The sequence below is a fragment of the Capricornis sumatraensis genome, chromosome 17 (genome assembly GCF_032405125.1).
Source record: "Capricornis sumatraensis isolate serow.1 chromosome 17, serow.2, whole genome shotgun sequence".
NCBI lineage: Eukaryota > Metazoa > Chordata > Mammalia > Artiodactyla > Bovidae > Capricornis > Capricornis sumatraensis.
In genome coordinates this window covers 32,638,272-32,782,450 of record NC_091085.1, presented here as the reverse complement: position 1 = coordinate 32,782,450, position 144,179 = coordinate 32,638,272, and positions in this window count along the sequence as shown.

Below are 144,179 nucleotides of genomic sequence, written 5' to 3'. Positions count from 1 at the left end.
ACAAATTCTAAAGAGCAGAATAAAGTAAAATGAAAGAAAAGAACTGAGGATAATTTCAGAGACCTCTGGGAAAATATCAAATTCACCAACACTCGAATTATAGGGGTCTCAGAAGAAGAAGAGGAAAAAAAAAGGTATGAGAAAATTTTTGAAGAGATTATAATTGAACCCACTTCAAACCTAAAGACACATATAGACTGAAAGTGAGAGGATAGAAAAATATATTCCGTGCAAATGGGAAACAAAAAAAGCTGCAGTAGCAATCCTCATATCAGACAAATAGACCTTAAAATAAAGAAGATTATAAGAGATAAGGAAGGACACTACATAATGATCAAAGGATCAATCCAAGAGAAAGACATAACAATTGTAAATATCTATGCACCCAACATAGAAGCACCTCAATGCATATGACGAACACTAACAGACATAAAAGGAGAAATTGACAGTAACACAATAATAGTCGGAGACTTTGACACCCCACTCACACCAATGGACAGATCATCAAAACAGAAAATTAATTAGGAAACACAAGTCTTAAATAATACATTAGGTGAAAAGGATCTCATTGATATCGTCAGGACATTCCACATGCATAAGAATACACCTTCTTCTCAAGTGCACATGGGACGTTCTCCAGAATAGATCACATCTCGGGTCACAAATCAAACCTCAGTAAAACTTAAGAAAATTGAAATTGTATCAGGCATTCTCTGATCACAGCACTATGAGATTAGATATCAATTACAAGAGAAAAAAAAAAAACTGTAAGAAACACAAACACATGGAGACTAAACAACACATTTCTAAATAACCAATAGATTACTGGAGAAATCAAAAGGGAAATCAAAACACTTCTGGAAACAAATTACAATGAAAACATGACAACTCAAAACCTATGGCATGCAGCAAAAGCAGTTCTAAGAGGGAATTTTACAGCAACATAATCCTACATAAAGAAACAAGAAAATATCAAATAGACAGCCTAACTTTGCACCTAAAACAACTGGAAAAAGAACAACAAAAAAAACCCAAAAGTAGTAGAAGAAATCATAAAGTTCAGAGCAAAATAAATTTAAAAAGAAATGAAAGAAATTATGGCAAAGATTAATAAAAATAAAATCTGATTCTTTGGGAAGATAAATAAAATTGACAAAACTTTAGACAGAATCATCAAGTAAAAAAGAGAGGAGAATCAAATCAACAAAATTAGAAATGACAAAGGAGCGGTTACAACAGATAATGCAAAAATATAAAGGATTACAAGAGACTATTTTGAACAAATTTATGGCAATGAAATGGATAATCTCGAAGAAATGGACAGATTTTTATAAAAGTTCAATCTTTCAAGACTGAACCAGGAAGAAATAGAAATGATGACCAACCCAATTACAAGCACTGAATTGAAGCTATGATAAAAAATCTCCTAAAAAACAAAAGCCCAGGACCAGATGGCTTCACAGGAGAATTCTATCAAACATTTAGAGAAGAGCCAATGCCTATATTTCGAAAACCCTTTCAAAAAATTGCAGAGGAAGGAATACTTTCAGACTCATTCTATAAGGCCACTGCCACCCTGACACCAAAACCAGGCAAAGACAACACAAAAGGAAAACTACAGACCTAAATAACTGATGAATATATATGTAAAACTCCTCAACAAAATTTTAGCAAACAGAATTCTTCAACGCATCAAAAAGCTCATACACCATAATCAAGTTGGGTTTATTCCAGAGAGGAAAGGACTCTTCAATATATGGAAATCAATCATATGACACACCATATTAACAAATGGAAAGATAAAAAACCATATGATCATCTCAATAGATGCAGAAAAAGCCTTTGACAAAATTCAGCACTCATTTATGTTTAAAACTTTTCAAAAAATGGACATAAAAGCAACCTACCTCAAGATAGTAAAGACCTTACATGATAAACCTACAGCAAACATTATTCTCAGTGGTGATAAGCTGAAAGAATTCCATGTAAGATTAGGAACAAGACAAGGGCATCCACTTTCACCACCATTATTCAACATATTTCTGGAAGTCCTAGCTACAGCAATTAGAGAAGAAAAATAAATAAAAGAAGCCAGATCGGAAAAGAAGTAAACCTCTCACTGTTTGCAGATGACATGATACTGTACATAAAAAAACCCTAAAGATAGCATCAGAAAATTACTAGAGCTATTCAGTGAATTTAGCAAGGCAATGGCACCCCACTCCAGTACTCTTGCCTGGAAAATCCCATGGATGGAGGAGCCTGGTAGGCTGCAGTCCATGAGGCCACTAAGAGTCAGACACGACTGAGTGACTTCACTTCCACTTTTCACTTTCATGCATTGGAGAAGGAAATGGCAACCCACTCCAGTATTCTTGCCTGGAGAATCCCAGGGATGGGGAAGTCTGGCGGGCTGCTGTCTATGGGGTCGCACAGAGTCGGACACGACTGAAACGACTTAGCAGCAGCAGCAGCAGCAAAGTTGCAGGATACAAAATCAATACACACAAATCACTTGCATTTCTAAATACTAAAAATGAAAAATCAGAAAGAGCAATTAAGGAATCAATGCCATTCACCATTACAACCAAAAGAATTAAATATGTAGGAATAAACTAACCTAAGAAGACAAAAGAATTCTACATAGAAAATTATAAGATATTAATGGATATTGTCAACCTGCTTATTTAACTTATATGCAGAGTATATCATGAGAAACGCTAAGCTGGAAGAAGCACAAGCTGGAATCAAGATTGCCGGGAGAAATATCAATAACCTCATATGCAGATGACACCACCCTTATGGCAGAAAGTGAAGAGGGACTAAAAAGCCTCTTGATCAAAGTGAAAGAGAGTGAAAAAGTTGGCTTAAAGCTCAACATCCAGAAAACCAATATCATGGCATCTGGTCCCATTACTTCATGGGAAATAGGTGGGAAAACAGTGGAAACAGTGTCAGACTTTAACTTTTTTGGCTCCAAAATCACTGCAGATGGTGATTGCAGCCATGAAATTAAAAGACACTTGCTCCTTGGAAGGAAAGTTATGACCAACCTGGATAGCATATTCAAAAGCAGAGACATTACTTTGCCAACAACAGTCCATTTGGTCAAGGCTATGGTTTTTCCAGTGGTCATGTATGGATGCATGAGTTGGACTGTGAAGAAAGCTGAGTGCTGAAGAACTGATGCTTTTGAACTGTGGTGTTGGAGAAGACTCTTGAGAGTCCCTAGGCTTGCAAGGAGATCCAACCAGTCCATTCTAAAGGAAACCAGTCCTGGATGTTCATTGGAAGGACTGATGCCAAAGCTGAAACTCCAATACTTTGGCCACCTCATGTGAAGATCTGACACATTGGAAATGACCCTATGCTGGGAGGGACTGGGGGAAGGAGGAGAAGAGGATGACAGAGGATGAGATGGCTGGATGGCATCACCGACTCGATGGATGTGAGTTTGAGTGAACTCTGGGAGTTGGTGATGGACATGGAGGCTTGGCATGCTGCGATTCATGGGGTCGCAAAGAATCGGACACGACTAAGTGACAGAACTGAACTGAACTAATTCTTCCTACCCAGGCACATAGACTATCTCTCCATTTGTTTATGTCATCTTTGATTACTTTCATTTCAGTTCGGTTCAGTTCAGTCGCTCAGTTGTGTACAACTCTTTGCGACCCCATGATTTGCAGCACTCCAGACCTCCCTGTGCATCATCAACTCCCAGAGTTTACACAAACTTATGTCCATCAAGTGAGTGATACCATCCAGCCATCTCATCCTGTCATCCCCTTGTCCTTCTGCCCCCAGTCCCTCCCAGCATCAGAGTCTTTTCCAATGAGTCAACTCTTTACATTAGGTGGCCAAATACTGGAGTTTCAGCTTTAGCATCATTCCTTTCAAAGAAATCCCAGGACTGATCTCCTTTAGAATGGACTGGTTGGATTTCCTTGAAGTTCAAGGGACTCTCAAGAGTCTTCTCCAACACCATAGTTCAAAAGCATCAATTCTTCAGTGCTCAGGTTTCCTCACAGTCCAACTCTCACATCCATACATGACCACTGGAAAAACCATAGCCTTGACTAGATGGACCTTTGTTGGCAAAGTAATGTCTCTGCTTTTCAATATGCTCTCTAGGTTGGTCATAACTTTCCTTCCAAGGAGTAAACGTCTTTTAATTTCATGGCCGTAGTCACCATCTGCAATGATTTTAGAGCCCCCCAAAAATAAAGTCTGACACTGTTTCCACTGTTTCCCCATCTTTTCCCATGAAGTGATGGGACCAGATACCATGATCTTGGTTTTCTGAATATTGAGCTTTAAGCCAACTTTTTCACTCTCCTCTTTCACTTTCATCAAGAGGCTTTTTAGTTCTTCACTTTCAGCCATAAGGGTGTCATCTGCATATCTGAGGTTATTGATATTTCTCCTGGCAATCTTGATTCTAGCTTGTGCTTCTTCCAGCCCAGCATTTCTCATGATGTACTCTACATATTAATTAAATAAGCAAGGTGAAATATACGTCCTTCATATACTCCTTTTCCTATTTGGAATCAGTCTGTTGGTGCATGTCCAGTCTAACTATTGCTTCCTAACCTGCATATAGGTTTCTCAAGAGACAAGTCAGATGGTCTGGTATTCCCATCTCTTTCAGAATTTTCCACAGTTTATTGTGATCCACACAGTCAAAGGCTTTGGCATAGTCAATAAAGCAGAAATAGATGTTTTTCTGGAACCCTCTTGCTTTTTCGATGATCCAGCTGATGTTGGCAATTTGATCTCTGGTTCCTCTGCCTTTTCTAAAACAAGCTTGAACATATGTAAGTTCATGGTTCACATACTGCTGAAATCTAGCTTGGAAAATTTTGAGCATTACTTTACTGGTGTGTGAGATGAGTGCAATTGTGCGGTAGTTTGAGCATTCTTTGGCATTGCCTTTCTTTGGGATTGGAATGAAAACTGACCTTTCCCAGTCCTGTGGCCACTGCTGAGTTTTCCAAATTTGCTGGCATATTGAGTGCAGCATTTTCACAGCATCATCTTTCAGGATGTGAAATAGCTCAACTGGAATTCCATCACCTCCACTATCTTTGTTTGTAGTGATGCTTTCTAGGCCCAATTGACTTCACCTTCCAGGATGTCTGGCTCTAGGTGAATGAGCATACCATAGTGATTATCTTGATCGTGAAGATTTTTTTGGACAGTTCTTCTGTGTATATTTGCCACCTCTTAATATCTTCTGCTTCTGTTAGGTCCATACCATTTCTGTCCTTTATCGAGCCCATCTTTGCATGAAATGTTCCCTTGGTATCTCTAATTTTCTTGAAGAGATCTCTAGTCTTTCCCATTCTGTTGTTTTCCTCTACTTCTTTGCATTGATAGCTGAGGAAAGCTTTCTTATCTCTTCTTGCTATTCTTTGGAACTCTACATTAAGATGCTTATATCTTTCATTTTCTCCTTTGCTTTTTGCTTCTCTTCTTTTCACAGCTATTTGTAAGGCCTCCCCAGACAGCCATTTTGCTTTTTTGCATTTCTTTTCCATGGGGATGGTCTTCATCCCTGTCTCCTGTACAATGGCATGAACCTCATTCCATAGTTCATCAGGCACTCTGTCTATCAGATCTGATCCCTTAAATCTATTTCTCACTTCCACTGTATAATCATAAGGGATTTGATTGAGGTCATACCTGAATGGTCTTGTGGTTTTCCCTACTTTCTTCAATTTCAGTCTGAATTTGGCAATAAGGAGTTCATGATCTGAGCCACAGTCTGCTCCCAGTCTTGTTTTTATTGACTGTATAGAGCTTTTCCATCTTTGGCTGCAAAGAATATAATCAATCTGATTTCGGTGTTGACCATCTGGTGATGTCCATGTGTGGAGCCTTCTCTTGTGTCATTGGAAGAGGGTGTTTGCTATGACCAGTGCATTCTCTTGGCAAAACTCTATTAGCCTTTGCCCTACTTCATTCCATATTCCAAGGCCAAATTTGCCTGTTACTCCAGGTGTTTCTTGACTTCCTACTTTTGCATTCCAGTCCCCTATAATGAAAAGGACATCTTTTGGGGGCGTTAGTTCTAAAAGGTCTTGTAGGACTTCATAGAACCATTCAACTTCAGCTTCTTCAGCATTACTGGTTGGGGCATAGACTTGGATTAATGTGTATTGAATGGTTTGCCTTGGAAACAAACAGAGATTATTCTGTCGTTTTTGAAATTACACCCAAGTACTGTATTTCGGACTCTTTTGTTGACCATGATGGCTACTCCATTTCTTCTAAGGGATTCCTGCCTGCAGTAGTATATATAATGGTCATCTGAGGAAGAATCAATATTGTGAAAATGACTATACTAACAAGAGCAATCTATGTATTGAATGCAACACTTATCAAATTACCGATGGCATTTTTCACAGAACTAGAACAAAATATTTCACAACTATATGGAAACACAAAAGACCCCTTATAGCCAAAGCAGTTTTGAGAAAGAAGAATGGAGCTGGAGGAATCAACCTTCCTGACTTCAGATTATACTAAAAAGCTACAGTCATCAAGATAGTACGATACTGGCAGAAAAACAGAAATAGAAAAAGATAGGAAGCCCAGAAATAAACCCACACACCTATGGGTACCTTATGTTTGACAAAGGAGGCAAAAATATACAATGGGGCAGCGATAACCTCTTCAATAAATGGTGCTGGGAAAACTGGACAGCTACATGTAAAATAATGCAATTAGAACACTTTCTAACAGCATACACAAAGGTAAACTCAAAATGGATTAAAAACCTAAATGTAAGACCAGAAACTATAAAACTCTTAGAGGAAAAGATAGGCAGAACATTTGATGACATAAATCAAAGCAAGATCCTCTACTACCCACCTCCTAGAGTAAAGGTAATAAAAACAAAAGTATACAAGTGTGACCTGATTAAACTTAAAGGCTTTTGCACAGGAACGGAAACTATAAGCAAGGTGAAAAGACAACCCTCGGAATGGGAGAAAATAGCAAATGAAACAACTGACAAAGGATTAATTTCCAAGATATTATACAGCTCATACAACTCAATACTAGAAAAACAAAGAAACCAACAAAAAGTGGGAAAAAGACTTACACAGACATTTCTCCAAGAAGACATACAGATGGCTAAGAAACACATGAAAAGATGCTCAAATCACTCATTATTAGAGAAATGCAAATCAAAACTATAATGAGATATCACCTCACACCAGTCAGAATGGCCATCATCAAAAAGTCTACAAACAATAAATTCTAGAGAGGGTGTGGAGAAAAGGAAAGGCTTTTGCACTGTTGGTGGAAATGTAAATTAATACAGCCATTATGGAAGATGCTGTCAGTTCAGTTCAGTTGCTCAGTCGTGTCCGACTCTGTGACACCATGAATCGCAATAAGCCAGGCCTCCCTGTCCATCACCAACTCCCGGAGTTCACTCAAACTCACATCCATCGAGTCGGTGATGCTATCCAGCCATCTCATCCTCTGTCGTCCCCTTCTCCTCCTTCCCTCAATCCCTCCCAGCATCAGAGTCTTTTCCAATGAGTCAACTCTACGTGTGATGTGGCCAAAGTATTGGAGTTTCAGCTTTAGCATCATTCCTTCCAGAGAACACCCAGGACTGATCTCCTTTAGAATGGACTTGTTGTGAGAAAGCTAAAGGAAGATGGTATGGAGATTCCTTTAAAAACTAGGAGTAAAATCACCATATGACCCAGAAATCCCAGTCCTCGGCATATACCCTGAGGAAACCAAAATTGAAAAAGACACATGTATCCCATCATTCAGTTCAGTTCAGTCGCTCAGTAGTGTCTGACTCTTTGCAACCCCTACTGCAGCACACTAGGCTTCCCTGTCCATCACCAACTCCCAGAGCTTGCTCAAACTCATTTCCATTGAGTCAGTGATGCCGTCCAACTATCTCATCCTCTGTCATCCCTTTCTCCTCCTGCTTTCAGTCTTTCCCAGCATCAGGATCTTTTCCAGTGAGTCAATTCTTCAAATCAGATAGCCAAAGTATTGGAGTTTCAGCTTAAGCCTCAGTCCTTCCAATGAGTACACAGGACTGATTTCCTTTAGGATAGACTGGTTGGATCTCCTTGCAATCCTAGGGACTCCCAAGAGTCTTTTCCAACACCACAGTTCAAAAGCATCAGTTCTTCAGCGCTCAGCTTTCTTTATAGTCCAACTCTCACATCCATACATGACTACCAGAAAAACCACAGCTTTGACTAGACAGAACTTTGTTGGCAAAGTAATGTCTTTGCTTTTCAATATGCTGTCTAGGTTGGTCATAGCTTTTCTTCCAAGGAGCAAGTGTCTTTTATTTCATGGCTACAGTCACTACCAGCAGCGATTTTGGAGCCCCCATAACTAAAGTCTGTCACTGTTTCCATTGTTTCCCCGTCTATTTGCCATGAAGTTGATTGGGACCAAAAGCCATGATCTTAGTTTTCTGAATGTTGAGTTTTAAGCCAACTTTTTCACTCTCTTCTTACGTTCATCAAGAGGCACTTTTGTTCGTCTCTGCTTTCTACCATAAGGGTGGTGTCATCTGTATATCTGAGATTACTGATATTTCTCCCAGCAATCTTGATTCTATCTTGCGCTTCATCCAGCCCAGCATTTCACTTGATGTACTCTACATATAAGTTAAATAAGCAGGGTGACAATATACAGCCTTGATGTATTTCTTTCCCTATTTGGAACCAGTCTGTTGTTCCAAGTCCAATTTTAACTGTTCCCTTTTAATCTGCATACAGATTTCTCCAGAGGGAGGTAAGGTGGTCTGGTATTTCCATGTCTTTAAGAATATTCCAGAGTCTGTTGGGATCCATGCAAGGATTTGGTATAATTAATAAAGCAGAGGTAGATATTTTTCTGGAATTCTCTTGCTTTTTCAATGATCCAATGGATGTTGGCAATTTGATTTCTGGTTTCTCTGCTTTTTCTAAATCCAGCTTGAATGTCTGGAAGTTCACAGTTCACATACTGTTGAAGATTGGCTTGGAGAATTTTGAGCATTACTTTGCTAGCATGTGAGATGAGTGCAATTATGCAGTAGTTTTAACATTCTTTGGTATGGCTTTTCTTTGGGAGTGGAATGGAAACTGGTCTTTTCCAGTCCTGTGGTCACTGCTGAGTTTTCCAAATTTGCTGGCATATTGAGTGCAACACTTTCACAGCACTGAAAGGTTGTTGTTGAATCATGCAAAGACACCGGGATTCTTGGCCGCCAGAGAAGAAGAATTCACTCCGGGGCCAGAGACGTGGCTTGATCGCTCAGAGCTTTTGTGTAATACAATTTTATTAAAGTATAAATAAGATAGAGAAAGCTTCCAACACAGGCATCAGAAGGGGGCAGAAAGAGCACCCCCCTGCTAGTCTTCAGCTGGATGTTATATAGTTACTAGCAGTCTGTTAATGATAGAAAGAAATGTCTTAAAACTCAGAATGGAACCAGGCCCCTCACCGATAAGATGCATTTTGAGATAATCTTGGCACCAAATGGTCCATCCTGGCCATAAAATGATTAATTTAAATCTTGAAGAAGGGCAGATCACCATACAAATAGTTTCGTTTACATAGATTAGGGGAATAATATGTGAGTATAATATACTGGTTTGTCAAGTAGGTTCTGAGCCAGGAGGCAGAACCAATTTAAAGACATAGTTTGGGGTAAATACATAGTACATTAGCATAGCTTAAGATAAACATTTCCATAAGAGAAATGCATTGGTTATCTCTAGGTTTGAGAATAGTTAACTTCAGGTGAAACCAGGTGTCATTATGGCAACACAGTATTTTAAGAGAAACCTCCTTTTAAATTTGTATAGAGAAGGAAAAAATATCTCTACTTTGTTTCCTCCTGCTCTTAAGAGAGATAAAAATGTCTGACACTTGCACGCTATTTCCTCCATTTGGAGACCTCTGGCCTTCCTGACTGTTACCCTCTCAACATCATCTTTTAGGATTTGAAATAGCTCAACTGGAATTCCATCATGTCCACCAGCATCTCGTAATGATGCTTTCTAAGGGCCACTTGACTTTGAATTCCAGGTGTCTGGCAGCACTATTTACAGCAGCTAGAACATGGAAGCAACCTAGATGTCCATCAACATATGAATGGATAAAGAAGTTGTAGTACATATACACAATGGAATATTACTCAGCCACAAATGGAATTCATTTGAGTCAGTTCTAACGAGGTAAATGAACATAAAATCCATTATACAGAGTGAAGTAAATCAGAAAGAGTAGGATAAATATTGTATTCTAATGCATATATACTGAATCTAGAAAAATGGTACTGAAGAATTTATTTACAGGGGAGCAATGGAGAAATAGACATAGAGAACAGACTTTTAGACATGGGGAGAGGGCAAGAGAGGGTGAGGTGTATGGAATAGTAACATGGAAACTTACATTACTATATGTAAAATAGATAGCCAATTGGAATTTACTGTATGTCTCAGGAAACTCAAACAGGGGCTCTGTATCAACCTAGAGGGGTTGGATGGGGAGGGAGATGGGAGGGAGGTTCAAAAGGTTGGGGCTATATGTATACCTATGGCTGATTCATGTTTAGGTTTGACTGAAAATAGAAAAATTCTGTAAAGCAATTATCCTTCAATAAATAAATAAATAAAATTTAAAAAATGCTACATACATGAATTTGATAAATCAGACAAAATGGGGCAACTCTTTGAATACAAACTATCACAATACACTCAATAAGCAATGGATACAATGAGTAGTCCTACAGCTTTTAATTAAATTGAGTCTTTAATTAAAACAATCCCAATGTCATTTTTAATTAAAAGCACAAAGCCCAAATGGTTTTCCAAAAAACTATGAACAAACATTTAAAGAATTAGAGTAAATTATACACAATCCCTTTCAGAAAACTGGTGATTAGGAAATATTTCCCACTTTATATTATGATGCTAGCATTATCCTGATATCAAAATCAGACAAAACCACTACAAAATCAAAGTCCCCTACATTTTAATATTAAAATAAAGTAACAAACAAGAGCAAATACTTTTAAATATTAAAATATTTGGAAGTTTAAAAATATAATTCTAAAATCCATCTCTAATGTCTCTTTTTGATATTGATGCAGAAAATTCTAAGAAATACTTTAAAATTTACTGTGATTGTATTAAAAATAATAAGTACATTTTATAATTATACAAGACATGTGGCCATTACATAAAAGCCTAATGTAGTCCATAACCCCAAGTAAATAATTTTATAATCAAATAAAAACATTTATAACAGCATCATAAATTAAAACATTCATATGAATAAATTTAATGATATATGAACAAGCCCTCTCCACTGTAAACTAGAAGTTTCCAATAGAATACAACCTACATTTACATTCTGATTTAATTATTTCAATCCTAGGTATTTATCTGAACAAACAAAAAACACAACCATCACTACCACAAAAACAAAACAAAAAGACAGTCTCAGGTACATAAAAACCCAAGTTCATGCCAGCAGCCATATGACTGCCTACAAATTCTACTGGGAGAAGTAAACCAGAAACAAGAAATTAATTAAAATAAAATTTTGTGATAAGAAAATTATAGAGGAACTGACATGTAAAGGCCACTGAATCAGTTTAACACATAATTAAGAGACCAGAACTAGATATTTCAGGCACAAAATATCATATGAGTTTTAAAATATTTAAAAACAAAATTTACTCTTTAAAAGATTAACAGCTTAGTTAATTCTATTTAAATTTTAAGTGAATATTTTATAAGATATATATTACAAAAAATGGACATTTTTGAAGGAAATAATCCCAATCTCTTTTCCAACTCTTTACTTTCCATTATGTTTTTCTCCAGGGTTTACTTTACACATTTAATTTATTACAATCTTCTTCAGATTTGATTACAGTGAGATATACTAATTTGATTACAGTGAGATATAGAAGTGTTACTCCTTTATAACCCTGTTTCCTGTTCTTCCTATCAAGACAATTTGTGTATATAATCACATATATAATTATGTTACATATAAAATAACATATGCAATTTACCTATGTACCTATACCTGGGTATATATGTGTGTATGCTAAGTTGCTTCAGTATTGTCCTACTCTTTGAGATCCTATGGACTATAGCTCACCAGGCTCCCCTGTCCATGGGATTGTCCAAGCCTGAATACAGGAGTGGGTTGCCATGTATATAAGGATATATGCAATATATTTATATAGTGTATACATTACATCTACATGTTACAATATATTGCTAAAGTTTTTTGTTTGTATATTTTATATCTTTTAAACCAATTAGAAAAAGAAAGAGAACTAAGCATATATTTATAAATTTTTGTATTTACCTTATATAATTTCTGATTTTATTTATTCGTTCTTGTGGATTCAAAATACCATTCAGTATCTATCAGTAGATAGATTATAGTATCCAATTATAATTCTGCTCTCATTAACTTCTTTGTGAGTTTAAGTAAATAAGTGTTAGTCACTCAGTCGTGCCCTAATCTTTGCGACCCCATGGACTGCAGCCCACCAGGCTCTTCTGTCCATGAGATTTTTCAGGTAAGGATACTGGAGTGGTACCGGGGTCCAGCCCAGTGGATCCAGGGTGATTTGAAGGTGGGGACGGAGTCAGCGTCCTTGGAAATAACTTATTTAATTACAGATAGAGAGGAATTAGAAAATTAGCAGAGAAAAAGAGGCTGAATAACTTGGTTTGCATGGAATACCAATCACCACCTACATAGGCCGCAGGCGTCTTCTCATTCTCCCGAAGGAGAGGAGGCACTGAGGCCCCCCTGGTCCAATCTTAGAAGCCCAGGCAAAATTAGTAGGCTTGTTTGGTGGGTACCCATGTACCAGATGGGAATTTGGCCAGAAAATAGTAGGAGAGAAAAAGAGGCTGAATAACTTGGTTTACATGGAATACCAATAAAATTCCAAGACAAGGAATTTGTACCATCTACGTTGGGCCACCAGTGCCACTTGAATATTGGAAGGTGCCCCTCCTTGGGCTCCTTCTCGCGTGGGCTTGAAAACCAGGACAAGTAAGAAGACATGGTGGGCACCCACGCTCCAGATGGGAATTCAGCCAGAAAAACAGGGAGCAAGAAAGAAGCGACATGGGGGAATCAGTCTTTCCAGAAACTGATCCCATTTCTTTATTTTTGGGTTTACTTATGTACCTTTTGTTACACATAGGGATGAATACAGAGTCACACAGGGGTCAGCAGTCCTGACCTTTATCAAAATCAGGTGCTTCACATAAATGTATAAAAAAAGGTCTTAGGGGTTTTACATCATCTTCTGGCCATGAGGCCTGCTGACATTTTACGACCCTTTCTTTCTGATAACCAAAAAACTTATTTTTTTCAAGCGTGTTTTTTCTTGAAGGCTCCACCCTCCAAATAAAATTACATTCCTATAGGGTGAGGGTATAATGAGTTACAATTAAAAAAGGAATTTATTTAACCCAAGGTTAACATGATTAATCTTAAAGGTTAATATTTATTTTTCTTATATGTTAGTTATATTCATTATAAGGGCAGGGAATATGGAGATTTAGCAGCAAACATCAGCCCAACAAATGAAAATCCCTTCACCAATATTCCCCTTAAGATCTATTTAGTCTTAAGGTAGTGATAAAGTTACATTTTTACATAGCAAGGACATAGTGATTTATAACAAAGTACAGTGATCTATTACAAAAGAGAAAATTCATTCACTCAAAAAGTCTAGTATTGCTAACCTTAAAAACTACTATATTTCCTTTTCTATATTCCAAATACATTGATTAATATACTCCCAGGTGCCTAAGGATATGGAGGCCTGGTGACAATCATTGACTCAACAATGAGAAAAAGCCCTATGCTAATTGAGACTCTCAAAATACTCCAAACTCTCTGTGCTGTTTATGGTTGAGAGGTAGTAAACAATCATGTGTGTAGTGGCAGGAGTATGGATAATCCTGTCACACAAGCTAGTCTGTCAGCAGAGAGGTTTGACCTGAGACACCCTTGTCCCACCCAGGGCAGGGAATTAGCAGGAATTATTGGCACAACAAATGAAAAACCCTTCACCAATATAATTCCTAACCAACCCACTATACTGACAATTTCCCAAAAGAATTTGCCTTTAGTAAGTCTGAAACATCTTGTGCTTCTCAAGTTGGGAGGCTGTAAATAATCACATGTGGCTGGATGAACCTACACAGGCGGCCTAGATAACCTTCAGAGGAGTCCGTAAGTTGAAACACTTTTGTCATGCCCAGGAATTTTTATTGACTTGGAGCTGCACGTTTACTCCTTCTCCGAGAGAACCGGTGGGGAACAGCCCCCTATAAAGTCAGAGGTGTAGGCAAGAGCATGAGACAGTAAAGCAGATAGACTCTGGTTTGGGGGATAGATGCTCGGGAACAGGAAGTTTCCTGAGGCTTGATCACGCCTTTGTGTATGCCAAGCCTCCTTCCTCATGACCTTTGCCATGGGTGGAGCTCCTCACGCTGGCCCCCCGCAGAGTGGGTTGTCATTTCCTTCTCCAGGGGATCTTCCCAACCCAGGGATAGAACCTGCGTCTCCTGTACCACAGGCAGATTCTTTACCAACTGAGCTACAAGGGAAGCCCTCTTTGTGAGCTTACTGTCAAATATTATGTTTCCTTTTGTCATAGAACCAATAATATAGTTCTACACATATGTTTATCCAATTCTGGTTTATCTAAGATAAGAAAAGGGAGAACAAAAATGCACTTATACTGTGTTTTGTTATGATTATGATTCCCTTTATAAGAATACTTTGATTTTTATGTAGATCTGAATTATACCTTGACATACTTGCTGATGGCCTAGGAAACTTCCTTTAGTGCTTCTTGGAAAGCAGGAATAATAGCACCAAATTCTCTCAGTTTTGTTTATCTGTGAATGTATCTATTTTGTGTTAATTTTTGACAAGTGTTTTGCAGTATATAAGAATTTTGGTTGACATTAGTTCTTTCTTTCAACATTTTATGTCATCCCACTGCCTTCTGGCCTCTATGGTTTCTGATGAAAAGACAGGTTTTAATCTTACTGAGTTTGCCTCATACACAATAAGCTGTTTTCTTCATGCTCTTTTTTTCTAATTTTCTTTTGATTTGGCTTATAGAAATTTTATATAACATGTCTGAGTATGAATCATTTTGCCTTTATCCTGCTTGGAGTTCACTGAGCTTATTGGATGTGTAAATTAATGTTTTTTTTATCAGCCATTATTTTTTCTAATAGTTGTTTTTGATATATATTTTCTCCTCTCCTTCTGGTACTCTACTTATGTGTATATTGATACACTTAAAATTTCCCACATTTCTTTGAGGCTCTGTTTCTATTTCTTCATTCCATTTCTTTCTCTGTATTTCCAGACTTCATATTTCTATTGATCTATCTCCCAACTCACATATTCTTTGTTCTGGCAGTTCATGTCCACTGTTAGTCCCTCTAATGAATTTTGGAGTCAATTACTATACTTTTTTACTCCAGACTTTCCATTTGGGTATATTCCAGTTACTCCAATATGAACATATTTATAATATCAAACTTGAAATTTTGTTTCTGACATCTGGACCCTCTTATCGGCAGTTTATTTTGCCTTGTTTTTCCCCTGTATTTTCTTGTTGTTGTTCATTTTTCCTATAATGGATCAGATTGATATTTCATTGCATGTCTCATATATTATTGCTGTTTTTGTCGTTGAAAACATGTTAAGTAATACACTATAGGAACTCTTCATGCTGATTTCCCTGTGTCATTCTCTGGGGTCTGTTTTTGTTATTGTTTATTTGTTTTGTGAGTTAATTAAGCTGCTTTACTTTAGTCTATTTCCCCTATAGTCTGAATACTTTGATGTGACATCTTAGAGAAAGCAGTCTTGGATATGCTATGAACAAATTGAGATGACAGTGATTTTAACAGGGCAACTTTTATTTTCTCTTTTTCCAATCTCTGTGGTAAACTGTCTATTTTATTTGACATTACACACCTGCTTTTTAGGCTCTACTAATTACTGCTTATTTTTTTTATTGACAACACCTTAGGACATAAAAAATGCTCAGTAGCCTGATCAAATCATACATGACATGAGTAGTCCTTGAGGTTTTAACTCAGAAGAGCTCTTCTCTGTGGTCTCTTCCCCTGGTTTTTGGCGATGAATTCAATGGCCTATGGTTCAGTGTGTTGCTCTTAATTAACAGGAACTCTCATTTTAAGAGTATTCTTAGGCTATACTTTTCACACTTAATTTCAAATAAACTGAGTCCCTTGGGGAGAGCTTCAGTGCTCTCTCGTTTTATACATGACTTTTTGTCCAGGCAAACTATCTGAGACTCTGCTCTGGGTTCTGGGCTGGGAGTAGCCTGTGTTCCTCTTGTCTCTCTTCTCCCTCCCTCTCCAGGTGCAAAGCCTCTACCTGTGAAGGAGCTGGGAAGAGAGCATTTGAGGCCCCAGTATTCTTGGTCTAGGGCTTCCCAGGTGGCTTGGTGGTTAAGAATCCACCTGCCAATGCAAGAGACACAGGTTCAGTCCCTGGTTGGGAAGATCCCCTGGAGAAAGAAATGGCAACTCACTCCAGTATTCTTGCCTGGAGAATCCCATGGACAGAGGGGGCTGGTTAGCTACAGTCCATGCGGTCATGAAGAGTTGGACATGACTGAGCAACTGAGTATGTACACACGTATTCTTGGTGCTGTATCTGGAGAAGAAATTTTGCCCCAAGAGTAAGAAAGGGGCTAATGGCAGAGATGAGCCCCTGACCACTGCTGCACTCACTAACAATTCAGCCTCTTTGACTCTGAGTTGGAAGGGATGAGAAATGCTGGGGATATCCCTCTCAGAGGGATATAGTAAGTTTTGTTTGGTGCATGAAATGAGAACAGAGCTGTCATCATCTTCTTAGGTATTGTCAGCCTAAGTGAAACTTTCACCCACTGAGCAATGGCTGGGTAGAAAGGAGCAGAAGAAAATGTGGCTGGTGGCTCAAATGTCAGAATCTCACTGATCTTATTGAGTTTTAGTACATTATCCTAGAGAAACACTTCATTTATTGTGTCCTTAGGGCAATTTCCAGATATTTAGAATAGGTGAGATTGTTTCCCTTTAGCTTTAATAGTTTTTTTGTTTTGTTTTGTTTTTCCCATGTTATTTTGTTTTACTGGAGAATGAGTCTGCTGAGCTGCTCTGTCATCCTGGAAATGGAACTCTGCTTACAAAACTTTTTTTTTTTTTTAATTCTCAAATACATGACAAAATCAAAACTCAAAAAAACAGTAGCAGTCTTCATCAATTGCAAAATGATTTTGTTGAGAGCCATACCTTTTCAAAGGCTACAAACGCATGTTCAGTAGGAGTATCATTGACATGGTTGGTCTTTGCTGCCTCGATAAAATAGGCTTGCTTCCTACACTGACTGTATCCTGTTTCTGTATTGATTAAATAATAACATTTCTGCATATTTTAATATGTAAACATGCCTTTAAGCCTAGTTTATAAAACACTTTGTCTACTGTTCACAACTGTGTGTGTGTGTGCACTCAGTCATGTCAGACTCTTTGTGACCCCTTAGACTATAGCTGCCAGGAGCCTCTGACCATAGGTTTTGCCTAATTGAATCTTAATCTATAAACACATTTCCATTTGGACTCTACACATTCTACATTGAAATCACTGTCACACAGATATAAATTCTTTGACTTTCACTTCAGTTCAGTTCTGTCGCTCAGTTGTGTGTGACTCTTTGCGACCCCATGAATTGCAGCACGCCAGGCCGCCCTGTCCATCACCAACTCCCGGAGTTTATTCAAATTCACATCCATCGAGTCGGTGATGCCATCCAGCCATCTCATCCTCTGTCGTCCCCTTCTCCTCCTGCCCCCAATCCCTCCCAGGATCAGAGTCTTTTCCAATGAGTCAACTTTTCGCATGAGGTGGCCAGAGTACTGGAGTTTCAGCTTTAGCATCATTCCTTCCAAAGAACACCCAGGACTGAGCTCCTTTAGAATGGACTGGTTGGATCTCCTTGCAGTCCAAGGGACTCTCAAGAGTCTTCTCCAACACCACAGTTCAAAAACAACAGTTCTTCAGTGCTCAGCTTTTTTCACAGTCCAACTCTAACATCCATACATGACTACTGGAAAAACCATAGGTTTGACTAGACGGACCTTTGTTGGCAAAGTAACATCTCTGCTTTTCAATATGCTATCTAGATTGGTTATAACTTTCCTTCCAAGGGGTGAGCCTCTTTTAATTTCATGGCTGCAATCACCATCTGCAGTAGGAAAAGAGAAAGATATCCACTGTGAACATTGGGATGCCTTTACCTTTACAAATTAGTGGTTTGTAAAGTCAAAGTTGCTTATAAAGAAGAAAAGATATAAGCATCTTTGACTTTAGAAACCACTAATTTGAAAAGGTAAAGGCACCCCAATATTCACAGTGGATATCTTTCTCTTTTCCTCCTCTTTTAAAGCCAGTAGTCTTACTGAATTGGGGCCCCAGTCTTATGAATTTTTGAATGTCAGTTCAGTTCAGTTCAGTCACTCAGTCGTGTCCGACTCTTTGCAACTTCATGAATCAAAGCACGCCAGGTCTCCCTGTCCATCACTAACTCCCAGAGCTCACTCAGACTCATGTCCATTGAGTCAGTGATGCCATCTAGCCATCTCATCCTCTGTCGTCCCCTTCTCCTCCTGCCCCCAATCCCTCCCAGCATCAGAGTCCTTTCCGATGAGTCAGCTCTTTGTATGAGGTGGCCAAAGTACTGGAGCTTCAGCTTTAGCATCATTCCTTCCAAAGAAATCCCAGGGCTGATCTCCTTCAGAATGGACTGGTTGGATCTCCTTGCAGTCCAAGGGACTCTCAAGAGTCTTCTCCAACACCACTGAAGCATTAATTCTTCGGCACTTAGCCTTCTTCACAGTCCAACTCTCACATCTATACATGAGCACAGGAAAAACCATAGCCTTGACTAGACGGACCTTATTCGGCAAAATAATGTCTCTGCTTTTGAATATGCTATCTAGGTTAGTCATAACTTTTCTTCCAAGGAGTAAGCCTCTTTTAATTTAATGGCTGTAGTCACCATCTGCAGTGATTTTGGAGCCCAAAAAGGTAAAGTCTGACACTGTTTCCACTGTTTCCCCATCTATTTACCATGCAGTGTTGGGACTGGATGCCATGATCTTCATTTTCTGAATGCTAAGCTTTAAGCCAACTTTTCACTCTCTTTCACTTTGATCAAGAGGCTTTTTAGTTCCTCTTCACTTTCTGCCATAAGGGTGATGTCATCTGCATATCTGAGGTTATTGATTTTTCTCCCAGCCATCTTGATTCCAGCTTGTGCTTCTTCCAGCCTAGCATTTCTCATGATGTACTCTGCATAGAAGTTAAATAAGCAGGGTGACAATATACAGCATCGATGTACTCCTTTTCCTATTTGGAACCAGTTTGTTGTTCCATGTCCAGTTCTAACTGTTGCTTCCTGACCTGCATACAGATTTCTCAAGAAGCAGGTCAGGTGGTCTGGTATTCCCATCTCTTTCAGAATTTTCCAGTTTATTGTGATCCACACAGTCAAATGCTTTGGCATGTCAACTACTTCTTAACACCTACTTCCAAACAGAGTCACACTGAGAGTTAAGGCTTCGACATGAGAATTTTAGGAGAACACAGTTCAATCCATAACATCTTTTCTCTGAAGAAATTCTTCTAATATTTCTGACAAGTTAAGTCTATAGAGTGAAGAGGGGAAGCTAGTGAAGAAGAAAGCATTTCACAGTGTGATGATGACGTCGCAGTGTTTTGATGAGACTCTGCCTTCCCCACCTCACAATTTCTTAGTCCCATTCCCTCCTTGCAGGTGGGACAGGAAGGCTAGAGTTGGTTGGAGTTGGGTACTTGCTTTCTCCCAAGTAAGTTAAACTTTCACAGAACCACAATAGTTTAGGCTCTGGTAAAATAGCTGTCTTTCACTGACAAGTCTTGGTAAGAGAACAGAATGTTCTGGTGTATTTCAAAACGGTTCCTTTTTTCCTCTCCCTCTGCTCTGGAAACTTGCTCTAATAGTCACTGTGGGAATCAGATTGGGTTTCTAGAGGTAAAACTCACACAGTATGGGAGGCCCCCTATGATTGGTCCTTTCTGAGGTTTTTAATCCATAGAAATTTAACTTCACTGAGTCTTCAGCATTGCTGAGTTACAGTCCAGCTTCCTCTAACCCAGCAGTTTCCTGCAGAAGTTTCTGCTCAGGATTTTGGATTCTCTGTATTCATTTGTCTGCCTTTCTGGATTGCCCTGTAAGGTCACTTACCTAAAGGATCTAGAAAAGTTGTTGGTCTTCTAGTTTGTTCAGTCTTTCACTTTTTGATATGACAGAGTGATGGCTTTGAAGCTCTTTATTTTCCAGACTGGAAACAGAAAATCTGGATATGATTTTAATTAGTGCCAATGGCACATTACTCTTAGTGGGGAGATAATTATATAATAATAATCAAAAGCATAGTTGTAGTGCTTAATATTTGAAAAGGTTGTTCTAAGCACCTTGCATTTCCCAGTAACCCTATAAGGCACTGATGGAAATACTGGGCACACAACACAGAAGAATATGAGGAAAAATAAAAACTTTTCTCTAAAAACGCAGGGTACAAGGAAGACAGTATTTAACTTTGAGGGAAGAACCAAAGTTGGAGATGATATTTTAAGTATCTTGAAGGTATTTCATTTAACTGTGACTAGTAGGAGACTAATATTTATTATTGGGGAATTTTATTTTCGAAAAATAATTTGTCTGACATTAATATCTAAGGTATAATATTCACTCTGTCTCTTATGTTCAGTGCTGCCTATATGATTCAAATGCAAACAACAGAGAGAAGAATAAGAATTACTCTACCATGTTACTACCACTACTAATTACTGCTCCATATATACTATTACTATTACAATTACTACAAGTACTATTACTTTTAATAATAAACATTAGTAAGAAAATGCTTCTTATATGCAGCCATTGTCTTAGGATTATAGATGTGCTATGTTATTTTATTCTTCAATGATGTTATTTTATTCTGCAATGACATTTGAAGCAATATATATATATATATATATATATATATATGTACTTGAGGAATTTGAAGCATGTAGACAATATATAACTTGCCCAAAGTCACTCAGGAGATAAGTAATGGAGCTGAAATAAAGCAGAAATTGTAATGCATAATTACTTTATAAAAGGAAACTGTCCCTCAGCTGAGTTGAACCTCAGTGAGATGAGAAAAGTTCGTATTTGACCACAAGATCCATAGCAGCAGTGTCTGTAAATTATCCTGTATTCAGTACATACCAAAAATAAACAGTGAATAAAAGAATAAACTCTATATCACATATGCTTACGTCTAACTTTATCATTTTTAATTATTTTCTCAAGATAAGCACCTAAGAAAAAATTAAGGAATTTTCTGTGTTACTATTGATATATTGGAGTCTAGAACAAATTTACACCACCATAAAAAAAAAAAAACACTTAATGATTTAAAAACTTAAACATAAAACATGAAACCATAAAACTCCTAGAGGAGGACATAGGCAAAACATTTTCTGACATAAAAATGTACTAATATTTAGGTCACTCTCCCAAGGCAATAGAAAGAAAAACAACAATGAACAAATGGGGGACTTCCATAATCATCCAGTGGTTAAGACTCCATGTTTCCACTGCAGAGGGAATGGGTTCGATTCCTGGTCAGGGAACTAGGATCACACAGGCTGCACTGTGTGGCCAAAAAATTAAATAAATAAATGGGACCTAATCAAACTTACAAGCTTTTGTATAGCAAAACGAATCATAAACAAAATGAAAAGACAACCTACAGACTGGGAGAAAATATTTACAAACAATGTGACTGACAAGGGCTGTATGCAAACAGTTTATACAACTCAACAACAAAAACAATCCAATTGAAAACAGGCAGAAAATCTAAATAGCCGTTTTTCCAAGAAGACATACAGATGGCAAATAGGGACATGAAAAGGTACTCAACATGGCTAATTATGAGAGAAATGCAAATCAAAACTTCAATGAGGCACTACCTTGTTGGCTATCATTTATAAAAAGTCTACAAATAATAAGTGATGGAGAGAATGTGAAGAAACTGTTGGTGGGAATGTAAATTGTTGCAGCCACTATGGAGAACACTATGGAGGGTCCTTAAAAAAAGTAAAAATGCAGTTGCCATATGATCTAACAATCCCACTCCTGGGCATATGTCAGGACAAAACTATAATTCAAAAAGATATATGTGCACCCTAAATATTCATAGCAGCACTATTCACAGTAACCAAGACATGGAAACAAACTAAATGTCCATCGAAGGAGGAATGGCTAAAGAATATGTGGTATATGTATGCAGTGAAATGCCACTCAACCATTAAAAAAATAAAATAATGCAATTTAGAGCAACATAGATAGAACCAGAGATTAATTGGAGTAAGCCAGAGAGAGAAAGACAATATCATATGATATTACTTCTGTGTGTGTATGCTCAGTCACTCAGTCCTGTCTGACTCTTTTGACTCCACTGACTGTAACCCACCAGTCTCTGTACATGGAATTTTCTAGATATGAACACTGGAGTGGGTTGCCATTTGCTACTCCAGGGTATCTTCTCAACCCAGGGGTTGAGCTTTTGTCTCTTGCATCTCCTGTATTGGGAGGCAGATTCTTTACCACTGCTCCATCTGGGAAGCCTCAATATCACTTAAATGTGAAATCTAAAGTAGAATATGAACGAGCTTACCTATGAAACAGACTCACATTCATAGTAGAGAATAAACATGTAGTTGCCCAGCAGGAGGCAGGGGGTAGAGGGATGGAGTGGAAGATTGGATTAACAGATGCAAATTATTACATACGAAATGGATAAACAACAGGGTCCTACTGTATAGCACAGTGAGCTGGATTTTGTGTTTTCACTGGAAAAGACCCTGATGCTGGGAAAGATCAAAGAAAAAAGGAGAAGGGGATGTCAGAGGATAAGATGGTTAGATAGCGTCACCAACTCAATAGGCATGATTTTGAGCAAACTTTGTGAGATAGTGGAGGACAGAAGAGTCTGGCATGCTGCAGTCCATAGGGTCACAAAGAGTCAGACAAGATGTAGCAACTGAACAACAACGTAGCACAGGGAACTATATTCAATATCCTGTGGTAAAAGAATATATATATGTAACTGAATTACTGTGCTGTATAAAATTAACACAACAGAAATTATCACAATATTGTAAGTATTTAAGAGTATCTCTTTGCCTATATAATAAGCCACAGTGGTTCTTATGCATTTATCAGATTATGCAATTTTGAAAAGTAGGCTATCTAATTCAATCTGTATTACTAAATGCTTTATTAATAGTAAAGGTTTTTCATTGATTTAAACATTGCTATTGGCCAAGTGCATTTTTCTCTGTGAAATGCCTGCTTACTTATTTTTCATTTTATAAAGTTTATATAATTAAAGAAATCAATCCCATATTCTTAAAGTACTTGTGATTTGCCATTTCCTTCTTGGCTATACCAATAATAATTTTAGTCACATATATAAGTTCAAACCAGCCTTATAAAAATCAGCTTTTAAAAATTATAATAATTGTTTTAAAAAGGCTAGTGTGCTAGGCACATTTTGTAAAAATCATTATTGGCTTTCTTCTGGCCTACATAAGTGGGAAAATTTCTAAGTAGTAATTAGATATAATCATAATGAACCCAGTGAAGCATTGTTACAGTATGAAGGAACTCTGAAATGATAAAAAAAAAAAGAACATCAAAATTCACTTTAATCCATATAAAGAAAAAGCTTTGATACAACTAAACAAACAACAAATAAATCAAGATTCACAGCACTGGGGAAAAGATAGGCTGGGATTTTCTAACATAGAGTTTCACTATTGTTGCCATTATTAGTCTTTTTTCAACACAGAAATTTTGAATAAAATGCCTTAACTAGGTATCTCTGCCAATAAAATTGACAAGATAGTTACAGAGAAGCTTTCAAATCCATGGCAAAAGCAATTTATATTCAGTTTTCACTCATGTACAGTTAAAAAATAACATTGGAACTTGGCTTCTTCTAAGTAGTCTTAGAATTAATTTCACCAACATTGATTTAGTCAGTAGAGTGAAAGTATACACTCTTCATGATTTTTTCAAGTGTAGTACATGCTTTATACTATAGTAGGAAAGAAAAAAAAAAAACAACAACACATACCCCTTCTCTTTGGTATTATATGTGAATTAAAAATAAATGGATCCCAACTAATATGATACCATTAACCCACTAATTTTAATATACATTATTGATATTTATAAACCACATGATTTACACTTAGGACAACAGGAATGCAGGTTCTCTCACTGCTATAAAGAACACTTCTTCTTTTTTGACTATTTCCATTTTATTGGAAAAAATCTTAAAGAATTCCCTCCATGTGTTTCTGCAGTTTCATTTCTGAAATATGCAAATAATGTCTTCTTTCATTGGTGTTCACACCACCTTGGAGAATGAGATCAAAGTTGTACTTGGGAGGTAAGAAGTGATTATTAATTCACTCTTTACTTTTAACAGGAAATTGTGTATCGATCCATCTCAACTAGAAGATAACTGAACTAATAAAACATCCTGGGGATGGGGGGAATGAAAGTTGATGGAAGACTTAAATGCAGCAAGTATGTGTACTCGGTTGCTTAGTTGTGTCTGACTTTTTTTGTGACCCCATGGACTACAGCCCACCAGACTCCCCTGTTCATGGGATTTTCCAGGCAAAAATATTGGAGTGGGTTGCCATTTTCTCCTCTGGGGTATTTCCTGACCCAAGGATCAAACCTGTGTCTCCTGAATCTCCTGCATTGGCAGGCAGATTCTTTACCACTGTGCCACCTGGGAAGCCCCTTGAATGCAGGTCACCTGTTTATATAGAAGTAAAATCCATATCCTAGTTTAGTCTGTGATATGTAGTAATTTACAAAGAATTTAGATAACAAAGATGATTGAAATGCATACAGCAGTAATATACAAATCAGTAATATACAAATACAGGCATAAAGCATATCTTTATATTCAAAAAATATATATATACAACTTCTGTATCCATCAAGATTCTCCAGAAAAATAAAACCAATATGATATGTGTACATATTTTGAATTATATATCATTTAAGGAATTGGTTCACTTGATTTTCGGGGCTGGCAATTCTGAAATTCATAGGACAAATCAGTAAGATGGAAAGCCAGACAAGAGTTGCTATTGTATACCTGAGTCTGCAATCTGTAGAATGGGAAGGGAGGTTGGAAATTCAGACAAGAATTCTATAGTACAATTGTAAGGCAGAAATCCTTCTTCCCAGAGAAATCCGCTTTTGTGCTTAAGGTCTTCCTTCAACTGATTGAATGAGGTTCACCTATATTACCAAGGATAATCTCCTTTACCTAAAGCAAACTGGTCATAGATAGTCATTCCATCTACAAAATACTACCACAACAACCTCTAGTGTTTGATGAAACACAACTAAGCACAATAACCTAGCCACACTGACACATAACATTTAACCATCACAACTGTGGTATGTGATAACACACATGGAGCTTTGTATAAAGCAGTAATATGTATTAAACATGATTACTCATTCAGTCATATATAAATGTCATATATTTTAGGTATGGTTGAATATTGAAAGCATTTACATAATGCAAATAAGAACAGGAAGGATTTAACTATTCAATAATTGGAAAATAGTGAATTAAATGGAGATAGAATCTCAGTAGATTAAAAGCTCAGAGTAGAAGCATAAAGAATATTTTTAGACTGTTGTTTTTTCAGATTATAAAATGGCTTTTACTTGGAAAGTCATTTAATAGTTTAAAAACAAATATGTCAATAAAGAAGACTTAATAAAAGCTTAAGAGGTATATAATTAATAAAACTGAAAGAAACCTATAAAGTGGAAAAAAAAAAAAAAACCCTTTCCTATGGAGAATATGTTTAGAATCCAAATAAACAATGTACCAAGCATTGGTATTTTGTTTTGGAAATTAAATATTCACTAACCTGAGCAATCACTCTAATGGCAGAAAGTGAGGGGGAACTACAAGCTTCTTGATGAGGGTGAAGGAGGAGAGTGAAAAAGCCAGTTTAAAACTAAATAATAAAAACAGATTTCAACAGTACATGAGCTGTGAAATTCCAGTTGTTCCAGCTGGATTTAGAAAAAGCAGAAGAACCAGAGGTCAAACTGCCATCATCCATTGGATCAAAGAAAAAGCAAGATAATTCCAGAGAAACATCTACTTTTGCTTTATTGATTATCTGAAAGCCTTTGACTGTGTAGATCACAACAAGCAGTGGAAAATTCTTCAAGAGATGGGAATACCAGACCACCTTATCTGCCTTCTAAGAAAGCTGTATGCAGGTTAAGAAGCAACAGTTAGAACCGGACATAGAACAACAGACTGGTTTCAAATTGGGAGAGGAGTACGTGAAGGCTCTATATTGTCACCCTGCTTATTTAACGTGTATGCAGAGTACATCATGCAAAATGCAGGACTGGATGAAGCACAAGCTGGAATCACAATTTCTTGGGGAAATATCAATAATCTCAGATACACAGATGACACCACCCTCATGGCAGAAAGTGAAGAGGAACCAAACAGCCTATTGATGGAAGTGAAAGAGGAGAAGGAAAAAGCTGGCTTAAAACTCAACATTCAGAAAATGAAGATCATGATAGCTGGTCCCATCACTTCATGGCAAGTAGATGGGGAAACAATGGAAAGAGTGAGATAATTTATTTTCTTGGGCTCCAAAATCACAGCAGATGCTGACTGAGGACATGAAATGAAAAGATACTTGCTCCCTGGAAGAAAAGCTATGACCAACACAGAGAGCTATTGAAAAGCAGAGACATTACTTTGCCAACAAAGGTCCATCTAGTCAAGGCAATGGTTTTTCCATTGGTCATGTATGGATGTGAAAGTTGGACTGGGAAGAAAGCTGAGCACCGAAAAATTGTTGATTTTGAACTGTGGTGTTGGAGAAGACTCTTGAGAGTCCCTTGGACTGCAAGGAGATCCAACCAGTCCATTCTAAAGGAGATCAGTCCTGGGTGTTCTTTGTAAGGAATGATGGTAAAGCTGAAACTCCAGTACTTTGGCCACCTCATGCAAAGAGTTGACACACAGAAAAAGACTGATGCTGGGAGGGATTGGGGGCAGGAGGAAAAGGTGACAACAGAGAATGAGATGGCTGGATGGCATCACCGACTCGATGGACGTGAGTTTGAGTGAACTCCGGGAGATGGTGATGGACAGGGAGGCCTGGCATGCTGTGATTCATGGGAGAGTCGGACATGACTGAGCAACTGAACTGAAATTGAACTGAACTGGAAATAGACATTACTTTGTTAACAAAGGTCCGTCTAGTCAAGGCTATGGTTTTTCCAGTAGTTATGTATGGATATGAGAGTTGGACTATAAAGAAAGCTGAGTGCTGAAGAACTGATGCTTTTGAACTGTGGTGTTGGAGAAGACTCTTGACAGTCGCTTGGACTGCAAAGAGATCAAACCTATCAATCATAAAGGAAATCAGTCTTGAATATTCATTGGAAGGACTGATGCTGAAGCTGAAGCACCAATACTCTGGTCACCTGATGTGAAGAACTGACTCACTGGAAAGACCCTGATGCCAGGAAAGATTGAAAGCAAGAGGAGAAGGGGATGATAGGATCAGATGGTTGAATGGTATCACCAACTCGATGGAGATGAATTTGAGCAAGCTCCGGGAGTTGGTGATGGACATGGAAGCCTGGTGTGCTGTAGTCCATCGGGTCACGAAGTGGTGGACACAACTGACTGATTGAACTAACAACTGAAGATAATGGCATGCAGCCCCATTACTTCATACCAAAAAGAAGGGGAAATGTGAAAGTAGTAACAGATTTCCTTTTTGTGAGCTCTAAAATCACTGTGGATGGTAATTGCAGTCATGAAATCAGAAGATGATTGCTTCTTGGTAGCAAATCTATGACAAATCTTGACAGTTTGTTTAAAAGCAGAGACATTACTCTGCCAACAAAAGTTCATATAGGTAAGGCTATGGTCTAACCAGTGGTCATGTACAGTTGTGAAACCTGGACCAGAAAGAAGTCAGAGAACCAAAGAATTGCTTCCTTCAAACTGTGGTGCTGAAGAAGACTCCTGAGACTCACTTGGACAGCAAGAGATCAAAGCAGTCAATCTTAAGAGAAATCAACCCTGAATATCCTTTGGAAGGTGCTGAATCTGTAGTATTCTGGTCACCTGATGTGAACAGTCAACTCAGTGGAAAAGTCCTTGATGCTAAGAAAGATTAAGGGCAGAAGAAGAGCTTGTCAGAGGATGAGATGGCTAGATGGCATCACTGATGCAATGGACATGAACTTGGGCAAACTTCAGGAGATGGTGAGGGACAGGGAGACCTGGTGTGCTCCAGTCCATGGGGTTGCAAAGAGTTGGACATGACTGAGCGACTGAACAGCAACTACCCAAGTTTACAAAATAAAGGAAGCATAAAAAGGGAGAACCACTTATTGAAAAGAAAGTGAAAACAATATTTATTTTTAGTTTGAACAAACAGATTGACTAACAACTACCACTGGCTCAGTGGTAAAAATTCCACCTGCAATATGGGAGACTCAGGCTTGATCCCTGGGTTGGGAGGATCCCCTGGAGAAGTAAATGGAAACCCACTCCAGTATTCTTGCCTGGGAAAATCCCATAGATGAAGGAGCCCTGGGGGAGCTATAGTCCATAGGGTCTCAAAACAGCTGGATACAACTTAGGGACTAAAATGACAACAATAAAAAAAAAATAATAATTAAGTTCATTCTATTATGGGCTTCCCTGGAGGCTCAGATGGTAAAGTATCTGCCTGCAATACTGGAGATTCAGGTTCAATCCCTGAGTCGGGAAGATCCCCTGGAGAAGAGAATGGTTACTCACAGTAGTATTCCTGCCTGAGAATTTCATGGACAGAGCAGCCTGGCAGACTACAGTCCATGGGGTAGCAAAGAGCTGGATATGACTAAGTGACTAACACTTTCAAGTTATTCTATTTTCTACATTTTAAAAATTTATTATAACTTACATTTCCATGCTAAATTCTCAGGTGACCTGTTTTCGCTTTAAAACTTTTCAAAAGGTTGTCTAACTCAACCACTCTTTAAAATGAGATTGATTAAGAGCCTACTACAATATTTTACATAATTCAAGGGGCATCTTGCACACTGTTCTGTGGAAAATCTGTATTATTGAAAAACAATAATGATTTCAATAGGAACATCAGATTCCAGCTTCCTTTTTAACAGACTCCGTTTATAAGTCAATTAAAAACCTGACACATTTGAGCTATTAAATACCTACTATGAGGTAGTGTTTATAATTGATTTTGTATTGGGAAAAAAAACACCTCTTTTTTTTTCTCTGCTGCATCTTCATCAAACCAGTAACACACAATATATTTCTCTTTTTCATTGTTGGTCAGGAACAGTTAGACTGATATTGAGATTACTCAAGGAATGGGAAGGCATTTCAAGTGGCATTAAAACTTATTATCTTTCAAAAGAACTTAAAAGTATGCTTTGTGAATGATGTAAATGTGATTTCAGTTTTAAATTAGATGTTATGATTGCTATAATATTTTTATGAGTGAACACAAAAATCACGTCAAAATAAATTAAAACCAGATAAACAGAAAATACCCCACGTTTAGAAGCAAACCCTTGGGCTTTTTGTTTTTATTGTTGCTGCTGTTGTTTTTGTACTGTCAACTTTGTGCTGAACTTCAGTGTAAATGAAAATCACAATAAATATACCTTTTACCCTTCTCTTTGGTGTCAAGATTTTATATATGTTACTTTTCTCATGATAATTCTAGAGAAAGGAGATGGCTGTAATAATGTGTATGCTCTTAAAATGTGTCTTGATTTAACAAGATCAAACATGCTATAAAGAAAAGAGACAGTAGCTATTTTGCACATTCAACTATATTTTTTAAAATGTACTATTGACTAGTTTATGTAATGAATATGTATTTTATTTGAGTTTACTCTATTTTAAATATGTAATGAATTATATGCTTACTTGCATAAATGGCTTACATGCATTTATTTGATTTTAATAATGAAACAATGATATGTGTATTGACTTATAAATTGACCTTTTTACCCAGAAAAACTTCTACTATTATTGATATATCTTGACTACTTAAAACAAAGCATCATTTGAATTCAACAGCAAATAGCCTTATATTTTCTACTTCAATTCTTTTGGGGGGGAAAAAAAAAAAAAACTACTCCCAGAAAGCATTAAACATTAAATTAATATGTAAATTTGTTTTTAAAACAATTTTTGTTATAATATGAATCATACCCCATTTTGAATTACGAAGAGCATAGCACAGTTATATTAAATGGAATTAAAAACGACACTTCTAGTGAATCCATTCTGTTTTGCTTTCACACTTTGATTCTTTATCTCAACTTATTCAGGGATCAATATAGCAACATGAAGGGATTTTCATTTTTTTTTTTTTTTTACTATATGAACGCAGCATAATTTATTTATTTATTTATTTATTTATTTTTTAATTTTTAAAAAATCTTTAATTCTTACATGTGTTTCCAAACATGAACCCCCCTCCCACCTCCCTCCCCATAACATCTCTGTGGGTCATCCCCATGCACCAGCCCCAAGCATGCTGTATCCTGCGTCAGACATAGACTGGCGATTCAATTCTTACATGATAGTATACATGATAGAATGCCATTCTCCAAAATCATCCCACCCTCTCCCTCTCCCTCTGAGTCCAAAAGTCCGTTATACACAGCTGTGTCTTTTTTCCTGTCTTGCATACAGGGTCGTCATTGCCATCTTTCTAAATTCCATATATATATGTGTTAGTATACTCTATTGGTGTTTTTCTTTCTGGCTTACTTCACTCTGTATAATCGGCTCCAGTTTCATCCATCTCATCAGAACTGATTCAAATGAATTCTTTTTAACGGCTGAGTAATACTCCATTGTGTATATGTACCACAGCTTTCTTATCCATTCATCTGCTGATGGACATCTAGGTTGTTTCCATGTCCTGGCTATTATAAACAGTGCTGCGATGAACATTGGAGTACATGTGTCTCTTTCAATTCTGGTTTCCTCGGTGTGTATGCCCAGCAGTGGGATTGCTGGGTCATAAGGTAGTTCTATTTGCAATTTTTTAAGGAATCTCCACACTGTTCTCCATAGTGTCTGTACTAGTTTGCATTCCCACCAACAGTGTAGGAGGGTTCCCTTTTCTCCACACCCTCTCCAGCATTTATTGCTTGCAGATTTTTGGATCGCAGCCATTCTGACTGGTGTGAAGTGGTATCTCATTGTGGTTTTGATTTGCATTTCTCTGATAATGAGTGATGTTGAGCATCTTTTCATGTGTTTGTTAGCCATCCGTATGTCTTCTTTGGAGAAATGTCTATTTAGTTCTTTGGCCCATTTTTTGATTGGGTCATTTATTTTTCTGGAGTTGAGCTGCATAAGTTGCTTGTATATTTTTGAGATTAGTTGTTTGTCAGTTGCTTCATTTGCTATTGTTTTCTCCCATTCAGAAGGCTGTCTTTTCACCTTGCTTATATTTTCCTTTGTTGTGCAGAAGCTTTTAATTTTAATTAGATCCCATTTGTTTATTTTTGCTTTTATTTCCAGAATTCTGGGAGGTGGATCATAGAGGATCCTGCTGTGATTTATGTCAGAGAGTGTTTTGCCTATGTTCTCCTCTAGGAGTTTTATAGTTTCTGGTCTTACATTTAGATCTTTAATCCATTTTGAGTTTATTTTTGTGTGCGGTGTTAGAAAGTGATCTAGTTTCATTCTTTTACAAGTGGTTGACCAGTTTTCCCAGCACCACTTGTTAAAGAGATTGTCTTTACTCCATTGTATATTCTTGCCTCCTTTGTCAAAGATAAGGTGTCCATATGTGTGTGGATTTATCTCTGGACTTTCTATTTTGTTCCATTGATCTATATGTCTGTCTTTGTGCCAGTACCATACTGTTTTGATGACTGTGGCTTTGTAGTAGAGCCTGAAGTCAGGCAAGTTGATTCCTCCAGTTCCATTCTTCTTTCTCAAGATTGCTTTGGCTATTCGAGGTTTTTTGTATTTCCATACAAATCTTGAAATTATTTGTTCTAGTTCTGTGAAAAATATGGCTGGTAGCTTGATAGGGATTGCATTGAATTTGTAAATTGCTTTGGGTAGTATACTCATTTTCACTATATTGATTCTTCCGATCCATGAACATGGTATATTTCTCCATCTATTAGTGTCCTCTTTGATTTCTTTCATCAGTGTTTTATAGCTTTCTATATATAGGTCTTTAGTTTCTTTGGGTAGATATGTTTCTAAGTATTTTATTCTTTTCATTGCAATGGTGAATGGAATTGTTTCCTTAATTTCTTTTTCTACTTTCTCATTATTAGTGTATAGGAATGCAAGGGATTTCTGTGTGTTGATTTTATGTCCTGCAACTTTACTGTATTCATTGATGAGCTCTAGTAATTTTCTGGTGGAGTCTTTAGGGTTTTCCATGTAGAGGATCATGTCATCTGCAAACAGTGAGAGTTTTACTTCTTCTTTTCCAATTTGGATTCCTTTTATTTCTTTTTCTGCTCTGATTGCTGTGGCCAAAACTTCCAGAACTATGTTGAATAGTAGCGGTGAAAGTGGACACCCTTGTCTTGTTCCTGACTTTAGGGGAAATGCTTTCAATTTTTCACCATTGAGGATAACGTTTGCTGTGGGTTTGTCATATATAGCTTTTATTATGTTGAGGTATGTTCCTTCTATTCCTGCTTTCTGGAGAGTTTTTATCATAAATGGATGTTTAATTTTGTCAAAGGCCTTCTCTGCATCTATTGAGATAATCATATGGTTTTTATTTTTCAATTTGTTAATGTGGTGAATTACATTGATTGATTTGCGGATATTGAAGAATCCTTGCATCCCTGGGATAAAGCCCACTTGGTCATGGTGTATGATCTTTTTAATGTGTTGTTGGATTCTGATTGCTAGAATTTTGTTGAGGATTTTTGCATCTATGTTCATCAGTGATATTGGCCTGTAGTTTTCTTTTTTTGTGACATCTTTGTCAGGTTTTGGTATTAGGGTGATGGTGGCCTCATAGAATGAGTTTGGAAGTTTACCTTCCTCTGCAATTTTCTGGAAGAGTTTGAGTAGGATAGGTGTTAGCTCCTCTTGAAATTTTTGGTAGAATTCAGCTGTGAAGCCGTCTGGACCTGGGTTTTGTTTGCTGGAAGATTTCTGATTACAGTTTCAATTTCCGTGCTTGTGATGGGTCTGTTAAGATTTTCTATTTCTTCCTCGTTCAGTTTTGGAAAATTGTACTTTTCTAAGAATTTGTCCATTTCTTCCACGTTGTCCATTTTATTGGCATACAACTGCTGATAGTAGTCTCTTATGATCCTTTGGATTTCTGTGTTGTCTGTTGTGATCTCTCCATTTTCATTTCTAATTTTATTGATTTGATTTTTCTCTCTTTGCTTCTTGATGAGTCTGGCTAGTGGTTTGTCAATTTTATTTATCCTTTCAAAGAACCAGCTTTTGGCCTTGTTGATTTTTGCTATGGTCTCTCTTGTTTCTTTAGCATTTATTTCTGCCCTAATTTCTAAGATTTCTTTCCTTCTACTAACTCTGGGGTTCTCCAATTCTTCCTTTTCTAGTTGCTTTAGTTGTAGAGTTAGGTTATTTATTTGACTTTTTTCTTGTTTCTTGAGGTATGCCTGTATTGCTATGAACTTTCCTCTTAGCAGTGCTTTTATAGTGTCCCACAGGTTTTGGGTTGTTGTGTTTTCATTTTCATTAGTTTCTATGCATATTTTGATTTCTTTTTTGATTTCTTCTGTGATTTGTTGGTTATTCAGAAGTGTGTTGTTCAACCTCCATATGTTGGAATTTTTAGTAGTTTTTCTCATGTAATTGAGATCTAATCTTAATGCATTATGGTCAGAAAAGATGCTTGGAATGATTTCGATTTTTTTGAATTTATCAGGTTTAGATTTATGGCCCAGGATGTGATCTATCCTGGAGAAGGTTCCATGAGCACTTGAAAAAAAGGTGAAATTCATTGTTTTGGGGTGAAATGTCCTATAGATATCAATTAGGTCTAATTGATCTAATGTATCATTTAAAGTTTGTGTTTCTTTGTTAATTTTCTGTTTAGTTGATCTGTCCATAGGTGTGAGTGGAGTATTAAAGTCTCCCACTATTATTGTGTTATTGTTGATTTCCCCTTTCATACTTGTTAGCATTTGTCTTACATATTGTGGTGCTCCTATATTGGGTACATATATATTTATAATTGTTATGTCTTCATGATACACATTCCTTGAGGCCAGGAGAATTTCAAAAGAGTACACTGGCACAGAGTTTTTTTGGGTTAACTTTCCAGCTCCTTAACTCTCATGTATAGTGATAGTGAAGTCGCTCAGTCGTGTCCAACTCTTTGCAACCCCATGGACACCAGGTTCCTCCTTCCATGGGATTTTCTAGGCAAGAGCACTGGAGTGGGTTGCCTTTTCCTTCTCCAGGGAACTTTCCAAGCCAGGGATCGAACCCAGGTCTCCCGCATTGTAGACAGATGCTTTACCGTCTTAGCCACTAGGGAAGTCAAACTCTCATGTATACTTTTCCTAAAACTGACTTCCGAGAAACTGAAATAGGAATCTGAGTTCTTATTCATGGAGCTGAAGAATGAACATGAAAACACTCACAGTAACAAGTGGATAGGATTTATTTTAAAGAGAAAGAAAAGTGCAAACACTCAGCATAGACAATGAGAGGGGGTGAAGAGTCCCCAGAAAGGCAGGACTTATAGCAGTTTATATCCTTATGAGTACTGAAACATTTTAGGTTAGCTCCTGGCCTTAAAAATAAATAATTTCTAATGAATATTTGAAGATCACAATGTCTAACTTAACATCTCTATGGCTTCTCTTGATACTTGGATAAAGTTGTCATCCTCTTTCATGGCCCCTGGCTGTTTTAAAATGGACCAGAGTATGGGCTAAAGATTAATGATCACCAGTTGTTTTTCCCTCAGGCATATGGAACAGAAGTTAATTACTGCTTTTTCTTGGATTTGTGTGCTGAAGACCATTCAGGGATGACCTAAATCAAATCCCTTATGACTATACAGAAGAAGTAAGAAATAGATTTAAGGGACTAGATCTGATAGACAGAGTGCTGATGAACTATGGACGGAGGTTCGTGACGTTGTACAGGAGACAGGGATCAAGACTATCCCCATGGAAAAGAAATGAAAAAAAAAAAGCAAAACAGCTGTCTGGGGAGGCCTTACAAATAGCTATGAAAAGAAGAGAAGTGAAAAGCAAGGAGAAAAGGAACGATATAAGCATCTGAGTGCAGAGTTCCAAAGAAAAGGAAGGAGAGATAAGAAAGCCTTCCTCAGCGATCAATGCAAAGAAATAGAGGAAAAGAACAGAATGGGAAAGAGTAGAGATCTCTTCCAGAAAATTAGAGATACCAAGGGAACATTTCATGCAAAGATGGGCTCGATAAAAGACAGAAATGGTATGGACCTAACAGAAGCAGAAGGTATTAAGAAGAGGTGGCAAGAATACACAGAAGAACTGTACAAAAAAGATCTTCACGACCCTGGTAATCATGATGGTGTGATCACTGAACCAAAGCCAGACATCCTGGAATGGGATGTCAAGTGGGCCTGAGAAAGCATCATTATGAACAAAGGTAGTGGAGGTGATGGAATTCCAGTTGGGCCATTTCAAATCCAGAAAGATAATGCTATAAAAGTGCTGCATCAATATGCCAGTAAATTTTGAAAACTCAGCAGTGGCCACAGAACTGGAAAAGGTCAGTTTTCATTCCAATCCCAAAGAAAGGCAATGCCAAAGAATGCTCAAACTACTGAACAATTGCACTCATCTCACACACCAGTAAAGTAATGCTCAATATTCTCCAAGCCAGGCTTCAGCAATACATGAACCATGAACTTCCAGATGTTCAAGCTGGTTTTAGAAAAGGCAGAGGAACCAGAGATCAAATTGCTGACATCTGCCGGATCATCAAAAAAGGAAGAGCATTCCAGAAAAACATCCATTTCTGCTTTATTGACTATCCAAAGCCTTTGATGGTGTGGACCACAACAAACTGTGGAAAATTCTGAAAGAGATGTGAATACCAGACCACCTGACCTGCCTCTTGAGAAACTTATATGCAGGTCAGGAAGTAACAATTAGAACTGGACATGGAACAACAGACTGGTTCCAAATACAAAAAGGAGTACATCAAGGCTATATACTGTCATCTTGCTTATTTAACTTACATGCAGAGGACATCATGAGAAATGCTGGGCTGGAAGAAGCACAAGCTGGAGTCAAGATTGCCAGGAGAAATACCAATAACCTCACATATGCAGATGACACCACCCTCATGACAGAAAGTGAAAAAGAACTAAAGAATCTTTTGATGAAAGTGAAAGAGGAGAGTGAAAAAGTTGGCTTAAAGCTCAACATTCAGATAATTAAAGTCATTGCATCCAGTTCCATCACTTCATGGGAAATAGATAGGGAAACAGTGGAAACACTGGCTGACTTTATTTTGGGGGTCTCCAAAATCACTGCAGATGGTGACTGCAGCCATGAAATTAAAAGATGCTCACTCCTTGGAAAGAAAGTTATGACCAACCTAGAAAGCATATTCAAAAGCAGAGACATTACTTTGCTGACTAAGGTCCGTCTAGTCAAGCCTATGGTTTTTCCAGTGGTCATGTATGGATGTGAGAGTTGGACTGTGAAGAAAGCTGAGTGCTGAAGAATTGATGCTTTTGAACTGTGGTGTTGGAGAAGACTCTTGAGAATCCCTTGGACTGCAAGGAGATCCAACCAGTCCATCCTAAAGGAGAAGAGTCCTGGGTATTCGTTGGAAAGACTGATGCTAAAGCTGAAACTCCAATACTTTGGCCACCTCATGTGAAGAGTTGAATCATTGGAAAAGACCCTGACACTGGGAGGGATTGGGGACAGGAGGAGAAGGGGATGACAGAGAATGAGATGGCTTGGTGGCATCACCGACTTGATGGACACGAGTTTGCTTTAAGTCTGGGAGTTGGTGATGGCCAGGAAGGCCTGGAGTGCTGCGATTCATGGAGTCGCAAAGAGTCTGACATGACTGAGTGACTGAACTGAACTGAAGTGAATTTATCAAACCAGGGACACATTCCAAGAATTGGGGACAAACGGTACAGTTTTAGATTGATGGAGTGAGATTTCATTGAAAACCAGACCAAGGTCTCAGAGTTCAACACTGATTGCCTAACAATTTCTGTTTGAAAACTGGACTTGTACTGAGATTTATTAGGTATCTCCCTCCATTTCTCCTATTCTGAGACCTTCTTCCCTGTTACACTTGCCAACTCTAAAAGAAAGACATATCTCTTGTCTGGAATGTTTCTGTGGTGTTGCATGCCATGTAAAAATGCTGGGGTGCCAAACAAAGAATCATTTAAAATATTTATAGTCATGGAGTGATTATACTCCAAAGCTAGTGAAGGTGATAGGAGTCCAGTGAGCTATTTCTAATTCTAAAACATGAGGTTGTTAAAGTTTTTCACTCTATATGTTGGCAAATTTGGAAAACTCAGCAGTGGCTACAGGACTGGAAAAGGTCAGTTTTCATTCCAGTCCCAAAGAAAGGTAATGTCAAAGAATGCTCAAACTACTGCCCAATTGCACTCATCTCACATGCTAGTAAAGTAATGCTCAAAATTTTTCAATACAGGCTTCAGCAATACGTGAACTCTGAACTTCCAGATGTTCACTCACCTAGAGCCAGACATCCTGGGATGTGACGTCAAGTAGGCCTTAGGAAGCATCACTACGAACAAAGCTAGTGGAGGTGATGGAAATACAGTTGAGCTCTTTCAAATCCTAAATGATGATGCTGTAAAAGTGCCGCACTGAATATGTCACAAATTTGGAAAACTCAGCAGTGGCCATGGGACCGGAAAAGGTTAGTTTTCATTCCAGTCACAAAGAAAGGTAACGCCAAAGAATGCTCAAACTACTGAACAATTGCACTCATCTCACATGCTCATAAAGTAATGCTTAAAATTTGTCAAGATAAGCTGCAGCAATATGTGAACAGTGAACTTCCAGATGTTCAAGTTGGTTTTAGAAAAGGCAGAGGAACCGGAGATCAAATTGCCCAACATCTGCTGAATCATCAAAAAAGGAAGAGAGTTCCAGAAAAAAGCCATCAATTTCTGCTTTATTGACTATGCCAAAGCCTTTGATGGTGTGGACCATAAGAAACTGGAATATTCTGAAGGAGATAGGAATATGAGACCACTGACCTGCCTCTTAAGAAAACTATATGCAGGTCAGGAAGCAACAATTAGGACTGGACATGGAACAACAGACTGGTTCCAAATAGGAAAAGGAGTACATCAAGGCTATATATTGTCACCCTGCTTATTTAACTTATATGCAGAGTACATCATGAGAAACACTGGGCTGGAAGAAGCACAAGCTGGAATCAAGATTATCAGGAGAAATATCATATGCAGATGACACCACACTCATGACAGAAAGTGAAGAAGAACTAAAGAATCTCTTGATGAAAGTGAAAGAGGAGAGTGAAAAAGTTGGCTTAAAGCTCAACATTCAGAAAATTAAGTTCATGGCATCCGGTTCCAACATGGCAAATAGATGTGAAAACAGAGGAAATATTGGGTGACTTTATGTTTTGGGTGTCCAAAATCACTGCAGATGGTGATTGCAGCCATGAAATTAAAGGATGCTCACCCCTCGGAAGGAAAGTTATGACTAACCTCAGTTCAGTTCGGTTCAATCACTCAGTCGTGTTCGACTCTTTGTGACCCCATGAATCACAGTACACCAGGTCTCCCTGTCCATCACCAACTCCCGGAGTTCACTCAAACTCACGTCCATCAAGTCAGTGATGCCATGCAGCCATCTCATCCTCTGTTGTCCCCTTCTCCTCCTGTCCCCAGTCCCTCCCAGCATCAGAGTCTTTTCCAATGAGTCAACTCTTTACATTAGGTGGCCAAATACTGGAGTTTCAGCTTTAGCATCATTCCTTTCAAAGAACACCCAGGACTGATCTCCTTAGAATGGACTGGTTGGATCTCCTTGCAGTCCAAGGGACTCTCAAAAGTCTTCTCCAACACCACAGTTCAAAAGCATCAATTCTTTGGTGCTCAGCTTTCTTCACAGTCCAGCTCTCACATCCATACATGACTACTGGAAAAACCATAGCCTTGACTAGATGGACATTTGTTGGCAAAGTAATGTCTCTGCTTTTGAATATGCTTTCTAGGTTGGTCATAACTTTTCTTCCAAGGAGTAAGCGTCTTTTAATTTCATGGCTGCAATCACCATCTGCCGTGATTTTGGAGCCCCAAAAAATAAAGTCTGACACTGTTCCTGCTGTTTCCCCATCTATTTCCCATGAAGTGATGGGACCAGATGCCATGATCTTCATTTTCTGAATGTTGAGGTTTAAGCCAACTTCTTCACTCTCCTCTTTCACTTTCATCAAGAGGCTTTTTAGTTCCTCTTCACTTTCTGCCATAAGGGTGGTGTCATCTGCATAACTGAGGTTATTGATATTTGTCCCCGGTTATCTTAATTCCATCTTGTGCTTCTTCCAGCTCAGCGTTTCTTATGATGTACTCTGCATATAAGTTAAATAAGCAGGGTGACAATATACAGCCTTGACACTAGACAGCATGTTAAAAAACAGAGACATTACTTTGCCAACAAAGGTCCGTCTAGTCGAGGCTATGGTTTTTCCAGTATTCATGTGCGCATGTGAGAGTTGGACTATAAAGAAAGCTGAGCACCAAAGAATTGATGCTTTTGCACTGTGGTGTTGGAGAAGACTATTGAGAATCACTTGGACTGCAAGGAGATCCAACCAGTCCATGCTAATGGAGATTGGTCCTGGGTGTTCATTGGAAGGACTGATGTTGAAGCTGAAACTCCAATGCTTTGGCCACCTGATGCAAAGGGCTGATTCGTTTGAAAAGATCCTGATGCTGGGAAAGATTGAGGGCAGGAGGAGAAGGGGACGACAGAGGATGAGATTGCCGGAGTCCAGTTCCAGCAACCAGGGTGTCAGCCTAAAGGGGTGAGTGGTGTCAGCAGGCGATGATGTAGTCCCTGACTCATAGTATGGAACTACATCATCGTCCTCAGATATAGTTCCGTACTATGAGTCAAAGACTACATCGTGGCCCACCAACACTGCTCACCCCTTCAGGGTGATTCCCTGGCTGCTAGAGCTGGACTCCGGCACGTGGCACAAAAAATCAGGGACATCTGAAATGTAAGTTACTTTGTGACTGCAAGGTGGAGTGGTCAGGATTGTACCTGTGGGTGGCCGGCACCCCTCTGCAGTTTAGGCAGGTGGGGAGGGTACAGAAGGAATAAGAATATTCTCTAGGAAAATGGGTCTCTCTGCATCCAAGAATAGACAAATGTTTATTCAAATATTTCACATGTTAGTCCATAGAGGCGTTAAAGTAAGCACAGGAAGACTATCTAAATTTCTAATTTTTGTCCAAGAGCAATGCCCATGGTTTCTTGAGGAGGGTACTGTAAATCTAAAAACTTGGACTAAGGTTGGGGATCAGTTACGTTTGTTTTATACTTTGCATGGGCCAGAAAAGGTTCCTGTAGATGCTTTTGCTCTGTGGAATATGATTAGGGATGTCCTGGACCCTTGGCATGAGGCTGTTAGACAGCCTATGGGAGAGGCTACAGTGGTGGATAGTGGGTCTCCGCCTTCTGTGCAGATCATGTTTTCTGCCACTGACAAAACAAAAAAAAAGGAGGGAGACTGTGCTCTACATCCAGAGGAGAGGGAGGACTTGCAGGATGCTGTGGCCGGGCGCCCTTGTGAGGGCCCTCCTCCTCTACGCAAACCTTCAAAAATGTATCCATTACTTTCTGATTTAAGGCAATCGCTGCTGCCTCCGTTTGTGCCTCCCAGTTCCCAGGAGTTCTCCACTTTGCCTCCAAAGGCCTCCCAGAGCATTCCCTGAAGCTGAGGAAGATAAAGAGTTTTCTGGAAACAAAGGAGCTTTTGAAGCAAATGCGTGCACAATATACAGAGCCCCCCTCGGGGGGGGGCTCAACCAGGCTAAAAAAAAAAAAGAGATTAACCCTAATGGAAATGATTCTACAAATAAAAAGTGTTTCTCTTGTGGCCAAATGGGGCATTTTTGCCGGCAATGTCCTACCAAGGAGGGACAACAAGCCGTGCCAATACAGGCTAAAACCAACCCTCCAAAGACACCTTGCCCCCGATGCCAGAAGAGGAATCATTTGGCAAAAGACCATAGACCTAAGTTCCATAAGGATGGGACTACACTCACCCCCCCGCCATCCCCAAGTACAAGTAATTTTTCCCAGTTTCAGGGAAATGGGCAGCAGGGGCAGCGCTGGCCCCAGACAACAAGAGGGGCAATCACGCTGAATCCCTTTATTCCCTTTGTTCCATCTCAGAACTCCTCAGAGCAACCCCAGGTAGTGCAGGACTGGACCTCACTTCTGCCACCTCAACAATATTAACCCTTGAGTACCGGTTACTCTGGTTCCAACAGGAGTGGCTGGCCCCCTGCCTGAGGGCATTGTAGGGCTTGTGCTAGGGCGTAGCTAGGTCTCTCTTCAAGGAATTTCAGTAGTGCCTGGTGTAGTAAATTCTGATTATACAGGGGAAATTAAAGTTTTGACCTCACCACCTGCCAAAACTGTGCAAATTAATAAAGGTCAAAGAATAAATAACACAGCTTTTGCTTTTACCTTGTTATCAGACAGGAAGAACCTTGACTTATCGAGCTAGGGGCCCCAGAGGATTTGGATCTAGTGATCTAGCCTTTTGGGTGCAGGAAATTACAGTCTCCAAGCCTTTGAAAAATCTTTTAATTCAAGGAAATAAAATGTCAGGGCTGTTGAATACTGGAGCAGATGTCTCTTGCATTGCTGGAAAAGATTGGCCCTCGTCCTGGCCGACACATTTGACCAATGCCAGCTTGGTAGGAATAAGGTCAGTGCCCTTGGTTGCTAAGAGCTCACAAATTGTGACATGGTCAGATGAGACTGGGGCACAAGGCACCTTTTGTCTATATGTGATTCCTTCACTACCTTTTTCTTTATGGGGGAGAGATATATTATCTCAGATGGGAATGCTTTTATACAACACAGATGAAAAGGTTACTAACCCAATGCTGTAAATGAGGTATAATCCTGACAAGGTGCTTGATAAAGATCAGCAGGGAATTGTTTCTCCATTAGAAAAGATTCCTAACTAGAATGGAGAAGGATTAGGATATTCAGATTTATCCTAGAGGCTGTTGCTCTTGCTGCCAACCCTATTACCTGGAAATCTGATGATCTGGTATGGGTGGAGCAATGGCCCTTAACAGCTGAAAAGCTGCAATCGGCTGAGGATTTAGTTATGGTGCAACTGGCAGCTGCCATATAGAGCCTTTTAATAGCCCCTGGAATACTCCTATTTTTGTCATTAAGAAGAAATCAGGAAAATGGAGATTGTTACAAGATTTAAGAGCTATAAATGCAACTATGGAAGACATGGGGACTCTTCAGCCGGGTCTCCCTTCCCCAGTAGCTCCCCCATTCTTTTTTTAAAAAATTAGTGTATAAGATGAAATATAGAAATGTAAAAACTGAAAATGTTTTTCTAACTCTGATTAGAAAGGCACATAGATGATGGTTGCTATTTATCAAGTCAGATGTTACATCAGTCTACCTCACATTTTAAACTTCAAGTTTTACAGAATGATGCTTGCTATAATTGCAACTATCTCTCATCATAAAGCTTTTCAGTTAATATTTATGTTTTTTCAAAAGCTACATTATATGCTACATGGTTCATTTGACAAGAGTTACATTTAGAACAATAATCCAGGATACACAGAAAAAACTATTTTTGGAGAAAAAAGTGCATTTAATTATTTCATATTTTGTTGTGTGAATTTTACAGTATTTTTCCATGGAAAACAGAAGTATTCCATACTCAACACTGCTCAACACTGAACTTGGAATATTTACTTTTCAAGACACATGCTTGATTGGTCAATAAAAAATTCTACTTCAATAAATCATTGAAAATATTGTATAAATATTTGTCTTTACTTAATGGTATAGTACTTATTAACCAATGAAAACATAATAATCCTTTCTTTACCACTCCCTATGCTTAGTTGCTCAGTCGTCTCTAACTCTTTGCAACCCCATGGACTGCGGCCTGCCAGGCTCCTCAGCCATGGGAATTCTCCAGGCAAGAATACTGGAATGTGTTGCCGTTCCCTTCTCCAGGAAATCTTTCTGACCAAGGGATCAAACCTGGGTCTCTGGCATGCAGGCAGATTCTTTACAGTCTGAGCCATCAGGTTCATGGGATTCTTCAGCTAAGAATGCTGGAGTGAGTTTCCTTTTCCTCCTCCAGGGGATCTCCCCAACCCAGGGATCAATCCCACCTCTCTTACATCTCCTGCACTGCAGGTGGGGTTTTTGTCACTACTAGAGAAAATGCTTATGATGTCTATTCTGCTCATTCAACTCAGATGGGGAGTTTAAATTAAACTAATCTTCAACTTATAATAATCACCCACTTCAGAGAAATTATTTATGTTCATATTATCTGGCCTTTCTTTCAAATTAGCAGTTATTCTTTTTTTTTTTTTTTCCTAGTCTCCCTACCCACAGAATCTGGCTTGTTCTTATTCTTTTTCATGATATAGATGATATTAGAATAAAGTTTGTGGTTTGTTCAAAATTCAGTTCAGTTGCTCAGTCATGTCCGACTCTTTGTGACCCCATGAATCACAGCATGCCAGGCCTCCCTGTCCATCACCAACTCGTGGAGTTCACTCAGACTCATGTCCACCGTGTCAGTGATGCCATCCAGGCATCTTATCCTCTGTCGTTCCCTTCTCCTCCTGCCCCCAATCCCTCCCAGCATCAGAGTCTTTTCCAATGAGTCAACTCTTCGCATGAGGTGGCCAAAGTACTGGAGTTTCAGCTTTAGCATCATTCCTTCCAAGAAATCCCAGGGTTGATGTCCTTCAGAATGGACTGGTTGGATCTCCTTGCAGGCCAAGGGACTCTCAAGAGTCTTCTCCAACACCACAGTTCAAAAGCATCAATTCTTCAGAGCTCAGCTTTCTTCACAGTCCAACTCTCACATCCATACATGACCACTGGAAAAACCATAGCCTTGACTAGACGGACCTTTGTTGGCAAAGTAATGTCTCTGCTTTTGGATATGCTATCTAGGTTGGTCATAAATTTCCTTCCAATCGGTTGCCTGTAAATCTTCAAATATATACTTTGGATATATATGAAATGCTCTTTGAGGTAAATTATGTAACTTTATCCCAGAATACTCATTCAATTGAAACCTCTGTCTGAAAAGTAAACATATGAAGAGAAAGATGTGCGAGTTCATGGTAAATACTCTGGTCTAAGAGGACATTAGTCCCAAAATATAATCTTTTTTATAGTTAATTAGGTTTGGCAAATTACTTGACTTTTATAAACCTCTATTTCCTTAACTCTAGAAAAGAAAATTTAAGAAAATTAGGATTATAAATCTGCTAACTGATGACTTGATTTAAAACTATATCTCATATATACAAAATATTCTTTGTATTCCACTGATGTTTTATAGATAGATAGGAATGTTACCCATCTATAAAGTTCCAAGAGAATTTCAGAAAAACATCTACTTCTGCTTTTTTGACTATGCTAAAGCTTTGACTGTGTGGATGACAACAAACTGTGGAAAATTCTTAAATAGATGCGAATATCAGGCCACCTGACCTGCCTCCTAAGAAATCTTTGGGCAGGTTAAGAAGCAACAGTTAAAACTGGACATGGAACAATGGGCTGGTTCCAAATTGGGAAAGGAGTATGTCAAGGCTGCATATTGTCATCTTGCTTATTTAACTTACACACAGAGTACATAAGAAATGCTGGGCTGGATGAAGCACAAGCTGGAATCAAGATTGCAGGGAAAAAATATCAATAACCTCAGGTATGCAGATGACATCACCCTTTTGACAGAAAGTGAAGAAAAACTAAAGAGCCTTTTGATGAAAGTGAAAGAGGAGAGGGAAAAAGCTGGCTTAAAATTCAACATTCAAAAAACTAAGATCATGGTATCCAGTCCCATTTCTTCATGGCAAATAGATGGGGAAGCAATAGAAACAGTGACAGACTATTTTCTTGGGCTCCAAAGTCACTGTGGATGGTGTCTGCAGCCATGAAATGAAAAGATGCTTGCTCCTTAGAAGAAAACCTATGACAAACCTAGTGAAAGTCGTTCAGTCATGTCCAACTCTTTGCAGCCCCATGGCCTATACAGTCCATGGAATTCTCCAGGCCAGAATACTGGATTGGGTAGCCTATCCCTTCTCCAGTGGATCTTCCCAATGCAGAAATCAAACTGGGGTCTCCTGCATTGCAGGTGGATTATTTGCCAACTGAGCTATGAAGGAAGCCTAGAAAAACTTTGACAGCATATTAAAAAGCAGACATTATTTGCCAACAGAGGTCCACCTCGTCAAAACTATGGCTTTTCCAGTAGTTATATATGGATGTGAGACTTGGACCATAAAGTTGAGCACTGAAGAATTAATGCTTTTGAACTGTGGTCTTGAAGAAGACTCTTGAGAGCCCCTTGGACTGCAAGGAGATTAAACCTGTCAATCCTAAAAGAAGTCAGTCTTGAATATACACTGGAAGGACTGATGTTGAAGCTGAAACTCCAATATTTTGGCCACCTGATGCGAAGAACTGACTCATTAGAAAAGACTCTGATGCTAGGAAAGATTGAAGGCAGGAGGAGAAGGGGACGACAGAGGATGGGATGGTTGGATGGCATCACCAACTCAATGAACATGAGTTTGAGCAAACTCCAGGAGTTTGTGCTAGACAGGAAAGCCTGGCGTGCTGCAGTCCATGGGGTCAAAAAGAGTCAGACACAAGTGAGCAACTGAACTGAACTGAGGAATGTTATTTTATCCTGAATGAAACATTATAAATTTGACAAATCTAGATTGTGAAAATAATAAATCCAAAAGGCATTCATTCATGATCATTGGGATCTTCTTTAATTCAAGTTAATTTAAAAAAGAAATCCTGCTAGGCTACATGGCAGTAGTTCTTTTCTAATACAAGTCTTGCTATTCAGGAAAAAAATTAGTAGATTGCTCTGATCTTAGAAATTATGTTTCCTTAGGAAAATACTAGTTTCCAATACTTCATAATTTTTTATCTAAATTAAAAAATCTTTCCCATTTCTTCCTCTGCCTTATATATGTAATATATTTCTCCCTGTTATTAATATATATGCATGCATATATATATAGTATAAAATATTACTATATATGTAAATTCAGTGCATTTAAAACCCTTCCTGTTAATCTATAATTCTTTCACAAGTTTGGTTTGCCTTCTATCTTCAAGCAGAGTTAATAATGCTTACGTTTTGTCTGTTTGATAAATAAATTTTTAAAGCCACCTTTAAATTACTTAAATGTCTTTTCTCAACATATTGTCTTTCCATATTATTTTCTGTTGTTGTCTTTTTCAGCTTACACTTTCTTATAATTTTTCTCTAATATTTCTGAAACGTAGTATTATATTCAGTTTTGGTTATTCTATGAATTTTACATGTTATCTCTTTTACAACTCTCATTTACCCTTGACTACTTTTTCCATCTTCTCCTCCAACAAACTGAAACAGCATTTTTATTGCATAAGTCTTTGGCAATGTTTTGCTAAAGTTTATTTAATATGATACCATGGACTGATTTCTTCACTTTTAATTAATAAAATATTCTGAGTAATTAGTATATAATAAAATGGTATAAATATAAAATATTAAAATATCAGAAATCACTATGGAATATGACTTTTTATTTTGAAAATTTTTTATTCTGGATTTTTGTTTTTATAAAATTATGAATCAGGCTAAAAATTAACATGCTTCTATTTACAGACTTTTCTAATTGACCATATATTTTTTCCACTTTCTTTAATTAAATAAGTGACAAAGTGCTAAGAATATTTTTATACATTTATTATAAAGATAAATGTATTCTTTTCTTATTTCAATTTATTTGCAACCTATATTCTATTCCACAACATAAAGTCTATAAAACTTGCACATATAAAATACAAAACTTATAAAATATATGAATATAATTTAAAAGCCCAATAATTTTATATGGATTTTTTTTACCCAATGCACTCTGATCCCTTTTAATCATACTTTCTAATAAAGGAGTAGAGCATACAAGGTAAAACTCCACCTCCTGGACCTTTTTCTAGTTAAGATCCTAGGTGTGACATTGATTCAGTCATTGGATTTTGAGGAAGGATTAAGCTTCATGTCGTAAAAGGTGTCTGGGAGAAGGCAACGGCACCGCACTCCAGTACTCTTGCCTGGAATATCCCATGGATGGAGGAGCCTGGTAGGCTGCAGTCCATGGGGACGGAGAGTCGAGTCAGACACGACTGAGCGGCTTCACTTTCACTTTTCACTTTCATGCATTGGAGAAGGAAATGGTAACCCACTCCAGTGTTCTTGCCTGGAGAATCCCAGGGACGGGGGAGCCTGGTGGGCTGCCGTCTATGGGATCGCACAGAGTCGGATACGACTGAAGCGACTTAGCAGCAGCAGCGGCAGCAGTAAAAGGTGTCTACTTTGAAGCAGATCATGGAAGAGAACGTGTGCTTTTGGATCCTGTGCTGATGTACTGATCTTAGAGACTGTTTCAAATTTGGCAGCTTCCTCTTCTTGGCAGAGGAGAATTGTGTCTATAAACGGCACTTCATAGTTGTCCAACTTCTGACTGTGAGCCAGCAGATAACACCCTTGGTAGTCCCATTTTGCAGTGTGGATTCATAGATATTTCTAGACGGTTCACTTTCATAGTGATTTCATAAGGTAGCTACAGCTCCAAATAACTAAGGTGGTACTGTTGCTAACAGCACAGGGCATTAACTACTTCAGTAATTGTTTCCAGTAACAGCCATTGACCACACACAAGAATATGGGAAGTTGGAATTTACTAGTTAAGTTTGACGGCAATAAAGTGAGGAAAAGTTAATCCATGAAAACGTCACATTTAGTCACTTGGATTATCACTGATGAGCACCCATAATTAAGTAATAAGAAGTCACTAAAGGCAGGACTTCCCAGGTGGTGCTAGTAGTAAATAATCCACCTGCCAGTGCAGGAGATGCAAAGACATGAGGGTTCGATCCCTGGGTCGGGAAGATCAGCTGAAGTAGGAAATGTCAACCTTCTCCAGTACTCTTGCCTAGAAAATTCCATGGACAGGAATCTGCCAGGCTATATAGTTTATGGGGCAGCAAAGAGTAAGACATGACTGAGCACAAAGGCAAGTCTTGGGTGGTCAAATCTTTGCTGCAAAAATCATTAAGGGTTTTGCAAGTAATGAAAAGACTATGGGGAGTCTGGGTGCTTTAATCCATCAGGAAAAACTTTTTTAAAAAGTATAAAATGAAGGGCACCACCTTTTACTTTCTTATAGCCAAATCAGAAGATCTGAGGGTTTCCATGACTAACTGAAAATAATTATTTTATCTCTTATAACAAAAGGGTTACTGTATCTGAAAATGAGATTCCAAGTCTCTTTCTGTGGGTTGGTGAATTATAGTGTTAGGTTCAATTTGCCAGATAAGTTTACTGAAAGTTAGACAATTTATGGAAATAGGTGGATCCCAAAAGTGCACTAATGGCATTTAGGAAGTGTGCATGACTCAGAATACTTTAAACTACCCAACCTACACAAAGGTTCTCCCCCTGGGATAAGCCAAACTTTTTCTTTGACTGATGAATCACCCAAGATATTCCTTTCTAAAAAAGCCAGGCAGGTCTTCCCAAGGCACCCTTCATTAGTTTCAGATTTAAATTAGAGGCTAGAAATCAACATAGCACAGAGAGCTAATTATTAAGTTGTAACTTGAATGAAAGGCACACCCACTAGAAGAGAGAGATGACTTTATCATCTTGAAGAACACCCTAATAATCAGGTGAACAATATGATTTCTCCATAGAACTCATATTTCCTCAGCCAGTCATTTCAATGCTTTATCAGATGGCTTATGTAATCTGCTCTAGTGAAAGGAATAGAGATTATGTACGAGACCAACAATATGAATTTTTTCTGTCGTTGGTAATCAGTCTACAGGTACTGCTAAGTGTCTAATCTGCTAACTCAGAGACAAATGATAAACTCCTCCAAATGATGTCATATCTTAAGACCAGACAGTTATCCTGTGCCAGATCAAGTGTATTGGCCCTTGTATCAAAGAGGGCATATTAAAAAGCAGAGACATTAAAGCATTAAAGAAGCATATTAAAAGTAGAGACCTTTGCCAACAAAGGTCCGTCTAGTCAAAGCTATGGTTTTTCAGTAGTCATGTATGGATGTGAGAGTTCGACTATAAAGAAAGCTGAGTGCTGAATAATCGATGCTTTTGAACTGTGGTGTTGGAGAAGACTCTTGAGAGTCCCTTGGATTGCAAGAAGATTCAGCCAGTCCATTCTAAAGGAAATCAGTCCTGAATGTTCACTAGAAGTACTGATGCTGAAGCTGAAGCTCCAATACCTTGGCCACCTGATGCAAAAAACTGACTCATTTGAAAAGACCCTGATGCTGGTAAAGATTGAAGGTGGGAGGAGAAGGGGACGACAGAGATTGAGATGGTTGGATGGCATCACTGACTTGATGGAAATGGGTTTGAGTAAACTCTGGGAGCTGGTGATGGACAGGGAAGCCTGGCGTGCTGCTGTCCATGGGGTCGCAAAGAGTCAGGCAGGACTGAGCGACTGAACTGATCAAAGAGGATATAATTTTCTCTTTTTCTTTATCTTTACCTGTCTTTCTCACCAATGCAATTCTTTTGGTGATAAAAGCTGTGAATCTTCTAAATACTTAACACACTATCATGATATTCCACACAATAATATCTCAAAGAATGGCTCCTAGTTATGTAAAAAATAAGCTTACATTCAGGATTCACTGGTGAAGGTGATACACTGACTTACTTGACTTCTGGGGGCCTTTTTGTATGTATAGATGCTGTAACTGCATTGTTTATTATACTTGTTAATTTTTATTGTTGTTATCAGGAAGCTTAAAGGAAAAAGGAACATATGTGAAAACTGAATAAACAAAGCATTTGACTATAGAGAGATCAAGTATCGGCTCATTGATGCTGATTCCACGGTAGTTTCTGGTGGTTTAGTTGCTCAGTGGTATCTGACTCTTACAACTTCATGGACTGCAGCCCACCAGGCTTCTCTGTCCATGGGATTTCCCAGGCAAGAATACTGGAGTGGGTTGCCATTTCCTTCTCCAGATCTTCCCAACCCAGTGACTGAACCTCAGTCTCCTGCATTACAGGCAGATTCTTGACCAACTGAGCCACCTGATACCATAGCCCTTGCAGAATTCCTTCAGAGAATGAAACATCCTTGCAGAAGCATTTTCCCTTAGTTCCTATAGCTAGGTTTCAGATGTTATTTGTCCTCTTTCAGTTATTTTCAAAATTTACTTCATGTTACTATCCATGGAAAAGAGGGAGAAAGGAATATCTCTGATGGCAAGGATCATTTTCAGGCCTCATGTTCTTATCTTGATGCTGCTGAAGCTGTAGGAACATTTCTGGTATTCTAGCCTCCTGACTATGGTACAGACTCAGTTACATAGTGTAGCCTGGAAGTTTTTATTTCTATAATTCTAAAATTACAGATTTATTTGGACAATAAACTGCTGTCTGTCTCTGTAATTAAGAATGGAATACTCCCATTTCAATTGCTTTCAAAATTTCATGCAATAATTCCTTGTTAAAACTGAAGGAGCCTAATAAAACTATCATAGGTATCAAATTCCAGAAATAAAAATCATTTATCATAGCCTAAAGGCAACTCCACTGAAATAATTAGAAGCATTAGACCGGCTCTCATGGGAAAGCATTCCTGTCTTCTTTTGTGAAGTATGTAAAGGATTGTGCTAGTGCTAGGGAAACTTGGAAATAAATAGGACCTGGAATATTATGGGCAGTAATCAAATAAATTACATGAACTTCAGACCCATAAGTTATTTCAAAATTGAAAGCCACAAAATAATACATGGCATTAATGTATTGTGGATTTCCCTTAAATATTTATTTATGCAGGTAGTAATGAAATAGCTATACTTTCAGGTAGTTCTTTCACTAAGTCACGTTCAACTCTTGTGACTCCATGGAGTTAGCCTGCCAAGCTCCTCTCTCCATGGGATATTGCATGCAAGAATACTGGAGTGGGTTGCTATTTCCTTCTCCAATACTTTCAGAACTTTATTTAACACAAAAAACACAGTTTCTTTATTAGAAAGTATAAATGGTTTTCTGCATTATTAGATTATGAAGTGTTTTCAAACAACACTCCAAATTGTTCTAACAAGCCTCAGTTGGTTGCTGAGGGATTTCCTAAAGTGGGTGGCCAGTGGCGTTTCATGTAGGTCCTAATATGTTACAGCAATGCTGCCTGGAACATAATTTCCACCTCACCCTTCAGACCACTTCATGCAACTCCTACCTTCCCTTCAAACCTCTATGCATTTAGCCACCTCAAAAAGGATTTCTGTTCAGTTCCTGAGGGAAATTTTGAGCTAGTGCACCATCTGAGCTGGTATTTCTGGAGCACCCTAGATGTACACATTTTGTACATTTTATACACTTACTATCATGAACAATAATTATTGGTTGACTGGCTTTTACCACTAAACTATCATGTCCAATGAACATTTTGCTGCTGCTGCTGCTGCTAAGTCACTTCAGTCATGTCCGACTCTGTGTGATCCCATAGATGGCAGCCCACCAGGCTCCCCCGTCCCTGGGATTCTCCAGGGAAGAACACTGGAGTGGGTTGCCATTTCCTTCTCCAATGCATGAAAGTGAAAAGGGAAAGGGAAGTCGCTCAGTCGTGTCCGACTCCTTGCGACTCCATGGACCGCAGCCTACCAGGCTCCTCTGTCCATGGGATCTTCGAGGCAAGAGTACTGGAGTGGGGTTGAATAAGCTCTTTATCTCATTATCTAGTATATTCTCCAGCACAGGACAGGATATATTGCTTCAGTCAAAATAATAGTATGAAATTCTTGATTATGGTGGTTTTCCTTTTTCATAAAGGTGTAATTCATGGATAGCAAGACCATGAATGGATGCAACATAATTAAATAACAACAAGATACATGCTATAGTATCTGCCCTTAGATCATTCATTATAATAGAACTCTCCTGCCTCTATGAATCACTTTTCCCATTCTTCACAGAAAGGAACTCAAAGTCTTTGAAATAATAGAAAAATAATTTTATTTCTCGTTTCCAAAAACTTGGTTTACCACAGATTCTCTTGGGAACCTGACTCAAATACATTTCTAAAATAAGATTCATTGAAATTGAATAAAATTGTTCAGTCGCTAAATTGTGTCTGACTCTTTGCAACCCCATGGAATGCAGCAAACCAGGCTGCCCTGTCCTTCACTATCTCCTGGAGTTTGCTCAAACTCACTTCCATTGATTTGGTGATGCCATCCTACCATCTCATCCTCTGTCACCCCCTTCTCCTCCTGCCCTCAATTTTTCCCAGAATCAGGGTCTTTTCCAATGAGTCAGTTCTTCACATCAGATGGCCAAAGAATTGGAGCTTTAGCTTTAGCATCAGTCCTTCCAATGAATATTCAGAACTGATTTCCTTTAGGATGGATTGGTTTGATCTCCTTGCAGTCCAAGGGACTCTCAAGAGTCTTCTCCAGCACCACAATTCAAAAGCACAGATTCTTCAGCATTCATGTTTATTTTGCTGAATGGATATATAATGTGCCATAGCAAACTTGAAGATAAGTAGAAAATGAGGTACAGTCAATCATATCAAGTATCAAGACCTATTTAATCAAAAGCTATTTAAAAGGTTTATTTTCATCTGAAAGTAGCCAAACTATACTAGTATATTTCTTTGCATTGTGATAAACAGACAAACTTATTGGGTTAAAAAGATAAATATTTACTATCAGTCATCAGTCTGTGGGTCAAGTGGAAGGTTTTATTGAACAGTGTGTGTAGACTCAGCCCATCAGTGTTGGGATCACTCATACATTTGAGAAGTCAGCTAGGTACGTTTATTCTAGGATGGTTTCCTTCATATGTGTAGTGGTTGGCTGTTGCTGGCTAGTATTAGCTGGTATACATGGAGGTAACAACATTGCTAATAATCCAACAGGCAAATACTGGCTTGTTTAAATTTAGCTGCAGGGTTCTGAGAGTAAGTGGAAATACAAAAGACCTTTGGATTATACTTTTAAAATTGGCACACAAACCATTCTCTTCTATTCTATTTTCCAAAGTAACTCACAAGGGAAGCCTAAGTTTAAGGGGTAGGAAATGGATCCCACCCTGTTAATAGCTGCAGCTGAAACCTGATACTTCATAGGTCATGGGTATAGACCACTGATGAACTGAGGCCACTTTTTGTGACCAATTTAATCATAAAGATTAAGGGGAAAATACATAACCTGGAAATAAAACCAATTCTATCAAAGGTATTAAACTATAATAAAAGATATAACAAATTAGCAATGGAAAAGTTAAAGAGGAATTGTTCTGGTATTAACTTAAAATTTATAAAAATTAATTTTGTATATGTGTAGTATGATACATCATGCATACAAATATATTTATTTTTTCATCTCATAATAATATGAGTCATGATCATTTAAATGTTAAGGTGTCATATTTTTCCTCATCAGTATTTATTTAAAAGAAATGAAAGACCTATGCTCTCTTCAAACAACACGGAGAAGAAGAAAACTCAAGCTTAAGTCAGTTTGAACCTCAGGAAATTTACTTATCTCAAAGTGCAGATATACTAACAATACTTCCAAAGCTTGAGAATAAGATCACAACAGGCACAGAACAGTGAATTCAGTCATAATTACTAATTTAACTTTCAATTATTGTTGAAAGAGGAAGCCAGTGTCTCAGATTGATATTTCAGACTGATATTTTGCTTTGATGTCAGAGAGCTCTTCATAATATAGTTTGAGCATATCATCAGCATATCTGTTTCACTTTAGAAAATTTACACATTTACTGTATTTTCATATTACTCTTCATAAAAATTTATTTTATTTTGAAAATCATAACCAAAATATTGACTATTCAAAGAATATTACTTTATATAACAGAATTAAGGTAGTTAGAAAAGGTTCAAGAATCTTGAGTAAAACTTCTGCAATGGGAATCAGAATATAAAAGAACTGTGATGAACATATTTCCCATCATTCACAGAATATTAAGATATGATGCAATTTAGTTGAGCCTGAGTTGAATAATGACTTTGTGCCAGTATTAGATGATCACATCTAATTCTTATAAAAACACTTTGAAGTAGTGCCATTTTTAATGTCTTTATGTTTTAGAGTGGTTTTATGTTCAAAGCAAAACTGAAATTTCAAGATTTCCTATATACCACCCGCCCCCACACATGCATAACCTCACTCTCTGTATTGTATATCCTGAGAGTCTGGACAAATGTATGAAGAGATATAGCCACCATATAGTAATAAAGGGGCTTTCCAGGTGGTGCTAGTAGTAAAGAACCTGCCTGCTAATGGAGGAGACATAAGAGATGCGAGTTTAATCCCTGGGTCAGGAAGATCCCCTGAAGGAGGGAGGGCATGGTGACTCACTCCAGTATTCTTGCCTGAAAAATCCCATGGACAGAGGAGGCTGGCAAGCTACAGTCCACAGGGTCACAGAGTCAGACATGAGTGAAACTACTTAGCACACACATATAGTAATAGATAGACTAATTTCACCCCTCTACAAATCCTCTGTGCTTGGACTATTCATCTCTTCCTACCCCCAACCCTGGAAATCAGTGACCTTTTTACTGTCTCTTTAGTTTTGCCTCTTCCAGAATGTCATGGAGTCAGAATGACAGTATGTAACCCTTACAGGTTGACTTCTTTCACGTGTTGTTTAGTTGCTAAGTCATGTCTGACTCTTTTGTGACCCTATAGACTATAGTCCACCAGGCTCCTCTGTCCATGGGATTTCCCAGGCAAAAATACCAGAGTGAGTTGCCCTTTTCTTCTCCAGGGCATCTTCCTGACCCAGGGATCAAACCCACATCTCCTGTATTGGCAGGCAGATTCTTTACCACTGAGCCATGGGGAAGCCCCACTTTCACCTAGTAATGTGCATTTAAGATTCCTCCATGTCTTTTCATGGCTTGATAGAGCATTTCTTTTTAGTGCTTAATAATATTCTGTTGTTTGGATGTACCACATTAATTATTCCATTCACCTACTAAAGGATATCTTGGTTGCTTCCAAGTTTTGGCAATTATGAAGAAATATAATATTAACAGCCATGTACAGTTTTTTTTATGTTCTTAATGCATTTTATTTTATTTTTTTTCATGATTTATGCCTTTTATTTATTTATTTATTTTTAATTTTAAAATCTTTAATTCTTACATGTGTTCCCAAACATGAACCCCCCTCCCACCTCCCTTCCCATAACAGTTTTTTTTAAATTGGACATAAGTTTTCAATTCATTTAGATAAATACCAAGCAGCAAGAATGCTTAATCCTACAATAGAATATGTTTAGTTTTGTAAGAAGTAGCCAAACTGTCTTCCAGAGTGGCTGTACCATTCTGCCTTTCCAACAGGAATGAATGTTGCTCCACATCTTCACAGGTACTTGTTTTTTTTTTAGAGGTTTGGATTTGGCCATTCAATTAGGTGTGCAGTGGTATCTTATTGTTATTTTAATTTGCATTTCACTGATGACATTAGACATGAGTATCTTTTCATATGTTTGCTTGTCATCTCTATAAAATATTTTATTATTTTTATCAATTTGAAAATAAAGAATATGAGAGTCAAAGAGTTTAAGTAACTGTCAAGGTTACATAGTTGAGAAGGGTGAAGACTTAAATCCTAGATGAATCATCTGATTTCAAAGCTCAAGTTATTTCTACCATAGTATAGTGTCCTTTGGTTCACCCCAACTACAATATTCCACTATTTAGAAATGTCATATATTTGAAAGCCCTTTGCTAGTTATGTTAAAGGAATGAAATGGCTCCTTTTCAGTAATTTCTCAAAGAATACCATATGAAGTATATTTTCTTATTTGCCTGACTGTTCATAGGCACAAATATTAATGGCAATCTTTAGATTCCTTCTAATATATGACTCATCTGAAAACCTTTTACTCCCCCCTTACTACAGAGAAAATTCCATGAGCAACAATAAACACTTTGAGATTAATAATCCAAGGCCAAGAGAAGTATCCCACATTCAACCATCATTCTGTTATTTAGTAAGTATTAATTAGGCACTTAGTGCTCAAACTTCATTAATATACAGAGGAGAGAATGAGATCAAATACTATAGTTTAAATTGTGAAAAAAATGAGTAGTGCTAAAAATAAATGCCAACTGCCTTCAGGAAAAATAAAGGCTACCATGAACTGACATTTTCCTGCTATTCAAATAACAGGTGAAATCTCAAATATGGTTCAAATCCAAAAGAAGTAAAATTTGCACAAAGATAGAACAAAAGTAGAATGAACGAATTAGTATTGTTAGTGTTGCTTGTTTGTTTTTATAATGCAGAGGCTGAGGCAATAATAAAATAAGAAATTGAAGCAAGAAACAAAAATTTGTATGGAAATATGGAAACTTCATTATTATGTCCAATTGTGGGAAGAAAGTAAGATGTAGGATGAGGTCAGCATATTCTCTTGTGCTGTGATGAGCTTTAGTAGATTTTATTACAGAAAACAAAGCTATATAGCTATGTGTACTGAGGTAGAAGACTAAGAGTAACCCTTAGACGCATATAGGCATATCTTACACTCAAATAAGTAGGTTAATGAAAGATTTATCTATGTGGGAGAGTCAACACTCATATTCAAGATCCTGCCTAATCTGAAAAATCAGTGTCAGTATAATGGCATTCCTTAGTGTTACATCTCATCTCAGCCTTTGTCTCAAAAAAAAAAAAAAAAAAAACTAAAATTTATCAGCATTTCTGAGGAGAAGAGAAAAGTGAAGTCTTACTCAGTCATGTCTGACTCTTTGCAATCCCATGGACTGTAGTCTACCAGGCCTCTCTGTCCATGGGATTTTCCAGGCAAGAATACTGGAGTGGGTTGCCATTTCCTTCTCCAGGGCACCTTCCTGACCCAGGGATCGAACCCAGGTCTCCTGCATTGCAGGCAGATACTTTACCTTCTAAATGATAAAATTAGATAAATGTAGGAATTGAAACTATCTCTGCTTGGCTGAGTTCTTTGTTTTCTACCAGGGACCAGCCCTGGTTGGATCCAGGGTATCTGAAGTATGATGGCATTGGCGACTGAGATTTATTTAGTTAGAGATATAGAAGGAGATAAGGATTTATTTAGAGATATATAGAGAGATAAAGAAAGAATGTTGCAGTTAAGAAAATAGAGGAGAGAAAGAGGCCAATATTCACTGGTTTATGCAGAAAGCCAATAAAGCTCCAGACAAGGGACTTACACTGTTCACATAGGCCACAGGCACCCACTTGAATAGCAGAGGGTGCCCCGCCTTGGGCTCTCTCTCACGTGGATCTTAGAAGCCCAGGTGGAAAAGTGAATGCAGCAAGCTCCTGCACTCCAGGGGATCAGCCTGAAAAAGAGAGTAAGAGAGAGAGAAAGAATTGACACAAGGGAACCAGGCTTTCATGGAACTGGTCCATCTCTTTATTTTTCAGGGAAGCTTTTATACTTTGGGTTGTACCTAGAGATAAATGTAAGAAACAGAGTCATGTAGGGTCAGCAGCTCTGACTCTTATCGAGACCAGACTTTCTCTCTGCATACCTATCTGTATACACAGGTCTTAGGTGACTTACATCATCTTCTGGCCAGGAGGCCTATTAGCATTTTATGACCCTTTTCTAGTAAGGGTTTGTCAACCAGAAAACTTATTTGCCCTAAAAGTGTTGTTCTTTGCAAAGCATGGTGCCACTCTCAGAAAGCACTAAATAAAGTTACATTCTTACATAGCAAGAATACAACGATTTATAACAAAGAAAGAGGACTACAGTGATTTATAACAAATAGAAAATTCATTAACTCAAAAGTCTAGCATTGCTAACACCAAAACTACTATATTCCTTTTTCTACATCCCAATTACATTGATTAATATCCTCCCAGGTGCCTAAGGATATGGAAGTCTGGCGGCAATCATTAACTCAACAATGAAACCTTCACCAGTATAATTCTTAGCTCTTTAAAAGGCTCTATATCTTTAAGATGTTTTAAGCTTCCCATGCCTCTTGCAGTTGGGAGGCTGTGAACAATCACATGCGTAGCTGTAAGTCTGGGTAAACCTGTCAGGCAAGTTAGAGAGCCATCAGAAGGGTTTGAGCTGAGACACTCCTTTTATATGCAGGAGACTATTAACTGGAGCTCTAAGTTAACTTTTTCCAGAGAAAGGTGGTCGGGGATAGCTCCCTGTTAATGTAAGAGGAGTTGGTGAAAGTCATAAAATAGTAAGACAGACAGATTCTGGTTTTGGGGGAGATGCTCGAGCAGGTCCAGGGTGTCCCTCAAGTCCTGACTCTCCTTTGCCTGTCAGGCCTCTTCCTCATGACCTTTGTCATGGGTGGGATCTCCCGCGTTGACTCCCCGCAGTTTTCTTCTTTGGGATTACTTGCTTTCAAAAAAGATATATTCTTTTCTGTTATTTTATCTCATAAGTTTAAATCCTGGTAAAATCTTTATTCTATAATAATAAGCCTACAGTTATCCCACCAACTTTCAATAAGGTGAGACTGCTTACTTCTGAGGAAACCCTTTACTGCCACACATTTCAGTTATAACCTTGCCTTTGTCATTTTAAAAGAAAAACAGAGTATTTTGATTGCTATCTGGCAGAAACCTATGTCTCTTATCTAACACTGTAGAATCTAGAGAGACAGGATGGGTGCTATTTATTGGGTCCCTTCCAAATTTACAGGCATCAAACATGTCAGTTATTCACTATTGACTATGTGTTGTCAGACATGGAGATTTGTACATAAGTGGGATATTAGGAAGAGTCTAGAGAAAATCCCTATGAAGGAAGTGAAGGAAGCAGGAGTAGCTAGATGAAGAAGTTGAACTATAATTCAGTACAGCATAGGCCTCTTGATAATTATGGATTATCTTGGATAATATATAATATAATATATAATTATTATATAATATATATTATATTATCTTGGATAATTATGAAGGGAGGATGACCCTTACTTTCTTTCCCCCTTATCCTTTCTCCTCCTTTCCCTCCTCCCTTCCTTCTTTCTACCCTCTCTCTTCTTTCCTTTTCAATTTATATAAATCTTGAAATTTTGCAATTATCTGTTCCTATCTTAACAAATTCTTTCAAGCTTTTCTCATAATGGTGACTTTAAATGCTCTATGATCTATTTATTAAAAGCAGTATGTATGTGGCTAGTAAGCAATTCCATATTAAGTTAGAAAATTAAAAAGTCACTCCTTACTATTCAAATAGGAGAAGCATATATGAATAACCTTTGTATAGGAAATTAATTGAAATCTGTTACCCTGATAAACAGTCATTTTTAAGATTTCATATTCCTTGCTCCATGGGAAGAGGGCTGAAGCCTCAACTGTAATTGAAAGCAGATGGCTAGAACCACTCAATTTCCCCTAATTATGAATATGAGAGGATTTGGGAGTTTGGGGTGGGTTGATGGTTTGACTAGTCATTTGGTTGTTTAGCTGGTTGTTTTCTTGCTACGATGCACTAGAAGAAGGAAGAAAAGGGAAGTGAAGATTGAGAGAGCAAGAAAGAGCAACGTGGTGAGAGGGTAAAGTGTGATTTAAGCAAAACACTGAGCAAATTTTTAAGAACAGGTGTGACTAATATTCAACTATAAAAGCAGTAGTCAAACTCTAGATGTCATCTAGATGTCTATGTAACCACTACAGGCATCTCAGAGGTGTGTTTTTTACAAATATTATTTATTTCAACAAGTAAATTGCTTGTGCTATTATCTGTGCTATTAAACATTCATTCTATTTTCTGACTATTGCCATTTTAAAAAAAAGCACTGTTCTCCATCTGGCCAGTATAGAATATAAAAGTAATAATGCATGTGAATAATGAGAACATCCCAAAATTAAATTAATTAAGCAGAAGTAAAAGGTCCCTTCTAGATAAGACTCATAGCATTATCTCTTAGGAATTTTTAGAAATGGCTGGGAAGGCATGTGGCTTTTAGTAATGTATGAGTAGAAATTAAGTTACCTTTATATATATATATGTTAAAGAGCAGAGTGGCCTGGGCTTATACATGAATTATACTGTTTAAGACTCTTCCTATTTGTTCATTTATTAATTTGTGTGACCAATTATTGTTGAGCACAAATTATTGTCCAGGTAATATAGAAGCCACTGGGCATGCAATAATGGATGAGGCAGACTCAGTTTTGGTCTTTAGGAAGCTTATGCAGGCACGCCTCATTTTATTGTGCTTTACTGTTACTGCAGTTTTCAAACTGAAAGTCTGTGGCAATCCTGCATGGAGCAAGTCTATTTGCACCATTTTTCCAATACCGTTTGCTCATTTTGTGTCTCTGTGTCACATTATATTAGACAGCACTATCCTATGCATAAAACTATGGCTTGAAATTCACAATATCAAGAAAAGAACCACCAGTAAATATAGGTCAAACCTTTCTTAGAGTTCATAAGGTTGGGAAGAGTTTCAATTTCCACCAGCCAAATCAGGAAGTTTTGCAAAGACAAGGCACTGGGTAGTGTTTGCCAAAGGGTACCTTAGACTGAGGCTGCGCTTGCTAAGTCACTTCAGTCATATCCAACTCTTTGCGACCCTATGGGGGCTGCAGCCCTCCAGGCCCTTCTGTTCACAAGATTTTCCAGGCAAGCATACTGGAGTGGGTTACCATGCCCTCCTCAGGCTGGGGCTAAATTAGTCCTAAATTAGAAACTATTCTGAGCTTCCCAGGTGGTGCTAGAGGTAAAGAACCCACCTGCCAATCACAGGTTTGATCCCTGGGTCAGGAAGATCCCCTGGAGAAGGAAATAGCAGTCCATGCCAGTATTCTTGACTGGAAAATCCCATGGACAGAGAAGCCTGGCAGGCTACTGTTCATAAAGGTTGCATAGCTGAACACAACTGAAGTGACTTAGCATGCATGCATGCAAAAAGTACTCTAGACACACATAAATATGCAAAAAATTGCTTAAAGGCAAATCTCTAAAAGACAAAACTAATCTTCACTAATTTATGTGTGTTAACAAAGTCCTATTCTCTTTGAATATAGCACTCAAAACTCAAAATCCCATGATGTACAGCATCCAAACAAAAATAACTGGTAGTAATGAAGCAGGAAAATATAATACATAAATAGAAAAAATAATAGCAATTATAGAGAAGATGAAATAGGAGGAAGACCTTACAATATCTATTGTTAAATATTATTACTAAAAAACTTGAACATAATAAAGAGAGAAATGAAAAATTAAAAATATCATGAATGAAACCTCTATATAAGAACACAAAATATTTTATTTTAAAAATAAATAAGATAATAAATAACAGAAAAATTGACACTTCAGGAAAAGACATCATTGAGTCTAAAGACTTACCAATAGACAAACCCAATATAAAAAAAGCAAGGCTGAGAAAAACAAAATGAATAGACCTAGAGTAATCTGTGATATATATGTGTGTGTGTGTGTGTGTGTGTGTATTATAATTCAAATTGCAGAATGAAGGTGAAAATATTTAAAGAAATAATAACTAAAATTTTAAAATAAAATAAAACAATAAAAACTCAGATACAGGAAAGTGAAATAACTTTAAGTAGAATAAACATAAAATAAACCACACCAAGTACAAATGGCTGCAAACATATAGAGAATCTATTAAAGCAGTCAGAAAACAAAGACAAACATTATGTATGGGAGGAAAAGATAAGAATTACATATTCAGAATTTTATGCTGAGTAAAAATGTCTTTCAAAATTAAAGGTAAATCACAGATGCTTTAGAAAAATGAAAACTGGAAGAATTCTTCATTAATTGACCTGTACTCCCAGGATGTTAACAAAGTTCTTTTTCTTTTTGATTGTTTCTTTTTTAAAATATAAATTTATTTATTTTAATTGGAGGCTAATTACTTTACAATATTGTATTGGTTTTGCCATATATCAACATGAATCTGCTACGGGTATACACATGTTCCCCATCCTGAACCCCCCTTCCACCTCCCTCCCTATAATACCCCTCTTTAAGAAAAATAATACCAAATAGAAATTTTTGTTTCTACACAATTGGATGAAGAGTATAAGTGAGTGAAGTCGCTCAGTCGTGTCCAACTCTTCACGACCCCGTGGACTGCAGCCTACCAGGCTCTTCCGCCCATGGGGTTTTCCAAGCAAGAGTACTGGAGTGGGTTGCCATTTCCTTCTCCAGGATGAAGAGTATATTAAGGTGCAAATATGTGGGTGCATATCAGACACAAGACTTCCCTGGTGACTCAGTAGTAAAGAATCCACCTGCCAGTGCAGGGGACATGGGCTCATCCCCTGGGTCAGGAAGATACCCTGGAGAAGGAAATGGCAACCCACCCCAGCATTCTTGCCTGGGAAATCCCATGGACACTGGAGCCTGGCAGGCTATAGTCCATGATGTCACAAAAGAGTAGGACATGACTTAGTGACTAAACAACAACAAATATGACACAATGTCCCTGATTTTTAATATATCTGAATGACAGTTGATTCTTTATTGTGGATTTTATATTATATGTTTAAATATAATGAAGCCAAAAAAGCACAAAAGATGAGAAGAGGAAAATCAAAATATAAACATTGCTATAAGCATTTTCAACCATTCATAAAGTATAATAACAATCTAACAGAAGGAAGAAAAAGATAGAATTAGGAAGAAAAAAGAAGTGCACATAAATAGAACAGACACACAAGATGGTAGATTTAAACCCATTTGCCTTGATGTAAGTGGTCTGAATCAAAACTATTCAATATAAATACAATTGGAGCCACTAACATAAATACTTCTGTCTTCCAAGTTAGGAAATAAAAGGTTAACTTAGTACATTTAAACAAATAATTAAAAAATATTATTATTTCAATATGTAATCAATATGTCATCAATGAGACATTCTACATTTTATTCTACATCATTGAAATCTGGAGTATATCTTATACTTCAGCACATATCTCAGATATAAACTCAGCAACATTTCAGAGCTCACCAGCCACATGTTGTTAGTGGCTATCACATTAAAGAATACATGTTTAAACAGATAAATTAAAAGACAAACATTGCCAGAAGGAAAAAAAAAAAAAAAAAACAAACTCTGTGACATTCCAAGAAAGTGATTTTTAAATGTGCATACATGAAAAAAAATTAAACTAAAAGATGGGAAACAATATACCAGGCAAATAACAGCCAAGAATAATAGAGTAGACATACTAATATTAGATAAACTAGATGTCAGAACAAGACCTATTATTCGGAATAAAGTGGGACACTTCATCATGATAAAGGCCTCAATTCATCCAGAATATCTGATGAACTTATTTGTTTAAGTAATCAGTAACAGAGCCCCAAAAAGATGATGAAGCAGAAACCAGTGGAAACTTCTGCAGTTACTGTGCACTTATACAATACTGAAAAATGTGTGTGTGTGTGTGTGTGTGTGTGTGTGTGTGTGTGTGTGTGTATTTGGAGGAGCAGAAGGGAGGTAGAGACTAAGGGAGGGTGAGAGAGAGAGGAGGTTTATTTTATAAAGCCTTAATTATAATATAAATACATAGTTGATATGGCAAGACTGTTTATTTTTTGCCATGTAATTCATCTTGAATACCACATAGTCTATGCCTTAAAGTTAATAGTGAAGTTACACTTGATGACTTTAATGATGCATACTTTTAAAACTTTTCTGAGTCCAAACTTTCTTCATCCTGCATACCAAGACGCTCCAGTAAAACAGGGTGTCTACATTCTCATGCATAAGTTTCCCTTGTTTTTATCCTACTTTTTAAATGAACTATTTCTCTTTTTTTAAACTATTTCATAGATAAATGTAACAACTGTTATTGGTATACATAGATTTTAATGAAAAGACCTATAGCATCAAGTAGCCCTTATATTGGGCTTCCCAGGTGGCTTAGTGGTGAAAGAATCCGCAGGACACGCAGAAGACGAAGGTTCCATCTTTGGGTTGCAAAGATCCCCTGGAGGAGTAAATGGCAACTGACTCCAGTTGTCTCATCTAGGAAATCCTATGGACAGAGAAGAGTGGCAGGCTACAGTCCATGAGGTTCCCAAGAGTCTGACACCACTGAGCATTCATGCAGCAATTATATTAATATTTCAATTTTTTCCTCATGGGAGTTGTTTCAATGAATATGTTACTTTACTAGAAATGGATGGGAGAATGAAAGAAAGTATAATCTAATCATACATATCAGAAACTCCAAACAACAATTAATGATATGAAAATAAATTGTATCCTCAGGAATTTGTAAAAATTCACTCCATAAATACTAAAGAGTAATAAAGAAACCCAAAATTAAAACAAGGAGAAATAAGGAAAAAATGATAAAAATTGAAAGTATTTAAGATTTACTGAAGACAATGAAGTTATGATTCTGAGTTTATATGATGAGTACAGATATGAATACAAGTACAGAAACTGACACGTGCTTTATATGTAGGGATTGATCACCTTTTATTGTCTAAGGTATTGCAAGCATGATTCATTTTGACAGTGGAATAAGAATCTTCTCAAACGGCTTCTTAGTTACATGTCAGGTGACCATAGCCTCTCATCAACAGCTTAAATGAAAATAATCAGTACTTGATAACTTATAAGTAAGGAACTGCATAAATATATGAGTGCACATCTGTTGCACTCCCTTTTCCCAAATAGGACAAGAATTTGTATAAATTATATTCAATAGTTTGTTTTTAATTTGTCAACCTCTTAACAATAGAATGGGAAAGACTGCTGCTGCTGCTGCTAAGTCACTTCAGTTGTGTCCGACTCTGTGTGACCCCATGGACTACAGCCTGCCAGGTTCCTCCATCCATGGGATTTTCCAGGCAAAAGTACTGGAATGGGGTGCTATCGCCTTCTCTGGGAAAGACTAGAGATCTCTTAAAGAAAATTAAAGATACCAAGGGAACATTTCATGCAAAGATGGGCTCGATAAAGGACAGAAATGGTATGGACCTAACAGAAGCAGAAGATATTCAGAAGAGGTGGCAAGAATACACAGAAGAACTGAACAAAAAAAAAGATCTTCATGACCTAGTTAGTCATGATGGTGTGATCACTCACCTAGAGCCAGACATCTTGGAATGAGAAGTCAAGTGGGCTTTAGGAAGCATTACTATGAACAAAGCTAGTGGAGTTGATGGAATCCCAGTTGAGCTATTTCAAATCCTAAAAGATGATGCTGTGAAAGTGCTGCACTCAATATGCCAGCATATTTGGAAAACTCAGCAGTGGCCACAGGACTGGAAATGGTCAGTTTTCATTCCAATTACAAAGAAAGGCAATGCCAAAGAATGATCAAATTACTGCACAGTTGCACTCATCTCACACACTAGTAAAGTAACGCTCAAAATTCTGCAAGCCAGGCTTCAGCCATACGTGAACCATGAACTTCCGGATTTTCAAGCTGGTTTTAGAAAAGGCAGAAGAACCAGAGGTCAAATTGCCAACATCCACTAGATTATTGAAAAAGCAAAAGAGTTCCAGAGAAGCATCTCTTTCTGCTTTATTGACTATGCCAAAGCCTTTGACTGTGTGGATCACAATAAACTGGAAAATTCTGAAAGAGATGGGAATACCAGACCACCTGACCTGCCTCTTGAAAAACGTGTATGCAGGTCAGGAAGCAACAGTTTGAACTGCACATGGAACCACAGACTGGTTCCAAATAGGAAAAGGAGTACATCAAGGCTGTACATTGTCACCCTGTTTATTTAACTTACATGAAGAGTACATCATGAGGAACACTGGGCTGGATGAAGCATAAGCTGGAATCAAGATTGCTGGGAGAAATATCAATAACCTCATATATGCAGATGACAGCACCCATACGGCAGAATGTGAAGAACTAAAGAATCTCTTGATGAAAGTGAAAGAGGAGAGTGAAAAAGTTGGCTTAAAGCTCAAATTCAGAAAATGAAGATCATGGCATCTGGTCCCATCACTTTCATGGCAAATAGATGGGGAAACAGTGTCAGACTTTTTTGGGGGGCCTCCAAAATCACTACAGATATTGACTGCAGCCATGAAATTAAAAGATGCTTACTCCTTGGAAGGAAAGTTATGACCAACCTAGAAAGCATATTAAGAAGCAGAGACTTGACTTTACCAACAAAGGTCCATCTAGTCAAGACTATGGTTTTTCCAGTGGTCATGTATGGCTGTGAGGGTTGGACTATAAAGAAAAATGAGTGCCGAAGAATTGATCCTTTTGAACTGCGGTGTTGGAGAAGACTCTTGAGAGTCCCTTGGACAGCAAGGAGATCCAACCAGTTTATCCTAAAGGAGATCAGTCCTGGGTGTTTGTTGGAAGGACTGATGTTGAAGCTGAAACTCCAAAACTTTGGCCACCTAATGCTAAGAGCTGACTCATTTGAAAAGACCCTGATGCTTGAGGTCAGGAGAAGGGATGACAGAAGATTAGATGGTTGGATGGCATCACCAACTCAATGGACATGAGTCTGGGTAGGATCTGGGAGTTGGTGATGGACAGGGACGCCTGGCGTGCTGTAGTTCATGTGGTCACCAAGAGTCAGACATGACTGAGTGACAGAACTGAACTGAACTTACTACTTTATGGGCTTCCCTGGTGGCTCAGCTGGTAAAGAACCAGCCCACCATGCAGGAGACCTGGGTTGATCCCTCAATTGGGAAGATCCCCTGGAGAAGGGAAAGGCTACCTGCTCCAGTATTCTGGCCTGGAGAATTCCATGGATTGTATACTCCATGGGGTCCCAAAGAATCGGACACGACTTAGTGACTTTCACTTCACTTCTTTATATTATACAGAAGTGAAGCAACAATTTTGCTGACAATCTTCATTTTGTAAACTGATCATTTTAATTGTTGAGTAAGTTTGTTTAAGTATAAATTACATGTACTTTGAACATTGCAATGTAAAATAGATATAAAATATCAATTACAACTAAGATCCACTGAAATATTTAATATCTGAATTGAAAACCTAAAATAGCCAGTATATTTTAATGAAATACAGGCATAAATTAGTTGGTAGAAAATTATATTAGAAGCTAGAAATACTCTGTGCCAACCCCTAGGCTCAGTGCTGTAATAAATTATCTCATTACAGTCTCACAATGAATTCTTGAAAAATATATCAGTGCTTATTTTACATATGAGAACACTGATGCTGAGAGGGTTTTGGTAGCTTGCACAAAATTGCATTTTTTAAAAGTATAATTTTCATATATTTCAACTTTACTCTGCTATCTTCAGTCAGAGAAAAGAAAGGAAGCTTATGTAGTGTCATTTTCTCTGACATTTTTGTAGATATGCTTAACAACAAACTGAGATATTAAGGAAAGAGCAGGTTAGGCTGGGTGAGACTTAAAACTGCATGCTTTGTAGGCCACTGGAGTGTCTAAGACAGAAACCCTTCCAAAAGTTTGGCTTTCCTGAGTAACAGTGATAAAGGAATGGTAAAACTCTCTTTCCTCTTATTCCAGAAAAATGGTTTATATACTATGAGTTAATGTATAATTTTTCAATGACTCTTGGGTATCTATTAATTTTATTCATATACTGTTTGTTCATATCTGATAAGCACAATAAGTATAAATCTGTATCAACAAATCAAAATTTCTGATGTTTTCTGGGAAAACTACACAAAACAGCCTTTGCCTAGTATACATTTCCACATTGTTCTATCCTGTGTTATCATTTTGGCTTGGAGAGCACACAGCAGTTTTGTCACAGAGCTGAGGGAACTTCAGTGCCTCCCAGTACAACCTTAAGAAATCTCTAAGACTTTTGAATGACTGAGGTAAGTATATCTCAGAAATTTGGTGAAAATGAATTCTTTTGACAAGTATAAAATCTCTGCATTGAACAAAGATTAGGATTATGTATCCTGCTATTCCTTCATTCTAAGAATAGTTCTAATTTTTTTTGCAATAAGACACTCTAACAGGGTAAAGAAAGAAAAGATTTGAGTCTGAATGGTCATGTTTTGAGCCAGTGGTCTTCTATAAAATATGAGCTCTCTAGCATACTCACTCATATATAAAAGGGAAAACTATTATATTTAATTTACTGGGTTCTCTGAAAATTGAACATAATATGTAAAAATCTTGGGTCCTCAGAAGAAATAAATTTTTGAGCCCCACTAATTAAATATATTACAGGTTACTCTAAACAAAATATATGTCCCTTGAAGTCATAAAACTTAAGAAAAAAAAAAAAGAAAGCAACAACAAAACACTAATTCCTACTTGACAATAAAGCAGACAGAAATGGATGTGTAATTAACACAAAATTTTGAATGAACTAAAACTAAAATGATATAGTAAAGACCTGTGAAATATTAACAAGTGATATAGTTCTTTCTTTTGACACCCATTTCTGTTTTCAGGCTAGGTATTATGTGCATCTTTTTCTAAAAGATCCATCTAAAGATGAAAAATATTCTACAATAAATTTATTGACTTCTCTAAGTGAAACACATGGTTATTGATTTATACATCATTCTGTTTCAGTTATTAAATACATACACACTGTGTTAAATATTACCAAACTATAAGAATATTACGGGATTTTGAATAACAAATTTCTATTTTACTTAAAGTAGCATTTAGTTGTAACACATGAACTTAAATATAGGTAATAGTTGACTTTGATCCTGAAACATTTAAATTATCTGTGCTAAGATGGTTTCTCCCTGGTAATATGAGTTGTTTATTTTTTTGCCAATATCATACCTAAAGCAAGGTCAAGTTCAGTTGTGTGAATGGCATACCTTGAACTGCCAGAGCCTAATCTTTGATTCCTCAGACAAATGTCTTAGTCCCTAGCATCTAAGTGTTTAGTTCATGCTTGGTTCAAAAAACAAATAACTAATAAAGTAGGTTGAATGACAATAATATTTATATGGAATAAATGAAATTCATTAATAAAATAAATAATAAATAATCATCAATATTTCATAGCTTTTAGTATTACATTTGAAGACATGCTATTCGTGGCATCTGGTATCATTATTTGAAGAAAATTATCACTTACAGTTTCTTTTTAAGGAGCTAATCCAAGATTGAATTTCACGGTATAGGTGTAAGGTATATCGACTATCTTCTTTTAGTTCCACAAGTCCAATTCATTCCAAATAATGGGTTCTACTGATGAAAACTCATTTTCTTATTTCATACAGGTGAAATGTAATAACACCTGAAGCCAAGTTCTGGCATACATAAATCAATATTTTCAACTATAAATGTCGCTTTCCCCACAGGTTTTGCTACTTTTGATTTAAGAATCATCATGGTTCAAAGTACAGATTGATTTCTTAGAGAAGCGGGTTATTAGCAACAAAATAATCACCCAGATATGAGTCACTGAACACTGCCCTTTTAGGTTAGCTGTATGTTAAATAGAGATCTATGCAACAGTCCCATAAAAGAGTGCTTATTTACTAGGGGCATAACTAAGGTCATTAAAATGAACTAACAGTGAATTTAATTTTAGACTTCAAAGGAGCAGAATAGTTGACAAAAGGCTAGAATGTTAATATAATGACTATGGTATGCTATGGAAAGAAGAGTTAATCTTGCATTTCCTAGAATATGGAGCATGATATGTGCTTTCCTTGAATGCTCATTGACATTTTTAATGGTTTTGGCTCCCCTCTATCCCTTTATGATAATATGTTACATGAAAATAGAGGCAGCAACAATTTTAAAATGGATTAGGTGGTTATTTATTTCATCATCTTAGTAAACAAATTATACTAACCTTATTAAAATGTTAAACCATTTGATTAGACTATATGGAGACCATTTGATAATAAAGCAAGCTGATCATTGCTCTGGAGAGGAACATTTCTATTTCAATTTCCAGTGCACTAATCACATTATTACATGTTTGCCTGAGTCTTGGTGGGCATTTGTCTGTACTACCTAGTTTTGTACTGTGGAAGAAACATGAGATTGGGTGGAAAAGCCCGTAACTGCACTACTCTTTTTACCTGCCTTCAGAATAGTCCAGTTAATAGTGAACAACCATTCTGGTTTTGCTCAGGACTGAGGGAGAGTCTGGGACATGAAACTTTCTGGTGTTAAAGCAGGGAAAATCTCAAACAAACTGGGATGAGTTGGTTACCGCAATTTCCCTGATCTTGCTTTTTTTTTTTTTTTTAATAAAATATTTAAAAACCAAAGTGCTAAATGAACCAGACAGGTAATGTAAGCCTGAGGTAGTTCACTTTCCTGTTCTTCCTGTGATTAACAAAACAGACCCACAAATAGTCAACTTGATAGTTGTTGATGAAGTTGTCTATTTTCTCTAGGAATCAGAGACTTCTGTACCTAAATCTTTACTGTTATGCGTGTCAAGACAGACCTGTGTTTTCACCTTACCCTCCCAGATACCAAGTCTCCAGGTAAATATTAAACAATGCATTTCCTTAGGAGCATGGGCCATTGACTTTAGATAAACTAATTATTATTTAAGAATACTGAGAAAAAATTTTAGATACAGATTCATATCTACCTTTCCAAAGTTGCTAAATCCTAGAGGAATGGACTTTTTTTTGCATTATTAATTTACTTGCTTTACTAATTAAAAAATGGTGAGGTTATCAGATAACCTCTCCCCTGTAGTTAATTTAAAATCACTTACAGTTTTTTGTTGTTGTTGCTGTTCTATGCATCTGTAGTTATTCAAGTGGATCAACTCTTTACCCTTCTACAAGGCAACTGACTCTAATAAGACATTTTCCTAGTTTCAGGCATCACATTTCACCTTCATGATTATTGCTGTATTTATTAGTAAACAGTTGTAGTGATAGCTTAGTAATATTCATCTCTACATTAGTTTTCCTTTTTGTACTTAGAGTGTTTATATAGGAATTAAGGCCAAAGCCAAACATAGTGGGCTCACTACTGTGTGCATCCCCCTTTGCATCAAATTCAAGTCATTTGGTCTGGCTTTTTACCCTTGCAATTCCTATGCAAGGTGGGCTGTACCCAGTTTCATGTTAGAGAGGAATGTCTCTAGTGTTATAATTCCCTTCATTTTTGCAGAGGTTTGCTTCCCTGGGCAAACAGTGTCTTCAGTATTCTCATCAATATGAGCTCTCGGTATACCTATTTACTATTGAAATTACAGAACAGACGCTTAAACATCTCTACTAAATTGTGCATATTTGATAAGTTAGTTGAGAGACAGTATATAGCCCTCCTCAGGATCCATGCATGGGGTTGCAGGACTACTCCCCTACTCCTGCAGGATATCAAAATCTGTGAATTCTCAAGTCCCTTGTACAAAACGATTCATTATTTGCAAATAATCTATGCACATCCTCCCAAATACTTTAAATAATTTCTATATTACTTATAATGCCAGATGAAATTTAAATGCTATGTAAATACTTGCTGGTGCATGAAAAATTCAAGTTTTGGTTTTTGAAGCTTCCTGAATTTTTTCCAAATATTTTGGATCACAATTGGTTGAATCCAAAAATGGGGAACTTGGCAATACAAAGAACAGATGTATTCTTAATTGATAGTGACAAATAACCTAGTGTCTTATTTGGCATGAGGCTATTTAAGGGTTGGCAAACTCCATTTTCTTTTGTTAGCTCTTTCTTTACCTGAGGCCTTTCTTGTGTCTGTGTGTGTCTGTGTTTGTGTGTGTGTTAGTTGCTGTCATGTCTGATTCTTTGCTATAGGTCTATAGTCATTCTGCTATATGTTTGCTACAGTCATGTCTGATTCTTTGCAATAGGTAAGGGTCTGAACCCATGGACTGTAGCCTGCCAGTCTCCTATATCCATGGGATTTCTTAGACAAGAATACTGATGTAGGTTATCATTTCCAAATCCAGGGGATCTTCCTGACCCAGGGATCGAATGTCTATCTCCTCTTGGTGGATTCCTTACCACTGAGCCACAAGGGAAGCCCTAGGATTTTCTTAAGAATATACAAGTTAATTCCATCAAAGCATCACCCACTTAAATCACTTGTTACACCTGGATAAAACATCTAGACACAGGCAAATTAATCTTCTGAAGAGAGAAGAATGCTGGGAATTTTCTGTCAGACCTCAAAGGAGTATGTTAACAGATGTGTGCACTTCAGACTGATTTGCAAATTGCCAACCTCCTCTGGATCATGGAAAAAGCAAGAGAGTTCCAAAAAAATATCTATTTCTGCTTTATTGACTATGCCAAAGCCTTTGACTGTGTGGGTCACAATAAACTGTGCAAAGTTCTGAAAGAGATGGGAATACCAGACCACCTAACCTGCCTCTTGAGAAATCTGTATGCAGGTCAGAAAGCAACAGTTAGAACTAGACATGGAACAACAGACTGGTTCCAAATAGGAAAAGGAGTACGTCAAGGCTGTATATTGTCACCCTACTTATTTAACTTCTATGCAGAGTACGTCATGAGAACCGCTGGGCTGGAAGAAGCACAAGCTGGAATCAAGATTGCTGGGAGAAATATCGATCACCTCAGATATGCAGATGACACCACCCTTATGGCAGAAAGTGAAGAGGAACTAAAAACCCTCTTGATGAAAGTGAAAGACGACAGTGAAAAAGTTGGCTTGAAGCTCAACACTCAGAAAACAAAGATCATGGCATCTGGTCCCATCACTTTATGGGAAATAGATGGGGAAACAGTGGAAACAGTGTCAGACTTTATTTTGGGGGGCTCCAAAATCAAGGCAGATGGTGACTGCAGCCATGAAATTAAAAGAGGCTTACTCCTTGGAAGAAAAGTTATGACCAACCTAGATAGCATATTCAAAAGCAGAGACATTACTTTGTCAACTAAGGTCCATCTAGTCAAGGCTATGGTTTTTCCTGTGGTCATGTATGGATGTGAGAGTTGGACTGTGAAGAAGGCTGAGTGCCAAAGAATTGATGCTTTTGAACTGTGGTATTGGATAAGACTCTTGAGAGTCCCTTGGACTGCAAGGAGATCCAACCAGTCCATTCTGAAGGAGATCAGCCCTGGGATGTCTTTGCAAGGAATGATGCTAAAGCTGAAGCTCCAGTACTTTGGCCACCTCACGTGAAGAGTTGACTCATTGGAAAAGACTCTGATACTGGGAGGGATTGGGGGCAGGAGGAGAAGGGGACGACAGAGGATGAGATGGCTGGATGGCATCACTGACTCAATGGATGTGAGTCTGAGTGAACTCTGGAGTTGGTGATGGACAGGGAGGCCTGGCGTGCTGCGATTCATGGGGTCGCGGAGTCGGACACGACTGAGCAACTGAACTGAACTGAACTGAACTGAGGCTGCTTTAAAAATCCTGTAGGGTAAAGTTACAGTATACTTAAAGCAATAGAAATTTTTCCTGCCTACATAAGGCAAATGATTTGTATACAGATAAGAATTTTTTTCTCTAAAGAATATAAAACCCTGTTTATGTAAATGGAATACTGGTATATGGATTTTGTGTTTGTATTCCTTTCCTCAACATATTTTGAGATTCTTTCATGCTGTAGAGTATATTAGTAGTTTATTATTATTATTTCACTGTGAAAAAAATTCACCATTGCATGGCTATACTGCCATTTCTTCATTCACTAGTTAACAAGTGCAGACTTTCCTGTTAAGGGCTATTATGAATAAAGCTGCTCAGAAAATAAAGTATATAAATATAAACTCTCTAAGCCAATTGTCATGAGTACTAGTTTTAACTGATTCTTTTGACTATTCTGAGCCATTGTAATTCTATATGAATATTAAGATCAGCTTATCCATTTCTGGAAAAAAAAAAAGCCATCTGGGATTTTGATAGTGACTACATTGCATCTGGACACTAATTTGGGGATTCTTGCCATCTTAATATTAATCATTCCAATCCATAAGCATGGGGCAACCTTCCATTTATTATGCCTTTGAAGTTTTTTGTCTGTGAAGTGTAACATCTGGTCCTCTTCACTAAGCAGTGTTTAGAAGTTTTCAATTTCCCTGTATATGGATCACACTTTCCTGTTTTTTTGTATGTCTCATAATTTTTGCTTGAAAACTGAACCTTTTAGAAAACACATTTAACAGCTCTGCATCTTAATCCTCTAGGCTCCTTTCTCCCTAGGATTTGATGTTGATGTTGCCATTTTCCTGGTCATTTATTTGTTTAGTGACTTGGCTGAAATAACTCTGAAATCTATTTCCCCCACAGTGTGAAGTCTCAGATGTATTTCCTCAGATTTTTTTTTTTTTGTCTTTATATTGTAGCTCTGAAACAGCATAAGCCATTTATTGGTCAAAGATTGTTGTGCTTAACAAGTTAGATTTTTGACCCACTTCCATTGAATGTGATACCTTGGAGGCTGCTTTCACAGATCAAGTTTACATTTTTTTTTCTCTCTCTATTTTCAATTAGGGACTAGTAGACTGCATTCTCCCTCCCTGATTACCTCTGAAAGGGTTCAATTTTGGTCATGCACACAGGCTTCTAGATGACAGGGATGTGTGTAATTTTAAAATCAGTCTTCCTAGGAGCTGCCTTTATGTCAGATTATCACATTGTTCAGCCTGTGTTCGGTCAAGGTTGTGCTTAAGCCCCTAATGGCAGAGAGTCTTCCACTCCTTGTGGAAAAAAAAAAAAGCCTCCTTAAGTGAACAATGCAGGGAAATATAGGAAAACAATAGAATGGGAAAGACTAGAGATCTCTTTAAGATAATTGGAGATATGAAGGGAACATTTCATGAAAGGATGGCATGAAGAGGGCAGAAATGGTAAGGACCTAACAGAAACAGAAGAGATTAAGATGAGGTGGCAAGGATACCCAGAAGAACTATAAAAAGAAAGTCTTAGTGACTCAGATAACTACAATGGTGTGGTCACTCATGCCCTAGAGCTAGGACATCCCTGGAGTGTGAAGTCAAGTGGGCCTTAGGAAGCACTAGCAAGGAATCTATGACAAACCTAGACAGTATATTACAAAGTAGAGACATCGCTTTGCCAACAAAGGTCCATATGGTCAAAGCTGTGATTTTTCCAGTAGACATGTATGGATGTTAGAGTTGGACCATAAAGAAGGCTGAGTGCCAAAGAATTGATGCTTTCATACTGTGGTGCTGGAGAATTCTTGAGAGACCCCTGGATTGAAAGGAGATCCAGTCAGTCAATCCTAAAGGAAATCAATCCTGAATATTTATTGAAAGGACTAATGCTGAAGCTGAAGCTCCGATACTTTGGCTACTTGAGGCAAAGAGCTGACTCACTTGGAAAGACCCTGATGCCAGGAAAGATTGAAGACAGGAGGAGAAAGGGGCAACAGAGGATGAGATGGTTAGATGGCATCACCCATTCAATGGATATGAGTTTGAGCAAACTCTGGGAGATGGTGAAGGACAGGGAAACCTGGAATGCTGCAGTCTATGGGGTTGAAGAGTCGGACACTACTTGGTGACTGAACAACAGCAAAGAACATACATATTTTAGTTCTTACTAATTTGGTGAAATTATTTGTATAATCTTGATTTATCTGATTATTAGTTATTAAAGGACACACTCTTTCTTGGTATACCTGGGCACTTAGTAAATTACAAGTCCAAGTCATCATAGTGCGTGCTGCCTAATACATGAATCTGTGCTTACTAGAATGGACTGGTTGGATCTCCTTGCAGTCCAAGGGACCCTCAAGAGTCTTCTCCAACATCACAGTTCAAAAGCATCAATTCTTCGGCGCTCAGCCTTCTTCACAGTCCAACTCTCACATCCATACATGACCACTGGAAAAACCATAGCCTTGACTAGACGGACCTTAGTCGGCAAAGTAATGTCTCTGCTTTTGAATCTACTATCCAGGTTGGTCATAACTTTTCTTCCAAGGAGTAAGCGTCTTTTAATTTCATGGCTGCAGTCACCATCTGCCTTGATTTTGGAGCCCCAAAAAATAAAGTCTGACACTGTTTCCACTGTTTCCCCATCTATTTCCCATGAAGTGATGGGACCAGATGCCATGATCTTTGTTTTCTGAATGTTGAGCTTTAAGCCAACTTTTTCACTCTCCACTTTCACTTTCATCAAGAGGCTTTTGAGTTCCTCTTCACTTTCTGCCATAAGGGCGGAGTCATTTTCATATCTGAGGTTATTGATATTTCTCCCAGCAATCTTGATTCCAGCTTGTGCTTCTTCCAGTCCAGCGTTTCTCATGATGTACTCTGCATATAAGTTAAATAAGCAGGGTGACAATATACAGCCTTGACATACTCCTTTTCCTATTTGGAACCAGTCTGTTGTTCCATGTCTAGTTCTAACTGTTGCTTTCTGACCTGCATACAGATTTCTCAAGAGGCAGGTTAGGTGGTCTGGTATTCCCATCTCTTTCAGAATTTTCCACAGTTTTTTGTGGTCCACACCATCAAAGGCTTTGGCATAGTCAATAAAGGAGAAATAGATGTTTTTCTGGAACTCTCTTGCTTTTTCCATGATCCAGCAATTTCCATGATTGGCAATTTGATCTCTGGTCCCTCTGCCTTTTCTAAAACCAGTTTGAACATCAGGGAGTTCATGGTTCACGTATTGCTGAAGCCTGGCTTGGAGAATTTTGAGCATTACTTTACTAGCATGTGAGATGAGTGCAATTGTGCGGTAGTTTGAGCATTCTTTGACATTGCCTTTCTTTGGGATTGGAATGAAAATTGACCTTTTCCAGTCTTGTGGCCACTGCTGAGTTTTCCAAATTTGCTGGCATATTGAGTGCAGCATTTTCACAGCATCATCTTTCAGGATTTGAAACAGCTCAACTGGAATTCCATCACCTCCACTAGCTTTGTTTGTGGTAATACTTTCTAAGGCCACTTGACTTCACATTCCAAGATGTCTGGCTCTAGATGAGTGATCACATCATCACGATTATCTGGGTCATGAAGATCTTTTTTTGTTCAGTTCTTCTGTGTATTATTGCCACCTCTTCTTCATATCTTCTGCTTCTGTTAGGTCCACACCATTTCTGTCCTTTATCAAGCCCATCTTTGCATGAAATATTCCCTTGGTACCTCTAATTTTCTTAAAGAGATCTCTAGTCTTTCCCGTTCTGTTGTTTTCCTCTATTTCTTTGCATTGGGAAAGACTCTGATGCTGGGAGGGATTGAGGGCAGGAGAAGACGGGGATGACCGAGGATGAGATGGCTGGATGGCATCACGGACTCTATGGACGTGAGTCTGAGTGAACTCCGGGAGATGGTGATGGACAGGGAGGCCTGGCATGCTGCGATTCATGGGGTCACAGAGAGTCGGACACGACTGAGCGACTGAACTGAACTGAACTGATCTGTGCTTACTAGTTGTTCAGTGCATTTATTTCTCATTATATATATATAGTATTTTATTAAAAATATTTTAATGATGAAATTTCAGAAACCGTAAATATTGCATAATAAAGACAATACTAGATGAGTTATATTAATAATATACTTTTTTTTAAATTGGGAAATACTAGTAAAGTAAAAGTAAAGTCGCTCAGTCATGTCTGACTCTTTGTGACATCATGGACTGACTGTACAGTCCATGGAATTCTCCAGGCCAGAATACTGGAGTGGGTATCTTTCCCTTCTCCAAGGGATGTTCCAAACCCAAGGATTGAACTCAGGTCTTCTGCATTGCAGGCTGATTCTTTATCAGCTGAGCCACAAGAGAAACCCAAGAATAATAGAGTGGGTATCCTATCCCTTCTCCAGGGGATCTTCCCCATCCAGGAATTGAACTGGGGTCTCCTACATTGCAGGCAGATGCTTTACCAATTGAGCTATCCAGGAAGCCCTAATACTAGTAAAATACATGTCTACTGGCAGGAAGATAATCACAGAATATTCTCTGTCAATGACAAAGTCAATATAGTTAGATGACTAATGGATTGCCTAGAGCAAGTTTTCTTATTTTTAAAGTTATCTCCCCCCTGAAATAAAAATAAAATCCTAAGGATAATCATGACTTAAGATCATTTGTTTCAGAAAAATAATATTTTCTAACTTATATGCAAACTGATTTATTCTTAATCCTTTTATCCAGCTCCTGATATTTGTTTTTTGCAAATGTCATTTTTTTATTCTCAATAATTCTAGAGAATTAACTTGTCTTAAAACTGAAAGATAAATTTGAAAAATGGAAATTAGTTATACAATTACATATTTTCAAGTCTGTAAAACTTAAAAGACATTTTACAGAAGACACATTTGCCTGTCACTTACTTGTTTAATGTCTTGATAAGAAATTTTAGTCATAAGCAATATAAAAAAGTAATAGTTAACTTGAATAATGAATATTCTAAGTTCTGCTTAGTGTTTTTTCAAATTTTACAAGCATATAAAAGTTGAAAAATGACAATGCTAAGTTCTACCATATGAATAATTATGATAATTGGAACCAAAATTAGGAATAATTTAATACAGGGAATAGGTATATAGCTTGAATTTGATATCATAAGCATTATCTTAATTCTTAATACTTGCAATTTTAGATGACTTTGTTGAACCTATTTCCCATGCATGTTTTATGTTATGAACAATTAATTTTCAGAATTTGCATAATTATTTCTATCACTGATGCATCATACTAAAGGATGTGTATAAGTGAGTCAAGCTGAAGTAATACGAGTAACATCACAGTTTAGCAAAAGTGACAGATTGGATGTACTTGGTGATAGGTGGTCAAAGGTTCACACACTTCCTGTATGCAAAGGTAAAAAGGGAGATGACAGGAATATTCTGAGAACATGAGTTACTGATTCTATACTTTTTAGGAATACCTGCATAATATTGGTCAGTAATTAAAAACAGTATAAAAATACAAAATATCCAAATCTCTTGGCTTGACTCATAGGGAATTTTTGAGATTTACTGAATGTATGCAAAATTACCTTTTTGGTTGAAAACAATAAATATCCTAGTGAAGAATACTTCTCCAAAATTCTTAAGATCCTTTAAATATAAATATCATCTTTTGGTCACGAGTCAAGCTTGATCATAAAAATACATGAGAAGTTTTGTAGCCAAAGTCCTGCTTGAAATTATTCTTAAAGTTTGTTCTTTAGATTTTCAATTCTCCTTCCTGTCCTTTTTTAATTTTTATTTTTTAGCTTTTCTGATAAATAAGTTCCTGTATGCTTCTGTGCATGCAGACCAAATTGTGTGAAATCTATTTTCTTAGAAAAATCACTCAAAAAGATAAATTGTCAGTCCCCTGACAGACAAGTTTTAAAATATTACCAATGTATTTTTTGTACATTTATAGAGGTGTTTCTGGAGTGAACATTAGAATGTAAGACTTCTAACAGCAATGCATATTTTTGAAGGGCTCAGAAGAGTGATATCTGTTTGACCATTTGCATGATAGCAATGAACAAATACTTTTATTCTATAATGTTTCAAAAGATATCCAGTGTCTATATATATGTGTGTATATATCTGTCAATGTAAGTGTTGGACTAATAGTTTTAATTAAGTAGTAATTCAGATATTAGTCTCTATAGATAACAACAGAAAAATATAAAGTGTAGACCCTCAAGATTGGCTATTCTTACAAAGCAACCACAGATTATTTATAGCAATTGTTTACTTACAATACTTTCACCCTTTTAAACCAAATTCTATGGCACACTCTTCTAGCACAAAGGTATGTGACTTTCCCCACAGTAAGAATTATGTGACGAAAATTCTACCTCTACAAAAAGAGAGTAATATATTTGTGGTGAAAGAATGCCTTTATCATCTTATTCTGATAAGTCGCCCAACAAATTAATACATTGTGTTAAAATGAGCTTTCTTTTGAGGTGGTTGATTTATTTTTTTAATTTTTATTTTATATTGGAGTACAGTTGATTTACAACATTGTGTTAGTTTCAGATATATAGCAAAGTGATTCAGTTATACATATACATATATCTATTCTTTTTCAAATTCTCCTCCCATTTAGGTTATTACAGAATATTGAGCAGAGTTCTCTGTTTTATACAGTAGGTCCCTGTTGGTTGTCTATTTTAAATATAGTGGTGTGTATGCGTTGGGAAGATCCCCTGGAGGAGGGCATGGCAACCCACTCCAGTATTCTTGCCTGGAGAATCCCCATCCATGGGGTCGCAAAGAGTTGGGCATGACTGAGCGACCAAGCACAGCACAACACAGTGTGCATGGGAGTGAGCTTAAACATAACACATAAAATGAGCTTCTAAAACTCTTTAATATTTTTCAGCTATGCCATGCTCAAGTATTAGTTGTGACAGCTCCTATGAGTCATCACATAAATAATGAACTCACGTCAGTGGCAAAAAAGATTGTTAACAATATGTCTGTTATGGAATCTACAGTGGCTTAGAATTGCACTTTGTTAACAAGCCTAGGAAGGAGAAGGCAATGGTACCCCACTCCAGCACTCTTGCCTGGAAAATCCCATGGACGGAGTAGCCTGATAGGCTGCAGTCTGGGGTCGCTAAGAGTCGGACACGACTGAGCGACTTCACTTTCAGGAAATGGCAACCCCCTTCAGGGACGGGGTCGGGGTCGGGGGGCGGGGCTGCGGGGGAGTCGGGGAGGGGGGTGGTGGGCTGCTGTCTATGGGGTTGCACAGAGTAACACAACTGAAGCAATTTAGCAGCAGCAGCAGCAGCAACAAGCCTAAAAAGATAAAGAAATATCCATAGATCCTAACTTATGAACATCTCTCTCTCAGGCAAATTAGAAACATTCGAGGATGATATAAATACTTGTGACATCATTTCTTTTATAAAAAGGGAATAACTAATATTTAGTTTCATGGTTATCATAGTTCATTTTATTACTAATAAGGAAAATAAAAGTAGAGAATTTTGAAATCTTCCATTGTGGTAATCACAGATTTCAACACATGATAGTGTGTGAAAACATGAATATGTGTCATGTTGACTGGGAGGAGTATGGTAAAGTGATTAAGCATATGAGCTCTGGATCTCTGGTTTTGAATCCTGGCTGTGTCATATAACATCTTTGTGGTCTGGTTAAATTATCTTTCTGTAACTAAGTAGGGATTATATCAGCACCTATCCTATACAATGATCTGAAGAATTAATTAAGCAATTAAATCAATGTCTAGTGCATTCAAATTGTTTATAGAGTTCAGGTAAGATCATCAGCCAAAAATAAAATAAAATGTTTTGTCTTGAGCATTATATATATGTGAATATCTATCACACTACGATGCAAAAAATTTCCTTAATTCTGTAAGCAAAAATAAGAATTATATCTGAGTTGTACTCTATTAGAAGTACTAATCCTTCATCCTACCAGATCCCTCTGTTGCTGAATCCTCTTATATAAAAAGTAAAGTTAGAATTCATTTTATAAAGCCATGAAGTATAGAAGCTGTAAAACTTATTCAATGACAGTTAGAAATTTTAAGTGTATTCTCTCATTTCACCTCATTAATATCTTTGTCTTCAGAATAAATTAATTTTGTGCATTTTTCCTTCTCATTATAATGCTTGTCACAGGAGAGCACAATAAGAATTATAATAATACAAAAAGGAATTGAACATTATGGCAGTGTGCTCCATAACTTTTATATATTATATCCTAAGCTTGCTCTTGATTTCACTGCCATTTTATTATATCTATCACATTAACAAAGCTGTAAATATGAACACAAGATATCATGGAAGAGACATGTCTTCTCTATAGTCTTATCAAGTAACATAAATTAAGTTTCAACAAGGATTACATAAGTGTTTTAATTATAGCATATATGTATTATGTATGTGAAAAAGAGGCAATTTTATGTATTAATATGTGGATGACTGTCAAGATGAAGCTTGTATTTAAAATCTGAAGTAAGGAGAAATATTATAATCTAAGGAGACTCTTCTATCCTACAGTGTAAACAAATATTAGTGACTATTTTGTAAATTCCTAAGCACAGCAGGAATATAAGCAAATTTTTCACACAATAGATTTTATAGGAAATTATGAATTGCAGAATTTTTTAATTTTTAATATAGTTAAGGAATTTTCAATTTAACACAGTTCAGGAGCTGTAGAAATACCAGATATATATCTCATTTGGTTCAACATTTTCCAGTAGACCCTCATAACAAAATATATTATGTGCATCTAAATTCAGATGACTTGTGTAGTCCATAAGGTAAAAAGGCAGGATAATGAAATTTATTCATTTTATTAATGCTTAGATTCATATAATTTAACATCTTAACAAATTTCAACAATCTGGTTAGTCCATGCCTCCAATAAAGGAAATTAAATCCAATTAAAAGAAGGAATCATTGGCATACATGACCATCTCAAGTATAGTTGTCTCTCTGTGTTCATGGGAGTTTGATTCCCCCAGATACCAGCAGATACCAAAATCAGCAGATGCTCATGTGACATGGTATAGTCTATCCTCAATATCTGTGGGTTCTGCAGCTTCTGATTCAACCAACTCCATGTCCTGATTCAACTAACATAATTGGCAGTTGGTGAATCAGCTGATGGAAAACCCATGGATCCTGAGGACTTACTGTACTGCAAAACCTCAAAATTATACAAAGAGGATACATGAATGTGGTTTATTACCATGATTAGATGCATTTTCAATAATGTTTCCCCAATGAGAAAATCTATCAGTGATAAATTCCATATCTCAAGATGCACTTCAAGTCATCAATTTCCTGAGCAACTCTAGCATAGGTTGTATACTAATACAGCTTCCTATAGAATGAGAGGAAATACTTGCACATGATGTGAGCAACAAGGGATTAATCTCCAAAATATATAAACAGCTCATATAGCTCAATATCAAAAAATAAAACAACACAATAAAAAAAATGGGCAGAAGACCTAAACAGACACTTCCCCAAAGCCAGACAAATGGCCAAAAGGCAAGTGAAAACATGCTAAACATTGATAATTACTCAGTTCAGTTCAGTTCCTTTCAGTTGCTCAGTTGTGTCCAACTCTTTGCGACCCCATGAATCGCAGCACGCCAGGCCTCCCTGTCCATCACCAACTCCCAGAGGTCACCCAGACTCACGTCCATTGAGTCAATGATGCCATCCAGCCATCTCATCCTCTGTCGTCCCCTTCTCCTCCTGCCCCCAATCCCTCCCAGCATCAGAGTCTTTTCCAATGAGTCAACTCTTCGCATGAGGTGGCCAAAGTACTGGAGTTTCAGCTTTAGCATCATTCCTTCCAAAGAAATCCCAGGGCTGATCTCCTTCAGAATGGACTGGTTGGATCTCCTTGCAGTCCAAGGGACTCTCAAGAGTCTTCTCCAACACCACAGTTTAAAACCAACAATTCTTCGGTGCTCAGATTTCTTCACAGTCCAACTCTCACATCCATACATGACCACTGGAAAAACCACAGCCTTGACTAGCATTACTTTACTAGCGTGTGAGATGAGTGCAATTGTCCGGTAGTTTGAGCATTCTTTTGCATTGCCTTTCTTTGGGATTGGAATGAAAACTGACCTTTTCCAGTCCTGTGGACACTGCTGAGTTTTCCAAATTTGCTGGCATATTGAGTGCAGCACTTTCACAGCATCATCTGTCAGGATTTGAAATAGCTCAACTGGAATTCCATCACCTCCACTAGCTTTGTTTGTAGTGATTCTTTCTAAGGCCCACTTGACTTCACATTCCAGGATCTCTGGCTCTAGGTGAGTGATCATACCATCAAGATTATCTTGGTAGTGAAGATCTTTTTTGTACAGTTCTCCTGTGTATTCTTGCCACCTCTTCTTAATATCTTCTGCTTCTGTTAGGTCCATACCATTTCTGTCCTTTATCGAGCCCATCTTTGCATGAAATGTTCCCTTGGTATCTCTAATTTTCTTGAAGAGATCTCTAGTCTTTCCCATCAAAACTACAATGAAGTATCAACTCAGACCAATCAGAATGGCCATCTTCAAATGTCTATAGATAATAAATGCTGGAGAGGATGTGGAGAAAAGGAAACCCTCTTATACTGTTTAGGGAAATGAAAATTGGTGCAGCCACTATGGAGCATGGTGTTGCTATTCTTCAAAAAACTAAAAGCAAATTGTTTTTTTACCACTAGTGCCACCTGGGAAGCATATGTGTGTGTGTGTGTGTGTATATATATATATATATATATATATATATATATATATATATATAGAGAGAGAGAGAGAGAGAGATCTATTTATCTATATATACCTGAGTCACTTTACTGTACACCTGTAACTAACATAACATTGTTAATTAATTGTACTTCAACAGAAATAAAATAAAATAACACCTTTAACATGCAAAATTTTAAAGAAAAACAATAAAATACTATCCTTTGCTAACGTATTTGGTAAAACTAAGAAAGATTGGTGATATACAGTGTAGGCAAGGATCTGGAGGAATAAGACTGCAAATTGGTATGACTTTCTTATAATTAGCAATCTCTATTAAAGCTTTTTAAATGCCTAAAAAATAAGTGTCTTATGTTTTGAACAGCAAAGGTATCAAATAGTAATATATTGTCAAGGAGTAGATAATTCTCTTAATTAACAATAAATGGAATAATATGATTAAGTTTTCTACCAATTGATATATCACTTTCAGAGCAAAGGCAAAAGCAAAGTTTCAAAATAACTCTTAGAAGATTAAAATACTATATAATATCTCTGACAGCTACAATCTATTTTGGGGAAAATAATGAACATTTTAGAATCCCAAGGGGGAAACAGTGATTATGTCAATGGTAAAGAATCCGCCTACAAAACAGAAGATACAGGGGACCCTGGGTCAGGAAGATCCCCTGGAGGAGGGCATGGCAAGGCACTCGGTATTCTTGCCTGGAGAATCCCATGTACAGAGGAGCCTGGTGGGTAAAGTCCATGGGATCACAAAGAGTCAGACACAACTAAAGTGACTGAACATGTACATATTTTATGAGCCTGGTCATGTTGGTGTATGTGGCTCCAACACATTCTTTTCCATTTACTTTTTAATTTAAACACAATGTACATATTATATTTTCAAGTTACCTTATTTCTATATTAACATCTCAGAACTTAGCGAAAAGGTATTTGTTTTTTCTTTTAAATTCGTGATATAATAGTTCCTTCTATGTATTTCTTCTTGGACTTTTTAGAACATGACTTCTCCTACACATAGCAGCTATATAGGGATTAAAACTTTTATTATCCTGTTTCTTTCAACATATAACAAATATTTATTGAACATCCAGTCTGTACCAGTATTCTGTATTTTTATACTCTATACACTGAATACTGTGCCAGTATACTCTGTACTTGATATTGAAATTACTTCATTTAGGAATGTTATTCAGATGTTTAAAATCTAGTTTCTACTAAATAAAATGTCTTGATAACTTCAATCTAGTTCTAATAGATAAAATTTTTAAATAACTTTTTCACATTTCATATTTAAAGACATATTGGAATTAAAGAGAAAGAGATAGATGGCAGAAACAAAGAAATAGATGAAGGGAAGAAAAGAAAGGAAGGAAAGAAGGAAGAGATAAAGAAAGTGATAGATAATAAAAAGATAGTGATATAGAAAGATGTAGATACACATGTAGATAGACACACGTATATATAAAATCATCTTTAATTCTACTACTTTTACTTATTTACTTATTTTTAGGGTGAATTAAATGACTAGTAGTTTATAGCTTACTGCTTGAATTTGTGTTGTAAAATGTTTACCAGTCCTATTTTGACTTAATATCATGTTCTACATACTCATGTTTATATTCGTAACCACAAAAATATTTTCTAAATATATACATTTGTGCCTGTACACTCAAGATAGCAAATATATTACATATAAGAGTGTAAAATAAAATAATACATGAGCTCTATCAGAAATGTACACAAATGAAAATATTAATTAAAATATTTATTAGAGTATAAAATAGATACAAGCACTGATCATAATAATACACCCTGTTCAATTTTTACAGATTGAATATGCCCATGTAAACAGGAACCAGAACCCCATAAACCACCAGAAGCATGGTCTCCAATACCCCTCACCCCATGCCTACTCCCTGTCCTTAGCCTGCCCACTCACTGAAAAATTTCATCCTGACTCTTAAAACCACAGGCAAGTTTTGCTTGTTTTATGATTTATGTAGATGATTCATACAGAACATAACCTTTTATGCCTGACTTCTTTTGCTGAATATAACGTTTGGCAGATTCATTTATGATGCTCATTTTCATCGCTGTAGTAAATAGCATCAAATAGCTTGACAATGTAATTATCCCATAACATGTGAATCCAGTTGCTCCCCCAAACTTTCCCAGTCTTGGTATTTTCTTCATTTTAGTCATCTGGTCAGGTGTGTACTAATGTCTAATCATGAACCTAATGTTAATTTCCTGGGTGACTAATAGTATGGACTAATGATATTTTTGTTTATTGGCTGCTTGCATTTGTTTGTTTTTATAATATCTTTCCAAGAGTTTTTCCATATTTTCCTTGTTCTTTTTCTTGCTCTTTTACCCACAAATTTGTAAAAGTTCTTTATATTTTCTGCATTTTTCTTCATTGGATATACAGAATAGAAATACATTTTTTCTCTTTACATTCAAAATTTCTACTCTCTTAATAGTGTGTTGTGAGGTACAGTTTTGATTGTCTTCTGGCCCAAGTTTGCACCTTCATTTAACTGGTCCCATTTATTAAACAGACCTTCATTTTTCTGCAGCACATTATGGTCAACCTTGACATACATCAGGTGACTGCATTTGAGTGCATCCCCTTCTGGATTCTCCATTGTGTTCTATTGACTTACTTTTCTTTTTGTAAGTTTCCCAGGTGGTGCTAGTGGTAAAGAATCTGCCTGCCAATGCAGGAGGCTCAAGAGACTCAAGTGACCCAATCCCTGGGTCAGGAAGATCCCCTGAGAAGGAAATGGCAACCCACTCCAGTATTATTGCCTGGTAAATCCCATGGATAGAGGAGCCTGTTGGGCTATAGTCCATGGGATTGCAAAGAAGTCAGACACAACTTAGCAACTAAAACCAACAACCTTCTGGATTCTCCATTATGTTCTATTGCCTACTTCTCTTTCCTTGAGCTCCTACTATACTATCTTAATTACCGCAGCATTTTAAGTGCTGTTTGTTTATCTGGAGTGCATGCCCTCCAACTTTATTCTTTTACTTCAGTTCCCTTGCTGACTCTTGGCCCATTGCATTTCCATGAAATTTTAGAATCAGCTTGTCAATTTTCACATTAAAATATTTTTCTGATATTCAACTCTCTTTGCAATGAATATAGAGATAACTTGAGTAGAGTTAACTTTTTTTTTTTACAAATATCTTCCAATATATGGACATGTTCTCCTCCTTCATTTACTTGAATCATCTATAAATTATCTCAAGAACAATCTTTTGTTGTTGTTGTTATTGAGTACAGAAATTTGGCACAGCTCTCATTAGATATATTCATGGATATTTGATATATCTTGGTATTAACATAAAGTGTGCATTTAATCTTCAATTTGTTGGTGTATATATATAGAGAGACATATAATTAATATTCCTATATTAATTTTGTATCAGCAACCTTGATGAATTCACATATTAATTGTTGCTCTTTATATTATTTATATATTTTCATATAAGATATGTATGAATCACAACAAATTGGAAAATTCATCAAAAGATGGGAATACCAGACCACCTGACCTGTCTCCTGGAAATCTGTATACAGGTCAGGAAGCAACAGTTAGAACTGGACATGAAACAACAGACTGGTTCCAAATTGGGAAAGGAGTATCTCAAGGCTTTATATTGTCACCCTGCTTATTTAACATATGCAGAGTACATCATCAGAAATACTGGATTGGATGAAGTACAAGCTGAAAACAAGATTGCTGGGAGAAATATCAATAACCTCAGATACGCAAATGACACCACCCTTATGGCGGAAAGCAAAGAGCTAAAGAGCCTCTTGATGAAAATGAAAGAAGAGACTGAAAAAGTTGGCTTAAAACTCAACATTCAGAATACTAAGAACATGGCATCTGGCCCCATCACTTCGTGGGAAATAGATGGGGAAACAGTGACAGACTTTAGTTTTTGGGCTCCAAGATCACTGCAGATGGTGATTGCAGCCAGGAAATTAAAAGACACTTACTCCTTGGAAGGAAAGTTATGACCAACCTAGATCAGTTCAGTTCAGTCGCTCAGTCATGTCCAACTCTTTGTGACCCCATGATCGCAGCACGCCAGGCCTCCCTGTCCATCACCAACTCCCGGAGTTCACTCAGACTCACGTCCATTGAGTCCGTGATGCCATCCAGCCATCTCATCCAGGGTCGTTCCCTTCTCCTCCTGCCTCCAATCCCTCCCAGCATCAAAGTCTTTTCCAATGAGTCAACTCTTTGCATGAGGTGTCCAAAGTACTGGAGCTTCAGCTTTAGCATCATTCCTTCCAAAGAAATCCCAGGGTTGATCTCCTTCAGAATGGACTGGTTGGATCTCCTTGCAGTCCAAGGGACTCTCAAGAGTCTTATCCAACACCATAGTTCAAAAGCATCAATTCTTTGGCGCTCAGCCTTCTTCACAGTCCAACTCTCACATCCATACATGACTACTGGAAAAACCATAGCCTTGACTAGACGGACCTTAGCTGGCAAAGTAATGTCTCTGCTTTTGAATATACTATCTAGGTTGGTCATCACTTTTCTTCCAAGGAGTAAGCATCTTTTAATTTCATGGCTGCAGTCACCATCTGCAGTGATTTTGGAGCCCCCAAAAATAAAGTCTGACACTGTTTCCACTGTTTCCCCATCTATTTCCCATGAAGTGATGGGACTGGATGCCATGATCTTCATTTTCTGAATGTTGAGCTTCAAGCCAACTTTTTCACTCTCCTGTTTCACTTTCATCAAGAGGCTTTTTAGGTCCTCTTCACTTTCTGTCATAAGGGTGGTGTCATCTGCATATCTGAGGTTATTGATATTTCTCCTGGCAATCTTGATTCCAGCTTGTGTTTCTTCCAGTCCAGCGTTTCTCATGATGTACTCTGCATATAAGTTGAATAAGCAGGGTGACAATATACAGCCTTGATGTACTCCTTTTCCTATTTGGAACCAGTCTGTTGTTCCATGTCCAGTTCTAACTGTTGCTTCCTGACCTGCATACAGATTTCTCAAGAGGCAGGTAGGTGGTCTGGTATTCCCATCTCTTTCAGAATTTTCCACAGTTTACTGTGATCCACACAGTCAAAGGCTTTGGCATAGTCAATAAAGCAGAAATAGATGTTTTTCTGGAACTCTCTTGCTTTTTCCATGATCCAGCGGATGTTGGCAATTTGATCTCTGGTTCCTCTGCCTTTTCTAAAACCAGCTTGAACATCAGGGAGTTCACGGTTCACATATTGCTGAAGTCTGGCTTGGAGAATTTTGAGCATTACTTTACTAGCATGTGAGATGAGTGCAATTGTTTGGTAGTTTGAGCATTCTTTGGCATTGCCTTTCTTTGGAATTGGAATGAAAACTGACTTTTTCCAGTCCTGTGGCCACTGCTGAGTTTTCCACATTTGCTGGCCTATTGAGTGCAGCACTTTCACAGCATCATCTTTCAGGATTTGAAACAGCTCAACTGGAATTCCATCACCTCCACTAGCTTTGTTTGTAGTGATGCTCTCTAATGTCCACTTGACTTCACATTCCAAGATGTCTGGCTCTAGATTAGTGATCACATCATCATGATTATCTGTGTCATGAAGATAGCATATTCAAAAGTAGAGACATTACTTTTCCAACACAGGTCCTTCTAGTCAAAGCTATGGTTTTTCCAGTGGTCATGTATGGATGTGAGAGTTGGACTATAAAGAAAGCTGAGTGCTGAAGAATTAATGTTTTGAATTGTGGCATTGGAGAAGACTCTTGAGAGTCCCTTGGACAGCAAGAAGATCCAACCAGTCCATCCTAAAGGAAGTCAGGCCTGAATATTCACTGGGAGGACTGATGCTGAAACTGAAACTCCAATACTTTGGCCACCTGATGTGAAGAACTGACTCATTGGAAAAGACTGTGATGCTGGGAAAGATTGAAGGCAGAAGGAGAAGGGGATAACAGAGAATGAGATGGTTGAATGGCATCACCAACTCAATGGACATGAGTTTGAGTAAACTCTGGGAGTTGGTGATGGACAAGGAGGCCTGGCATGATGCAGAACACGTGGTCGCAAAGAGTTGGACATGGCTGAGCAACTCAACTGAACTGATACAAGATAATATTCTATAAAAATAATACTTTTATTTATTTTTTGAATATGAATGTCTCTTAATATACTTGTCTTAAGTGCTAATATTTATGTATAATGTCCTTTATCAAAGTAATAATATATCCTCTTTAGTAGTTTTCCAAGAACTTATTTTTCATAAGTGTGGATAGAGTAACTAATTGACAGAAAGACGTAATAAAATGTAATTATTCAGAAAAAGGAAATAGAGGATAAGAGACTATTAAAAGGCTGAATAAATAGAGAGATGATAGGTGTAAATCAGATATATTTTAATTATATTAAAGGTCAATGAATTTGATACTCCATATAAAAACTAGAATTGTGAGCTAGAAAAAAAGAGAGAAAAATCCAGCAATATTATGCTTGCAAAGACATGCCTTAAGATCACAGAAATTTTAAAAAGGATGAAAAATAATTTAATCAATAGGTTATAGGAAATGTGAGTAATATGTTAGTAATTAGACTTACTTGACATAAGTAGAACTCTATATTAAAAATCTTCCATATACACTTTTCTAAGTCCATATATAATGGATCCAAAATTGACTAACTGAAGAGATAAAAGGCACATCCCAACAAACTTTACAGATATAAAAAATCATTCAGAATATGTTGTCTGACCACAGTGGAATAAAGGTAGAAGCAATTGAAATTAACAGAATAGTTCTCAAATACTTAAAAATTATGCAATTCTCAAAACGTCTATATCAAAGAGAAGTAATGGGAAGAATAATGATGGGAATGAAAAACTATACTGAAATTAATGATAAACAAAATTCAATATAACAAAATTTGTAACATGCAATGAAAGGTATGTGTGGAATCAAATTTATACTATATTTCAAAACAGGTATCCTTGAGAGTCTATTACAATGATCATGTTTATGTCTTCCTATTAATGACAGAATCTTAGAACATGTTAACTCTACATATATGATTCTCACTTTTCACCTTTTATTCTTGACTTTTATATTAATGATTGTATAGTTACTAACCACATATATTTACCACATTTATTTTCTCTTTTGTTCTGCATACTTTTCTAACTTTCAATGTGGCAGTATTTTCCAGCAGTTAAAAAAGATCTGAATAAATAATTCCCATATATCTTGCATCCATATTCCTCACAGGGTAACATATGATCATATTTAATTTAGTCTCTGTCTTCTTTCATTTCCCAAGACAATCTTAAACTAACTCATAGGCATGGAAGTTTCTTACCACTTAACATTTCAGTATATTTTTCTTTCAAAAAGGGGGGCAGGGATTATTTTTATGTAGCCAAGGTTTTGCCAGTTGTCCTAATAATGTTATTTGGAGCTAAAGAAAATTGAGCATTTTTCGTCCCATTTAATTTAGAGTGGTTCTTCAGATCTTGTTTTTTTACAGTATTTATCTTTTTGTATACTACTGACTGGTAATGTTGTAGATTGACCCTTAATATATTTTCTTCTGATGTTTCTTCATTTTTAAAGTTAGATCAGGCACATGTGTTGCAGGAATATGGAAATGCTGTATCTTTGTTTATCACATGCTCTACATACCAAAATCTCTTTCTCTCTCTCTAGAGAGAGAGAGAGAAATGTGCACATATGTATACAATGTACATGTCTAAAAATTTTTATAGTAGCAATATTGGTATTATCCAAGAATTGGAAAACATTAGAATATGAGCAGTATAATAAATACAGAGCTGTACAATAAAGCATTGATCATTCTATTATAATAAAATTAAAAGGCTACAGCAATGTTTTTTCTGCAATGACATGAATTTCTAAAACATACTCCTGAGTTATGGAAGCAAAAGACACACGTACACAATCAAATGTATTCCCTTGTTTATATTTTTGTAAACAGCAAAATTAAATTTATGGATTTCTGTATAGGTAAAAAAACAAAGCAGCACAATGAAACTGGCATATTGGGCGTCAGGACAAAGTTAACCACAATTAGAATAGGAGAGAGTTGTGGGAATATCTGTTTACTAGCAAAAGTATATTTATTTTTCAGGGAAATGGTTACATGGATTCTTGATGTATATGTATTTGTTTAGCTGCACATTTCTGTTTTATGTGGGCTTCCTAGGAGGCACTAGTGGTAAAGAATCTGCCTGCCAATGCAGGAGACTTTTAAGAGAGGCAGATTTGATCCCTGAGTTGGGAAGCTCCCCTGAAGGAGGGCATGGCAACCCACTCCAGTGGGTTCAATTTCAACCCACTCTTGCCTGGGAAATCCCAAGGACAGAGGAGCATGATGGGCTACAGTCCACAGGGTTGCAAGAGTCAGACATGACTAAAGTGACTTAGCATGCATGCATACATTCTCTGTACATCTGTAATTATGCATTCTATTTCATAATAAACAGTAAAAGTTTTAAATGTAAATTTGAATAATTTTCAAGTGCCTATGAAATCCTGAAAGTGTGCAAACATATAATTATTTTAACAGTTACAAAGGAAATTTGGCTTAAATAAAGTAGTGAGAGAGGAACTAATTCTCATATTAGGTACAGAATTTAAGTAGCTCTACCTTAATATTTCTGTTTCTAAAGCAAAGTAATAATGACAACATCCATTATTTTATCTTTTTTAATAAAAATGTAACGATAATGACAATTGATTAGTAGTATCCAAATTATGGTGCTAAATATAAGTATCTATGTTGATCTTCTCTTTATACAGTTATTTCATGTTTTTGTCATATAATCCTCAATTTACCTCAAGTAAAACTAGCATCTTGAAAAATATGGAGAATGGAATGATCAAATGATGATACATGCCTCAATTTCAATTAAAAGATTACTTTCTAGAGATAATAGCATATATGATAGAAGCAAAATGCAACATTTATCTGATTTTATACCCTTGGTTATAGTTTACAATAAACCCTAATCAATCTCTAATTATCATTTAAGTTAATGATGTGACTCAAGGCTCTGACTTGACTCACATTTTAATCCTTCATACAGCTAAACACTTTCAACAGAAAGACATCATATCCTGCTTTTAGTAAGTATATCACAAAAAATACTTTTTACTACAATTATGAAACCATTAGATACATTTATCATAGTCTTTTTCACTTGAGGTAAAGATATTACAGTTACCCCTGAACAATGTTGGGGTTAGGAATGCTGATTCCCTAAGCAGTCAAAAATCTAAGCATAACTTTACAATTGTCCCTTTGTATTCATTCCACATCCATGGATTCAACCAATCATGACTGGACTGTGTAGTTCTGTAGCATTTACTACTGTTAAAAAAAAAAAAAAACACTCAGTATAGGGGACCTGTGAAGTTCAAGTCCATGTTGTTCATAGGTTAACTGTATTTCTAAATATCTGACACTGATTCAAAAACAAAGATGCGAAGTTATCCTTATTTGTAATAGATAGCTGACATTTAGTAAACAGATAGTTTGTAATAAAATATTCTTAGATAAATTAATTACTAAAGTAATCATTTAGAAAAATTAGAGCATTTACTGAATTGTCCTAGAACTTATCTGCTAGATCTAAATTCTACTCCAAGCTATTTATGTGGAAACTTCCATTGTAATTAGTGATAGTTACAGATGAGTACATAATGGGAGAATTTAGCCTCTGATTTCTCCAAACACTGCACTTACAAAGACAGCTTCTAACAATTCAAACAAAGCTCATTAACTAATTAAAGTACAGAAATTGAACAAAGCCCCTGACCCCATTTGGTTGAACTTATAATTGTTTTTCTTCCTAAGACTGCTTCATCAGTGGAAGTTATAATCTCAAATGGAACATCAATAAATCTTTTATGGTAGATGAAAATGTAAGACTTAGGAAAAATTCCACCCTATTAAGAGCGTGGCTTCATTATACTTTATTTTTTACAATCAAGGCTTCTCTCAAAGCATTTATTCTAGGTCCCATTTTTACTTTTCACATGTAAAAACAATAATGTATTTTCCAGTTCAGCATACCTGATGGCTTTACAAAGTATCATGAATAAACAGCACTGCTGGAGGAGATAAAATTTATATTAACACTGTCATATCATTATCATTACATCCATAGCTTGACAGTTTTGAGGACACTGCTGTTGTTTAGTCGTTAAGTTGTGTCTGACTCTGTTGTGACCCCACGGACTGTAGCCCACCAGGTACTCAGTCCATGGGATTTCCCTAGCCAAAATACTGGAGTGAGCTACCACTTCCTTCTCCAGGGGATCTTCTCAACCCAAGGATCTAGTGTGCGTCTCCTGCATTGGCAGATGGATTCCTTAGCACTGAGCCACCTGGGAATCCCTTGAGCACATAATTTCCTCTTCATTACACAGTCTGAAGAGTTAGATTCTCAGAAAGTAAACACTAGTCTCTGAATCCCCGTTTTCTCTCCTTTTAGGTAAAAAGGAGTCTAACACCATAACTCTAAACAGAATATGTGTTTTTTAATGTATGACTTAATTAGACTATTAATAGTTTCTAGTGCATATCAAAGATCAATATGAGAATGTTCGATGACTGTCATGTGTATCCAATAGGTTAAAATAGCAGTCATATTTATCATTATTAAAATAGATTACTTTTATTTTAAAACCATTTTGGATCAGATATTAGGCTACATTCTTCTAGCTGCCAAGAATACATAATTAAACATGCTTTAAGATTAAAATGTTTGTCAAAAGTCTTGGCCTAAATCTAGCACTTCTTGAATCATTCTACTTATAATATTACTGAAGCTCAATTGGGAGAGTGAAAATAATTCAGAAGATAGAAATTTGATTCAAATACTGTTAAAATTTTGTTTTCAACTCAAGTGCCTCTGTAGTTAGAATTAAGGGAAACTGAAAGAGATAGTTTATACCTTCATCTACTCCTATTATTTCTAACTAGAATAGACAGATGTTCATCGTTACCTCAACTGAAAGTATTTGCTTTAATAAAAATGAATATAGATATTCCATAATACAGATGGTTAAGATAAAGGAGATTGACAAGTTTAAGTATCTACTACACTTCTCATTATATGGGGGAGAAATGACACAATGCTTCAAGTCAGTTAATCTTCCAGATGATAAACAAAATTTACAAGCTTTGAATATATACAGACACAATATAAAAGTATAAAAAGATAAATCTAAAAGTATAAAAAGATAAATCTTATATCCCAAGCATTTCTAATCTGTAGCTGTATCTACAGATATCAAACACATGCACTTTTTAATTTTAAGTACCTAAGAATATAAAAGATTTTATATTCTCAACATTATAATATCAATCTGAAATATTTTGATAAAAGAAATATTACTTTTCAAAATATAAAAGTTGACTTTTGAGAGATAATTGTTTTTTTCTTTCATTATTATAACATAAGCATGAATTAATAAATAGTGTTTTAAATATGTACCAAACTGGAAAACAGAATGATAACAATAAAGAAGTAAAACAAAGCAACAGTCCTCCAATTGAGTGATTCCACTCTTAAAAGCCAAGGAAATAATTTAAAAAACAAACAAAAGAATCTATCGATAAATTCAGATAACAAAATTAGACATCAGATTAAATCTTTACCCGTGATATAAATAAAATATTATACACCATTTTATGCAGTACTGTGTAACATTTTAAAATTACAATTGTGAAACCAATAAAAAAAGCAATTCTAAATATACGTAAATTAAGTTCAATATGTATGTAATTAATAGAGTTAGAAACATATAGCCATTTATATTAATTTCAGTTAGGGAGGGTTATCCTTTGGTTTTGATTAAGTAACCTTGAGGAATTTATAGGTTTAGTTTAGGCTTGCTTACATACCCCCAATGACTTTAGAGTCACCTTAGTCTAAAAACCTCTTTAATTAACATATACAAAGAAGTTTTAAAATTGCTAAAATTAATTGCTTTGAGAAAGAAATAGCATACACTTGAATACAGTGTTTGTACTTTATAATTCTTACCAGTAGCCCAAGTGAGCCAGTGCTTGTGTCTTCCTGACTTTCCCTATTGTATGGATCAGTTGGTTAGCTTGTGATTAAAATACATTTCTGAGTTTAAAAGAATATGAACAGCTTTTGTTTGGCTGGATTTTTTATTACTAGTTTATTTGCTTCAGTTTGGGATTGAAACTCTTTTCAACTCACTACATTCTAAGTAGAAGCTAAAGTTTCGAAGTTTATGAATATATTAGTAATAAATTCCTGTACTATTTACCTCAGATTTCCTTAAGTATCTCTAAAATAAAAATTCTGAACATGTATACTATCATGTAAGAATCGAATCGCCAGTCTATGTCCGACGCTGGATACAGCATGCTTGGGGCTGGTGCACGGTGATGACCCAGAGAGATGTTATGGGGAGGGAAGAGGGAGGGGGGTTCATGTTTGGGAACACATGTACACCCGTGGTGGATTCATGTCAATGTATGGCAAAACCAATACAGTATTGTAAAGTAAAATAAAGTAAAAAAAAAAAGAATTCTGACTAATAAAGTCCTTTGAAAAAGATGTTTTTAAATTGTAGAACGTGAAATTTGTATTGACATGAAAAACGATACAAGAGAGTAATAGGTTTGAAATTTATAACAGCCAGATAGTTACCTGATAATAGAATGAGTAGGAAAACTGGAAAGATATATACGAAGAAAAGTAATTAAGTGGTATAAGTTAGGCTTAAATGTGCATTGAAACTTGTAGTATCAAGTTAGGCCAAAATTTAGGGATTTGGCTAATATTAAGGGGTCATTTAAATCAAACTGGCAAGTGCTTACAAAAAATCAGGTTCACAACTCTGAAGTTAATCACAAGGAAATGCCCTTGAATGGATCACAAAATGTATAAATTTCTCTAACTAGTGTTACAGTAGTTCTTCTTTACAGTAGTTCTAGCTCAATTACAGTAGTAATTCACATAGCAACTCTGATTGATACTATTCTAATTTCACAAACAAGTAAAGCACAGTTAACTGGCCTGCAACCATCTTTGTATAACTTGTGCCCTGCACCAGCTAATTCTGAAGAATATATTTGGCTATATCATAAATGGATTTTCTTTGTTTTGATTCATTATATTAAGCAATATGATAAATCTGTATAAAGGATATTGATAAATACTGCAGGCCAAACAGAATCTGGAAAAATTATGACTTATTTATCTTATATTTAAAGATTCCACTAAAATCTTCTGCTACAATAACTGATTTTAAAAATTTAAATAAAATGCAATTGCTAAGAAAAATAACTGAAAAATGAATCCAAAGTCTTTCTATCTATGACTGTTTATGGTTATATTAGTATATACTCCATAATCTTTTGTGAGGTATTATTGTGTCTAAGTTTTCTTTATCAGTTTTATTGAGATATAATTGACATACTGCTCTGCACAAGTTTAAGGTATATTGTATAATAACTTGGCTTCCCTGGCAGCTCAGCTGGTAAAGAATCCACCTGCAATGCAGGAGACCCCGGTTCAATTCTTAGGTCAGGAAGACCCCTAGAGAAGGGATAGGCTACCCACTCCCATATTCTTGGGCTTCCCTGGTGACTCAGCGGGTAAAGAATCTGCCTGCAATGCAGGAGACCTGAGTTTGATCCCTGGGTTGGGAAGATCCCCTGGAGAAGGGCTACCCACTCCAATATTCTGGCCTGGAGAATTCCATGGTCTGTATAGAGTTAATAAATTACATACATATGCTGACACACTGACATACATATATTGGGAAATGATTACCACAGTAAGTTTAGTGAACATCCATATCCTCATATAGTTACATTTTTTTCCTTTTTGATAAGAAATTTTAGGATCTACTCTTTTAGCAACTTTCAAATATACTGTATAGCAGTTACCATATCATCAAATTTAAGAGAATGAAAAGGAAACATGAACTGTTAGACTTTATGTGTGCTCTTGTACACACACATATATTCATGAAAGGATGGATATATATCACCGAAAAAAAGTTGTAGATAACTATTTAATAGGCTATATAATCATTATAAGAATAAATTTTTGGCTTAATATGAAGATTTAAGCTATCTATGGTACTCTGTGTCAATCACTTCAACCAAACCTTTTTCTATCTCGAAGTAACTGTGCCTTTGGAATCATGATGCCACCACAAAGTGAGAATCAATATTTACCACGGTGAATTGTGGCTTATAATAACAGTGATTATGATGAGCTAGTCTATTAATAACATAGGACTTTCATAACAAGAATATTAAGCAAATAATATGTTAAAATTCAGAACATATTTCATTGCAAGGAAAATCAAGACCAGGGATGACTGAGATATAAGTATAGGAAAATCCTCTGAAACAGAAGAGCCTACTATGGATGTTTGAGTTTAAAGCAAGAGAAAAAAGTTCAGGTATATTAACAGTGTGTGACAAGGAAAATCAGTAAGCTATACTCCATTTACTGGAACCGTCAGTTGAATTGTAATATTAGAGGCAGAGGGAAAGAAAGGTGTATATACATTGCCTAGAATTTGAAAAACAGCACCCCAGTAGAAATCTAGACTCAGATATTACCATATATATTGCAAAAGTAGAAACTTGGCCACAAACATGTTGTTAGTGGGTTTGGAGTGTAATTTTGCAGCATAAACTGTATTAAGGATGGGTTATAGCAGAATAGATACAAGTCAATCATATTGGTAGTAGTAACTCCATTTATACCAAGTATGGGAGTTGGGGTCTACAGTTAGAACATAGACATTGGTATAGATGAACTGTGTTCCTTTGAAAATTTACATGGTGAAGCCCTAACCTCTAATATGGAGGTAGGGCCATTGGAAAGTAATTCAAATTAGATGAGGTTATGAGATGGAGCCCTCAAGATAGGATAAGTGGGTTTATAAAAAGAGGAGGGGAGAGAGACCACTGTCTCCCTGCCACCTGAGGATACAGAGACAAGGTATGTCACATACAGGCCAGGAAGAGGGCTCTCACCAGAACAGATTTAGCCAGCACTCTGTAGACTTCCCAGCCTTCCTATTGTGAGAAATAAAAGTCTATTGTTTAAGTCATATAGTTTATGCCATTTTGTTACACAGCTCAAACAAAGACAGTCATAAATATAGTTTAAGAACTCTACTAACATAATTTGCCTATTTAAATTTTAGATTTAAAACACAATAACCATAGTCAATAATGGAGGAAATAAACCACACATTCGTGTGTGCGCTCAGTTGTGTCTGACTTTTTGCAACCCCATGGACTGTAGCCCACTAGACATGTCTAACTGGTTTCAGTGGATCTAACAGATTAGGATAGACATATTTTTCTCTTCTATATTTCCTTTTTAAAGAAAGGAGAGTTGTGGGTGGGGGAGGGGGGAAGGATAGAACTTTAAACTATCCAAGGCACTCTTCCCCAATATTTTTTCAGTCTATTTTCTTATACCTAGAAGCTAGTACTCTCAGAAGGCACTTACAGCTCTTGGATTTTTTTTTTTTTTTCTGTTCTTGCTCACTTCATAAGCTGATGAAAACAATTTTTGATTCTTTTTGAAATCATGATGAAATGTTATCATTATCTTTTCTCATTCATTTTTAAAAATCTCCTAACATATACTGAGCATCTTCTCCCAATAGACCCTGAAGTCATGTGCTGTGAGGTAGGATGGAGCCCAAATAGATATTATTCTAGCCATCTTCATACTGGAATTCTATTATACTCATGAGACATCTATAACTGTGATTAAAAGCTAGCTTTTGGGGAAATATTATGTATTAGTAATGATGACTGGGTTTACAACTGAAGATAACACGTGATCTTACTTCTATTATTCTTTTTACAAATTTGTGGTGCATATATTAAAAAACTAGTATTTTGTCTGTACAATATAGTCTTAAAGTATTTATTTTCACCATTTAAACATAATTAAAATAGAAATTTGTGAGCAGTAAAAAAATGACAGATAATCTCTCAATCATCTAAATTATGGTATTAAACTATGGTAGAATAAAATTTTATAAATACATTGAAAAATCAAAATTTTAGAAAATTTTACCTCTTTTAGTGTACAACTTTTCTTCTTTGTATTTTTCCACTTATTAAGGGTTTCTGGACCTATTGAATAATTATGGTCATCAGTGATTGTCCTCCTTTGCAAAAGCTGCTTTCAGGAAATGTTTATTATTTTAGTACTTTTGAATATCTTACAGAAGTTGTACATGGTATTGCATCTGAAAAGAGAAATTCTACTACCTTACTTACATTATACTTAATTTTTGACAATTTTTTTCCTGAATGTTTCATTGTCTCTCTGTGCAGACAAAGCTAAAAGGGATTATATCTGGCAAATCATTATTTTATTACAAATCCTTATTTTTCTTATATTTGGATTATATTTTTACTACTTGGATTAAAAAATAAAATACTTAGATTCAAAGAAGGCAGAGCCATCTCAGCTTTCTATTTCTCTTGCTTCCCCAAAATCAACATTTTATTTATTGAACTTTTGTGTAAACTCTAATAACGTATCAATGGCATAGGATGACGGGTAGACCCACACCAGATTGACACAGAGCACTGTTATTAAGAATGAACTTTTATGACTAGATGGACTGGTGGCCCTTGCACGGTGTGTTTTCTTTCCATGAGGTATCAACATTGACGTACGGATGATTCCGCTGAAACTTCTTTAGTAACTGAATGTGATGCCTGACAAGGGAGGCCTATGTTTCGGGCAACTGGAACAGTGTACCTTAAAAAGGCTGATATTTTATTTATGCTGCACTCTCTTAGCTTCTCTAGAGGGAATGTTTCTCAGTTCCAATTATTCCATTGATTTTGGCAGGGCTAACAGATTCAGTCTAAAAATAGATCGTAACTATTACTTAATTTTTTTAAGATCTTTACACCAACCAGGAGTTGAGAACTTTTATTTATTGAACACAAAATGGAGTGGTATTGCAGAAGTATGCTGTGCGGTCTAGTGCTGTTTAAACTTTGTGTCTATAGAGTCACCCATGGGGCTTATTAAAACAGGCCCCACCTCCAGAGATTGGGATTCAGATTGTTGCGGTAAGGGTGAGGAATACACATTTTATTCCTCTGTGTGCTCTGTAGAAAGCTAGCACAACTGAAGTAAGCATGGTGATGTTGGGTTAGTCAAACCCAGATTTACTCTTAGCTGGAGAATTATCTACTATTGTAGAACTGTTGTGAGTATTAATTACCCAAGAAACATGTTTGAAATAACCTAGATTGCTTACACTCCTTTCATTAAAATTAAATGAATCTATGAATTCTATTTGCTGAAAGTCTTTTGTGATATACTTTAAATAATACAGATTTTTAAAAGAAAATAGGTTTTGCTTAATGTTCCTCAGATAACACACGTTATATTTACATTGATACTTTGAGCTCCTTATTTTGTGCCAATTTGCTGAATTTTTATTTTAAATATTCTCATCCTACAGATTTAGTTTACATAGGATTTAACCATTTTAATTTTCTTGTCATTCTTGAAGCAATGTGTCAAATGATTCTCAAAATTTAGAACAAACACACACAGAACAGGTGCAACCTCATCTTATGACTGGAATACATTTGACTTGCTCTAAAGGACAAACTAAACCATCCTTTCAACAGCTCAGTTTATAAGAAGATACTAGTAACACTTCAGTTTCTATCAGTAAGCATAAATGATATGGTCACAATAGTAAGGAAAAATAATCAGATGAGAGAAGATGATATAATGCCTCAAGTCTTCTGATAAACCTTCATCAGTTTGAAGCTTTTATAACCTCCTAATTATATTGTGATTAATGCTACTTGTCTGATGTGCAGAATTATCAACCTAACCACATAACCACAAAGTTTAAATTCCTTGCAGAAGAAAAATGTGTAATATCATTCTAAAAAAAAGGATTTACACACCCTTCCTTGGTGGCTCAGATAGTAAAGCGTCTGTCTACAATGTGGGAGACCTGGGCTGGATCCCTGGGTTGGGAAGTTCCCTGGAGAAGGAAATGGCAATCCACTCCAGTAGTCTTGCCTAGAAAATCCCATGGACGGAGGAGCCTGGTGTCCATAAGGTCGCAAAGAGTTGGACACGACTGAGCGACTTCACTAAGATAAAACAACTGTGAAGAATAAAATAAGAAAAGTTTCAGAACACAATTGCACATTTTTTTAATGAAATGACAACAAAGTTGTTTCCATTCTAGAACAGCATTTTTGACAAAATTCCATATCTGAGGTTAATGACAAGGTCTTAAAAGGGCACAGTATTTTGAAGGAGAATAGAGGTGGTTTAGAAAATTGAAGGAAAAAAGGAAGGGAAAATACATGGATAAGATTATATAGTTCAGGGCAGTAAAAAAGAAAAAAAGTGAAAATAGGTAATCAGGAACATGAGTTACATTAAAACTCAAGAGGCATAACAACATCAAAATGAGTTGTAAAACCTAAGTATATGATAAATTTTCTCAGATTATGTCCAAATAAACATTTAAATAATGATAAAAAGTGTGAAAACTTCTCCATGCTGAGCAATAGTAAATCAGTTTGCTTGTACCTGAAAACTATTATTTATGGGTTCCTTAAGAAATCACTGTCAGAATTAAGCACAACGTACGAGGGATGAAAGTGATTTGTATACTCCAAATATATAAATGAGCAGCAATTGTGGGAGCAGGCACTTCTCATTTATTTTGTTAATAATTCTACACACCCCATCTATACAAGGAAACTGTGTTTAACTCTAGTCAGTTGACAAATTGATATTCTCATAATACACCTTATGATTAATCATGATCAAATTAACAATGAAGTGTGGACCCAACTCAACAAAGAAAAGTTCTTGTAAAGTTAGAAGTCAGTACAACAGTCTGTCAATTGTATGCTGCAGCCATACAAGTAAGCATTTGAGTTCTCTCAAATGGCACACAAAAAGAGATTTGCTTAAGTTACTAAAGTAGTTTAAAAACAAAAATGTAGGTCTTCCCTGGAAGTTCACTGGTTAAAACTCTACACTTCCACTGCTGGGAGCATGGGTTCAATCCCTGGTTAGGGAACTAAGATATCACATGCCAAGATGCTGCCAGAAAAAATAAATAAATAAATAAATAAATAAAGCATTCTCACATACAATTTGATGAATATTAACAAACTATCATATGAGAAATATGACCTAACAATATTTTGACATAAGAGTCGTAAGAAAATAGAGACAATGCAGTAGGCAAGAATCATTCTTAAAAGTGAAATGTTGATTTTGGTCTTGAGCTAATAGATGTATATCTATGCAAAGAGATAGAAATTGTAGAATGAAGACACTGAGTATGAAATCAAGCAAATTCTCCAGTTTTCTAAAGAGGTTGTATATTTGGAAGTAGTTAGATGAATAGTGTTAAAAAACAGAACAAGGAGATTTTTGAGTAAAATTACTATGTAATGATGTATTGTTTAAAGTAGATAATTTGTCATTTGTGGGAGGAACTGGAAGGATCAGAGATGAAAAAGAAACAGAGGACTTACTGAAGGGACATCCAAATATGCAAGATACAGTAAAGGTTATAATCCATCCACAGGCTCACTTTCATGCACTCAGTAACCTGTCTTTCCAGCTCACTTCTTGTATCTTGACTCCACTGATTCTACAACTTCACCAGGACCTCCAATGCTTTTGTGCTGATCAGCTTTTCAGTGTTATTTACCCCTTTGATATTTTTGCTTTCCAGCTCTCAACTATGAACCTGTACCAATGCAGTAAAATGCAGCTAGAGAAAAACATACTACCCCAACAATGAGCATGACTTCAAAAAAAGGTAAACATCAAGAGAGTCAAAAATACTACTCTGCAATCACACTCTACTTCATTAGTCTACTGACTCTCCTATCTTCAACGTTCTCCTTTCACGTTTTCTTTTCTTTAACCTCCAGTAACTCCTTCTAATCCTCATAGTTTTCCAATAACCTTGTTTTTGAATTATCTGAGAAAATTGATGCAGTTAGAGGAATGTTCTACAATCTGACAATCTAATGATATATTTTGGAATCTTGATCCTTATATAAAGTTATCTGTGTACTAGATTTCACACCCTTTCCCTTTATCAAAGATATCATTCCAATAAGATTCCACTGGTCCTTGGCCTGTGTTTTCATTTTTTCATACTCTACTGTATACTTCCCTCAGCATAAAAAGCAATTTCTTCTGTCTTAACTGAACTTTCCTTTTTGCACAATTTCTCCAGTAGCTATGCACTATTTATTTGCTCTAAATTGCAGTGACATTCATCAAAAAGATGTATATAATTTCTTTCTCCTATTCCTTTCCACTTATTATTTATTTTTTTAATCAAGATGTAGTTAATATAAAAAACTTCATGCATTTAAAGTTTATAAATAACTGAGTTTTAATAGATGTGGAAAGCACAGTTAAGATTGTGTGTATACCTGATGCAACATGACACTACAGAAGCCCTCTCTCTCTCCTCCACATTCTATCTCCCCATTCTCCACTGCCCCATACTTAGGCAACCAAGCCTCTTGTTTTTGTTACTATAAACTAGTTTGGCTTTTCTGGAATTTTATATAAATAGAATCATAATATACAAAATATTTTGCCTTTCACTCAGCATAATTGTTGTGAAATTCATTCGTATTATGACATCGTAAAACATTCATTCATTTTTATTGTTGAGTAGTATTCCAGTGTAGGAAAATATCACTATTTATCTATTCAAGTCATTTCAAGTTTTTGCTTATTAATAATAAACCTGTTATTCTCATTTGAGTATAATTTTTTTGTATAGGAATGTGTTTTTGGTAAATATGTCAGAGTGGAATGGGTGGACCATACCACAGGTGTTTGACATTCAAAAATATGCCAAACGATTTTTAAGTGGGATGCAATATTTTATATTTTGAGAAGCAATTTTTTAATTGATAGCTTTTCATATATGACTTTTATTATGTTTTCCCCCATTCTAATTTGTTGAATGTTTTCTTAATCAAAAAAGAGTGCTTTTTCTGCATCAACTGAGATGATCACAGGGGTATATTTCCTCAATTCTGTTAATATGTTGCATAGCATCAATTGATTTTTGTCTATTGAACCATGTTTACATTCCAGAAACAAACCCCACTTGGTCATGGTATATAATCCTTTTAATGTACTGTTGAAATATGTTCCTAGTATATTGTGTATGACTTTCACTTATCTATTTATCAGGCATAACAGCCTGTAATTTATTTTTCTTGTGGTGTCCTTGTCCAGCTTTGGCGTTAGATTAACCCTGGCCTCACACTGTTCAGTTTGGATGTGCTCCATCCTGTTCAATTTTTTCTTTTTTTTTGGAGGGGTGGTGAAATTTTTGAGAACTAGATATTTGAGAACTAGATAGAACATTAACAAGATGTTAATTCTTGCTGAAATGTTTCATAGAATTATTCAATGAAGTCGTCTGGTCCTGGGCTTTATTTGTTGGGAGGTTTTTGATCACTGATCCAATCACATTATTGGGTATAAATTGTTCAAAATTTTAAACTTCTTCAGATTCCATCTTGGTAAGTTCTATTTTTCCAAAAATATATCCATTTTATTGATGCATAAGTCTACAGAGTAATTTCTTTTCTTGGTGGCATCAATTGTAATGTCTCCTCTTTCATTTCTGATTTTAGTTGACTGTTTTCACTTTTTTACCTAGTGAGTTAAGATTTGTCAACTTTTTTTTTTCCAGAAAACCAACTGCTAATTTCATTAATTTTTCTACTGTTTTTTATTCTTTATCATATTTATTACTAGCTTTAATCTTTTAGTATTTACTCTACTCAGCTAATTTGGGGTTCAGATTATTTTTCTTTGCCTAGTGTTTTGAAGTTGTAAGTTTACATTGTTGATTTGAGGTCATTCTCCTTTGTTAATCTAAGTGGTTATCACTAAAAACTTCTCTTTTTGTATTGCTTTTCCTGCATCCCATATGTTTTAGTGTGTTATATTTTTGTTTTTATTTCTACAAATATTTTCTAATTTCCCTTTTGATTTATTCTTTGATCCATTCATTAACACTGTACTGTTTAATTCTCACATATTTATAAATTTTCCAGTTTTCTTTCTGCTATTTCTGTTTGTTCTTGTTCAGTTGAGTAACTCTCTGAGACCTCATGAACTGCAGCATGCCAGGCTTCCTTGTCCTTGACTATCTCCTCAGTTCCGTTCAGTCACTCAGTCATGTCTGACTTTTTGCGACCCCATGAATTGCAGCATGCCAGGCCTCCCTGTCCATCACCATCTCCCAGAGTTCACTCAGACTCATGTCTATTGAGTCGGTGATGCCATCCAGCCATCTCATCCTCTGTCGTCTCCTTCTCCTCTTGCCCCTAATCTCTTCCAGCATCAGAGTCTTTTCCAATGAGTCAACTCTTCGCATGAGGTGGTCAAAGTACTGGAGTTTCAGCTTGAGCATCATTCCCTCCAAAGAACACCCAGGGCTGATCTCCTTCAGAATGGACTGGTTGGATCTCCTTGCAGTCCAAGGGACTCTCAAGAGTCTTCTCCAACACCACAGTTCAAAAGCATTAATTCTTCAGCACTCAGCCTTCTTCACAGTCCAACTCTCACATTTATACATGATCACTGGAAAAACCAAAAGCCTTGACTAGATGGACCTTTGTTGGCAAAGTAATGTCTCTGCTTTTCAATATGCTATCTAGGTTGGTCATAACTTTCCTTTCAAGGAGTAAGCGTCTTTTAATTTCATGACTGCGATCACCATCTGCAGTGATTCTGGAGCCACCAAAAAATAAAGTCTGACACTGTTTCCACTGTTTCCCCATCTATTTCCCATGAAGTGATGGGACCGGATGCCATGATCTTCATTTTCTGAATGTTGAGCTTTAAGCCAACTTTTCCACTCTCTTCTTTTACTTACATGGTCAGAACCTGAACTTCAACAAACCGAGTCAACTTTGATCACACTCATTTCAGTAGTAAGTGAATTGGTAGGAAATAGTGCTGGAACACTTATTAACATTAAACATTGAGATGCCCCCAGGATTTAACTGGGCTTCCTTGGTGCCTTAGTGGTAAAGATTCTGCCTGCCAGTACAGGAGATCCCTGTGTTGGGAAGCTCCCCTGGAGAAGGAAATGGCACCCCACTCTAGTATACTTGCTTGGAAATTCCCATGGACAGAGGAGCATATCAGGCCATAGTCCATTGGGTCACAAAAGAGTTGGATACAACTTAGTGACTAAATAACTTCAACAGCAACAAAAGGATTTAATTTAAATCAAAACTAATACTTTTTTTCCCACAATGATTTTATGGACAAAATTCGAAATATAGCAATATTTTCATTTGCCCAAATACCAAAAACATAATTTGTGATTTCTAAAGTATCACAGCTATCTTCCATGACCTACTACTATATACCTGCTAAAGAAGTCATTTACTATAAACTGCATATTATTTTAAGTGTCTACATGTCAACTAAGGAAAACTTGTGTATTTACATACTGAAGTCTAATTTAAAAGGTAAAGGCTAATTTAAAATTTTTGAAACATTTGTTATGTGTCTATGCCAGAGGTACTGCTGGCATATCTATAGGCAGCAATTCGTTTATTTCTTAAAAAAAAAAAAAAAAAAAAAAAAAGCCTTGACTTGTCATGCTAGTTTGGGTTGAATATTCCCTGCCTCAGCCTCCTCCTCTTTCTTTCTGCTTTATATTTCAAGGACATCATTATGCCTTACAAAACACTAAATGAACCATTGAGTTATTGTCTAAATAATTTCTTCTCTTTAAAAATAACTTATTCATAAATATCAAACTGAAAATGTGCCTTTTATAAAATTATTTGATTATATTTAAAAGGACAAAAATTAATTCTTCATCTTCTAGACTAAAATTATGACTAAAATATTAAGAAACTTTTTCTTAACTTCCATTAATTTAGCAGTTTTCTTTTTGATAATGAGTAAAATGCTATTTTTGAAGTAAGTGTTTAAAATATGTGAGTGAGAAAGTATATATATGCACATGTAATTACACATAAAAATTAGACTTCTGAATAATGGTATTACTTTGAGATACCATTGGAAGAATAAACGGAATCTGTCTTCTATTTGCAAGGGCTGAGTAAACTGGGCATTTATCAAGACACAGTCACTAATTTTAGAGCTAAATTGAACAATCTTTTCAAATTACCATGAACTTTAAAAATCTATGGAAGTAATTCTTCTGTATTTAATCAGGCTAAAAAAAGCACAAGATTCCTTGAGACACAGTATGAGAAGCTATAATTCAATTAATAGTTATGGGAAAGTGTGTGATATCTTAATACAAATACTTTATTAAAACCCTTATAAATAAAAAAAATACACAAATATCACAAATATATAAATCTGATACAAAAAATGTTTGTGTTTTCCCTAGCAACTTCCTTTCATTTATATTTAATGCTAAATGCCTTTTTATACTTCATAGCTGAAATATCCTATAAGCTAAATTGTTGTGAATTTCAAACAATCCATTAAAGATTTGTAAAGCTTACAATGACATATGATAGGATTATAAGGCTTTCTATGTATGCATGCATGTGTACTAAGTCACTTCAATAGTGTCCGGGTCTTTACAATCCCATGGACTGTAGCCCACCAGGCTCCTCTGTCCATGGGATTTTCCAGGCAACAATACCAGAGTGGGTTGCCGTGCCCTCCTCCAAGGGACCTTCCTAACCCATGGATAGAATCTGTGTCTCTTAGTCTCCTGCATTGGCAGGTGGGTTCTTTATTATTAATGCCACCAGGGAAGTTTTCTTTCAATGTATGCAAATCTATATGTAGTTGGTTACACAGTACTTAATCCCTTGAAATAACATTCTTTCTACAATTGATACAGAAAGCAGGAACATTTGGTTTATACAATTTTGCTAATCAGTTGCCCCTAAGTACTAGTGGTTTGCTTATTTTTTCCCTTGCTTTAGTCATGAATAAACTATTTACTTTTATGTTTATCAAACAGGAAGTGGGGCTGTAAAATTTATTGCCTAAGCTCACACTTTTGTAATTGAAGGGAGTTGCAAATGTCTAATTTGTTAAATTTATAATCTTTTTAAAACAATCAAAAGAGCTGTAGCCAATCACAGTTAAAGATAATTTTAAAAATAAGAGAATTCTTATAAAGATTAAAAATAAGATATGCAGAATAGTTATTCATGATATACATTACACATGTTTATGGTGAAAATATAATTAGTCATGTCAATTAGGGATGATTCTGAGAGTGCAACAGGATACTAATGATTAGACCAACAAGTACTATTCACTATGGCACTGCCCTGAACAATAAGCATGTGTGCCAATTCACAAATTTCAAGTTTTTGTTCATATTTACCTTTAATACTTCATCCGTGGTGTTTTTTAGAAAAATGCTTGTTAAAAATTTGATCTATTTTGCTATTTTTTGGTAAAATTAGCCTATTTTTTCTTATACATTTTATAGTGAATACATTTGGAATTTTTGATCTCTTTATTTGACAATTTCCTATAAACAAAGCATTTTAAAATGAGGAATACTGGCTCTACAGATGCTGAGGATATTGTTAAACTCAGCTGTAACCCTGTTTAATTGGATAGTCCCAATTTTATTTTCCCTATTAAAATATAAAAATTTTAAGGTGAAATATTTTTGTAAGTAGTTTTGGTTTCCATCTATTTTACTTCTACAAATACAAAACACTAAATATTTTATTTTCTTTTTTGTTTTCTTTTGAGTGTTTCCCCAAACTGAGATTTGATACACTTACAGGCTTTCCCGTTTTTATTTTATTTCAAAAAAAAAAAGTAAGTACATCCTATTTAAACAGGAATGAAATCCAACAATTTTTAACTCAATTTGAGATATTCCAAATCACAATTCTAGAATTTCAATTGAATCTATATACAATCTCTTCTCTGATTTAATTATTTAGTAATTAAATTGTGTTTTGAATTGTGATTTGAAATATCTCAAATTGAGTCAGAAATTTTTGGATTTCATTCTTATTTAAATAGGATTATGGCTCAGCTGGTAAAGAATCTGTTTTCAATGTAGGAGACTTGGGTTCAATCCTTGGGTTGGGAAGATCCCCTGGAGAAGGGAAGGCTATCCACTCCAGTATTCCGGTTTGGAGAATTCCATGGACTGTATAGTCCACAGGGTCCCAAAGAGTCGGACACGGCTGAGTGACTTTCACTTTCACTTAGTTGCTAAACTGAGTAAACTAGACTTTACTTCCTACCTTGCTTTTGTTGGGATAAATGTTTTTGTCCTTTAATATACAAGCTTTATTTTAAATCAATTTATTTTGACAGGCTGAAGTTTTTGAAGCCTCATTTATTAAATAATTTAATAAAGTATTTACGAGGCCTGATTTTATCAACATATAATGAAATTTAGAAAACTCACTAACCAAAAAAAAGTGTAATCATGTAGAAAAGTTGATTTACCAACCTTTAAACTTTTACCTTTATTAATCCTTTAAGTGCACAAATATTTCTAAACTCAAATTGATATAGGATAGTAAAGATAGAAATTGTTAAATTAAAAAAAAACAAATATCAGTATTTTTAAAATGTTAGCTTGATACTTAACTGTGAGCACAAAAATAATTGTGAATTTACTAAGGACAACTTGTATTTCAATCAGTATAATATTGCCACTTTTTTTTTAGTTGCAATAATACATTATGTATAAAACTCAACTAATTTGAAGATCACTTATTTGGTAGGAGAATTGCTTTTATTTTATTGGCATGGACTACCAAAATTGATTTGCTATTTTAAGCATCTAATAATAATTTAATGTGAGGTTTTCCTTACTAGTGGAGCCTATACACTGTTAAATATTACTATAGATTTTGTGAAAAGTGAAAAGTGAAAGTGAAGTCACCCAGTCGTGTCCGACTCTTGGTGACCTTATGGACTGTAACTTGCCAGGTTTCTCCATCCATGGGATTTTCCAGGTAAGAATATTAGAGTGGGTTGCCATTTCCTTCTCCAGGAAGGATTTTGAACAAAAATACTGGTAAACAAAAAAGACCAAGGTTAATTTAGGAGAGCAATCCTTTGATTAAATTATTGTTATCCTTCTGCTTTTACCTCCAAATGACAGATCAGAAATCAAGTCCATATAATTAAAACATCCAACTCAATTTTGACATTTAAAGCTCTAAAACTGCCATTTTTCCTAAGAAAATATTTTCTCAGCAACTTTTATCTTTATTATTTTCCGTCATTTGGCTCTTGCACCATTAGATCAGATAGCTTCCTTGCATCTTCATATTATCATTTCTATCAAGACCACTAACAACTCCTGGATATGATTGATGCAGAAACTGACGAACAGCAACTTTCCTAAAGCCCTGTGATGTGGGCAGGGGAGCCTTTTCTGTCAGTTTCTGGAACTCCTAGGTGGCAACTGACTTCACTTTTCATGGTCTAAGATAAATACAAACATGTAATTGTCTAGGTCCACAAAGTCAGCTGCCTTTCATTCCGATAAGTTGGGAGATTTAGCTCTATCATGTCTTGGGACACCAAAATGGCAGCAGGAATTTAGGCAGGGGGTTGAGAATGGGACAATAGACTGTGGCCAGCTCTCAATAGCCACATAGTATCTTTAAAGAAGAATTTGTGGGCTGACATGTTGGGATTCTTTATGCTGAAGAAGCTGTTGTGTGCATGTGTGCTGAGTCGTGTCTGACTCTTAGCAACCCCATGTACTGTAGTTCGCCAGGTTCTGTACATGGAATTTTCCAGGCAAGAATGCTGGAGTGGGTTGCCATTTCCTATTTCAGGGGATACTCCCAACTCAGGGATTGAACTGAGCCTGTGTCTCCTGCATTGACCAATGGATTCTTTACCATTGCACTGTCTAGGAAGCCTGAATAAGCTGTTAAGATCAATTAATTCTGAGTGGAATTCCAAGACTTAAGACTCTATTAAGATCCTGGAGACAATCATTATTATTCATCTTATTTATTCTTTGTGTTTCTTGTTTGTTTCAATAATACACCAAGTTTAAAGTAATCTTTAGTTGGAGCGGTCACTTGACTGATCCTTAAATATAGGTCAGTGTCTTACATGAACCCTCCAGGATTTACTATGGGGTCATGTCCTAATAAACTCATTGTAAATTGAAAATAAGTCAGTAGTACATGTAATGTACCTAACCTGTCTTAAATGTGCTTAGAGCCCTTACATTAGTTTGTATCCCTAGTCGCTCAGTCATGTCTGATTCTTTGCAACACTTCCGACCATAGCCTGCCAGGCTGCTCTGTCCATGGGATATTTTTAGGCAAGAATACTGGATGGCTTGCCATTTCCTTCTCCGTAGGCTCTTTCTGACCCAGGGGATTGAGCCTGCACAGGCTGTGTCTCCTGCATTGTAGGCAGATTATATTCCTGCTGAGCCACAATGTAAGCCCCTACGTTAGCTTACAGCTAGACAAAAATCATCTAAAACAAAGCCTATTTTATAACAATAGGCTGAATATCTCATGTATCAATAATCTACTCAGTACTGTGCTGAAAGTGAAAACAGAATTGTTGTAAGTGTTTCGGTGGTTTACCCTTGTGATCCCTTGGTTAGCTTGTTGACACTGCCCCACATGACAAGAGTAGCAGTACGCTCCAAAAGATCAACATTCAAAAGCTGAAGTATGGTTTCTACTGAATGCTGACTGCTTTCACACCATCATAGAGTCAAAAGACCTTTTTAGGTTGAAACATTGTAGATTATAAATCTATAAATTTGGCTCTTTTGACTATGATTTGAAGGTTTTAAACCCAGAAGAGATGCGTTATTGAGTTAGACTTGTCTTTAGTGGCAGGAATGTCTATTTCTGCTACTGGAGAATAGTTAACATATACACAGGAGCAATTTTTGCTATAAATCCCTATAGTTCTATTAACTGTATGCTTAGGTAAATCTCCCCTGATTGTCTTCCTCACTAAGGGTTTAATTTTCTCCTTCTCAGTTATAACTAATAACTTTAGATCCTTCTGAAATAAAGTTTCAGATAATACACAGATACATATAGTACATCCATAAATCATAAGTGGATAGATACACAGATCAATGAATTTAACAAAATGTAAGAAGCATCCAGATTGCAAATAGAAATTATTAGTGTTGTTAAAGTCCCCTTTTCTTCATCTCCCAGATATGTTTACCCTAAATGCTATCAATCACTCTTCTGACTTTTAACGGAAGAATATTCTGTCTGACTATGAACTTTCTGTAAATAGATGCATGTATACTCTTTCCCTGTTCATGGTGTTAATGAAGCAGCTTCTGCCCAGGAATACAGTTACTATATCCAGAAAAGGAAAGAAAAAAATGTTTGTAAATATAAAACAGCCCATAAACCTGCAAGCACTGAAAAAGCATTATAACTGATATAATGAAATGAAAGAGATTTGTCCATGAAATGAGAGGATATTTGGATATTTGAGCTTATTTAGTAACTCAAATGAGAAAAAAGGATACATATAGTTTTTCAAAAGACCTTTATAAGCCCTTTAGTTATTTAAAAAAAATTAAAGAGTCAATTCTACAAAGTCTTACTTTGGAAATTATAAAGCAAAAATCAAAGTATTGACATTGTAAATAACTTTTAAAAGGCAGAAAACTTAATATCCCTCTTAGATAGCATCTACAGTTCACTACAAAACATCAAGGAAAGGATCAAATTAACCTTGGTTCTCAAGGTCTCTTTCTGTTTGTTTTTATTTTTCCCTTCTGATTTCATGTTATATTTGAGTCCAAACAATAAGTTTCATAGAGTAACATGATAGGGTACATATCCTCAATTTAATACATTTAGAAGTCATTACTAATAGTTTTCTTCCTTGCTCCGAAAATGTTGAAATAACCCCAAAACCTTGAGGTTATAAAGATCATTTATTTTTCTATGTCTCAATTTGTCTGATTATAAAGTGAGAGCAACGTGTTCCATCTACTTTGGGTTTTGGAATTTTAGGACTTAATGAGTGCAAAAACTTTCTAAGGACTTTATAAGAAAGCAGGCATATAAATAGTATTAATGACATGTCTGCTAGATAGCAAGGATAAAGTGTATGAAACATTATTTCCAAATATCAAAGAAGTCAAAACATACAATTTTATCAGCTCTTAGCACTACCTCTAAGAAGATCAAAGACCTTTCTCTTTTGTATAATAATCTTTGAAAGCTATTTAGTTCAAATTTTTAAAGAAAATTTTTCCAAATACCTGTAAATGGTTTGCAGCATTAAATATAAAAGCATAATGTAGACCTATAGAAGTAATGTCAGATAATATGGTAAATAATGCTTAAAAAATCCCTACCAAACTCTTTTCAAAACAAGATAAAAATGGAATAGATGTGTCTGTCATTTATAAAAACTGTTGTCATTTTAAAAGTAGAGAAAGTAGCTGGATAAGTATACAGATGGTCTTTTGTTCTACCTTCTTTAAAAAGTAGTGTCATCTTCAAAATGGAAAGAACAAAAGAAAATATACAGAGCATATTCCAGGTCAAAAAATCATGCTGCCCTGAATGAATTCAGATGAATTCAAATCCATAGGCCCGAGGGAGTAAGAGGAGCCATTGGCATTTACCTGCAAACCAGTATTGAGAGTCTTTAAGCAATAACAGGAAAAGAAAGACCTTTTTGAAAACTCTAAATGGCAAATGCTCCAAATTATAAAGAAGAATACTCTGATTTTGTTTCAGATAGAAGGCCAAGAGGGTGATTTTTAATTTCTTGAAAGAGAATTAAACTCTTAGAAGTTGCAGGCCTTTATGGAATAGAATATATACTAGAGTCCACCTGTCTCAGCATAATTATTTTATGGATTATAAAATCAAAGTGAAGAACTTTTAGTGATATTTCTAAAGCTTTTGCCCAATGATACTATGCTATTTCATTGGAAAATTGAGCAAGCCATGTAACTTTCCCATGCCTCAGTTTCTTCATAAACAAAATGAGATTAAACACAATTGATGCTAAAAATAAACAGGGCTGATGTTTAAAATGTCCATCCCCAACTTCAAAATGTATGCGTTCTAGTAAAAAGTTTTAGATCCTCTTTACACCTGAAAAAACTAAGGTGGTGTCTATATGACTTACGTATCATTGATCTGTTTGGTATATCATTTTTCAGTTTTATATATGCACATTGGAAAAACAATATAGAGAGTATGGATTTTATTCTGTAGACCACGTGCTTTAAAAAAAAAAAAAAAAAACACAAATTTTTCCATGCTTCTTGTGCCTGGAACAATAACCTCAAGGCCCTTTTGTTTTCCATTCCATACTTATTTTGCTTAAGTTTTCTCTTCCTCTAAAATATGCCCAGAGTCCCTTCCCAATTCTCTTTGCTTGAACTTTTATTTCCTGTTTTACTCCTTTGATTGGCTTGACCACATTCTTTAAAATATTCTGCTAAAGAAGTTGCAAGTAGTTGTCATTAAAAAGTGAAAGTGTTAGTCGCTCAGTCATGTCTGACTCTTTGTGACCTCCTTGACTGTAGCTCACCAGGCTCCTTGGTCCACAAAATTCTCCAGGCAAGAACACAGGAGTGGATAACCATTCCCTTCTCCAGGGGATCTTCCCCACCCAGGGATCAAATCTGAATCTTCTGCCTTGCAGGCAGATTCTTTACCCTCTGAGCCACCACATTTACTTAAACAGGACGCAACAATGACAGCAATGCTAGCTGATTTCTCACTGGATTCCTGAAAACACCTGGGATCAACTACTAAACAATCTTACATCTCATAAGAATAGAAAGTGTTGCAGCAATTGATGGATGGGGCAGGGGGTGGGCTGGGAGTAGGGGTAAGAAAGTTGGGACATAGGAAGACACTAGAGCAGTGAATTTTTAACCCTAGAATCACTAGCTGATCTTTCATAAAATAAGTGACCAAGGCACTCTCCATATCAATTAAATCAGAATATCTACAGGTGGGGCCCTAGCCTGTATATCTTTTAAGAGTTCCAGCAGAAGATTCCAATATGTAGTCAAGGTCAAAAACTACTATTTAGAGCTAATATCCTTTGAGATTTTTAGCTCATTCAAGGCAGAAAGGGTTAGAAATAGTCTCTCCAGGACTTGGTAGAAGTCACTGTTGCAAAAGAGGAAACATAAGGTCAAATAAAAGGAAAATAGCTCTATTTGTTAAAGTCTAACAATAGCTCAGGTCATATACAAGCAATATTAACAGCTGATTTACAAAGTACTGGATTGAAAAGAGAGAATTTTTTTGCAGCAAGCAAACCGAAAGGAATGATCTTCTTACTTCTAACATCTTAACTCACCTGAAGTTAGGCAGGAAATCTCAAAAATAAATCTTAAGTGAAAATAAAAGCCAAACTGATGAGGTATAGCACACTTCCTGAACAACATGGCTAGTCTTTAAGAATTGTGAAAAGACAATGTACTTTCTGTGAGTAAATTACTATACTGTAAAATGAAAACATTAGAGTGGCTTTTTATGTAGTTGCTTCCCCAATTAAATTACCATTTTCCATTTCTAAATAAATATCTCTTCTCCATCATTTCAGAGAGTTCTAGTGGATAGAACTACTCTGGATAGTAACAATTACTAAAAGTATCCTCAGTGGCTCACCAAAGTGGATATTAATTGTCATACAATTTATATTATAAGCCCAATAGCTGAAACATGACAAGTGAAAATCTACCCATGGATTTTACATGTGTGATGATTTTACAAACCAACAGGCAAAGTTAACTTTTAAAAAATAGATTCTTTTGGGAAAGCTTGTTGTGTAACTACTTAATTGCTCACCATTTCTGACTGATTTTCTCAGCCCTTTTTAGAAAATCTCCAATAAATACATTTATTCAAATATAATAAGAAAATTGCATCCTCTCCTCTGAAAAGATGGGTTACTAAACTGAAATGGACATATACACAGATCCTATTTGATGAACTTTTCATTTAATTAAATTCAGAACATCCAGGCTCACAAAACTCTTTTAAGTACACGTTGTCAGCTGGAGTACAGAAAGAGTTTCACTTAACAAAACCATATATTTTGAGATATTTATTAAAATATGTTTCTCTGAGATGGAAACATCTTTGAAAACAGGTGTCTATGTTGAGCTGTAAACCTCTGTTGCTTCCTACAAACCTATCTTTTATTCCATTGTAGTCTCTGTGGAAGTTTAAAGAATTCAAGATTATCAATCATCTACATCTTGAAATAGATAATGTGATGTTATTCAGTGATCTCATCTGTATTGCTTTACATTATCATCTATTTTCATCCTCATCTAAATTTAAGCAGCTGGAAGTTTTTAAACCACTTCTTTTACTAAGTATTTTTGAAATATACATAAAGCATTAGATAGAGCTCAGTATAAAATATTGCTGTCTAGAAACAAGAGGGCAAGATTTGTGAGAAAATAAACTTTTAAATCACTTCATTTTTAGTTATACAATGTGGGAGACTGGAGCAAATGAGTAATAAAAGGCAAAACAATTGAGTCTCCTAGGGTGCTAAATTAAGAATTTATAGTCTGAATGATGTCTCAGTAACTTCATTCAATTTTCTATTATTGCAGATCTTAAACAGTTATGAACGCAGATGACATAGCAACTTTCACTTATAAATCTGCAAGAGTGATAAATATAACATGCAAAATTCATGTTGATAGTAATGTTAATTGGTCTAATGTTCTCAAAACAAAGAAAAGTAATGATATTTAAAGAAAGCAATGTTTTCAGCAAACAAAACAGGTTAGAAGAGCTAATAAGATATATTTTTATTTTAAAACAGATGGGACATTTACTAGTTTAAAACAGTGACTGCAAACAGCATTCACATAAGTAAACATTAAAAAAGCTCTGAGAACTAGATGATGCTTCTGGAGTAAAAGTATAAATAACTTTAAAACAAAAGGGATTAGAATTTAATATTTTTGCAATTGTTGGGGGAGTGTGTAATTTCCTCAGTTCTGTCTCATCACAACAAAAATTCGAAGTGACAGACCAGTGTTACATTTGACCAGCATTATAGCTCTCGGACGGGCCAGCGCTACAGCTCTTGGACAGGCCAATGTCACAGCTTTATGTTACAGCTCAGTTTTATTTAGAAAATAAAGGAAAATACATCCTAGAGGCATCAGGGCATGCTGACCCAAAAGACATGAAGAGAAGAGAGAGAGAGTGAAAGCGAAAGAGAGAGGGGTAGGGAGAGAGAGAGGGACCCCTGGCCTCTTGGCTCCTCTTTTTATGCTTTTTCTCCTCCCCCTGGGCCTGCCCTACGAAACTGGGCTAGCCAGGAGTGCTGTTTGTTCTACCTGGGGTCCTCACTCTGGCCCTTGACCTTCCTTCGTTCTATTTTCCTGGGCTTTTCCCTTCCTTGTCTTTTAGCCACCACAATTTTGGACTCCTTTTTCCTATTCTAACTACCGAACACAATAATACATAATAAAAACTGCTTCATTAAAAATATTAGCTACATGGCTGATCCAAGATTTTTTCTAGCAAAAGAACTTTAGTGTTGCTATGCTTTGTAAAGAATCAGCCTTGAAATCTATATAAAATTATATCAGAATAATGGACTGGAGTTTCTAAGTTGCATAGGACAACAATGATTACACAGGTAGATTTTCTGTTCTACGCAGTGTGCTCTTTATTATCCACCAATAAATAACATCAGCTTCAACTAGTATAATACATCAGTTTATTGGCTGAAGGAATTAAAGAAATTCAGGGAAAATAATTGGTTCCTTGAAATAGATTAACCTACTAGTCTTTAGTTGCTTTGTTAAGTTTTAATTAAATTCAGAAGCAAGATGTCTTTTGCTTTTTTAAATGGAACCTCTATTTGAGCAAAACCCAAGCACTAGTTGTGTTAAAATATGTTTTATTCTCTAATACAGTAAATTATACTCTTCATATGGGAAATCATAATAAAAGAAAATGTATTACTACTGCATTAGCATATTAGGTAATAAAGTCATGGATATCTTAGTGCATTTTTATGGTATTCCTTTGGTGAATAATTATGACTTAATATGATGTAAATATTGTTTCCCCAATATTTGATATGCTTGGCTTGCACTTATTTCTGAGGTTATCAATAGAATAAAAAGCAAGATCTTAAAAGAAATGAAATAGGTAAAATAAAAGGAATCATATTTTATTGTTCAAGTTGAAACTGGATTGGAATAAGTAGAATATTTTTATATAAGTTGGCACTATTTAAAACTAAAATTTAGCTCATTTTTCCAATATCAAGAATGGAGAGTAGATTAAATGTAGAATGTGTACTATTAAACACAATCCTCTACCACTGAAATGTAATTTACAAAACTAATAACTTAGGGACACCAAATATTTTAAGGGTGGTTAGTACATACACAATATCAGATATCTTAATTTCTTCATTTAGTAAATAATTTATTATTGTATACAAATAGGTAATCAATAAGGCTAGTGACATTGATGAGCTTAATTGTTTTTTTGAATCACACTATGTAGCAAATATTATGGTCATTTTATAAAATGTAGCATATAAAAAGCTATGTTAAATATGTTCCTTTTATTACAAAAGCTATTAATCATTAAATATCTTTAAAACAGAGACAAAAATATTGGTAAATTTAGTTGTTTTCTACAAAATATGCCTCATCTTTTTAGTATCTAATTCAGTTCAGACATAGGCCATTACTCTGCCTAAAGAGACAAAAAGAAAAAGTCTTTCTACATTAGCCTGTGAGTTACTATTAGGAAATATAGGCTGTGAACTTTCTCCAGGAGAAATGAGCTTAGTCTGGGACCTTCACCTTTTACAAACATGTTATTAAATTTTAGTTCACAGAACAGAATCCTCCAAACTTATTTTAAAAGCCTGTGAAGAAAGATAAGCAAGGTTGACTCTGTAACTCTTTAGTCTTAATATAGCTAAAGTATTTTCTCTAAATATTTTAAACTTAACTTAGACATTGAATGTTTTCCTTTCTCAAGATGAAATCCAAGGTATGTTTGTAGAGACAGAAAATGGGCTAAATTGCTAAAATGTTTTACTTATTTTATATTATTTTTCTGTGTATATATATATATATATATATATATATATATATATATAGTTATAAAAACACATTCCAATGACACACTTTAAAATTCAATAATTCAAAACTATATCTTAAATTGAGTACAAATCAAAATTTTAGAGTAAAAGGGATTTTTTAGATTTAAATAAGTGTAGAATATACATCCTCTGGAGGAGAAAATGGCAACTCACTCCAGTACTCTTGCCTCAAGAATCCCATGGACAGAGGAGCCTGGCGGGCTACAGTCCGTGGGGTCCCAAAGAGTTGGACATGACTGAGCATCCATGAAAGCACAGGATGTAATTAGGAAGATAATATCTTAATTACAAGTTTTTAATAATATTTTTGAAAGTGCTTTTTAGGTCTTTATATTTCATGTCAATAAAGATGAGTCAATTCTTCATTAGGATGTACAGTCTTAAAGCAAATTATCTGTAGGGTTTTCTGTTTTATTTTCTCCACAAGAGAGTATGATTCTCTTCATGTACTGGGGACACAGCTGATCTAACCTGTTCAGATATACACATACAAATATATCCACATGTAAGTATTGTACATATATACATATATACATATACATGGAGATGTAGTCATGTATGTGTAGACATGTGGCATTTAAGACTCAAAGTGAAATATATAAATATACTGTGTATTAGATTATCAGGTTAGCTATGACAAGTATAAGTGTGAGTTGGACCACAAAGAAGGCTGAGCATGGAAGAATTGATGCTTTTGAATTGTGATGCAGGAGAAGACTCTTGAGATCAAACCAGTCAATCCTAAAGAAAATCAAGCCTGAATATTCATTGGAAGGACTGATGCTGAAGCTGAAGCTCCAATACTTAGGCCACCTAATGTGAAGAACTGACTCATTAGGAAAGACCCAGATGCTAGAAAAGACTCTGATGCTGAAAAAGACTGATGGCAGGAGAAGAAGGGGGCGACAGAAGATGTGATGGTTGGATGGCATCACTGATTCAATGGACATGAGTTTGAGCAAACTCTGGGAGATAGTGAAGGACAGGAAGCCTGGTGTGCTGCAGTCCATGGGGTCGCAGAGTAGGACACAACTTTGTGAGTAAACAACAAGAACATGGCAAATATCATTTTACTGTTGTGTCTTTACAATGATCTAGGAATAATCCATTCCATTCCTGATATCCAAAACAAACACCCCATTTAGTTGATTAAACTTGCTTTCTGTGTAGCTCTGTTTTCTAGGTACATTTTATATTTACTTTTGAATATTTAGCAAGCTGCTATTGCATTGCTAAATCTGTGTACTTGACTGAGAATCATTCAAGTCCATTCAAAGAGAAAGGGGATTTATAATGCCGAACTTATCATTCAAAACTTCAGTGTTGACAGGAAAAATAAAAAATGATACAATCCTGTCTCAACTAGAATACTGACTGTAAGAATTTCTCTTTATAAATTTGCCCACTGGTGATATGCTCTGAAATTCTTTCTTCCTGATCATGTTTACTTTATTCTTCAAAATAGCCTATATATTTTTGAATGAAAAAATACCTATACATTTCACAATTAAAATCCTAAAGAGGAATTAAAGATATGAAATTGTTGTCTTCAAGCTTTTACTTTACTATATGGTTACAGTAGGCTAGCTAAAGTAATTGGAGAAGGCAATGGAACCCCACTCCAGTACTCTTGCCTGGTTGAGGTCGCTAGGAGTCTGACACGACTGAGTGAATTCACTTTCACTTTTCACTTTCATACATTGGAGAAGGAAATAGCAACCCACTCCAGTGTTCTTGCCTGGAGAATCCCAGGGACTGGGAAGCCTGATGGGCTGCCATCTATGGGGTCACACAGAGTCGGACACGACTGAAGTGACTTAGCAACAGCAGCAGCAGCTATAGTACTAGTAATCATAGTAGTAGTATCTTGCTATTCTTGAATGAAAATTCAGTATTGTCCATCATATTTGTCAGATTATCATAAAAAATATTTTATTAATTTAGACTTTCAAAAATGTCCTTTTCATATTTCTTTGAAGAATTCTACTGAACACTTTTTTTTATAAACAAACAACAAGTTTTAGATTCTTAAATTTCTTAGGTAATTATAATATCACTAAAATGGAAGGCTTGTCAAACTTGAATCCACAGCGATTTTCAAAGAACCATAAATGAATATTATTATATGAAGTAATTTTGAGATTGAGGCAGGTTGATATTTTTGGTAAATATAACGTATGTATGAAACAAAAGAGTCTCTCAATATACAATTTGTTTCTTTAATTTCTTAGAAACATAGGGATAGGAATTTTTTTTTTCCTCTTAACAGTATGGTAGAGAAATAACTATTGACACTTAGGATCTGAGAGTCAATAGGGAGTATTAAGAACTTTGATGATTACAAGATGAACGACAAGAGCAACCATATATCTCCCATTTCTCTGAGGCAGTTTTGGCTTTTACCTGATCGTGAAGCATGCAGCTTAATGGCAGGGTCTTTCATTCTCCACCCCAAACTTTTTATCCTATCACTCTGGGTGTTGATTCATATGGTGATTCAGATCTGACATATCTAAAGTCTTCAATTCATACCATAGGAACCTGGTATTGCCAGATTTCTTATTTTTGAAAAGCATAAGTTTGGATTTTTATGCTCTCAACTGATTTTAAAACACTGAAATTTTTTCAAATATCCTAAAATATAAGTAAGCCTCTATTATGCCAACCAATAAAACTAAATATGTATTATCTGGATATACTATTGAAAGACATTCATCTACTCTGAGTAAGAATACAAGGGTTTATCACTGATTTTTAAGAAGAAAATCCTCATGTTTGCTCTTATCTTTCTTATTATCTAATGATGATCATGAGTCATCATAAAGCTTGAAAAATATTCTCAAATAATAATATAAAATAGTTTGTACTCAACTCCTATTTGTCTGTTGACCAAAATAGAGATTTTTAATTGTATGTTCTTAAAATTATTTGACTAAAGTGCAAATTTATTAACAGTGGTCTCTTCTAGGTTATCTCTTCTCATTTCACTTATTCAAATACACACATGCTACTTTGTTCTTTTCTAAATAATAATGACTGAAAATTGCATTTATCTTAAGAGGGTATTAAAGGATAAACTTTAGATAAAAATGAGAAAAACAGAAAAGTATGGTTGACATATGGATATGGAATTGGAGAAAACTGGGTTCACAAGCCACCTTTGCCTCTCTATTCAATGGCAACTCACTCTAGTATTCTTGCCTGGAGAATTCCATGGACAGAGGAGCCTGGCAGGACACAGTTCATAGGGTCGCACAAAGTCAGATATCACTAAGCAACTAACACTTTCACTTTCTCTGAACAAGCTAGTTTATCCCAACTTTGAAAGTGTTTAGTGAAACAAAAGATATGTCCTCTTTAAAATATCTTACCAGAATAATATAATCAGGCTTTGAAGTCAGAAACAGCTGGCTTCAAAATTTTGTTTGGTTCTTCATCTACCATGTATCATGTCTATGGTATCTGATGATTTAGATAAAGGTTCTAATTTTTAGTTTCTTCATAAATAATTCAGTTCAGTTCAGTCACTCAGTCGTGTCCGACTCTTTGTGACCCCATGAATTGCAGCACGCCAGGCCTCCCTGTTCATCACCAACTCCCGGAGTTTGCTCAAACTCATGTCCATCGAGTCCGTGATGCCATCCAGCCATCTCATCCTTGGTCGTCCCTTTCTCCTCCTGCCCCCAATCCCTCCCAGCATCAGAGTCTTTTCCAATGAGGCAACTCTTCGCATGAGGTGGCCAAAGTACTGGAGTTTCAGCTTTAGCATCATTCCTTCCAAAGAAATCCCAGGGTTGATCTCCTTCAGAATGGACTGGTTGGATCTCCTCGCAGTCCAAGGGACTCTCAAGAGTCTTCTCCAACACCACAGTTCAAAAGCATCAATTCTTCAGGGCTCAGCCTTCTTCACGGTCCAACTCTCACATTCATACATGACCACAGGAAAAACCATAGCCTTGACTAGACGGACCTTAGTCGGCAAAGTAATATCTCTGCTTTTCAATATGCTATCTAGGTTGGTCATAACTTTTCTTCCAAGGAGTAAGCATCTTTTAATTTCATGGCTGCAGTAACCATCTGCAGTGATTTTGGAGCCCAAAAATATAAAGTCTGACACTGTTTCCACTGTTTCCCCATCTATTTCCTATGAAGTGATGGGACCGGATGCCATGATCTTTGTTTTCTGAATGTTGAGCTTTACGCCAACTTTTTCACTCTCCTCTTTCACTTTCATCAAGAGGCTTCTTAGCTCCTCTTCACTTTCTGCCATAAGGGTGGTGTCATCTGCATATCTGAGGTTATTGATATTTCTCCTGGCAATCTTGATTCCAGCTTGTGTTTCTTCCAGTCCAGCATTTCTCATGATGTACTCTGCATATAAGTTAAATAAGCAGGGTGACAATATACGGCCTTGACGTACTCCTTTTCCTATTTGGAACCAGTCTGTTGTTGCATGGCCAGTTCTAACTGTTGCTTCCTGACCTGCATACAGATTTCTCAAGAGGCAAGTCAGGTGGTCTGGTATTCCCATCTCTTTCAGAATTTTCCACAGTTGATTGTGATCCACACAGTTAAAGGCTTTGGCAAAGTCAACAATAGAGATAATAAAACCAAATTTTGAAGCTTGTAACATTTTAAAGAGTGTATCTCTATCTATTTATTTCTTCTTTTGAGAAACAAAGTCTCAAAAATGAGAGGAGGAATTGTTCCTGATCAATGATATCAATGATATATATTTTAAAATACACTGATTTATACTGAAGAACTGTTTTAATGACCAGGAGACTCATCTATATCCATATTTATTCTGTTGTTGTAGCTGTTGCTATTATCAATTTCTCCTGCCTATTCAGTAGTGTATATATTTTGAACATAGTCCACAGCAATCAGATGTATTTTCTATGTGTGTTTCAAAAACAATTACAAAATCACTTTTAAAATGAAATAGGAAATAGCTATTTACCTCAGAAGGATTAGAGTCTATCTAGTATCTAGAACCACTGATTCCCAGAAGTCACAAAAGGTAACATTTCTTGAAGAACAGAGTAGTTATTTCATTGATTTCAATAAGCTCCAAAATAAAGAAGGAAAGAAATGAAACATTATCTCTCCATGTGTTACTTTGGAAATTCTCCAATGAAAGAAAAAAAAAAAATTCTCTATATTCAGAAAAGATACATGTATTCTAGTATCCAGTGTAAAAAACACTGTTTACAATAGCCAAGACATGGAAGCAACCTAAATGACCATCAACAGATGAATGAATATAGATGCAGTATGTATGTATGTGTGTGTGTGTGTGTGTGTGTGTGTGTGTGTGTGTGTGTGTATACCTCCTGAGCCACCAGGGAAGCATCACTCATATGTGGAACCTAAAAATCATGCCAATGAACTTATTTATAAAGCCAAAATAGACTCACAGGCAAACTTAAGGTTACTAAAAGGGGAAAGTGAGCAGGTAGAGAAGAGGGATAAACTGACAACTGGGGATTTACAGATATACACTACTATATATATATGGACAAACAAGTACATACTGAATAGCACAGGGAACTATATTCAATATCTTGTAATAACCTATAATGGAAAAGAGGAGGGCTTCCCAGGTGATGCTAGTGGTAAAAAATCTGCCTGCCAATGCAGGAGACATAAAACACGTGAGTTCAATCCCTGGGTTAGGAAGAATCCTTTGAGGAGAGCATGCCAACCCACTCTAGTATTCTTGCCTGGAAAAACTCATGGACAGAGAAGTCTGGGGGGCTACAGTTCATCGGATCACAGAGTCAGACACGACTGAGCATCTGAGCACATAATGGAAAAGGGTGCGTGTATGTGTGTGTGTGTGTTTGTGTGTGTGTGTGTGTGTGTGTGTCTGTAACTGAATCATTTTGCTGTATACCTGAAACATTGTAAATCAACTATACTTCAATGAAAAAAGAAACATTATCTTTCACTATGACTTACGCTCTTCTGCTGCCTTGCCAGTATGCCATTTACTTCAAAGATTTGCATAGCTTACTAGGAAAACTTTGAAAATTAAAGGTAAGCTGCTTTTTCACATGGTGGTTGAAGATGGCAGTGTGGAGGCATCTGACACTGAAAAAAAGTAATTTAACCTAAAGAATTTGTCCACACTTGGTCTCACAGATATCTAAGAGCAAGATGCTCTGGGTAATGTGAAGTTAATCAGCAGGCATCACTGATTTTCAGGATGCAATTCTCGGCTACAGTGCAGGCTGAATGGGATTGGAATCATGGGGACATATGTGGGAAAGAGGTGGACCTAGAAGTTAATTTAATTCTTAATGGGTTTGTAGGCATTTCTTATGAAGGGATGGTAGAGAATTTAAGTATTGCAGATGTCTGAACATTGGAGCAAGGGAGCTATTAGGAACTTTGAGAAAATATCTTTACAACATGTTTTCATTTGCAATTTAGGGTTAAGTTTAAATGAGCAATTTTAATACTCCTTCTCCCCTACAAATGCACACAAGTACACATATTATGGGAGAAGATAAGCTGTATATTTGCTCAGACTGGATCATACCTCTTTCCTATAAGCTCCCTGACAATAGAAACGATGGTCAGTAGTATATGGTAAACAGCAGCTCACAACACAGCCACAAACTTATAGGAAAGAGTACCTTACACCCACCAGATTAAAGAATTCTAAAGAAACCACAGGACTTAACCCTCTAATTTAGAGTACGTGACTTCTGAAAAGGGATAGGGCAGACATCTTTGTTCTACACTGAGTAAAAAAGAAAGACAAACTATCAAATTTGGTTCAATTTAATGCATGTATAATATAAACTTAACAGATTCTAAGAAAAGATTGTGCCAGTAGTTAGCTATATTTTTTATTTATAATCTGATAAATCCTAGCTAAGTCTTTCAAAATGTGATTCATTAAGTTAGCAAACATACTAGAAAGAGCAATGATAACTATTTAGAAATACTCCCTTTATGAAAAACTTAACAATCTAAAGAATAAGTAATCTAATCAAGTATTGTGCTAAGCACTTTATGAGCGCTAATATATTTAACCTCCTTGCATGCTTAAGAAGGTACAGCACACTGGATCTGTGGATGATAAAACTTCCTTCAGAAAAGGCCAAAAACAGATGCAGAGCTTCAGTAATTATATGATGTCCTCAAACAACATAGCTAGAAATCAAAATGTATATCAATATACTTCCTTTATTCTCTACTTCTGTTTTTCTCTTGCTTCTGCAATAGACAAAATAGGACACTAATGAAAACATAAAGTAAGAAGTGAATGAATTCTAATTGTTGCCCTTATATCTTATTAAAACTGCAATTAAAATTATTTGCAATATCAATCTAGACATATGGACAATGTTTTCACAACTCATAGATCAGCCAGTTAAAAATATATTTGAAAGCAGAAGAGGAAATGCTATTCTAGGTTTCATACCTGAATTATCCCAAATTTAACACTCTTGCATAGTTCAGTTCAGTTCAGTCGCTCAGTAGTGTCCGACTCTTTGCGACCCCATTAATTGCAGCACGCCAGGTCTCCCTGTCCATCACCAACTCCCAGAGTTCACTCAAACTCACATCCATCGAGTGGGTGATGTGATCCAGCCATCTCACCCTCTGTCGTCCCCTTCTCCTCCTGCCCCCAATCCCTCCCAGCATCAGAATCTTTTTCAGTGAGTCAACTCTTCACATGAGGTGGCCAAAGTACTGGAGTTTCAGTTTTAGCATCATTCCTTCCAAAGAAATCCCAGGGCTGATCTCCTTCAGAATGGACTGCTTGGATCTCCTTGCAGTCCAAGGGACTCTCAAGAGCCTTCTCCAACACCACAGTTCAAAAGCATCAGTTCTTTGGCGCTCAGCTTTCTTCACAGTCCAACACTCATATCCACACATTACCACTGGAAAAACCATAGCCTTGACTAGATAGACCTTTGTTGGCAAAGTAATGTCTCTGCTTTTGAATATGCTATCTAGGTTGGCCATAACTTTCCTTCCAAGGAGTAAGTGTCTTTTAATCTCATGGCTGCAGTCACCATCTGCAGTGATTTGGGAGCCCCTCAAAATAAAGTCTGACACTGTTTCCACTGTTTCCCCATCTCTCTGCCATGAAGTGATGAGACCAGATGCCATGATCTTCGTTTTCTGAATGTTGAGCTTTAAACCAACTTTTTCACTCTCCTCTTTCACTTTCATCAAGAGGCTTTTTAGCTCCTCTTCACTTTCTGCCATAAGGGTGGTGTCATCTGCATATCTGAGGTTATTGATATTTCTCCCGACAAACTTGATTCCACTTCATGCTTCTTCCAGCCCAGTGTTTCTCATGATGTACTCTGTATAGAAGTTAAATAAGCAGGGTGACAATATACAGCCTTGATGTACTCCTTTTCCTATTTGGAACCAGTCTGTTGTTCCATGTCCAGTTCTGACTGTAGCTTCCTGACCTGCATATAGGTTTCTCAAGAGGCAGGTCAGGTGGTCTGGTATTCCCATCTCTTTCAGAATTTTCCAGTTTATTGTGATCCACATATAGTTAGTTTAGTCAATTGTAGACAAACTATTATCAAAGTCAGTAAGACACATCAGTTAAGTTCAGTTCAGTCGCTCAGTTGTATACTCTTTGCGACCCCATGGACTGCAGCACACCAGGCTTCCCTGTCCATCACCAACTCCCAGAGCCTACTCAAAGTCATGCCCATCGTGTCACTGTTGCTATCCAACAATCTCATCTTCTGTCGACCCCTTCTCCTCCACATCAGAGGTGATGATATTTACATCATCTGAAATAATAGTTGCCTTTGTAGAATTATTTCAATTGAATGTAAAGGATTCAGAGTAGGATTCTCCTAATTTACGAGTTCACCTGGTCAAATAAACAAATATCAGGACAGAAAGTTGTTGGACTGAAACAAAATGAATGCCAAGTGCAATGTAACTTGAGAATTTTTATTATACCATCAGTTCTCATACTGGTTATATGGGAAATTATACCCTGTTGGATGTAACCTATTTCCAGAATTTTACCAGAATTTTTAATATTTCCTGAAGTGCTCTAGCTTTTTTTAGAGAATAGACTAAATGCAAGGCAGATTTTAGATAAAAGTTACTTCCTGGTGTAAAAATTGTCATTTCCTTCTAATGAAATTTACCAACAGCCCAATGAAAAATAAATAATGTTTGAAAATGAATGACATCATTATTTTTTGAGTGGCAGATTGAAATCATATTATAAACTAATAAGACAGTTTATAAAACCCAGCAATGGATAGTCTACCATATTCAATTTTCCTTTATCTAGTGAAAACAAACAACTAAAAAATGAATCAAAGAGAAAGTTTTGGTGTTAATGAAGTTATTAGTGAATAACAAAACCCTGATGTATATGTTTAAATGGTGACATTTCAAGGTCTAAAGTAATCTCTGGAGCCACATTTTATATGATCCATATGATAAGCATGATATTACTTCATTCTATTATTTAAAACAATACCTCACAAACAGTACTTGATATTTTAGGTCATTTCATTGTATAAGGAAGAGCACTGTATTCCACAAGCTTCTTAGATGAATCAATATGTAATGTTTATATATTAAAGATGTTCAATATGCATAGTATATTTTTATTAGCTTTCCAAATTCACTTTAATGTTTTGGTGTTTCAGAGTACAGAGTATATTGTTTCTTGCCACTGAGTATCTTCACTCATTTTAAAAAAACTCCTTGTTAAAAACATTTTAACTTTCTACTTTCAAGCACATGACACTATAATTCAATGAACTTAAATCACCAACCTGGCCCATGAAGGCAATAGAGGTTCAGTGAAGCCTACAATAGACATTCATATAGTTTCTGTGTATGACTGCTACTGCTAAGTCACTTCAGTCGTGTCCTACCCTGTGCAACCCCATAGACGGCAGCCCACCAGGCTCCCCTGTCCCTGACTTTCTCCAGGCAAGAACACTGGAGTGGGTTGCCATTTCCTTCTCCAATGCAGGAAAGTGAAAAGTGAAAGTGAAGTCGCTCAGTCGTGTCCGACCCTCAGCGACTCCACGGACTGCAGCCTTCCAGGCTACTCCATCCCTGGGATTTTCCAGGCAAGAGTACTGGAGTGGGATGTCATTGCCTTCTCCGTCTGTGCATGACAAAAGATGTTAAATTATTTTTTCTATAAACCCACAATTTCAGCTAAAATACAAATGTTTGGAACAACAGTTGATAAAGAGGATGTAGATTAACTTCCACAAACCCCTTGAAGGGCTTTAGAAAGAGCAGCCAAGCTTTTTCTCTCTTATAGTAGCACACACACTTATTTGAAGTAGTAGAATATATCAGATTTGGAAGTCATTGCTCTTGGAAAAAGAACAGAACATAGTGAGGGAACACTTAGGAGAGCTTGACATATGTCCTCTGGAATTTGAGGCAATCCCATGGATGGAGGAGCCTGGTGGGCTGCAGTCCATGGGGTCGCTAACAGTTGGACATGACTGAGCGACTTCACTTTCACTTTTTACTTTCATGCTTTGGAGAAGGAGATGGAAACCCACTCCAGTGTTCTTGCCTGGAGAAACCCAGGGACAGAAGAGCCTGGTGGGCTGCCGTCTATGGGGTCACACAGGGTCGGACATGACTGAAGCGACTTTAGTAGTAGTAGTAGTAGTAGTAGTAGTAGTAGTAGTAGTAGAAACACACAGTTTGATGACTTCAATACAGCTGCACTGCAACTCTGTGTAAGGAAATGTGGACAGAACTATTAACTATTGCCAAGGACAGGGTGAGGGGAAAGTGATGCCAGAACCCGCATATTTTGTCATAGCAAGAGTTTTTCACTTCCGTGTAGGTCCGGCAATCTTTCCAACTCCAGAAATTTTTTAACTTCCAGAACAGAAACCCAAGAGGATAAACCTCTACAGGAGCCAGTGCAGGGATGTGAAAGCCAGAACTGTAATCAACAAATTTTCAGAGGCTTGATATGGACAACTCTGAGAATTAAAATCTCCAAGGGGTAGAAGTCATCAATAAGCTCCCATATTTTGTGAGTTTTACTTTCAGGGGCCCTTCCAGGTTCTCAAGATGAACACTGAAGAAAAATCCCCTTATAATCCCAGTAGGAGGAAGGAATAGGAAACAGTATGGAATATACCAGAGCATTCTGTGCTTAAAAAGGCAGGTCCTCAGGAAAAACTATTTTGCAGAGTTTAACCTGATGGGGTTTTAGCAGAGCCAAACCTACCCAAAAGAAGGGAATTATCCAACTCTGGCCCCTTCTGTGTCATATGGGAGGGAGGAGGGGAGCACTGGTGAAGCTCATGGTGCCGGAGCCTAGACTTACCAAAGATAATGACAAACTATATAAAACAATTGATGTGACCACCATATTACTGAAAGTCTATTTATCAAAGTTTCTTTACCTGGCACATTATGAATTATGACTGCCTACAACAACAAAATATTACAAGCAGAAAATTTTAAATATTTTGAACTAAATTAAAATAAATACACAGCTTATCAAAATCTGTAGTATACACTGAAATGCTTAGAGGAAAATTAATGCATAGAGGGAAGTTAACAGCACTGAATTCATACACTAGGAAGGAAAAACAAACCAAGAATTGGTCATCTAAATTTCCAGACTGACAGAATAAAATTGAATTGAATTAAAATAAAGAGAAGAGAAAATTCAAATTATATATGTTAATAAAGTGGAAAGCAATTAATTAAAAAAAGTACAAATCTGACTTTTTGAAATTAGTAAAATTAACAAGTCTCTACCCAAGATGACTAAGAGCAAAAGACAGAAGATCCAAATAACCAATATCAGGAAAGGAGGAGACAAAATTACAGATATTAAAGACATTTAAAGGATAATAGAGAAACATGATGAAAAATTCCATGCCCACAAATTTGATATGAACAATTCCTTAAAAGACCAATCTGCTAAAATTCAAACAAACAAAAAAAAAAATAGGTAACCTGAATAGTCTTATTATCTATTAAAGAAACACAATCAATGGTTGATAATCTTCCAAATCAAAAAATACCAAGTTCAGAGAACAAGATGGCAGAGGTGTAGGAGGACGTGGAGTACATCTCTCTCCATGGATACATCAGGAATACACCTTCAGATCCAGAAGGGCGGGCAAAACACCAGCTGAGAGCAGACAGGAGGACCTGACCAATGGAAGGAATATATAGAATCCCACAAAACTCAGTAGGATGAAGGAACTAGGGAGAAAAACAGGAGTATTAGTAGGACTGGACCTATTCTCGGCAGGTAGGGGAACTGAAGCAGGGGTCCGATCCAATCCCCACAGCAGGGCAATTGTCTGAGTCAGAGAAGAAACATTTAAGGCTGAGAGTGAAACAGCTGATCTCTGGCAGCCTAAATGGAATGAGAATCAGACAGTCCTTGCTTCAGTCATACATATACTGGACAGGAATGCAGGTCTCCTGGAAAGGGCTGGGAGCTGGAGTTTAGGGATTGTGGAGAGATGCCAGGGAAAAGGCTGCTGTTGACTGCGGAGAGACGGATTGAGGGGATGTGAGGGAGATTATGGTGGGAAATGACTGTGGAGGAAAGCCAGGCAGCCATGAAAGCAAGGTGATACTGCTGAGTCACATGTAGGGGGTGAAGCCATCACCATAGCCTCTCTCTCTCCACACGCCAGCATCTGTAGCTGAACAATAGAGAGGCTGGCCTGTCAAACACCTGATGCACTGAACTACAGAATAGGACCCCACCCAGGATGCCCCTTCAAGTGACTGATACACAGATCTACAGAGTAGGACCCCAGCCAGAGGGGCCCCTCTATGTGCCTGAACAGGCGGAGCTACAAAGACTGGCCAAAGAGACCTTCTGATCGCCAGCTACAAGAGGCTCAAAAAAAGACTCTGATAGGGCCATAACTACTGTGGCAGAGGCAGTCTGTGTCCCTGAACATTTGGTGCCACCAGGGTCCCCACAAACCAAGCAGCTGCACCAGCTTCACGCTCAACTCTCACTGGGGCAGAGCTGCCACAGGCAAAAGAAAAAAAAAGTCTTTTGTCTATGCGCGCAAGGTCCTTTGGCCCTGTCCAACTCTTTGTGACCCTGTAGACTGTGGCCTGCCAGGCTTCTCTGTCAGAGAGGGGGATTCTCCAGGCAAGAATACTGGAGCATACTGGCCAATACTTGTTCCCATACCCTTCTAGAGCACTATATTTCCTGTTGCCCTAGCTGCCAACTCCCCTGAGTACATGGTGCTGCCAGAACCCCTGCAACCCAAGCAGCTGCACCACCTCCACACCTGGCCCTCACAGGGGCAAACCCAAGCCCTCTAGGGCAGCCTCAGGAACTAAACCCCAGTGGACAATTCACATGTAGAGGTGGAAATAAAACCACAGTTGAAACCCAGGGGCAGTGTGGCTAAGGAAGAAGACCCAAAACCTTTCCACCAGCTGTACAAGCTGCAGATTAAATCCACACCATTAAGCAGACCCTGTGTCTATGGAGTATATAAAATGCCATTGAGAGCTCCCACAAAAGAAAATGCACTAACTCTGATAGCTGTGGACACTGGAGGCAAGAACACACAGGAGCTGGACCAGATTAGAATCTGCACTGCCCCCACAGCAGGTCCAGAGATCAGTTCAGTGTTGGAGGGCATCCTAGGGAGGTGAGGTGGACTGTGATTTCCAGCATGGGAAAGGACTCTGACAGCAGTGACACAAGAAAACCTTTATTATTTAATCTTATTTTTTGACTTGTTCTGTAGATTCTTTTGAACTTTTTTCCTCTCCCCTCCCCCCGCCCCATTGTAGTTGTTCATTTTATTGGCACTAAGAGATCCAATTAAGCTTTAAACTTTTTTTTTTCTTTTTCCTCTGTCACATTTTTTATTGTTGTCATAAACCTCTGCCTCTACACTGGGCTTTTGCAGTTCTCTGGTTGTTCCTCTTTTCTCTCTCTCGCTCTCTTTTTTTATTTTAATTTTTAATTTTCTAAACCTATTATTATTTTTTCTACATTATTTCTTTGTTTGCTTTTCCTATTGTTCTTTTCCCCTTGCAGTTAATCTTTAATGTATATAAATCTTCTTTATCTACCTCTACTTAACTTTGCATATCTATTCTTTGTTTCTTTTCTTTTCTTTCTCTCCTTTCCTCTCAACATATTTGCTAGTTTTATTTTCATTGCTTTATTCCCCAGTTGGCACCTTGCTTTAGCTTTGTTTTCCAGTTTGTGCTTTAATTAGTTTTGTTCTGGTAGACATAATTTTTGGTTTCGTTTGTTTGCCAGGTCGATATATTGTAGTTAATTTTTGTTGGACTGTTTTGATTTCAATTGTGGGTGTATATGTATATGTGTATATTCAGTCATACTTTCTATTGTTGTTATAAACCTCTGCCTCTACACTGGGCTTTTGCACATCTGTGGAGTTATCCTTTGCCCCACGCCACCCCCTTTTTTCTTTCTTCTTCTGTTTTTTCTCTTTTTTGTAATTTTAATTTTTTTGAGCCTACTATATTTTTTCTACATTTGTTCCTTCATTTGTCTTGCCTACTGTGCTTTTCCCCTTGCAGTTAATCTTCAATGTATATAAATCTTCATCTACCTCTATTTAACTTTGCATATCTATTTTTTCTTTCTTTTCTTTCCTTTCCTCTCAACATATTTGTTAGTTTTGTTTTCATTGCTTTATTCTCTACTTGGCACCTTGCTTTAGCTTTGTTTTCCATTTTGTGCTTAAGTTAGTTTTGTTCTTAACTGGTAAATATAATGTTTTATTTCCTTTGTTCACCAGATCTATCTACTGTACTTTATTTTATTTGGACTGTTTTCACTTTGCTCATGGGTGTATATGTGTATATGTATATTATAATATCTTAATTATTATTTGCCTGATTTTGTAATTGCCATTTGTCTGGGGTTCATCTTGGGTTTCTTGTTTTTGGATATTTGTTTTACTCTTCTTTAATGCATAACAAACCATCTGTGGAATGTTTGTTCCCAACCAGAGGTCAAAACCTGAACCTTTGGAGTGGGAGCACTGACTCTAAGACCCTAGACTACCAGAGAATTAACCCTAGGGGGCATCAAATAGTGAGAGCTCACACAAAAGAAACCATTTGAATACAAGACCTGGCATCACTCAACCACCAATAGCACCTTGTGCAGGACGCCTCATCTAAACAATAAACTAAACAAAAATACAAACCCAGTCATCAGCAGACAGGATTACCACCTCACTCAGCCTTGCCCATCAGAGGAAAAACAAACAAACAAACAAAAATCTCACCCTATATGAAGCTCACACAAACCACTGGACCAAACTTAGGAGTGCAGAAACCAAAAGGAAGAAAGAATTCAATCTTCTTCAAGGAAAGAATTGAACTTGCTTTAAAGCCTGGGAAAAGGAGACCTCAAACATAATAACTTAAAAAAAAAAAAAAAAGAAATGGCAGAGAAATACAGCACAAACAAAGAAACAAACTAGAAACACAAAAAATCCAAATAAATGAAAAGAAAATAGGAAAATTACCTGAAAATGAATTTGGAATGATGATAGTAAAGGTGGTCAAAAGCCTTGAAAAAAAAAAGGAGAAAATGCAAGAAACAATTAACAAAGAGCTAGAAGAATTAAAAAATATGCATACAGAGACAAACAACACAATTACTGAAATTAAAAATACTCTAGAAAGAATCAATAGTAAAATATCTGAAGCAGAAGGATGAATCAGTGAGCTGGAAGATAAAATGGTGAAATAACTTCTGAAGAACAGAATAAAGTAAAAAGAATGAAAAGAGCTGAGGACAGGCTGAGAGACCTCTGGGATTATACCAAAAGCAACAATATTCAAATTATAAGGATCCCAGAAGAAGAGAAAAAGAAAGGGTTGGAGAAAATTTTTGAAGATATTATAGTTGAAAATCTCCCCAACATGGAAAAGGAAATAGCCAATCAAGTCCAAGAGGCACAAAGAGTCCCATACAGGATAAACTCAAGGAGAAACATGCCAGGACAAATACTAATCAAACTAACAAAGACTAAACACCAAGAAAGAATATTAAAAGCAGTAGGGGAGAAGCAACAAGTAACATACAAAGCTAACTCCATATCCTTAACATCTGATCTTTCAGCAGAAACTCTGCAGGTCAGAAAGGAATGGCAGGATATACTTAAAGTACTGGAAGGGAAAAATCTGCAACCAAGATTACTGTACCCAGCAAGGATCTCATTCAAAATTGATGGAGAAATAAAAAGCTTGTCAGACAAGTAAAAGTTAAGAGAATTCAGTACCACAAAACCAGCTTTACAACAAATGTTAAATGGGCTTATATAGTCAAGAAATACAACAGAAGAAAAAAGATCTACAAAATCAACCCCAGACGATTAGAAAATGGCTATAGGAACATATATATCAATAATTACTTTATTTTTTTTTAATTTTAAAATCTTTAATTCTTACATGCGTTCCCAAATGTAAATGGACTAAATGCTCCAACCAAAAGACACAGACTGGCTGAATGGATACAAATACAAGACCCATGTACATGCTAGCTATAAGAAACCCACTTCAGACCTCAAGACACATATAGACTGAAGGTGAGAGGATGGAAAAATATATTCCATGCAAATGGGAAGCAAAAGAAACCTGGAGTAGCAATCCTCATATCAGACAAAATAGATCATAAAATAAAGAAGATTACAAGAGATAAGGAAGGACACCACATAATGATCAAAGGATCAATCCAAGAGAAAGACATAACAATTGTAAACATCTATGCACCCAACATAGGAGCACCTCAATAATGCATGTACATAAGACAAACACTGACAGATCTAAAAGGAGAAATCAATGGTAACACAATAATACTAGGAGACTTTAACACTCCACTCAGACCAATGGACAGATCATCAAAACAGAAAATTAATAAGGAAGCACAAGTCTTAAATGATACACTAGATGAGATGGATCTCATTGATATCTTCAGGACATTCCATCCAAATGCAGAAGAATACACCTTCTTCTTAACTGCACATGGAACATTCTCCAGGACAAAATCAAACTTCAGTAAATTTAAGAAAATTGAAATTGTATCAAGCATCTTCTCCAACCTCAATGCTATGAGACTAGATATCAATTACAAGAAAAAAAATCTGTATAAAACAGAAACACATGGAGATTAAACTACATATTTCTAAATAACCAACAGGTTACTGAAGAAATCAAAAGGGGAATCAAAAAATTTCTAGAAACAAATGACAATGAACACATGACAACTCAAAACCTATGGGATGCAGCAAAAGCAGTTCCAAGAGGGAAGTTTATAGCAATACAACCCTACTGCAAGAAACAAGGAAAACAGCAAATGGATAACCTAACTTTACACCAAAGCAACTGGAAAAAGAAGAAGGAAAAAAAAATTAGTAGAAGGAAAGTAATCATAAAGATCCTAGAAGAAATAAATGAAAAAGAAACGAAAGATCAATAGTAAAGATTAATACACTAAAAGCTTGTTCTTTGAGAGGATTAAAAAAAAAAACAAAAAAAGACAAATCCTTAGCCAGACTCACCAAGAAAAAAAAGAGAGAAGACTCAAATCAAAAAAAATTAGAAATGAAAAAAGAGAGGTTACAACAGATAGTGCAGAAATACAAAGGATTATAAGAGACTACTATGATAAGAAAGCTGTGGTACACATACACAATGGAGTATTACTCAGCCATTAAAAAGAATACATTTGAACCAATTCTAACGAGGTGAATGAAACTGGAGCCTATTATACAGAGTGAAGTAAGCCAGAAAGAAAAACATCAATACTGTATAATAACACATAGATATGGAATTTAGAAAGATGGCAATGATAACCCTGTATGAGAGATAGCAAAAGAAACACAGATGTATAGAACAGTCTTTTAGACTCTGGGAGAGGGCAAGGATGGGATGATTTGGAGGAATGGCGTTGAAACTTGTATATTATCATATATGAAATGAATTGCTGATCCAGGTTCGATGCATGATACAGGATGCTTGGGGCTGGTGCACTGGGATGACCCAGAGGGATGGTTTGGGGAGGGAGGTGGGAGGAAGGTTCAGGATGGGAAAAACATGTACACCCATGGCAGATTCATGTCAATGTATGGCAAAACCAATACAATATTGTAAAGTAAATAGCCTCCAATTAAAATAAATAAATTTATATTAAAAATAAAAATAAAAATCCACATGCATTATAACATAGAAAAAGAAAAAAAGAGAGACTACTATGAATGACTATAAGGCAATGAAATAGATAAGCTGGAAGAAAGGTTAGAAAAGTTAAGTCTTTTAAGACTGAACCAGGAAGAAATAGAAATTATGAACAACCCAATTACAAGAACTGAAATTGAAGCTGTGATAAAAAAATCTCCCAAAAACAAAAGCCCAGGACAAGCTGACTTCACAGGGGAATTCTATCAAATATCAAATATTTAGACATGTGATAATGCCTATCCTTCTAAAACTCTTTCAAAAAATTGCAGAGGAAGGAAGATTTCCAAATGCATTCTATGTGGCCAACATCACCCAGATACCAAAATGAGACAAAGACAACACAAAAACAGAAAACTACAGGCCAATATCACTGATGAACATAGACGCAAAAATTCTCAACAAAATTTTGGCAAACAGAATTTAGCAACACATTAAAAAGCTTACACCATGATCAAGTTGGGTTTATTCCAGGGATGCATGGATTTTTCAATATATGGAAATCAATCAATATGATACACCATATTAATAAATTGAAAGATAAAAAACATATGATCATCTCAATAGATGCAGAGAAAGTCTTTGACAAAATTCAGCACCTATTTATGATTAAAACTCTTCAAAAAATGGGCATAGAAGGAACGTTCCTCAACATAGTAAAGGCCATATATGATATGGAGAAGGCAATGGCACCCAACTCCAGTACTCTTGCCTGGAAAACCTCATGGACGGAGTAGCCTGATAGGCTGCAGTCCATGGGATCGCTAAGAGTCAGACATGACTGAGTGACTTCACTTTGACTTTTCACTTTCATGCATTGGAGAAGGAAATAGCAACCCACTCCAGTATTTTTGCCTAGAGAATCCCAGAGATTGGTGAGCCTGGTGGGCTGCTGTCTATGGGGTCGCATGACTACAGCAAACATTATTCTCAATGGTGAAAAACTGAAAGCATTCCCCCTAAGATCAGGAATAAGGCAAGGGTGTCCACTTTAACCATTATTATTCAACATAGTTCTGGAAGTCCAGAATCAGAGAAGAAAAAGAAATAAAAGGAAACCAGATCAGAAAAGAAGAAATAAAGCTCTCACTTTTTGCAGATGATGTGATACTGTACAGAGAAAACCTTAAAGATAGTATCAGAAAATTACTAGAGCTTATCACTGAATTTAGCAAAACTGCAGGATACAAAATCAATACACACAAATCACTTGCATTTCTATATACTACCAATGAAAAATTAGAAAGAGAAATTAAAGAATCAATCCCATTCACCAATGCAACAGAAAAAAATTAAATATCTAGGAATAAACTTACCTAAGGTGACAAAAGAACTATACACAGAAAATCATAAGACACTAAGGAAAGAAATCAAAGATGACATAAAAAGATGGAGAGATATTCCATATTCCTGGGTAGGAAGAATCAATATTGTGAAAATGACTATACTACCAAATACAGTCTACAAATTTAATGCAATCCCTATCAAATTACAAATGGCTTTTTTAAAGAGCTAGAACAAAAAATTTCACAATTCACATGGAAACACAAAAGACCCCAAATAGCCAAAGCAGTCTTGAGAAAGAAGAATGGAGCTGGAAGAATCAACCTTCCTGACTTCAGTTATACTACAAAGCTACAGTCATCAAGACAGTATAGAACTGGCACAAAAACAGAAATATACACAAATGGAGCAAGATAGAAAGCCCAGAAATAAACCCATGTACCTAAGGCTACCTTATTTTTGTCAGAGGAGGCAAGAATATATTATGGGGCAGACAGCCTCTTCAATAAATAGTGCTGGGAAAACTGGACAGTTCAGTTAGTTCAATTGCTCAGTCATGTCCAACTCTTTGTGACCACATGAATCACAGCATGCCAGGCTTCCCTGTCCATCACCAACACCCGGGTTTCACTCAACCTAATGTCCATTGAGTCAGTGATGCCATCCAGCCATCTCATCCTCTGTCGTCCTCTTCTCCTCCTGCCCCCAATCCTTCCCAGCATCAGAGTCTTTTCCAATGAGTCAACTCTTCGCATGAGGTGGCCAAAGTATTGGAGTTTCAGCTTGAGCATCATTCCTTCCAATGAACACCCAGGGCTGATCTCCTTCAGAATGGGCTGGTTGGATCTCCTTGCAGTCCAAGAGACTCTCAAGAGTCTTCTCCAACACCACAGTTCAAAAGCATCAATTCTTCAGCGCTCAGCCTTCTTCACAGTCCAACTCTCACATCCATACATGACCACAGGAAAAATCATAGCCTTGACTAGAAGGACCTTAGTCAATAAAGTAATGTCTCTGCTTTTGAATATACTATCTAGGTTGGTCATAACTTTTCTTCCAAGGAGTAAGCATCTTTTAATTTCATGGCTGCAGTCACTATCTGCAGTGATTTTGGAGCCCCCAAAAATAAAGTCTGCCACTGTTTCTACTGTTTCCCCATCTATTTCCCATGAAGTGATGGGACCGGATGCCATGATCTTCGTTTTCTGAATGTTGAACTTCAAGCCAACTTTTTCACTTTCCACTTTCACTTTCACCAAGAGGGTTTTTAGTTCCTCTTCACTTTCTGCCATAAGGGTGGTGTCATCTGCATATCTGAGGTTATTGAAATTTCTCCCGTCAATCTTGATTCCAGCTTGTGTTTCTTCCAATCCAGTGTTTCTCATGATGTACTCTGCATATAAGTTAAATAAGCAGGGTGACAATATTCAGCCTTGATGTACCCCTTTTCCTATTTGGAACCAGTCTCTTGTTCCATGTTCAGTTATAACTTTTGCTTCCTGACCTGCATACAGGTTTCTCAAGAGGTAAATCAGGTGGTCTGGTATTCCCATCTCTTTCACAATTTTCCACAGTGTATTGTGATCCACACAGTCAAAGGCTTTGGCATACTCAATAAAGCAGAAATATATGTTTTCCTGGAACTCTCTTGCTTTTTCCATGATCCAGCAGATGTTGGCAATTTGATCTCTGGTTCCTCTGCCTTTTCTAAAACCAGCTTGAACATCAGGGAGTTCATGGTTCATGTATTGCTGAAGCCTGGCTTGGAGAATATTGAGCATTACTTTACTAGCATGTGAGATGAGTGCAATTGTGCGGTAGTCTGAGCATTCTTTGGCATTGCCTTTCTTTGGGATTGGAATGAAAACTGACCTTTTCCAGTCCTGTGGCCACTGCTGAGTTTTCCAAATGTGCTGGCATATTGAGTGCAGCACTTTCACAGCATCATCTTTCAGGATGTGAAACAGCTCAACTGGAATTCCATCATCTTCACTAGCTTTGTTTGTAGTGATCCTTTCTAAGGCCCGCTTGACTTCACATTCCAGGATGTCTGGCTCTAGATGAGTGATCACATCATCATGATTATCTGGGTCATGAAGATCTTTTTTGTACAGTTCTTCTGTGTATTCTTGCCACCTCTTCTTAATATCTTCTGCTTCTGTTAGGTCCATACCATTTCTCTCCTTTTTTGAGTCCATCTTGGCATGAAATGTTCCCTTGGTATATCTAATTTTCTTGAAGGGATCTCTAGTCTTTTCCATTCTGTTGTTTCCCTCTATTTCTTTGCATTGATCGCTGAAGAAGGCTTTCTTATCTCTTCTTGCTATTCTTTGGAACTCTGCATTCAGATGCTTATATCTTTCCTTTTCTCCTTTGTTTTTTGCCTTTCTTCTTTTCACAGCTATTTGTAAGGCCTCCCCAGAGAGCCATTTTGCTTTTTTGCATTTCTTTTCCATGGGGATGGTCTTGATCCCTGTCTCCTGTACAATGTCACTTAACTCATTCCATAGTTCATCAGGCACTCTATCAGATCTAGTAGCTGAAGTTGAATGGTTCTATGAAGACTTAAAAGACCTTTTAGAACTAATACCCAAAAAAGATGTCCTTTTCATTATAGGGGACTGGAATGCAAAAGTAGGAAGTTAAGAAACACCTGGAGTAACAAGCAAATTTGGCCTTGGAATGCAGAATGAAGCAGGGCAAAGACTAATAGAGTTTTTTCCAAGAAAATGCACTGGTCATAGCAAACACCCTCTTCCAACAACACAAGAGAAGACTCTACACATGGACATCACCAGATGGTCAACACCAGTATCAGACTGATTATATTCTTTGCAGCCAAAGATGGAGAAGCTCTATACAGTCAACAAAAACAAGACCAGGAGCTGACCATGGCTCAGATCATGAACTCCTTATTACCAAATTCAGGCTTAAATTGAAGAAAGTAGGGAAAACTGATAAACCATTCAGGTATGACCTAAATCAAATCCCTTATGATTATACTGTGGAAGTGAGAAATAGATCTAAGGGCCTAGATCTGATAGATAGAGTGCCTGATGAACTATGGAATACTGGACAGCTACATGTAAAAGAATGAAATTATGACACTTCTTAACACCACACACAAAGATAAACTCAAAGTGGATTAAAGACCTATATGTAAGACCAGAAACTATAAAACTCTTAGAGGAAAACATAAGTGGAATACTCGATGACATAAATCAAAGCAAAATCCTCTATGACTCACCCTCTAGAGTAATAGAAATAAAAACAAAAGTAAACAAGTGGGACCTGATTAAACAAGTGGGACTGATTTAGCTTTTGCACAGCAAAGGAAACTATAAGCAAGGTGAAAAGACAGCCCTCAGAATGGGAGAAAATAATAGCAAATGAAACAACTGACAAAGATTACTTTCCAATGTGGGGGGCGCTCCGCAGAAAGAGAGAGGCAGTGGAACTTCCCTCAGCAAAGCCGAGGGGTCCCGAGGAGAGGTGAGCCTGCTGTCCGCCAACCCAGCCCCTCGGCGAGTGAGAGACAATCAGACGTTACAGGGGTTCCATCTAAGCAGTTCCGCTTTATTGCCACAAACTCTTGGTTTATATAGGCAAGCAAGGGGGTTTTGCGAGGGTTGAAACAATCACGTTAAAAGTCAAATTGTAATATGCCATAGTTGCACCAATCACGTTAAAGGTCAAATCTTAATATACCATAGTTGCACCAATCACGTTAAAGGTCAAGTCGTCATGTGCTTCATTGTAACAAGAGTCT